Raw genomic sequence first — 102,657 nt, 5'->3', positions numbered from 1 at the left:
ATATGGGAGCTACGCGGAGCTCCCTCTATCACCCGTGCAGCTGCATTCTGGACTAACTGAAGCCTCCGAGTGCACTTCAAGGGGAGCCCCATGTAGAGAGCATTACAATAATCCAAGCGAGAGGTAACGAGCGCATGAGTGACCGTGCACAAGGCATCCCGATCAAGGAAGGGGCGCAACTGCCGAACCAGGCGAACCTGGTGGAAGGCCCCCCTGGAGACGGCCGTCAAATGATCTTCAAACGACAGCCGTTCATCCAGGAGGACACCTAAGTTGCGCACCCTATCCTTTGGGGCCAATAACTCGCCTCCAACAGTCAGCCGTGGCTGCAGCTGACTGAATCGGGGTGCCGGCATCCACAGCCACTCCGTCTTGGAGGGATTAAGCTTGAGCCTGTTTCTCCCCATCCAGACCCGTACGGCTTCCACGCACCGGGACAGCACTTCAACAGCTTCATTGGGGTGGCCTGGGGTGGAAAAGTACAGCTGGGTGTCATCCGCGTACAGCTGGTATCTCACCCCAAAGCCACTGATGATCTCACCCAACGGCTTCATATAGATGTTGAACAGAAGGGGCGAGAGAATCGACCCCTGCGGCACCCCACAAGTGAGGTCCCTCGCGGTCGACCTCTGCCCCCCTGTCAACACCGTCTCCCACTCCCAATCCCCCCAACCGGCGCAGCAAGATACCATGGTCGATGGTATCAAAAGCCGCTGAGAGGTCTAATAGGACCAGGGCAGAGGAATAACCCCTGTCCCTGGCCCTCCAGAGATCATCTACCAATGTGACCAAAGCTGTCTCCGTGCTGTACCCGGGTCGGAAGCCAGACTGGAACGGGTCTAGATAGACGGCTTCATCCAGGTATTGGGGTAGCTGTCGCGCCACAGCACTCTCTACAACCTTCGCAACAAAGCGAAGGTTGGAGACTGGACGATAATTACCCAAAATAGCTGGGTCCAGGGAGGGCTTCTTGAGGAGGGGTCTCACCACTGCCTCTTTCAAGGCGGCAGGGAAAACCCCTTCCAACAAAGAAGCGTTGATAATCCCCTGGAGCCAGCCTCGTGTCACCTCCTGAGTGGCCAGTACCAACCAGGAAGGACACGGGTCCAGTAAACATGTAGTGGTGTGAAGCCTCCCCAACAACCTGTCCACGTCCTCGGGAGCCACAGGGTCAAACTCATCCCAAATGGACTCAACAAGACGTGTCTCCTCTCCCTCGCTTGGATCATCCCAATTTCGGTCCAGACCATCCCGGAGCTGAGCGATTTTATCGTATAGATAACCACTAAACTCCTCGGCACGTCCCTGCAACGGGTCATCCCGCACCTCCTGATGAAGGAGGGAGCGGGTCACCCGAAACAGGGCGGCCGGGCGGTTATCTGCCAACGCAATGAGGGTGGAGGCGTATGAGCGCCTCGCCTCCCTCATTGCCACTAGGTAGGTCCTAGAATAGGACCTAACTAGTGTCCAATCAGCTTCGGAATGGCTGGACCTCCAGGTGCTCTCTAGACGTCTTCTCCGGCGTTTCATCTCCCTCAGCCCCTCGGAGAACCAAGGGGCCAGACGAGATCTGCGCCGGGTCAGAGGTCGCAAAGGCACGACATGGTCCAAGGCCCCAGCCGCGGCCCGCTCCCAGGCCGCGACTAGTTCCTCTTCTTTCTTTTTCTTTGGGATGGTTTTAGTTGCTACCTCTTGTACAATGTTGTGAACCTCCGTCCATAATTCTTCAGGCACTCTGTCTATCAGATCTAATTCTTTAGATCTATTTGTCACCTCTACTGTATATTCATCAGGGATATGATTTAGTTCATACCTGAGTGGCCTGGTGCTTTTCCCTACTTTCTTCAATTTAAACTTAAATTTTGCAAGGAGAAGCTCATGATCTGAGCCACAGTAAGCTCCTGTTCTTGTTTTTACTGACTGTATAGAGCTTCTCCATCTTTGGCTGCAGAGCACATAGTCAATCTGATTTCTGTGTTGACCATCTGGTCATGTCCATGTGTAGAGTTGTCTCTTGGTTGTTGGAAAAGAGTGTTTTCTATGACCATTGTATTCCCTTGACAAAATTCTATAAGCCTGTGCCCTGCTTCATTTTGTACTCCAAGGCCAAACTTGCCTGTTATTCTGGCTATCTTTTGGCTTCCAACTTTAGCATTCCAATCCCCATGATGATAAGGACATCATTTTTTGGTGTTAATTCTATAAGGTGCTTGTAGGGCTTCATAGAACCGGTCAATTTCATCCTTTTCAGCACCAGTGGTTGGGGCATAGACTTGAACTACTATGATATTGAATGGTTTGCCTTGGATTCGAACTGAGATCATCCTGTCATTTTGGGGATTGTATCCCAGTATTGCTTTTCCTACTCTTTATTGACTATGAAGACTACTCCATTTCTTCTGAGGGATTCTTGCCCACAGTAACATACCTGATGGTCATCTGAATTAAATTCACCCATTCCTGTCCATTTTAGTTCATTGATTCCTAAGATGTTGATTTTCAGTCTTGTCATCTCTTGTTTGACCATGTCCAGCTTACCTTGATTCATGGATCTTACAGTCCAGGTTACTATGGAGAAAAAATCTTTACAGCATCGGACTTTCCTTTCATAACCAGAGACATCCACAGCTGAGCGTCCTTTCGGCTTTGGTCCAATCACTTCATTCTTTCTGGTGCTACTAGTTCTAGCCATCCGCTCTTCCCCAGTAGCATATTGGACACCTTCCGACCTGAGGGGCTCATCTTCTGGCGTCACATCTTTTTTCCTTTTTGTGCTGTCCATGGGGTTTTCATGGCCAAGATACTGGAGTGCATTGCCATTTCCTTCTCCAGTGGGTCATGTTTTGTCAGAACTCTCTGCTATGACCTGTCTATCTTGGGTGTCCCTGCATGGCATAGCTCATATCTTCATTGAGCTATGCAAGCCCCTTCACCACGACAGGCAGTAATCCATTAAAGGGTATTATTATGATAGATGCCGATAAAAATGACTATTTATAGATATTTAAAAACCTTACTGGGAATGGAAAGCATATGAGTTCAGAGCACATGTATGTGCATACACACATATTTACATAAACATTTTCAATTGAAAGAAAGATTTTATAATTCTTCTATTAGCATTACTCACATTCAGTCTTAGGAGTAGTTATATGATGGAGGAAGAATGAGATAGGTTAGGGATATGTAGTGAAGAAGAGAATTCTTCTTCACTCCGTAAGGATTTAGCAAGCAATTTCTTTAGCATTTTCTTGAATGTATTGTAGTATCTCTTTGCTCAACAGAGGGCACCATGGTTCCTGCTACTTAGTGCAGGAAATCTCTTGATTTAGAGAAGCAAAATCTGAATTAGAGAAATAAAAAGCTGAAGTGAAAAATAGGAAAGTTTATGCAAGACAGGACATTTCTCCAATAACAATTTGTTATTCAGTTCAGAAGAGATTGAATTTGAATAAGTCATCAGATACCATTTTTAAATATGAATTCAATGTAATTCACTTTTGTATGAGAAAATATTAAAGGAATTAGCAGAATCTCCTTTGGTCAATTTTAAGAAAAGTATAAAATAACTGATTTCTAATTTATATACGATATTGCTGGAGATGGAAATAGGTTACTGATGACTTGGGATATAGATTTAAGTAAGCAAATAAAAACCAGGGATTCAGCAAAATATCTATTAGCCTCCATATAAGAATAAATGTCAGTTATTTCCAACAGAAATAATATAGAATTATTCGCTAAAATGTTGGAAGGAATGTAAACATAAAGGCATATTTCTTCATAAATGGTAGACCTGTGAAATGGTTATTTGAAATAATTTTATGAAGCACTATAATCAAACAGATAAAAACCATATACAACTACAGAAACTAAAAGAATAAAAATAAAGAAACAGAAAGTATAAGGAAAAAATTATAGAAAAAACTCAGAACTGATGTGTGTATGTGTGTATGTGTGTTTCTTAATTACAATTTGTCATGAAACTCCTAGGGAGTTTCCATGGATCCTGGGCTTCTGCAGAACCACAACTGAGAAAAGCTGATCTAGATAGTGCGTTGGAAGCTAACAAAGTGTTGACCCATCCTGCCAAATAGGAAGCATTGCATTGCCTTGTTAGCTAATCCTTAATGAAAGTCACCTTGTCGTGCTTATTTGAGCTTCTAGTCCTGACAAAATAATCAGTATAAAATGAAATATAACAATGAAGAAACACTATTTCAACATACAACATTAAATTGGTAGCAAATCTGGGATTACGTGGGAAGGAATCCTGTCTTTCTGTAACCCATCTCAGTCTTGTGCAAGGATCATGGGTTCATTTGTGCATGCAACAACTTTTTAAAAATAGATTAGGCACGTTTCTAGATATATAAAAAAAATTCTATGTAGGTGACAGATATATATAACAATATAGCATCATAAAATCAAAAGAAACTGTTGCTATTACCAGAGCGAAATAGCTAAACTCAAAAGAAGTGGGTTTTCCCTCCCAATACTAGTAAGTAAAAAATAAATAAGGCTTGTTTGTGTATGTGTGTCAAGGGTGGGGATGTAATGGAAATTGCCTGTCAGTACTTTTATTATTGTTATAATTCCTCTGAGATTAAAGCATGTTGCAGCACTATAAAGTGTGCACTTTGTCACAGAATAATTGGTGGTCATTAGGCATTACAACTTTCAAAATTACACCACTGGATTTTATTAAGCTATGTTGTCGCAGATTTTTTTTAAAGAGATGTTTACAAACTGGCATGATGATATAAGGCTTTTAATATCAAAATAAAATATTTATTAAAAAATCAGTTTCCTCATATACTAAGGAGATATTTCTTACATAAAAATATATTTTCATTGTTCTTTCTCTACATTATTAAAGATTTGTTCTCTTTCCATCTTATTTTAAGTTAATTTCTTACAATTAGAATTCTATTTAGCCTCTCTGTGCTTGTCCAACTTTATTTTTCCAAATGCTAATTTTGTCACTACAATCTCTCTTGACCTCACTCCTCCACTTTCTGTTCACTCTTTTACTGCATTATAGTTTAAGACTTAGAGTTCTGTTTCTTCTCCTATTATTCTTCAGATCCTCTTTTTTTCCCTCAGATTCCCTTGTTTTCTGTTTCCAGCTTCTTCCTTCAAGAGTGTCAGTCTGAAGTTGCTTCTTCGTAACAGAACATCAATTGATCATATAACCTGTTGATACAACACCATTCATCTCTGCCTCAGCCTTTACCCTTTATCAACAGTGTTTGCAGAATTTCTCTTAGAATAGAATAGAATAGAATAGAATAGAATAGAATAGAATAGAATAGAATAGAATAGAATAGAATTTTTATTGGCCAAGTGTGATTGGACACTCAAGGAATTTGTCTTGGTGCATATGCTCTCATATGTTCATCAAGGTACAACATTTAGAACACTATTGATGGTCAATATATCAATATAAATCATAAAAAAAATTTAAATTTAATTTTGTCATAACAGTATACATAAACATTGTCATAAGTAAAAAACATATCATGAATATATATATATACATGTAAAGAATATGCATTAGCTGTATTAATTAGATATAATAAAGGGAACAATAGGACAAAGTTACAGTCATACAGTCATAAGTGGAAAGAGATTTGTGATGGGAACTATGAGAAGATTAATAGTAGTGCAGATTTAGTAAATAGTTTGACAGTATTGAGGGAATTATTTGTTTAGCAGAGTGATGGCCTTCGGGAAAAAACTTTTCTTGTGTCTAGTTGTTCTGTTGTGCAGTGCTCTATAGCGTCGTTTTGGGGGTAGGAGTTGAAACAGTTTATGTCCAGGATGTGAGGGATCTGTAAATATTTTCACGGCCCTCTTCTTGATTCGTGCAGTATACAGGTCCTCAATGGAAGGCAGGTTGGTAGCAATTATTTTTTCTGCAGTTCTAATTATCCTCTGAAGTCTGTGTCTTTCTTGTTGGGTTGCAGAACCACACCAGACAGTTATAGAGGTGCAAATGACAGACTCAATAATTCCTCTGTAGAACTGAATCAGCAGCTCCTTGGGCAGTTTGAGCTTACTGAGTTGGCGCAGAAAGAACATTCTTTGTTGTCCTTTTTTGATGATGTTTTTGATGTTAGCTGTCCATTTTAGATCTTACAATATGATAGAACCTAGAAATTTAAAGGTTTCTACTGTTGATACTGTGTTGTCTAGTATTGTGAGATTTATTGTGAGAATTTCTCTTCTGGATAAATTTAGGAATCTGTTGCTAGCTTGGTACTTGTGGATTCCACACAACTGCTTTCCACTTCTTCTCTATCACCACTTTCCATCAACTGTTCTATGAGCTTTGTGACTTTTGTTTTCTTCTATTTCCCTTTTTTATTGTTTTCTCCAGCCAACACCAGAATGACATTTTGATCCTTTCACGAACAGCAGCCCTTCTCCGTCACGTCTCCTCCAGCTAGATCACAACTATCCCTATTTAGTATGTCTCAATTCTATCTCCCCACTGCCATAAAGATATATGAAAGATATTTGGACACACTTTGTGGAACATATTAACAGATGGTTAATGGCTTTGGTGAGAGACAAGCAGAGACTGCTTTTCACATATGCTCATTTTTATAATAAGTGATAAGCAAATATTATTTCAGTTCAGCTTGCCAACAGAATTGGAACAAATATAATATGACAGACCATTGCAATTTATGTGGGTAGTCCTCAATTAACAACAGCCCTGTTTACAACCATTCTAAGTTACAATAGAAAAAGTAACTTTGTGATCAGACATCTGCTGACTATAGGTTGCCTGCAATTTGGCAGTTCTTAAGCAACTGAAACTTCTGAATGGTGCTTAAGGGCAGCCTCACATAGAGAGGATTCCAGAACTGATAGTGGCATCTATCACAGAAGTAAGGTCTTTCTGCTCCAGATAGGAATGCAGCTATTTCCCCAAAGAAGCTGGGCAAAAGTTCATCTAGCCATGTTCTCCACTTACCCATGAAGCAATAGTTATAGCGGGGATTGTATGGAGCATAGGTGATATATAGTCATAATAACATTCTTTTCTCTGGGAGTCAAGGACATTCAGCCTGCACCTGGATTGATGTGACTGGGAGGCATCTCCAGTTGGGTCGGTGCATTGATTGGACCATGTGATGGACATGTGGGTGCAGGGGGAAGGGACTTATTTGGACATTCTTTTGGGTGGGGAAAACTTGGAAGGTTTCAGATTCGGGTTTTCCCAGATGTGCCAATATGACATCTCTAATAAAATGGAACTTTGAGGAACTTCTAGCCTCAGAGTCTTCTTTGGCTGGGGTGTTATTTGGAACCCTGACATTAGCTTTGAATCCAGAAGGACTCTTCATTGATCCCTGCCATTTAAGAGTATCATACTAATGAACCGCAACATTGAACCTGGCAGAAAACCTCAAAGTAGTTTAAAACTGTAACTCCATTTTGTAATATTCCATCTCACTCTATTTTCTTCCATCCAGATTGTCAAATGTCAAGAGATTAATAGCATTTCTTAACAGTCAGGGATAGTGATGCACAGTGGTCTTAAAGACCACCTAAATTCTAAGTCTAAAGAATTGGCAAAAGGTACTACTTCTTTTCAGGTCCTGTCAGATGATAGTCTACGATGCAATAAATGAGGTCAAGCAATGACACATTTTCACTTATCACCACAGTTTCGGCCAGGGGTCAAACTCGATTTCATGGAGACCCACATCAGGGTTGTTTTTGACTTGGGGGGGGGAGGCATGTGGGCATGACTGGTTGGGCGTGGCCAGCTCAACATCACTTATGTCGCAGGCAACTGTGGTGGCCAAGGCAGGGCTGTGGGGATCCATTGTCTCCTGTGGAGGAAGGCAAGACCAGAAAAAGCGCCAAACCCTTGTCCTCCAGTGGAGCCTTGCCATCTGCTGGTGGCCAAGTACTAAGGCAGGACTCCCCTTCTTTCTTTCCTTCCTTCCTTCCTTCCTTCGTTCCTTCCTTCCTTCTCTTCTTTTTCCTTCCATCTTCATTCTCCTTTCTTCTTCCTTCCCCTCTTTCCTTCTTTTTCCTTCTTTGTTCTCTTCCCATCTTTCCTTCTTTCTCTTTATTTTTCCCTTTCTCCTTTCCTGCCCCTTCTTGGATGCTCAAATGCAAAAGGGGAAACATTTCTCCTTTTCTTTTCTTTTGTTTTTAGTTTCTTTTGCTAGCTCTCTGGCAGCAAAAATGGAGCCGTGTGTGTGTGCCCCCCTGGCCCATTTTTTGCCTAGACATCCTGCTGAAGCCTCTGCTAGCCTTGCTTTCAGCATGGATGGCCTGCTGAAGCCCTCTGCCAGCAAAAACGGGCCCCCCGGGCCTCTATTTTCACTGGCATTACCTTCATTACCAGATTGCAAATGTGAGCACACACATGTGCCTCCTCATACATGCACAGAGCCTTCTGTCCATGCGCAGAGGGTCAAAAACAGGATGTGATGAAGTCTGGGAGGTGGGCAGAGCCTCCTGGCACTACCAGATTGCACGATCTGGATAAATCCAGCTGAATTTCACCACTGGGCAGAGGGCTGCAGGAGGCTGTCCAGGCCAAAAACGGGGGCTTGTGGGGTACATGGCCCTCCCAAGCTCCATTTTTTCTGGCAGAGGCACCGCGGTCCTTACCACAGCTGCCCCACAGGCTGAATTAAGCACCCTATGGGTCGGAATGTGGCATGCAGGGCTTGAGTTTGGCACCCCTGTTTAGGCTTATGCTTGAACTCAACCTGTCTTCTCTCAGGCTCACTTGCTGTTGACAGATATTCTCGGAGATTAATGTAGCATTCAACTGTTACATATAATCAGAGCCCAACTCCCAGGATTCCTTGGAGAGACATTTATCATGTTGGCAAGGTTTTCTTAAAACTGGGAATTGCCTTTTTTAAGAATAGTACATTGTACATTGTGTACAACGTAAATGTACTATTCAATGTAAAGAATAGTACGTTGTATCTTTTATGCTTTTTATTCTTTACATTAATATTTTCCATATTTAAGCATTGAGATGTTTTTATTTCTTTACTTATTGCTAAAATTTTGCCTTTTCAGATTATGAGATCATTGGTATGGAAATTCTACCTGAAGGAGCAGGATTGATTGTACCATGGAGCTACTGCTCTAGACTATGTCTTATTTGTAGCTTGCTTTTATGCAAAAACTGGGAGACTAGTTCACTCCGTGATTCATTATGGCCTTTATTTCGTACCAGGTAAATATGTTAACTTTTAATTACATTTTAATTTTAATTTAATTTTAATTTAATTACAGCATTGCCTTATGTGATGCTTTAAGTATTCTAAAAGCTCATTTTCCTGGCAAAAAGCCCAGAGCATGCCAAAAAATGGATGCAAGATGTTTTAAAGCAAGTGTTTTGTTTGTTCAACTTGAGATCCATAAAGACATCCATAGCTACAGTGACTCTATTTTCTTGGAAAAGAGAAAGGACAAACCTGAAAAGTGGGCAAGCCACATAAAAGGGGGAAAATTCTTCATAAGGATTTTTGAAAATATTATTTATGTTCATAACTTTGCTTTACAAGGAAAATTCAAAAGCAAAACCAAGAAAAAACATAATTAAATCAACTAAAGCTAAAAGAGAGCTTTCCAAAATAAGGGACTATCCTTTTTAATAATGGACATAGGGTCACTATATCCATAACCCATTTGTGGTTCATTTGCCACTCAGAAGATGGCTATTTAGATCCTATTAAGCATGCCAGGTATACTTCTGCAAAGAGACAGGTTTAACAGAAGTCAAAGTTCCAAAATCTAAGGAGAAATTCACTTGTACTAAAAACAAATCTTCCCTACGATATAATAGAATGGATTTTCAAAGCGTTACTAGGGGTGAAATCAGCAGGTTCTGATAGGTTCTAGAGAACCAGTAGCGGAAATTTTGAGTAGTTCGGAAAACTGGCAAATACCACCTCTGGCTGGCCCCAGAGTGGGGTGGGAACGGAGATTTTGCAGTACTCTTCCCCTGCCACGCCCACCAAGCCACCAAGCCACCAAGAACTGGTAGTAAAAAAAGTTGGATTTCATCACTGTGTGTCACATACCAATACATCAAAATGCCATACATTGGATTTGAACTGAGGAACATGCACCATGAAATATGACTTCACAATAGGTACTTTTAGCAAGAAAATCTTCAGAGCTCCCCCGTTGTACTAGGACACAACACAATCCACTGTTACAAAGTGAGTTGCCTTAGTAAGGAAAGGAACCCAGCAAGGATCTTTAAATGAATTCCTGAGCACAGCCCTTTTTTCATAGAACTAGGCATTTATTTTTTATTGCTTTGAGTCTCTTTGGACAAAGTAAGAAGAAAAATAAAAAGCTTATTCCACCTTGAGAAACGTGAATTTTCAAGATTTAGAATCCAAAAATCCAATGTACCCAGACACCATGTTAAATAAATAATCAGTTAGATCAGGGGTCTCCAACTTTGGCAACTTTAAGCCTGCAGGACTTCAACTCCCAGAATTCCCCAGCCAACAGAATTCTGAGAGTTTGTTGTTGTTTGTTGTTGTTGTTTACATTTATACCCCGCCCTTCTCCGAAGACTCAGGGCGGCTTACAGTGTATAAGGCAAGTCCTGGAGTTGAAGTCCTCCAGGCTTAAAGTTGCCAAGGTTGGAGACCCCTGAGTTAGATTATATTACAGAGTTGAGTCTTTCTCAATTCCTTTCATAGTTATTTGTCTCAAGGTTCAGCCTTCTGAGATTTTTTATCTCCGTTTATTCATTGGAGTATAATAAGATAAGGCATCTAACAGACCGAACCCTGCAAATTGACTATTTTTGGAAACTTGGGAAAAAAATTGGGTTAGAAATGTTAAATTTACACAAGCACAGAATTTGAGGGAAAATTTTTATAAAATGTTTTATAGGTGCCACTTAGACCCTAAGAAATTATCATGTATGTATCCAGATATGCAAGCGAAATGTTGGAGATGTAATTGTGATGAGGCTACATATTTTCATATTTGGTGGACTTGTAAGAAGATTAAGGTTTTTTGGATAAGGATCTGGTGGATTATACAAAATGTTTTGAAAAAGAAGATAAAGTTCCTACCGCAATTTTTCTTATTGGGAATTATTACGGACTGTACAGTAATTGAGACTAAGTTGATTTTAAATTTAATAACAGCGGCAAGACTACTGATAGGACAATACTGGAAGAAAAAAGAGTTACCTACAATAGAAGAATGGATATTGAAAGTTGCTAATTTGGCTGAGATGGCCAAAATCTCAGCCTTTTTGAAAGACACTACACAAGAAAAATATCTAATTGAATGGAAAAAATGGATTAAATATACGCAAAATAGATATCAGATTAAGAGATATCAGATTGCTTTTGAATGATTAGGATGTATTTATCTTTGATTTGTATGGGGGAAGTTAGGATTTGAGAAGAAGGGGAGGATTATAATTTGTGTTAGGGAAAATTTAGCGAATGATTGTTGTTGTTTTTTTGAACTATACCTTGTGTTTGTTCTGGGAAGTCGGGGGGGAGGAGGGAAGGGGTGGTTTTGGAGGGAGGGGATGGAATGGGGGGAAGGGGGGAAGAAGGGGGGTGAAAAAATTTTGTAAAAACTTTTTCAATGAAAAAAAAGGCATCTAACAGACCGAACCCTGCAAATTGACTTCCAGATAGAATAGAATAGAATAGAATAGAATAGAATAGAATAGAATAGAATAGAATAGAATAGAATAGAATAGAATAGAATTTTATTGGCCAAGTGTGATTGGACACACAAGGAATTTGTCTTGGTGCATATGCTCTCAGTGTACATAAAAGAAAAGATACGTTCATCAAGGTACAACATTTACAACACAATTGATTATCAATATATCAATATAAATCATAAGGATTGCCAGCAACAAGTTATAGTCATACAGTCATAAGTGGAAAGAGATTGGTGATGGGAACTATGAAACGATTAATAGTAGTGCAGATTCAGTAAATAGTCTGACAGTGTTGAGGGAATTATTTGTTTAGCAGAGTGATGGCCTTCGGGAAAAACTGTTCTTGTGTCTAGTTGTTCTAGTGTGCAGTGCTCTATAGTGTCGTTTTGAGGGTAGGAGTTGAAACAGTTTATGTCCAGGATGCGAGGGATCTGCAAATATTTTCATGGCCCTCTTCTTGATTCGTGCAGTATACAGGTCCTCAATGGAAGGCAAGTTGGTAGCAATTATTTTTTCTGCAGTTCTAATTATCCTCTGAAGTCTGTGTCTTTCTTGTTGGGTTGCAGAACCGAACCAGACAGTTATAGAGGTGCAAATGACAGACTCAATAATTCCTCTGTAGAATTGGATCAGCAGCTCCTTGGGCAGTTTGAGCTTACTGAGTTGGCGCAGAAAGAACATTCTTTGTTGTCCTTTTTTAATGATGTTTTTGATGTTAGCTGTCCATTTGAGATCTTGCGATATGATAGAACCCAGAAATTTGAAGGTTTCTACTGTTGATACTGTGTTGTCAAGTATTGTGAGAGGTGGAAGTATGGAAGGGTTTTTCCTAAAGTCTACCACCATTTCTACGGTTTTGAGTGTGTTCAGTTCCAGATTGTTTTGGTTGCACCACAAGGCTAGTCGTTTTGATTTGCTGTCATTGAATGGTTAGTTTGTTTGTTTTTCAATTAATATGAAGGTGTCTAAATTTCTGCTAAACCCAGGAAAGAGAGCAATAGCCATAAATCCCAGTGAAAGCAATAACTGCAAAATTCACTCTGAGCTGTGGGATACAGTGTGGAAATGAAAGAATGAGATTGTTTGTGGGTTCAACCCATACCTGGCTACACTGCAACATTCAGAAAAAGTATGTTCCTTTAAGCCCGCGGAATTCTTAGGGGAAAAAGGCAGAAATAACAATAATTGTCACAATGGTTATTATGCCATATTATACAACATTATGGTTACAGCCATATAATTTTTATTCTTTGCCCAAAATAATGCTTTTATGTAACGTTCTGCTTTCCTCTGGGTTCTTTTTTAAAAAAACAGGTATAAAACTGACTTTTGATGTAGTGGGTTGCATAAAAGGCACAAAAGTAGAATGTGTTGACATTCTCAAGAAAGGCGATTTATTAGGAATTTCACCTGGTGGACTAAGAGAAGCAAACTTTAGTGATGAATATTATAACACAGTCTGGGGAACTGGCATAGGTTTTGCTCAAGTGGCTTTAGAAACACAAGTGGTAAGTGATTTATTGCTCATGTTAAGAATTATGTTCCAAGATCTCCTAGATGAATATCCTTAAGTGATTAAATTTCCAGGTTCATAGTTAGACAGTAGCTTTATTTGTTTATTTAAAAAAAAAAACAGGTCAGGGACAAGGCAATACAAATTGACTGCAATGGCAATTATGTGACCTTCGCACTAGGAAAGTTGTAAACAGCAGAGTTTGGGCTGTAAAGTTTGTTTTTTTCCAGCACTTTGAATAATTGATAAATTAATGAAGACTACAGTACCTGTATATTCCAGGTTTGAGATCAAAAGTAAACAAAATTTCATATTTAATATGTTAATTTCTCAGTGTCTCATATCACCAGGCATACTCTAGTGACTTAAACAGAAATTCTACAGAAAATAAACAGAAAATCATTCTATTAAAAAGTGAGGTACAAGAAAAAATACCTGTCAAATATGAAAGCACCAGAAAGAGAGAAAATAACCATTGAACTATTTTAAGTTTCAAAAGTGAGAACAAGAGCATGTAAGACAGTTTATTTCTGTTCCATTAATTTCAGCTAAATGGATCATGACCTGAGGATGTATTAAGGTGAATAGAATGGGAGTACCAGAACACTTGATTATTCTTCCGGGGTTTGGGGGGGATCTTTTCAATAAACAAAAAACTACTTTAAGAATTGACTTTATATAAATGGAATAATTCAGAATAGGAAAGGACTAGAAATAGGGCCTGATAGGTGAATGGACAGACACATTATCTTTTTACATTTTATAACAAATGGATTACAAGAACGGCAGGATCAGATTACTAGATTCAATATTAGATATCAATTCATCTAAACCCAAAATATAAAAGATTTATTAGAGAGAATTATGAAGAAAGTAAAAATCAAAGTAAAAAAAATTCAAAGTTATTACTAGATATTGAAAAAACAAAAGTAATGCCAACCTGCACGCTTACAGAACTTTTAACTGATAGTACCATTAGTAAAGGTGATGGATAGTGTTGTTGTTTTTTTTGGTTTTTTGGAATCAATAAAAGATAAAGATGGGCAGGGCACTCAAGAAGAAAAGCATATTTATCCTATAGAGGAATGTAACAACAAGCTTAAACAAGATCATAAAAGGTTATGTTATTTCAGACATCTAGGGACAAGTACTAAGAGTAACATGGACTGGAATCAATTAATTATACAGATTGTAAGATTGAAGAGAGAAGTTCAGAAGCATGCAAATGTGAGTAGACAAATAGGTACCACTTTGGTGGGAAGGTAACAGAGTTCATGCACCTCAGTGTATAATCATGCTGGCCACATGACCTTCAGATAATGCTAGCTCCCTTGGCTAATAAACAGAGATGAGCCCATCCTCTAGAATCAGAAAAACTGGACAATGGAAACCATTATTTTTACCTTTAGAAAAAAAATGGGTTAGCATAGTGAGCATGTATTCAGACAGTCACCAAACTGATGGCAAAGAACTAGAAATGTATTTTTCTCTTTCTCACCAAGTCATGTACAGTATAGAATAAAGGTAATGAAAATTTAACAGGACAATTGACAAATGGGAAAGCAGCTAAACACAATATAGCTAGGTAAGGGGAGATAACAGATATAAGAAAGACAGGATTAGAGTCATCTCAGTAAAAAGCTTAATGTTCCAAAGGAAAGTGATTCTTATAGCTGTATTTATTGGCATTTATAAAAGGCAGAAAAGTCTGCCAACTACTCCAAGTACTGGCGAATACAAAACAATGTCACCCTTTCCTTTCATTCTTAAAACCAAGAGGACTACTTTCCTTCCTGTCAAGGCATCAATGAAGGAATGATGAAAATGAAAGTACAAAAAATGGAAAATGTGCTGTAGGAACTAGAAAATTACAACACAACAAAGGGGTTATATTATTTCCAAATCAACTGTCAGATGAGATTGTTATTGCAAATTCTGTGATGAAAGTCTTGTGGTTAATGTTTTACAAGGGACAGCATAGAATTGGTTGTAGTAACATTTATACTTTATATTAGCCCTTGTTTTCAAAGGGCACAAAGCAGTAAACAAATGTTCAAAAGGCAAATGGGCTTCAATTAATTTTGTTAAAAGTCCCAAAACAAATTGAAACGCTTCCAATTTATACCAGTTTTTATATTTATATTTATATTTCTCTCTCAAATGTCTCTCTCAAATGTCTCTCTCAAAATGTCTGTGAAGCTTATAGAACAGTTGGAAAAACAAGTTAGCTGTTTCTAAACTCCTGCTATGATTCATTGTCTATCCCTTAAAAATTATTTTTTCAAACTGTTTTTACAGCTTTCATATATTTTTATAAACCTAGTTTCCTAACTTGCTTTAAGAATTTCATCCGGCACGTTTTTGAGGTTATGGCTCACAGTTGCAGTTACTGTGAATCAACGGAATGATTCAAAATTGAATAAAGCTGATGTAAATATTATTTTTTGTATCAATGAAGTAGTCCAAATGGGCAAAGCATTTTATGTCCTGAAGCAAATAGAATGATTCTCCTTTTCCTTCTTCTTTCCAAGAGAAAAATCTAACCCTTTAAATAATTAACTTTTATTTTGGCATGACAACAAGATAGTATATTTCATATTAGGTAAAAGGCAACTAACAATCTGATTTGATGGAAAAGATAAATAAGGCTATCCATTACCTGTTTGAGACTCAGGTACAATTCTGGTACCTGTGTCTCTACTCTATTCTACCATGAACCCTGGGACAGAATTCTGTATAAAGTATATATAATGTTATATATATAATACTATGCACCATAGGCTCTGGTAATAAGTATGGGATATTAGATGTCCAGTCACACATACATATCTAGGTAAGATCAAGAAAGCAAGAATTAGGCTGATTTTAGTAAAGTGTCCTTAATATTAAGTTAGTGTCCTTAATTTTAGCATTAGGAGTAAGTACAGAATTTTAGAAACTGCAAAAGAAGTTTCCTTTATTTAGTATTGAATTTAGTCAGGTGGAAACTTTCAGAATGTTTTAAACAATTTCTTCTAGGTTTTCTTATCCTCTAAACTTAATTGTGTTTTATGAAATAAGCTATTAATGGACATCCCTTCTTTCTCTGGGAGGTTTATTTACAACCACACTTCCATGACTCAAACTGACCCATACTCCTAATCATATCATTGGTCCAAACATACAATCACTGGGACAGCTTCCATTACTAAGTGACCTAGTCATTGACTGAATTGCACCCATTTTTATGAACTTTTAGGCTGTAGTCATTAAGTGAATCGTTCCAGTCATTAAGCAAAAATGTGGTTCATAAGGAATCTGGCTTCCCCATTGACTTTGCTTGTTGAAAACCCGCTGGAAACGTTGTAAATGGTGATAATGTGACCTGCATTGTTATAAATGCAGCCAGGTTGCTAAGTATCCAAATGTTTATCAAGTGACCACAGAGAAATTACAACAGTTACAAGTGTGAGGACTTGTCATAAGTTACTTTTTCAGCATCGTTGTAACATTTCATTGTTAAACGAATGGTTATAAGTCAGGGACTTCCTGTATAGAAAGGGAAACCATCTGTGTCATCCCTGCACTTGACAGGATATTTACCAAGCTTGTCTTCATTGTGTCTGTCCCTTCCCCTGGTTGGAATATGAACCCAGCACTCTAACTCTAACAGGGAGAGGGCCTTCTCTGTGGGGGCTCCCGCCCTCTGGAACGAGCTGCCTCCGGGGCTTCGTCAACTCCTCGACCTCCGGACTTTCCGCCGCGAGCTGAAGACGCTGTTGTTTTGACGTGCAGGGCTAGCTTGAACATAGTTTTAAACCAGGGTTTTAAATTAGGGGTTTTAAACGGGGTTTTAATTGTATTTAAAATTTTTAGGCCATTATTGAATCAGTTTCTTATATAGTTTTTTAACTTGTATTATATGTATTTGTCTTTTACTGGCTGTGAACCTCCCTGAGTCCTTCGGGAGAAGGGCGGTATACAAATATAATAAATAATTATAATAATTATAATAATAACTATTCTGTGTATATTATTTGATTATGCAAGAATATTCCAACCCCAGAATAATTTTTCATAACTCTGAAGTCATGGGCATTTATTTCTCCATTTAGAAGATACAATGTAACTTCTTTTTTTTTAAAGAAGTGAATAGGAAATTCTACATCATTGCGAATTAATTTTGTCTTCCATTTGATTTCTTCTTCAGGGCTAATGAAATGGCTGTACGAACATTTTCGATTGCTTGCCCTTCCCATATACAGAGGGCTTCCAGTCAAACTGCACACCTATATTGGAGAACCCATCCCTTATGACCCAAATATAACTGCTAAGGAACTAGCTGAAAAAGTAAGGGCATTTTTCACTCAAAGCAATCTTTTAAATACATCAGCTTTTTATACAAAAAATGCTTTAGTTTCAAGGTATAGAAAGAGGTAGTGCTTATATATTTTAAATATAACATGAATTTATCAATCTCTTCTCTCATTGAAATTGCCACAAGTAATCATGAAATTGGGTGGGGATAATCTAAAGCAAAATAAATTTGAAAGTTGCATCACATATTTTTGTACACTTAGTTAATACAATGCATTATTATGATTAAGAAAAAGCAGCTTAAAATATGAGTAATTCTAAGTGCATGTGTTCCTGATGGACTACCTAGACATACAGGAAAATCAATCCAAATTCACTTTTGGTTTATACAAATAGAGGAATAATATAAGGAAAAAATATAAATTTCTTTATATTGGCTTTCCTTTGAAAAAGTGCTTCCAAAATGAGTGGATCATGCATTACAATACTGCAGTCCTTCCTTCATCCTTTCACTCCATTCAACCCTCCTCACCCCAAATACTTCTGCTAAGCCTACTTCCATTTGTTTACCCCAATCTCTACTAAATATAGGTACTTGGATAATTACTGTATGCCTGCTGAAATATGAATGGTGCCAGTTGATGGAGAAGGGCAAATGTTATTACTATCTTAAAAAGGAAGAAATAGAAACACCTGGGTAGATCTGGGAAGGCTCTAAAGCAGTTCATAATATATATCACTAAGAAATCTGGAAGTAATGCAGTGATTACTAGAAGTGAGTATGAATTTGTCAAGAAATCTTGCCAGATTAACATTATCCTATTTTATGGGTGGTAAATTTCTGAAACTATGGAAATTCCTTGAATGTATGTCTTGCTCTCAGCAGACATAATCCATCACATTACGAACTCAGTAAAGCACTGATTAGATTAGGTGAATCCAAACTGGCATGAAAACCTTTCTCAAAAAACATTCCAGGTTCCTTCAGGATTCTAAAAGAATCTGTTGAAAGAGTATTGCAAGATTTGGCTTCAGGTTGGGACACTTCAAAGATTTTATTCATGACTAGGATTGTAATATAAAGATATGGTTATGAAATTTGCAGATGATACATGCCTGCATAGGATGAACAGAGAAGATCAGGAAACTGGCAACTTAAATCTTGTGAGCTACATTGATCCTTGAGAAGTTAAGTCAAAGGAAATACCACAGTATTAAAGGAGGCTCACATGCAAGGTCGTACTAATTCCTTACACTCCCAGAATATAGGACACAGAACAAGAAAGTTAAGGTACAAGAAGGTCAACTCCAGTGAAATAATAGGCAAACTTTTTTGAGAGTAAATACAGGGCAACAGGACAACCTATTGTCTGAAAGTGTTTGTAGGTAGGAGAATAGAAGGCAAGGTTCATGACTGCTGCTTCTACTATGAGTTTAATCTTTATCTGCAACATTTAAGCAGGTCTCCTGAGTCTCTGAAGCCGAGAGTAGTAGTAGCAGCAGCAGCAGCAGTAGTTGTTGTTATTATTATTATTGTTGTTGTTGTTGTTGTTGTTGTTGTTATTATTATTATTATTATTATTATTATTATTATTATTATTATTATTATTATTATTATTATTATTATTATGGTGAAATGATCTTCCATTACAAATACCACTGTGAATGTATTTTTAAAAAAACAGTATTGTCATTATCTCATCAGAGCTGGTTTGGGGGAGGAAGAGTTGGGACCATCTGAAGGGGATGGCACGTCTCCCTTGGAATGTTTGGAGAGGCCAGGAGCTGATGACAGTCCTGTCCTAGAACCTTCAGGTGTTGGGAGGTGGTCTATCAGACAGAGAACTGTTTTCCCTCACAGACACAGGGGAAGATCGGCTACAGACAGGCAGTGGTGCTGCTAGGTAGCAGACCCCCTCTGATGAAGAACAGATGCCTCCTCTACTCAATCCAACAGCCCAGAGAGTAGAACCGAGGCAAGCTCAAAGAAGGGCTGCAAGACTATTCAGGAGAAGGTCACCCTGCCTCTCCTCACAAGGAACACCTAGTGTGCCTTGATTGACTTAAGGAGAAGCTGGGAGACGGGGATTGTCTTTGTCAGGAACAATTGTTTATTTTGACTTACACTCCCCTGACTTGTGCTCCTGCCCTTTTCTTGTGGACTTGCCTTTTGCCTCATGTACTTGCCTTACCCTTTGTACCTTGACTCTAGACCTTGCCCCATGACCTTTTCTTTGGACTTACTTTATTGTTTACTGGCTTTTGTTTGGGAGACGAGGGGGGGTGCTGCCTTCAGGATAGTGTGGGGTGAAGCCTTAAAGAACATTGTAGGACCATTTGTTGTGGCATCAATGCAGCAATAAAGGATTCCATTGCCTAGGCGACTTGGGTCACAACAAGTATTGACTTTATACTGCCTTCTTCTTCTGTATTTAACAGACAAAGATTGCACTTGAAATCTTCGAGACAGACACCAGAAATATAATTAGAGCTTTATTAGAGTGATTTGATAAAAATAAGAAAGATGCTTAGTCTTTACATATTTTGTATAGATTAATGAATTTTCCTGTCATAATCCATATCCATATATATTACCTAAGTGCAATATTTTAACTGGAATGTATAATTTTATTTTTATGGACTATTCAGTGAACAATGTTATATAACTTTTTGAAGTACTGTTGTATCAGAATGATAAATATAGATATTATTTTTCTGCTGTTAGCAAAATTATGATGAAATTTTCTAGCATATACAAAAACCCATGGGGTACCATCAAAAATAAGTAGGCCTGTAAGGATTGCACTCAATCTGCTTCATTGATGTATTTCATTCAGTGGCATTGAGAACCCCTCCTTTTCCATGCATGGAAAGTTGGAAACCTTCATGGATCATGAAGATAATTCATTTTTATGGGCTTGAAATAAAATAGAGAAGTCCCTCTGCTCTATGTATAGAAGCAGGGTGCCTAATTTACCTTACAGTATTATTTCAGAAGGGCACTTGGGTTAAGCTTTGATTAAAATGTTTCATTCTTCTGAAAATTTGTACAGTCTTGGAAATGTCCACACTTTCATGGAATAATTGCAGTGAAAATATAAATGCCAGCAAATGTTGATTTTTTTATGAACATTAATTTGGAAATAGCTGAAGGACCAATAGTAACTAGAATAGAAGGCCTGGTCTAAGGCACAACAATATTAAGATTCAGCATTCAAAGTTACGGTTTTGCTTTTCTTTTGCTTTCTTGCTGACATTTCACTGACATAACACCCCTTGGCTGTGTGACCCTCAAACATCCCTTACCTCAGTTTTCCCTTCATGGCCCTTCTTCCAACTCCTGGTAAGAAGAAGACTAAAAAGTGGAGTCTGAGAAGCATTTTCCTCCCTCTCTCAGCTTCTGAGCTGGAGAGACTCAAAGATCTTATCACTCAGAAGAAAGAGGATTTTTTCCCCAGGGCTGGAGCAGCAGTCAGCATTGCTTCAAGGTGAGACAGTCCGACTCTAGAAGAGAGGGCTGGAACACAAATGTAATAAATAAATAAACAGAAAAGTAGAGGGAGAACAACAGGAGGAGAAGGAAACTAGAGCAATATGGTAGAAGACAGGCTGAACTTTGTAAGAACAAAGAAAAAACCTATGGAGAGGAGTAGCAACAGCTTATAGAAATATAGGGTGGAGATACAAAGTGCTATAATGATCAAGGGCTTTAAAGGTACAATGTAGATAGAAGGCTTGTAGAAAATAGAATGTCTTGTTGAAATAGAATGGTGACAATAATAGGAATAAGTCATTGCTATAGCTACGAGTAAAATAGTTTTTGAAAACATTGAAGACAGTTTCATTTTATAATTTTCCTTTCATAAGATATTCTTGTTTCACCAAGCAGGCTCTCCCCCAGATTTAAAGACAGATGCAAAATCCAACCAACTCTCCTGATTTGCAGTATGTCTTTAGTGATTTTGGGTCAATCTGATTATTTGTGATTCAAAAACAGCTCATGTTAGCAAGTGTAAGTCAGTCTTCCCTGGTTTTTCTTTTCTTTTCTTTTTTTTTAAAGTTCCAATGAGTTCATGACCCATATTTGACATTTAACATCATCATCCATCCCTGCAATTTTTTGGGTTTAACTGTAGAACTTCAGAAGGCAGGAGGAAATTTATGATTGGAGGGGCAGTACTTGTACCCTGGAAATCTCAATGAATGCTTAGTGGATGAGCTCCTTGGCTAGGATAATGTTGGACAAATGGGAATTAGCAACAGTTAGGAACCTATCCGAATAGGTAGACTTTCATACCAAACAGATTGTGGCCCACTAATGGGTAGCAGCCCAGATATTGGGGGGTCCCTAAACTACAGGAAGGCTTTAATTTATGGAAGGCTAAAGTAGAATGAACACACCATGCATTAATTATAGGTAGCCTTTAGGGCAACAGTAGAAAGTTACAAGACCAATTAGAGGAAGCAAAAATAAAAGCCCTAACTTCAACTACCACTGCATCCAGTTCTAAAGAGAAAGACTAAATCTCATAGCAAGCATTCCACCACCATTAAGATCTTAGCCTGGTAATGAAACGTTTGGAAACCAATGCACAAGCTCAGAGAATGAACTTCCACCCTCATCCTACACCTAAGCTACAGATATTCACCACCATGTGAAAAGAATTTTAATTCAAAATTAAATTTATTGAACTGTCTCTGATCCTCCTTTTGATCATTTACATGACCCCAAGTAAACAAAACTAGAAAACCATGTCGCAAAAATCACTAATTCATTTCTTCTTCTGTTAATTAATGGCCAGGCTAAACCAATTAACCTGCACAAATAATAGCAAACAAGGAAAATCCTCTACACAAATTTCCTTAAATCCACAAACAATACACAAACTTAACCCATACACGAAAGAGTCAAGGCAATAGTGGATAGTGGACCAAATCTAGACAAGATTTCACCCAGCTAGCACCACACTATTTTGTCTGGGGCTGCTGTTTCTGGACTCTGCCCACTTGGCACTGGTCATAAATGTTTGGCTCCGGAAGCAATGCGGGCAACAAATAAATAAGCTGCTCAAAAAAATAAAGGGAAAACTTAAACAAAACAATGTACATTGCTCGAAAAATAAAGGGAACACTTAAACAACACAATGTACAGTAGTTGAATGTGCTGACAACACAATTATACAAAAATTATTAATGGAAATCAAATTGAGCAACCCATGGAGGTCTGGATTTGGAGTTACACTCAAAATTAAAGTGGAAAACAACACTACAGGCTGATCTAACTTTGATGTAATGTCCTTAAAACAAGTCAAAATGAGGCTCAGTAGTGCATGTGGCCTCCTCGTGCCTGTATGACCTCCCTAAACCCTGGGCATGTTCCTGATGAGGTGGTGGATGGTCTCCTGAGGGATTTCCTCCCACACCTGGACTAAAGCATCTCCCAACTCCTGGACAGTCTGTGGTGCAACATGGCGTTGGTGGATGGAGTGAGACATGATGTCCCAGATGTGCTCAATTGGATTCAGATCTGGGGAACAGGTGGGGGGGGCAGTCCATAGCATCAATGCCTTCGTCTTGCAGGAACTGCTGACACACTCCAGCCACATGAGGTCTAGCATTGTCTTGCTTTAGAAGGAACCCAGGGCCAACCGCACCAGCATATGATCACACAAGGGGTCTGAGGATCTCATCCCGGTACCTAATGGCAGTCAGGCTACCTCTGGCGAGCACATGGAGGGCTGTGCAGCCACCTAAAGAAATGCCATCCCACACCATTACTAACCCACTGCCAAACCGGTCATGCTGGAGGATGTTACAGGCAGCAGAACATTCTCCACAGCATCTCCAGACCCTGTCACATTTGCTCAGTCTGAACCTGCTTTCATCTGTGAAGAGCACAGGGCGCCAGTGGTGAAGTTGCCAATCTTGGTGTTCTCTGGCAATGCCAAACGTCCTGCATGGTGTTGGGCTGTAAGCACAACCCCCATCTGTGGACGTCGGACCCTCATATCACCCTCATGGAATCTGTTTCTGACCGTTTGAGCATCCACATGCACATTTGTGGCCCGCTGAAGGTCATTTTGCAGGGCTCTGGCAGTGCTCCTCCTGTCCCTCCTTGCACAAAGGCAGAGGTAGCGGTCCTGCTGCTGGATTGTTGCCCTCCTACAGGCTCCTCCATGTCTTCTGATGTACTGGCCTGTCTCCTGGTAGTGCCTCCATGCTCTGGACACTACACTGACAGACACAGCAAACCTTCTTGCCACAGCTTGCATTGATGTGCCATCCTGGATGAGCTGCACTACCTGATCCACTTGTGTGGGTTGTAGACTCTGTCTCATGCTACCACTAGAGTGACAGCACCGCCAGCATTCAAAAGTGACTAAACCATAGCCAGAAAGCATAGGAACTGAGAAGTGGTCTGTGGTTACCACCTCCAGAACCACTCCTTTATTGGGGATGTCTTGCTAACTGCCTATGTTTCCACCTGTTGTCTATTCCAGGTGCGCAACAGCATGTGGAATTGATTGTCAATCAAAGTTGCTACCTAAGTGGACAGTTTGATTTCACAGACGTGTGATTGACTTGAAATAATCAGGCCAGATTTTGCCTCTGTTATTTACATTCACCTATGTGTGGGTGTCTACTATCTGGGACAATGTCCTCCACCTGAGACTGATATGCTAGCCTAATAGCTTAATCTTAACCCTGTATAAGTATATAATTGAATCTAATAAGGCTCAAGAACCACCTGTGGTTAGTTTAAAAAGTTCGATTAAATCTAAAATCTTCCATCCCTTACATTGTAAATTCACCCTTTTGGAATCTCTTTGGATTTTGGAATCTCTTTGGATTTCTTTCACAGGTACTTTGCCAACAGGGAATATAGGACATGTGGAATTACAACATAAAGAAGGCAAGCACTTTAGGTTCTGGTAAATTAGGGCATACATTTCCTCCACCTAAGATTTTCTTAGACCCTGTGGCAACAGGCTGATATCCAAGGCAGTAATTTACTGATTTTGAGGCTGGGAAAACAACCCAAACCAGTTCCAGCACCTGTCAATTTCCTTAAGGTTTCTTTAACAGTTAATCTATTTCTTGTCTGATCACTGGTCACTGAAGAAAGGAAACCACTTTAGCTTCAGTTCTGAATTCCAACCAGCTGACACAATTTATGCAACAGAAGCCCCCTAGGTGAGAAGGTTGGATTCCACATGTGTAAACAAGAACCTGCTTTCTTGTTGCTGGTCAAAACTAAGAGAGATTCAGTAGACTTCAATAGGAACCTGTCCAGTGGTGAGTTCCAACCGGTGTTACCACTGGTTCGCTTCGCACACACACTTTGCACATGACCGGCACTTGCATGCTCGCTTCTCTCACACACACACCAAACTTGTGCTTCATGCAAGCGCAATGAATTACAGAACAGCTGAGGCATGGGAAACTGCTCTGCCACGCCTTTCAGCTGGGCTAAAAATGAAAGAATAAAGGTAGGTATAGCACAGGGGCAGGTGGGAGGGCCCAGCTGACCGTCGGAGCAAACCGGTTCGCTCTCACATCAACATTTCCGCTACCGGCTCTCCTGAACCGAGGAGAACCGGTACAACCCACCACTGAACCTATCAGGAAAACTTGCAATCACTTCAGGAACAGTTCTCCAAGCTACTGAAAACTATGCAACATTGAACTTTGGTTAGCCTTCACCAATCAAACTGCCTGCCTGAGTTCTTAGTGACCCTCTTCTTGGTAATCACTACAGGTGCTAACAAGACCAAACTGCATTTCAGGCTTCCATATTGCCATCACTGAACAACATAACTGAGTTTATATTGGGACTGAAACTGTATTAGTTTAATGGAACAGGGGGCTAGTGAAAAATTTGGAGTATTAATCTATATGTTTGCAATTATTGGTATGTTTAGTATGTGTATTTATTGTTGGTGTACTATGTATCTACAACACTTAAGTGGGTAAACCCTATCAAGTAAAAGTCCAGGGAATAGTTGTGGAACATGGGTGTGGGAGATTAGGTGGGTTGTAATTTATTGATATAATTGGCCTTGCATTTTACATTTCAAATCATTTTCCTCCTAAAGGAGTTTCCTGCTCCACAAAATGGGTAGATTATGTGGCCTGGAACATGCTAAGCAAAATAGCCTACCCTACATCATTGTTTTCTATATGTATTCTTTTTGTGAGCTTGTTATCCTGTATTCTCTCTCTCTCTCTTTTTTTTAACTTCTGTATAAAATCCAGCCCTTTCTCCCAAGCAAACACTTTTATAAGGGAATCTAGATGACAGTTCATCAGAAGCCCAAGCCAAGCATCCTTCACGAGGATAGAAATGGATCTAAATATGGTTTCCATGAGAAGAAAAAGTATGCAAATTAAGGGTTCTTGTTTTACATAAAGTGAGAAGAATTGTAGTAATTGTAAAAATAATTTTAATTCAAAATTGAATTTATTCCTGTATTGTCTCTTACCCTTCTTTTAATCATTAACATGGCCCACTAGTAACTGAAATTAGAAAACCATGTTGGAAAGATCACTAATCCATTACTACTTCTGGTAATTAATGACCAGGGTAAACCAGGGGTGAAATTCAAAATTTTTCCCTAGCAGTTCTGTGGGCGTGGCTTGGTGGGCATGGCAGAGGAAGAATATTGCAAAATCTCCATTCCCACCCCACTCTGGGGCCAGCCAGAGATGGTATTTGCCGGTTCTCTGAACTACTCAAAATTTCCACTACCGGTTCTCCAGAACCTGTTAGAACCTGCTGGATTTCACCCCTGGGCTAAACTAATTAACCTGCACAAGTAATATTAAAACAGGGAAAGTTCTTTATACAAGCTGCCTTAAATCTACAAATTAGTTGCCTAAACATAACCCATACATCAAAGAAAAGTTAATTAAAATATTTCCCCCATTAGTGTTACACATTCAGAAAATTAAACATCATAAAAGAAACATCCCATCCTACACCCAGTCCCAAAGTCCAACTTCCCTATATATATTTCTAGCCTCTCTATAGCTACCTTTGTAGCTACCTTCAAGAACTTTCTTTATGTTCCTAAATAAATTATTTCCCTTTCAAACAGTATGTCTGGAATTCATTCTGATTCGTTCTTGTGCAACTCCAGCTCAGACTCGAATCCCATATATTCTCTTGACAACTGCATTTAAGGAAGACCAAGATCTTACAGCCAATGCCCACATTTATAATCCCCATAACTGGGTAAAGCAAGGGAAAGCTACTGATTGTACAGTAAATTTATTTATTTATTTATTTTGTCACAACAATATATGTAGGTATCATACAAAAAGATTATATAGTATATAAACACATATATGAGTAAATATTAGGAGGTATAAGCATATATATATATATATAGGAAGAAGAAAAGAAAAACAATAGGACAGGAACAGTAGGCACGTTTGTGGCTTATGCACGCCCCTTATGGTCCTCTTAGGAATGGGGTGAGGTCAATAGTAGAAAGTTTTTGGTTAAAGCTTTTAGGATTATGGTAAGAGACCACAGAGTCAGGTAAAGTATTCCAAGCACTGATGATTCTGTTACAGAAGTCATATTTTCTGCAATCTAGATTAAAGCGGTTGACATTAAGTTTAAATCTATTGGTTGCTCTAGTATTATTGCAATTGAAGCTGAAGTAGTCTTTAATAGGAAGGACATTACAATAGATGATTCTATAAGTTAAACTTAGGTCTTGTCGGAGGCGACGGAGTTCCAAGCTTTCTAAGCCTAGGATTTCAAGTCTGGTGGGATAAGGTATTTTATTGTTTTCAGAGGAATGGAGAGTTCTTCTTGTAAAATATTTCTGGACATGTTCAATTGTATTGATGTCAGAGATGTGGTGAGAGTTCCAAACAGGCGAGCTGTATTCTAGAATTGGCCTAGCAAATGTTTTATATGCTCTGGTTAGTAGTGTGGTGTTTTTGGAAAAGAAGCTACGCAAGATTAGGTTTACAACTCTTAGAGCTTTTTTTGCTATGTAGTTGCAATGGGCTTTTGCACTTAGATCATTTGACATGAAAACTCCAAGGTCATTAACGGGATGGGGGTCGTCAGTAAGGTAATGTCCATCTAGTATGTACTTAGTGTTTGGGTTCTTTTTTCCTATATGTAAGACTGAGCATTTGCTGGATGAAATTTGGAGCTGCCAATTTTTAGACCAAGCAGTTAGATGATCAAGGTCGTTTTGAATGATAGAAGTGTTGTCTGTGGTATTAAATAGTTTGACATCGTCAGCAAAGAGAACACAATTACTTGAGATGTGGTCACAAAGATCATTAATGTATAGTATGAAGAGTGTTGGTCCAAGGACACTGCCTTGAGGAACACCACTCTTGACAGGAACAAGATTTGATAAAGCATTGCCAATTTTGACCACTTGTTGTCTGTTAGACAGAAAAGCTGATATCCATTTGTGAAGGGGTCCTGAGATGCCATAGGATGTTAGTTTTAGGAGAAGTTTATCGTGTACTACTGAGTCAAAAGCTTTGCAGAAGTCTATGTAGATTGCATCTATTGATTTGCCTTGATCTAGATTTGTAGTCCATATGTTTTTACAGTGGAGAAGTTGTAAATTACATGATAATTTTTTTCTGAAACCAAATTGTTTATTGGAGAGTAGGTTGTTAGTTTCTAAGTGTGAGGTAATGGATTGGTTGATGATTGATTCCATGACTTTGCAGGTGACGCAGCAAAGAGAGATCGGTCTGTAATTTTCGACTAAGCTGGGGTCTCCTTTTTTGAAGATAGGGATGAATGTGGCTAGTGACCAAAGTTTGGGAAGTGAAAGTTTTATCAAAGACAATACTTACGGGTTCAGCTATATTAATGGAAAGTTTTTTAAGAAGTATGCACATAGTCCATCGGGTCCAATAGATAGCAATGGTTTTAAGTTATGAAGAGCTTTTCCAACGTTATCTTCTGTGAAATCTATATGAGTTAGATCATCATAATCATTGCTGGTACATTTGTGGAATGTCGGATATGTGTTATCGGAGTTAACAAAAACTGAGCCAAAGAAAATGTTGAAGAGGTTTGCTTTAACTGTTTCGTCATTGCATTCTTTGTTGTTAGAATCTTTTAGTGGTGGGATGGATCTTGAGTCTTTAAGTTTATTGTTAACAAAATTATAAAAGGCACGATTGGAATTTGTGCGCAGAAGGTTCTCTTGATCATGATGACTTAACTCATATAGATTTCACATGTATGCATGAGTGGGACAGCAAAGAGAACTAGATGGGACAGGGAGAACTTACAATCAATTATATAGTTTCCCAAGCACTATTATATACTTTTAAAAAGAAACTCATTTCCCAATCTCCTAAATACCAAACCAATTAATCCTCTATCTTTATTCTTCATTTAAATGTGCAAGTTAATTGGTATTGGTTGGCTAATTGAATTTGTATTCACCCCACCCTTTGAGGGAGGGACAACATAACATTTTGTTGGTTTAAAAACATATCACATCAGAATTCAAACTGACTTTTTTCTAAGCAAAGAGACTGAAACGGATCTCTTTGGAAAACGGTGATCATTGTGATATGCAGGTGAAATTGATTTCCTTTCTTTGAATGGGTGGATCGATCCTAGTTTTCCTTTGTCAATAATGTTATGCTAGTTTATAAATTTGTAACTTTTCCTTTAATGTTTTGATACTGAATTCAGAGTAATATTTTTATTACAGAAAGGTTGGCTGGTGAGGGGTTATTAATGTATAAATTACACTTTCATTCTTAAGGAAATTCAGTTGCATCACCCATTTCCATCAACTCTTCTAAATGACTTGGGGTGTCAGATGAAGGGCCTTAGATTCATCTTGCAGAAAACTGAATATTATTCCAAGATTTTATAGACTCTCTGGAGATACTCCTCATATATCTGCAGAACCTGAAACATTACTGCTATTTTCCTTTCTTTTATGAAGCAAGCCAAGAAGAGAGGCTGATAATGATACCAGCTTTCATAGTGAATGGAATAGTGTTATTTTACTGATACTTTTTGTCTTCTGCTAGAAGTTCTTTCAGCAGGTTAGCTTACCAAAAACAAAGAGAGGAAATACTTATTCATCTGTCAGAGAGTTTATAATTAATAGATTGCAAGTCATTTTATTTTATTCTGCATTACTGAATGGAGTTGTTTAAGGAACTCCTTAAATGAAGCATATATGAAGCATTTCTTGTCAAATTGTAAAAGGAGTAACACCCTTGGAGAGGTCTGGACCAGGTTCTAGTAGAGAGAAAAGGAAGGTGGATTTCTTGCAATGAGTGAATCTACAATTGATCCTTTTCTAATAAAAATTAAGTGGGGAGGAGAGAATGAACATTAGCCAGGAAGAAAAAGTTTCCATGTCTGAATTCGGTGTGCAGAATTATCTGGTTATTGTCCACAATAACCCACAAGTTGTTTCTAAAGTCAAGGACCACCATCTAAATTGACACCATTGGCTGGTCATTCAAAGCTTGTCTTTCTTGGTTAGTTACAAAAATAAGTCTAACCTAAGTCTCTAATAATGCCAATAATATTTCATTAAAAGGATCAAAAGTCTGATTGACTGTAGTAAGCTTTTATTTGTTTTATTATCTCTCAGCTCAATCTTCTCCATAAGGCTATTTGAATGTGTCATTACAATGTACGCAATGCCATTCTGATACTCTGTTGTCCTCCCAGAGTTCAATATTGCAACTGCTACTAATAGTAAAGTATGTTTATGTGTTTTTTATTTCTCTTTTCCAGGAACAAATTATTTATTTGTGAATGGATTACTATTTATATACTCAGATTTCAAACATGACTGTGGAAAATATATGTTGTACCTTAAGAAATGAATTTACAATCTGGTCAACTTGCATTTTAGAAGGATATGCAGGCTTTATAGTATATCCCTTAATTTTGTTACTGATTCTGATAATATTATATTATCCCTTGGCTTGTGCATTCTCTCTGATGTATCTCTCTAATGCAATACTTTTTGTATGGAAAAAAATTGGCAATCTGCCAGAAGATATCAATAGCCAAAAATGGGACAGGCCAAAGCAATTTTTGACACTGGCATGTGACCTGTTTGGAAAGCTAATGCACAGTAAGTATGACTTTCTTCATTCATTCTTTAAGGCAGGGTTGAGTAACACTATTGTAGGCAACATTTTCATGGCCAACCATAATCAGCACTAACATGCATCTTGGAGACGTATCTGAAGCTAATAGAATGTGAATGGAAAACTTAGAATGCATAGTGTCAATTTAGGTATAATTCATTTTTGTAAAAGTGCTTCAGCAACTAGTCAAGAAACTCTCATATCTCTATGGGTGCAGAAGAAGAAATTGTCTTAATCCATTACTCAGCAAAGTAATTGTAGGCACATTTTTAAAATAATAGAACTTTATATATAACCATAAAATACCAGAACCATTTGGGCAACCCTCTCTTTTCCAGCACCTTAAAACCACAGGACATGAAATTGATTTTGAAGGAACCAAATTAATCTCCAAAACTGAACACTAAAACAAGAGAATAATTATGGAAGCCATCGAAATAGAGAAACACCCCTACAACATGAACAAACGGGATGACACCTCCCACCTACCATACATCTCGAAACTAGCCTTAGTCAACAAACGAGTCCCAGCCATGAAAATTGACACCAGACCGAGGATAACACACAACACCACCACCAATCATCCTCATCAGATTGAAACCCAAACCCATCCCACAGATGAATCATAACCACCATCCAGAAGCCAGACCATGCTGGCACCACTGGCCGCTGTGCCCCCCTCCAATCCCCACACAAAACAAGCTGACACAAGCCAAGAACACATGACAAGACCTCAGACTCGGAGCCAAACCAAAACCTGGGATGCTGCATCACAGCCATCTGCTCAAGACATCACATCACAGAACTCCAGAGGCCACAACACCAAAGCTCAGGAACAAAAGACTAGGACCATACCCACACAGGATGCTATGAAAAAGCCGACCAATCTGCAGGCACCCACTCCATCTACCAATCAAGATGCAACCACACAGCCAACCAACCTGCTCACAGCAACATTCCCCACCTCCCCGCCAATATTTATAGAGAGACTGCAGCTCCAACCACGCTTGTGCGACCACGCTTTGCTCACACAAGCACGAAGCACCAGCCTGAAGATGATGAGTGAGACCTCATTGAAACGTCGTCAAGATACTCTCAACCTTACACGGGAAAAGACCTGAATATGCCAAGACCTACATAGAGAGAGAGAGAGAGAGAGAGAGATGGATGTGTGTGTGTGTATAAAATTTTATTATTTTAAATTATTTAAAATGGCCATAATTCCTAAGATAACGTTGAGATATTTGGGATAAAAGATAAGCTTTTATGTCACTTTAATTGGTATGAATCTAAGTGAATTATAGAAAATTATAAGGAATATGCAAGATCACAAAGATAATAACACTGAACTCAGACAATTCTGATTGATTGGTTTTGGCACCTAATATGACAACATGTAGTTCCAAAAAGCATATATAATTTAAAATGTTTAGCTTCACAAGAAAGATAAGAAAAAACTTCTTTATTTCTACATGATCTTCCTTTTCTTCTACAGGAGACCCTTGGTTAAAAATTACTGAAGTCCTTTCATTATTCTACTATTAACAGGTTATGAGATTTCTGGACTAGAAAATCTACCAAATGGACCAGCAATCCTTGTTTATTACCATGGAGCCATGCCAATTGACTATTGTTTATTTATTCAAAGGATTTATAGACTCACTGGAAAATTCATCTATTCTGTGATAGATCATCTTATTTTTCAAATACCAGGTAAAAAAGAATACTACAAGTTTTGTTTTAGTTATTTTCAAATGATATACTGTAGATTCACTGACTTAGGAAATCCAATTTTTCTTCTTCAAAGACTTAGTTGAATTATGGTGGAAATATGTGTATTCTATTTTCTTTTACAAGCAAGAACAGAATGACTTCTTAGGTCTGCTTTTGTAGGAATAAGACTATTCCTCTCCATCATTAACACTGATCATCCTACAAGAGAAAAATGTGTAAATGTTCTAAAACAAGGGCATCTGATGGGAGTTGCACCAGGAGGATTACGAGAGCAAAATTATGGAAATAATTACTATGAACTAATATGGGGAAAACGGAAAGGATTTGCTCAAATAGCTATAGATGCAAAAGTGGTAAGGCATTTGTCATTACATCTTTTTCCTAGCAGTCTTTTACATTGGAATCTGAACTTGGAAATACTGTATTTCATTTTCATGTCATCTATTTATTTTTAAGTTATCTGCAAATGTACAGGAAGGAGCAAGCAACCACAAATCAGATTTGACAGGCCAGGAAAAGGCAAATCTTCTTTCTCCCATTCACATAATCTTAGAAATGTAGTTCAAAAGCATATTATTGTATGAAAATGTTAGTTTTTGTTGTACAATTATATTTATATAACCTATTACTTTCTCCCAAAACATAGTCCATATAGGACATTGTAAAAACATCTGCTTTAAAGAAACATCTTTTTAAGTAATTATTATTACTTTTATTATCAAATTTATTTTTTGCCCAACTTGTGGTTCAAGATGACTCTGGGGAATTTACAGTAAGAAAAAAAATGTATAAATATCCAACAATTACAAATATAAAAACAAGACTAAAATTACCAGAATTAAAACAAATTTATTTAGTGTATTACATATAACACATGGACTGGCAATATATATTAATATTTCATCTAGATTAATAGAACACAATAAAATATAGATGTTAAAAAGAACTATGTTCAAATACCCATGTCTAAGCCAAACTAAGAAAGTATGGATTTGAAAGGAAAAGTTTGGGTGCCTTCTCTGTTCACTAACACTCCTCCAGCCAACAGCTTCTCCTTCACCATCCCGTGCCTGGTGGCATAGCCCAGTTTTAAAACTTTTCCTAAAAGTTGAAAGAGAAAGGGTGGATCTTATCTCCTGTAGCAAAGGGTAGGAGCCAGGGGTGCTATTCAGCAGGTTCTGACAGGTTCTGGAGAACTGGTTATTGGAAATTTTGAGTAGTTCAGAAAACCAGAAAATACCACTTCTGCTGGCCCCAGAGTAGGGTAGAAATGGAGATTTTGCAGTATCATTCCCCTGCCATGCCCTCAAGCCATGCCCACCAAGCCATACCATTCCCACCAAGCCACACCCACAGAACTGGTAGTAAAAAAAATGAATTCCACCACTGGTAGGAGCACCCTCCATTGGAAAAAGATGGTAGATATCCTGGACCAATGCTATAATGAGTTTTAAACCTAACACTGTGAAAGCAAATTGCAGCCAATGCATTTCATGCAAATACTAGTCTTACATGTGCCACCCTAGGGTTCAATCAGAATAGAGCTGGAAGGGACCTTAGAGGTCTTCTAGTCCAACCCCCTGCTCAAGCAGGAGACCCTATACCATTTCAGACAGGTGGCTGTCCAGCCTTTTCTTTAAAACATAACATCCAGTGATGAAGCACTTCCAACTTCTGAAGGCAAACTGTTCCACTGGTTAATTGTTCTCACTGTTAGAAAATTTCTCCTTAATTTCTTAGTTGTTTCTCTTCTTGATTAGTTTCCATCCATTGTCTTGTCTTGCTTTATGGTGCTTTAGAAAATAAATTGATCCTCTTTTCTTTGTGGGGTCTCTCAAATACTGGAATACTTCTATAATGTCACCCTTTATCCTTTTCTGTAGACTAGCCATACCCAATTCCTGCAACAATTCTTTTTTTTTTTTTTTTTTGTGATTCCCAAAGAGGTGTTTATTTTAATTTTTACACAGAAGGCACTGAGGCAGGGCGGGAGCGAGTGCCGGCGATATTTGTGTAGCCCCCTCCCCAACCCCGAGAGATTCAGGCTGTTCCCCCAATCTCGCAGCCCGTCCAAGCTGGGTTTTTCCCCCCCCTCCCTATAGAAGACCCTCTCCTGAAAAGACCTTCCCCTAATTTCTCAAGAAGCCCACTCCCACACACATCTCCCTTCCCCAACCTCCAAGAGCGACGATGACGACGTTTCAAACAAACCAGGATCAAAAACTAAGCCACCTCTGCAACAATTCTTCATATGTCTTTGCCAGGGGTGAAATCTAATTTTTTTTACTACTGCTTCTATGGGCGTGGCTTGGTGGGCATGGCTTGGTGGGGGGGGTCATGTGACTGGGTGGGTGTGGCTGTATAAACATGTCAGAAGTGAAATGCTCCTGGTTCGCACCGGCTCACCCAATTAGGTAGTGATGGCAGCTGCTGGTTCGGAGGACCAGTAGCAAAAATCCCTGGCCCCGCCCCACTGCCTCTGCTGAGCCGCACCATCAGCAGAGTTGGTTTTTTTTTACTTTTAAAAGTTCAGCCAAAACATGCCTTTAAAAGTAAAAAAAAAAAACCTCTGATGATCACGGGGCTGAGCAGAGATCATCAAAACCCTTTAAAAGTTTTTTTAAAAAAACCCTCTTCAGCCGAAGGAGAAAAAAAAGGGAAAAAAAGAGGTTTTAAAAGCCTCTGGCGATCCCAGAGGAGTTTCCTGATCTTCACAGGCTTTTAAACTCACTTTTTAACAGCCCCCACTTACAAGAGCCCCCACCTATCCCCAGCCAATTCCCCCTCCTCACTTACCTATAATTACTGCTCTTTCGGGCTGGCAACGGCATGCTTTCTTCAGCTACTGAAGAAAAAAAAAAGCTTGCTTTGACTGCCTGCTTTGCTGAACGAGGAACTCTGGGAGTTGAAGCCCACAAACTAAGTTACTAAGGTTGGAGACCCCTGTTCTAAAAAAATAATTTAAAATAATAAAATAAAATATTTGTGCAGCTTTCTGAGATTTGGTGTGTTTCTGTAGTGTTTCACTCTAACTACACAAACACACAAAATCTCACAAAGCTGTATGTGACATTGTGTGTGTGTGTGTGTGTGAGAGAGAGAGAGAGAGTCAGTTGTGTTGTGTGTGTGTAACGTGTGAAAATGTGAGGTTCCTGCTTGTTGCAGGGGCCATTTTGGGTGAAGTGCAGCTGCTTTTACATTGTGTGTGAGTCAGTTGTGTTGTATTGTGTGTGTGTGAAGTGTGAAAGTTTGTTTTTGGTACCTCTTATTGTTTTGTATACCTTATTTATTATTTTTATTATTTATTGTTATTGGCCATGCCCACCCATCATCTGACCACCAAGCCACGCCCACCAATTAAGCCATGCCCACAGAACCGGTAGGGAAAATTTTTAGATTTCACCCCTGAGCCATGTGACTGGGGGAATCAAAAGACAGAAACTCACTAACAATGTCCTGCTGGAACACGGTTGGACTAGATGAACTCCAGGTCCCTTCCAGCCCTGGATTATCCTCTGAAACTGCGTCTAGTACCAGCCTTGTACTCCTTCCTTCCTCTCCTCCTTCCTTTCTTCCTTCCTTCCCTGCTGCCCTCCTCTCTCTCTCTCTCTCACTCTCTCTCTCTCTCTCAAACTAACCCTAACTCTCTCTCTCTCTCAAACCCTAACCCTAACCCCACACCCCGTTTTTCCTCCCAGCCTACCTGAAGCCTGCTAGCCAAACCAAAAATGGCGGGGGGAGTCTGTTTTTCCTCCCAGCAGGCTTCAGGCTTCAAGGAAGCCTGCTAGCCAAACCAAAAAAAAATGGGGGGGGAGTCCATTTTTCCTCTCAACAGGCTTCAGGGAAGCCTGCTGGCCAAACCAAAAATGAGGAGGGGGGAGTCCTAATAGCCAAACTAAAAATTGGGGGGGGAATCCATTTTTCCTCCCAGCAGGCTTCCTTTTTGGGAAAAATGGACTCCCCCCTCATTTTTTGGTTTCCCTGAAGCCTACTGGGAGGAAAAACAAACTCCCCCTCCCATTTTTTGGCTAGCATCCAGCTGAGCCGCGCGATCATCAGAGGCTTTTTTTTTTACTTTTAAAAGCATTTTTTTTCAGGAAAAAATGCTTTTAAAAGTAAAAAAAAACCTCTGATGATCATGCGGCTCAGCTAGGCTTTGGGGGGGCCAGGGATTTTTGCTACCAGTTCTCCGAACCACCCGCCACCATCGCTACCAGATCAGGCGATCCGGTCTGAACCTGGAGCATTTCACCCCTAGTCTTTGCCTATAGTCGTCTTAGTTGCCCTTCTTTGCACTTTTTCCAAAATCTCAACAATTTGGATACAGTATTTCAGGTACAGCCTTACTAAGGATTTATAAAGCATACTACTGGTAATACTTCACCTGATTTTGATTCTATGCTTCTGTTTATACATCCAAGGATTGTATTAACTTTTGTGTGCTCCTGCACACTACTGGCTCATGTTTAAGTGATCATACACTAGGACTCCTATGTTACTGTTTTTGAGCCAGCCTCCAGAACTTCTGAGCCATTGCAGTATAGAGATTGCAGTCTAAATACTCTTCAAGGGTAGACCCATATAGTCTCCTAGTCCTTCTTTTCATTAAATTAGACATACCCAGTTCCTGCAACCGTTCTTCATATGTTTTAGCCTCCAGTCCCCTAATCATCTTTGTTGCTCTTCTCTGCACTCTTTGTAGAGTCTCCACATCTTTTTTGCATCTTGGCAGCCAAAACTGGATGCAGTATTCCAAGTGTGGTCTTACTAAGGCATTAGTAGGGCCTCTGTGGCTCAGACTGCTAATGCAGTCTGTTATTAACAGCAGCTGCCTGCAATTACTGCAGGTCCTAGTCCCACCAGGCCCAAGATTGACTCAGCCTTCCATCCTTTATAAGGTAGGTAAAATGAGGACCCAGATTGTTGGGGTCAATAAGTTGACTTTGTATATAAATATAAATATACAAATAGAATGAAGACTATTGCTAACATAGTGTAAGCCGCCCTGAGTCTTCGGAGAAGGGCAGGATATAAATGCAAATAAAATAAAATAAAAATTATAAAGTGATATTAACACTTCACGTGATCTTGATTCTATCCCTCTGTTTATGCAGCCTAAAATTCTGTTGGCTTTTTTGGCAGTGGCTGCACACTGCTGGCTCATGTTTAAATGGTTGTCCACTAGTAGTCCAAGATCCCTCTCACAGTTACTACTATTGAGCCAGGCACCACCTATGCTGTACCTGTGCATTTTATTTTTCTTGCCTAATTGTAGAACCTTACTTTTTTCACCATTGAATTTCATTTTCTTAGATAGTGCCAAATGTTCAAGTCTGTCAAGATCCTGCTGTATTTTAAGCCTATCTTCTGTTTAATCTACATTAAACAGATAAAGCTAAAAAAAAAAAAGAAAATAGACAGAAAATCATTTAAAAGAAAAGAAAATAGTAAAATAAAAAGAATTGAAAGGTGTGGAAACTAGAAATACCCAGCAAGCACTTTCAACATTAACAAGTTATCACTTAAAATACAATCAAGCTTTTGCCAAAAGTTTTTAAGTCTTTAAGGGTTTCCTGCCTAAGCAGGGGGTTGGATTCCAAGGTCCTTTCCAATTATTTTATTCTACTCTATTTTCAGCCAAAAAAATATTTTGGAATAATTGTTCCTTTTATCTGTATTGAATTTTCATATGTCAACACTATCTAACCATTAGCCAAAAATGTATCAGTCTTTAAAACCATTTATCTCCTTTAATCATTTGTATTCCAAACCATATAATAACTAATCAAGTGGAATTTATCTTCTGTGTTCAGAAATTCTCTCTTTACTATAAATAAATTGTATCTGGAATTTGTTAATAAATGAGGTTTGTGTGAACTTTACATGCATATATGATAAATTACGGGTGATAAGCCTGACTGCATGATCTCAAATCCCAGCCAATCCCAAGCTTTTGTGATTGATAAGCCAATCACAAAAGCTTCAGTCCTTGCAGTCTGTTCATAAGAAGCAGCTTTCTGGAGCTGTGGGCATCTTCAGTGGTGGGATTCAATTTTTTTAACAACTGGTTCTGTGGGCGTGGCTTATTTTGGGGTGTGGCTTGGTGTTCATGTGACTAGGTGGGTGTGGCTAGCTGGTCATGTGACTGGGTGGGCGAGCCTAGCTGGTCATGTGACCAGGTGGCCATGGATATGGGCATAAAAACTACTCAAAGGATTAAAAATGGTCATTTCTGACCGGTCCTTGCACTTATGACTGGTCCTCGCACTTATGACCATCCTCACATTTATGCCCGTTGCAGCATTCTTAACAACCGTGTCACTCATTTCGCAACTGCTTCTCTTCACCATGGTTACAAGATAGGGCGCAAAATGTAAAATGTGAGGAGAGTCGTAAGTGTGAGGACCAGTCAAGTGTGTGTGGACAGGTCAAAAACAACTTTTGCAGCCCTCTGAGTAATCCCTATGCACATAGGGACTACCCAGAGGGCTGAAAAAAGTGATTTCTGACAGGTTCTCGCACTTTTGACCGGTCCTCACACTTATGACCGGTCATCATTTATGCCTGTTGCAGCATTCTTAATAACCATGTCACTCATGTCACAACTGCGGTGTTTCATGTGACCGGGTGGGCGTGGCCAGGTGGTCATGGGACATAGCTTCTTTGCCATAATGACAGTTTGTTGCAACGTTCTTGTGAAAAACGCTCATAAGTCACTTTTTCAGTGCCATGCTTGTTAAACCAATTACCAGAACAAATTCATTCTCCCTCCCTCTCTTTCTCTCCATCTCTTTCTCCCCCCCTTTCTCTCTTTCATATTTCTCCCCCCTTTCTTTCCTTCATCTCTCTTTCTCTCTTTCATCTCTTTCTCCAAGCTGGTGTGGCTTGGTGGGTGTGGCTTGGTGAGCATGGCAGGGGAAGGATCCTGCAAAATTTCCATTCCCACCCCATCCAGGGGAAGGATCCTGCAAAATCTCTATTCCCACCCCACTCTGGGGGCAGCCAGAAATGGCATTTGCTGGTTCTCAGAACCTGCTGGATTCCACCCCTGCTTTACAGGCATATTTGGACTCTTTAATACTGGGTTTCTCAATCTCAGCTACTTTAAGATGTGTGGACTTTAACTCCCAGTTTCCAGTTCCTGGGGAATTCTGGGAGTTGAAGTCCCCACATCTTAAAAGTGGTCAAGGTTGAGAAACGCTGCCTTGGAAAAAGAATCCAAGTTGCAAAAGAGATATTTTCTTCTGCCTCGAAAGATATTTCCCAAAGATCGCACTGCATATCTGGAAGGGAGTTTGGGAAGAGCATATAAGAGAACTGGAGCAAACGGGACATTTGGGGAAAAATTCTCGCTTGACAAGGAAAGCTAACTGGAGATGATAAAGTCCTGCAGAAGTGGCTAAATGGAGGATAACACTCACTGAAACAGATCCTTGAGGCCAGAGCTGCAGGAGACTGCTGAGAAGCGGCTTCATTATGGTGTTTCCCAAAGAAAGAGCAACAACAGAAGTTTGGGGCTTTCAGGCTTTTACCATAAGTCTGGATCGGAAGAAACCGCGTCTTCCAATCTGCCCCCTTTTCTAACCTTGGGAGGGGGAATCACCAGGAGCAAATCAATTGCACCAGAAAGGGGGAAGTTGCAGGCTTGTAGCCAATGGCAGGAAAAGACCAGAGAAAGAGTTATAGGCAAAGGATAGAAATGTTTGTTTCTAGGTACATTTCTTTCTTTCCCTTTCTTTTACCTTTAAAAGCATTTTAAAGTAAACAAAATGCTAAAAAAGAAAAAAAAAGAAAAGACAAGAAAAGATACCACATTGCTCAGCTGATCGTCAGAACTTTTTTTTTAATTTTTAAAGCATTTTTAACTACCAGTTCCGGAGAACCAGTAGTAAAACAATAAAAACACATTACTTAAAAAACACAACTGGGCGGGTGGGTGGAGCCTCGTGCCACCATCGCTACCGGTTCTCCTAACCACCCGTCACGATCGCTCCCGGATCCAGTCCGAACCACCCCCGGTGTGCTCCAAGGCCAGTAAGTAGTGGTGGGGAGGGGCAGGGCCAGGGCGAACCACCAATTTAACAAACGGTTCGGCCGAACCGCCTAGAACCAGCAGAATCCCACCACTGGGCATCTTGTAATGTCTCCACTTTCTGAAGAATTTTTACAGCCACAATTTGCCATCTGGTATATATTTGTAGATAAAATATGCAATATACCCTGATGTATTTCTCCTCCGTGAAGGAATAACCTGTTCCCCACCAAAAGCTTAATTAAAAGATGGTCACACTATGTCACTTCCCTAGAATTAACTGTGAAAGAGAAAGTGACAGTTGTAAAATTGATCCATGATGATCCCCCCTCCTATAGGAAACAGTGAAGCCCAGCATTTGTCCAAGAATGCTGAGTGTGATTAGATGCATGAAAATTCAGCACTGAAGAAAGAATGAAAGAGGACAGTTCAGCATGTCAGAAGCTGAGTTCAAACTACATTTAGTAAGGTAGTGCAACTGTTGCAGTGTTTAAAATCTCAGAGGCAAATATCTGATAGGAAATCAAAAGATACAATGGCCTTAGCAACATACATTGTCAATATTAATTTCTCAAAGTGATCTTTTAATAAATCTAGTTTATGTCCAAACAATACATTTCATTCTTTTCAGGTACAGTGACTAAAATAGTCTCATTATTTTTTATTTTATTTCTTCTAGCCAATCGTTCCTATGTTTACACAAAATATTAGAGAAGGATATATTACATATGGGAATACAAGTAAGTAAACCTTTATGTATTCTCAGGAATATTATTACATTTAAAGCTATCAATCTATGATCTGCATTTTTGCCTACCATGTTTAATTTCAAAGATACTGTAGCTCAGTCATCAGAGCTTTGCTGGAAAACCTGATTCAGTACATTTCCCATAACTGACATGATAGCATGTGATTATATGGACACAAGACTGACCCAGAAATCATGGAAATTCGACAAAGTTAACCATATACTTTAAATGCATTGGTGCTTATTATAGGAAGTCTGCCTGCCTGTCCATCCATCAGCTTGCCTTCTGTCAGTCTTGTGAGATCTATTTGTATGCTTTTCCTAATTCTAATTTTCTAACCCTTTTAAAATTTAAGTTGGACTTTGCAAATTGTAGGGCTCAAACATGGAAGCTATTTTTTTTTTTTGTCTTTCAACTGGAAACCCTTTAATAAGTTCCAATACTACTAAAATTGCTAGTATTTAAATATAGGCTTCTAGAAAGACTAATACATAACTCTTTGCCGCTGCTAATATGCGCTTCTGAAATTTTCTGAATCTTGTACCCAGGACCAATGAGATGGTTACATGAGCGAGTACGATGGTTCATTTTTCCATTATATGGAATGTTTCCAGTTAAACTTATAACCCATATTGGAAAACCAATTCCATATGATCCAGATGTAACTGCTGAAAAATTAGCTGAAAAAGTAAGTTTATTCTATTATAAAGGAATAAAATATACATTCAGATTCACACTTTGTTCATGAAATTATAACTCTATAGTAATGGTTATTGGAATACATTACTTAGATATGCAGAATTATAGTTGAGTGCTTGGTACCTAACTGTCAGTGTAAGACTATCATCCATCCATCACTGTTTAAACATCACTTATTCAAACTATTCAACATTTATTTATTTATTTATTTATTTATTTATTTATTTATTTATTTATTTATTTATTTTGTCATAACAATATACATAAGCGTCACACAAAAAGGTTATATAGTATAATTTAGGAATTATTTTGGATTATGATTGTTAGTTTTGATACCCTTCATTTTGTTCTGGGAAGTCGGGGTGGGGGTGGGGGTAAGGGGAGGGAATTGGGGGTTTGGTAGAGATGGAGTGATGGTTAATGTACAGGGATTATTGAAGAAATATAATTAATGTAGGGGCGGGTCTGCATAGTTACCATTTTAGAACGGTGAGGAGGGAGAAAAGAGAGAGTAGGAGGTAGGAAAGAGGAGAAGAGGAAGGAAGAGGGATAGTAGAGGGAGAAGGAAGGTGGAGGGTGGAGGGAGGAGCGGATGTAGATAAGAGAAGGAGAGGAAGGTTTGGAAATTAAAAGAAGGTAGAAGAGGGAAGAGTGTTAAAAAGGGTGGTGGTGACTGGGCAAGCCCGACTAATTGTATATAACTGTACAATGGATGAATTATTTGATATGATTGTAAAAATAAAACTTTTTATTAAAAAAAAAAAAGGTTATATAGTATATAAACATATATATGAGGAAGTATAAGGAAGTATAAGCATATATATATATAAGAAAAAACAATAGGACAGGAACGGTAGGCACGTATGTGCTCTTATGCACGCCCCTTATAGTCCTCTTAGGAATGGGGTGAGGTCAGTGATGGGATTCAGCCAGTTCACACCACTTTGGGAGAACCGATTGTTAACTTTCTGAGCAGTTTGGCAAACTGGTTGTTGAAAGAAATCATTAGGGCAGAGAACCAGTTGTTAAATTGCTTGAATCCCACCACTGGGTGAGGTCAATAGTAGATAGTTTTTGGTTAAAGCTTTTGGGATTATGAGAAGAGACCACAGAGTCAGGTAATGTGTTCCAAGCACTGATAACTCTGTTACAGAAGTTATAACAGAGTAACATGGCTAGCTGCATGCTTAAATGAAAACATTCATCAAATAGCTATCATACTAAATCCCTAAGAACTGTAGCAAACAGTTCTAGGTTGTCTTCAATGGCAGCTTCACATAGAATAAATGAAAATATTTTGAGAAATGACAAAGGCAGGAGTCCCTTTCTGAAGACCTAGTCCAAGAATAGGTAGGGCTTTCAAATCTATTGAAGGCTTTTTAGGGCACAGTTTCAATCTCCTGTTTGAACAGAAGCAGTAGTCCAGAAGTACCCCAATTGCAAACCAACTTTTTGGGATCACTGAAACTATGTCAAGATCATTAGACAGAATTTTCATGTAATTAGATGATTTTGGTATAATAATAAATCTGCCTTGCTGGGATTCAACTCGTAACTCCTTCCAGTCCTTCACAAATCCAAGCAGCAAGCAAGACTTCCATGTATCTCCTGTTCAGTTTGTAATGCTGGCAAATATCACCGCATTAATGCTATGAGCCTCCAGATTGTTGAATGACAAAGTGATTCAATGCAGTCACATTTGTAGCATTTTTTAGCCCTTAGAGCACCTTTCTATATGTCCTGCCTCTTTATTTCTCTGATCAATAGAATGGAGCATCTTTTCCTTAGAGGAAAAATGAGATAGATATAGAATACAAGAGGGAAGCTCAGCTGCAAGATTTATAGGGTCACATAGCCTATAAAGCCTATAAAGCCATAATCAAATTCCTTTGGGATATGCATGTTCTGAAAAAGCAGATATTGTGGCATCTAAACTGAGATTCACATATTAAAGTAAATGCTGAATCCAGACAATTGTGGTTTACTCAACAAGCCACAGTTAGGAGCAAATTGAACAAAAGGCATCCAGGGTCTGTTTTTTTAATTATACTACTGAATGCAGGCAGAGAAGTAGTTCTACATTGTATATGTACCATAGGATTTAACTCAAAGGCAAAATGTGATTTTTCTGATTATGTACAGTATGACATCAGTAGGAATAGAAAAGAAAATCTTTGCCATAACTTGGAATTTTACATATACAGTATGTTTAAATATGTGGTCTGTTCTATAGAAGACTCAATATCTTTTAGTTCTGAAATGTTCTCTGTATAATTCCTGAAACATAAATCTAATTATATTTTTTTTCTTTCTTTTCTCCATCCCACCCCACACTGTGCCACTCCACCTCTCCAACAGACTCAAAGGGCAATGGAGGCTTTACGGGACAAACACCAGAAAATCCCAGGAAGCATATTGCATGCTCTTAGGCAGCGCTTTGAGATACATAACAAAGATAAGTAGTAATATAAAATATCTCTAGATAATATATATGTATGTGTAGATAATACATGTGTTTGTGTAATGCAAGTGTTTCCCAAGGTGCTTTTCTTTCATAAATGAAGATGCAAGATTGAAATGGAGCAAAAATATCTGTTTATTTCAAATCTTCAACATCAGATTAAATTTCATTTGAAATACCAAAGCATTACATGATAATATTTCCACACCCTTATCAATTATGTTTGAGAAATCCTGGTGGCTGGAGGAGACCAACTATTATTCCTATCTACAAAAAGATGGAAATAGAAAATGCAACAAGAAATAAAGCAGTCATTCTGACTTTGGTACTCTAGACGTTTTTACAATACATACTGTAAATATAAAGAGATTTATCATTAAACATAATTATCAGAAACCTGACTTTTCTCATCTCATTTTTTTCAGATACCTTCCCTAGTAGATTGTAGAAATTTTGTAAAGGTAATATATCCTGTTTTGTTTTGTTTTTACAAAGCAATTGACAGAACACTTCATTCTGAGTAGCAGGTTACCACAGTAATATATTGGCTGCATGGAGATTAATTGGCTGCACTGCCCAAGTTGAAAATTGTCCATCACTCATCAAACTTGAGTGAAATATTGAGCAGGAAGATACAATATTTAATTGGGATTCCTGTACTTTTCAATGTATTAATTAATGACTTAGATGAAGAGTGCTATCAAATTTACAGATAACTCAAGACTGGATAGAATAATTAATACCTAGAAGACATAAACAGATTTCACAACAATTTAATAAGGTACAGAAATAGCAGAAAATAAAATTTAGCAGATATATAAATGTATGCAATATATGTGCATTCAAATATAAATGTATGCAATTAAGAGGAAACAGAATTCAGGATATGAGATACCTGACATGATAATAGTAATTAATTTTAAAAATGGGGTGGGCAGATTGTAGCTGATGGCAAACTGACTCAAAGACAGGAGAAAGCAAATGCAATTTCAAGCTGCTTTAATGGAAGTATAGTTTAAATTTTTTCTCTCCCAACCCAGCTCACTTCAGAGAGTTGTTCTGATAAATTAGCAGGCAGTAATCCTCACAGATTTTAACTATATATTAAAATTGTGGCATAAACAATTGATACAAACCGCTGACCATGATTGGAACTATCTTCTTAGATGTTACCTTATCTTCTTAGACAATACCTTAATTATAAAGAACCTGTGGGTTCTTAATAATTTGTAGAATAGAAGGGAAACTCCTCAAATTTGCAGATGACACCAAACTGACAGGAATAACCAACACTCCAGAAGTTGGCTTAAGATACAGAAGAATCTTGAGTGAGTTGAACACTGGGCCCTGTCTAAGAAAATGAAATTCAATGGTGAGAAAAATAATGTTCTAAATTTAGGCAGGAAAAACCAAAAGAAACTAGATGGTACCTGCCTCAATAGTAGTAACTTCAAGAGAGATCTTGAAGTCCTAGTGGACAATCACTTGAATATGAGGCAGCAGTCTGCTGCAGCTGCAAAAAAAGTCAACACAGTCATAGTCAGAGATAACAGAGGGATAGAATCAAGATCACATGAACTATTAATATTACTTTATAACGGCTTGGTAAAAGGTAACTTTTTGATCACCATGATATAAAAAAGATGAGACTTTAGAAAGAGTGCAGAAAATAACAAAGTTGACTAGGAGACTAGAGGCTAAAACATATGAAGAATGGTTGCAGCAATTGGGTATGTCTAATTTAATGAAAAGGACTAGGGTGATGTGATAGCAGTGTTCCAATATCTGAGAAGATGCCACAAAAAAGAGAAGGTCAATCTATACTCCAAAGCACCTGAAGGCAAGATGGCAGAAGCAATGGATGGAAATTAATCATGGATAGAAGCAACCTAGAACTAAGGAGAAATTTCCTGACAGAGCAATTAATCAGTGGAACGACTTGCCTCTAGAAGTTGTGGGTGCTCCAATCCTGGAGGTTTTAAAGAAAATATTGTCTGAAATGGTATTGGTTTTCCTGCTTAAGTCAGGGGTTGGATTTGAAAACTTCTAAGGTCCTTTCCAACTCTGATGCTCTACTATTCCCAGGTTTTTGATTAGGTTTTAAATTATTAAGCTTTTACTAGTCTTAGACATGTACATGTAGTACATTATGTTGGGTTATGTTATATATATATATATATATATATATATATATATATATATATATATATATATATATATATATATATGCCTATATAGACAATTAATACTACTTCAAGCAATTGTGACAAATGATAGTAGCAACAAATGTATCACTTTTCATTTTTAATATGGTAAATAGGTCTTTATTTTTAAAAGTGGGAATGAGTTCTGAAAGAAAAAGGTTAAAAAACACTCCTCTAAATAAATCTTGCATTAATCAGATAATCTTTTAATTTACTTTCAATTTTTATAATCCATCAAATTAGATTAGCCTTACTCTGATTGGTGCCCTGAAAATATACTGGTCAGCAGTGAGAACTGGTCATGTTGACTTGAATTCTTTGGATTTGAAATGTAGCATACCCAGTAAGAAGCAGAATGAGGATCAGAGGTGCTATTCAGCAGGTTCTGACCAGTTCTGGAGAACCAGTAGTGGAAATTTTGAGTAGTTCGGAGAACCAGTAAATACCACCTCTGACTGGCCCTGCCCCTATCTATTCTCTGCCTCCCGAGTCCCAGCTGATCAGGAGGAAATGGGGATTTTGCAGTAACCTTCCTCTGGAGGGAGGTGGGACTGAAGATTTTACAGTATCCTTCACCTGCCATGCCCACCAAGCCATGCCCACAGAATTGGTAGTAAAAAAAAATTTGAATCCCACCACTGATGAGGAAGGCTTTTTCTCTTTATTTCCTCCAAAATAATTTGTGTTTTCTCCTGACACTACTTTTTAAGTTTATATGTATATAAAATAATCTCTAATACAGGTTTACTTGAATCCTGAACCATTCTCAATCTGTGCCTTTACCTTTACTTTACCTGTGCCTTTTCAAAACATTTTATTAATTACTCCTTACCCACTATTGCTTTTTTCTTTAGCAACTTTTCAGTTAATTTCCATCAAAAAGAATATGATTTTCTTTTATAAACCAAACTTATGGGAGTATGATCCAAACTGTCTCTGGTAATATCTCAATTTTAGAAATCCTTGTAGCCACATTCTTTCACATTTAAGTCATGTATATTTTTGAGAAGGTTCTATGTCTTTCAGAAAAGTAAACATAATCTTTTTAATTGTCATTTTTCTGTCTCCATATATTCAACAGACCTAAACTGTTCATCAAATGAAAGAAAAATTTGCCTTGGTAATTTGCCTTGAGTGATTTTACTTTTCCTCCAGAACCTCTGTCCACTTGTGCCGAGAATGCTCCATTCTAATTTAACACCAATTTTTATATGAGAAACCTATCAATCCATCCATAAGTAATTTATAAAATAATACTTTCTCCTCAATGGGGACATAATTCCTCCTTATTAAAGTCTGAGCTTTCACCCAAAAATCTAACATACTCATCAGTCAAAGTTCTTTTTTTTTATATGTAAAGTTTTTTATTTTTAAATAAAAACATTAAAACGAAAGACAAAACATACAACATTTATATAGGTATCATTGTTTATCAGCTATTCAAGACAGTCCTTTCCTATTATTTACACATATTTTAGTTCTATCTTACTCTACTTTTATTTATCTACCGTTCCTATTTTCTAACCATTCATACCATTTGCTCCAGACCTTATAATATTCTGTGTCCTCTTTCTATTTAATTTCTTTTGTAAGTCTGCACATTCTAATATTTTTTTAATTAGTTCTTCCTCTGTTGGTGGATTTTCATTCTTCCGATTTTGGGCATAGGCTATATGTGCAGCTGTTAATATATGGAGTATTAAATATTGCGTATCGTTTGTATAATTTTCTGTTGGAATCCCTAATAAAAATTGTTCTGTCTCTCCCTTTATTGGTTTCTGTATTATTTCCTGTAACCACTTTTTAATTTTGGCCCAGAATTGTTTCGCCACTGGGCAGGTCCACCAGAGATGATAATATATTCCTTAATTGCTCTTGCATTTTCAACACTTTGATGAGTAATTGGGGAATCCATGCCACAACTGCCGCCACCGCTAATCACCCCCACCCCCACCGAGTGCCACCACTGCTGCTCTCCATCAACAACTCCAACTCTACTTTTGAAACTTTCAAATTTTTGAACTTCCCTCCAAAGAGAACCGCAACTGAACAAAGCAGATTGCCAGGGTGAGTCTTTTAAAATTACTTACATCCCCCCACAAATTCCTTCTCTACTGCCTCCAACATCCACCGTCACCGTCATCACTGCTTTCATCCATCTTCATCTTCCCACCATTTCCTTCTCTACTAACTCCAACATCCGCCATCACTATCAACCACGCTACCTCCATCATCAACATCCCCACAAACTCAAACATCACATCCTCAAAAACGTGTTATCTTACAGAGAAAAAGTGTGGAAGAGAAAGATTAAAGTAGAAAAGGTGTGAAAGAGAAAGTAATAGAGAGATACTACTTCACTAAATTTGGTCCATCCTATATCCATCCATTCTCCATCTTTACAACACTGCCATCTTGTGAAATGACCATCTATCAACATTAGTATAATTACAGCAAAATTAACTGTAAAATACTAACAGAATATCAATCATGCCAGGCAGAAATCCCAACAAAATTTCAAAACGAACTCGATCAATAGATGCAACTGCAAATAATGTCCAATACGAAACAAAATTATGTCATAACTGTAATAACCCCATTGCTGATAATTCACTAAACATAGACACATTTATAAAATCACAACAAAATATCATCAAATCTATCCAAGCTAACCTAGAAAAAACTATCACTAACTCTATTAGGTCAAACATTGAAAAAACTGCCATTAACAACATTCAAACAAACTTAGGAAAAAAATTATTAGCACACCTAGATGCACAACTTGATGCACGTTTCACAAACCTTGAAAATAAACTTATAGTAAACCTTGAAAATAAAATTATAGCAAAAATAAATGGAAACACAACTGATCAAAAACATCTCCCAATTAAACAAATACTGCCTTGTACACAAACTAAACCTCAAACATCTACCAATCAACCAAACAACGTAGCAATACTAGTAAGAGATACAATTGAGAGAGAGAGAAAAATGTCAAAATGCTATATTATTTGGCCTAGATATTACAAATGAACCAGATATTGATAAAATACGAAACATCATTTCAAATTACAAATTATCATCCTTCGACCCTAGTGAAATAACCAAAGTCTCCAGAGATGGACCTGAATTCAAATACAGCGATGGTTCAGTAGCACCTAAATTCTGTAGAATCATATGCAAAAATGAAACCAGCAAAAGAAATTTCATTTATACTATAAACAAAATTGCCAGAAACAATCTCAACTACAACAAGCTTAGAGCTAGACCAGACTTATCATTCCTACAACGTATTAGATCCCGTGAACTTCGTTCAGAGCTCAAACAACGACAAGAAGAAGGAGAAACTAACCTTTACATTGACTACCATGCTGACTGCATAAAAAGAAAATCCTTCAATCAAACCCCCATCACTCAACCACACTTCAATCAAAACATTCAACCATCCATCAAACAAGACATCCATCCATCCATAAATCGAAACATCCATTCACCCATCGATCAACCTACAAATCCTCAACCACCCATTCAAAACCTCCAATCATCCAACAATCAACCACTCATTGCTCAACCAACCTTCCTTCTACCACCTGTTACAAATAACCCTCAATCAACTACCAATCAAAACTAGGTATGCACGCCCCTTACCTCTCCTATACCAAATACTACAGGTCTCAAATGTAAACTAATAAATGCAAGAAGTATTGTAAACAAATTACCTGAATTTATCCTCTTATTAAACAATGGTACATTTGACATCATATTTGTTTGTGAAACATGGCTTAACTCATCCCTCACTGACTCTATTATTTCAAACAAAGAATACCAAGTCCTTCGATCAGATCGTGAACACCGCAGAGGTGGTGGAGTAGCTATCTTTTACAAAAAATCACTGAACTTAAAAAATATTCAAGTTGCACATAAATTCTCTCTTCTGAAACTATTGTATGTGACCTGTCCACCAACACCACACTTGGATTCATACTATGCTACAGAGCCCCTGATTTCTACATCGCTCATGCAAATATATTAACCTCACTACTAACATGGGCTACCTCTTGCCCATATCCTCTCATCTTCCTGGGTGACCTAAATCTACCTTCTATAAACTGGATAACAAATAAATGTACAACCGAACCAATCCATACTACACTATACAACGCAGTTACAAACCTAGGTCTTGAACAACTAGTAACTAACAATACTAGACTCATGAACTGCCTCGACCTCATCTTTTGTAATAACATGAACTCAATTTATGGACTACAAGTACAAGAACTCTTTTCCAAAAGTGACCACTGCATGATAGACTTTTGTCTAAACATACGCCCTCACATAAATCGTCACAACAATAGTACTCCAAACTACAATTTTAAAAAAGCTAACTATGACCTTATAAATAATGATCTCTCATTGCTTGACTGGCAAAATCTATTCTCAATCTGTATAACTACAGAAGACCACTATAAAATATTCCTACTTGAAATCAATAAAATCATCAAACTATATGTACCACAAATCACCACCAAATTCAAAAGAAAAAACAACCCATATCAATAAAAAAGCTTCAATCCAAAAAAAAATCCCTCTGGAAAAAAACAAAAAGGGTTATGTAGCAAACTTCAAAACCCGCTACAGAAATATTTGCAACCAAATAAAAACAGAATGTAACATTTATCACACCAAGCAAGAAGAAGACCTTCTACGCACTAATTCCAATCATGCTTTCTATAATTTTGTGAACAATAAACTTAAAGAAACAAGATCCATTCCACCACTAAAAGAACCTAACAGCAAAGAATGTACTGACGAAACAGTAAAAGCAAACCTCTTCGGCTCAGTCTTTGTAAACAGCGATGGCTCATATCCGACATTCCTCAATCGTACCAAAAATGTTAACAACGACTTAACACATATAGATTTCACAGAAGATAATGTTGAAAAAGCCCTTCGCAACCTGAAACCATCATTATCTATTGGACCAGATGGACTATGTTCATACTTTTTAAAAAAAAACTTTCAATTAATATAGCTGAACCCCTAACATAATCTTTAATAAAGCTTTCACAACTAGTTCCCTTCCAAAATTCTGGGCTCTAGCCACAGTCATCCCTATCTTCAAAAAAGGAGATCCAAGCCTAGTTGAAAATTACAGACCTATCTCTCTATGTTGTGTCTCATGCAAAATAATGGAATCTATCATAAACCAATCCATTACACTCCACCTTGAAACAAACAACCTTCTCTCTAATAAACAATTTGTTTTCAGAAAAAAATTGTCTTGTAACTTACAACTTCTCCACTGCAAAAACATATGGACTACCAACCTTGATCAAGGAAAAGCAATAGATGCAATCTACATAGACTTCTGCAAAGCTTTTAACTCAGTAGTACATGATAAACTTCTCCTCAAACTAAACTCCTATGGCATTTCGGGACCTCTTCACAATTGGATAAACGCCTTCCTGTCAAACAGACAACAAGTGGTCAAAATTGGCAACGCTATATCAAATCCTGTTCCTGTCAAAAGTGGTGTTCCCCAAGGTAGTGTTCTTGGACCAACGCTCTTCATACTATACATAAATGATCTCTGTGACCTTATTTCAAGTTATTGTGTTCTCTTTGCTGACAATGTCAAACTATTTAATACCACTAACATTATTATTTAATTAGATATTTAATCAGATACAACTAGTACAACTAGGAGGGAGAATTCCCCCCTCATGGAGAACCTCGTTTATTTCATTGATACCAAAAGAGGAACAGGATTGTTCTAAACCTGGGAACTATAGGCCAATCTCACTTTTAAATAATGATTATAAGATTTTTGTTAAAATAATAGCTAATAGATTAATGTTGATTCTGCAGCGAAGAATTCATAATGATCAATCTGGATTTATAAAAGGGAGACAGATGAGGAATAATGTTAGGCAGATTGTTAATTTACTGGAGTACTTAGAAAAGAAAATTTTTTATTCCAGCAGCATTTATTTTTCTCGATGCAGAGAAAGCTTTTGATTGATTGCATTGGAATTTTTTATTTAAATTAATAGAAAAGATGCAATTTGGAGATGGTTTTTTAAGAATAATTAGGGCAATTTATGGAGAGCAAACAGCACAGATTATAATCAATGGTAGCTTAACAGAACCTTTTAAGATTGCGAAAGGAACAAGACAGGGATGTCCTTTATCACCATTATTGTTTATTTTAACTCTAGAACCATTATTGGATAAAATACGAGAAGTAAAGGAGATAGAGGGAATTAGAGTTAGACAATATGAATATAAACTAAGAGCTTTTGCAGATGATTTGGTGATTACTTTAACAAACCCTATAAATTCTAGTAAATCTTTGTTGGAAATAATTGATCAATATGGGAATGTTTCAGGGTTTAAGGTAAATCAGAAAAGACAAAAGTGATAATAAAAATATGGCCAGACAACAGAAAGAAAAACTAGAGGAAATAACAGGATTTGAAATTGTAAAGAAGGTTAAGTACTTAGGGTTTATATTACATCGTCAAATGTGAAATTGTATAAGAATAACTATGAGGTTTTATGGCAAAAGTTCAGAAGGAGTTGATTGTTTGGAAAAATTGCAATTATCTTTGCTGGGAGAATTGCTGCTATTAAAATGAATGTTTTACCTAGATTTTTATTCCTCTTTCAGATGATACCAATAATTAAGAAAGATAAGAATCTTGAGGAATGGCAGAAGGAATTAACAAATTTATATGGGAAGGTAAAAAGCTAGGGTTAAAATGAAAATAATTCAAGATTCTCGGAAAGGGAGGTTTAAAATGCCTAATTTTAAATTATATTATGAAGCAGCTGCTCTCTCTGCAATAAGTGATTGGTTTAACTTAACAGAGGACAGAATTTTGAATATAGAAGGTTATGATTTGCTATATGGATGGCATGCATATTTAATTTATGACAAAAAAGTGGATAAGGCCTTTAAAAATCATGTGCTAAGAAATGCCCTTCTGTGTGTTTGGAAAAAATACTCTTATAAACTAAATTATAAGGTTCCTATATGGGAAAGTCCTAGACATACAATAGAAAATATAAATATAGAACAGAATCAGGAAATGATTACATATAAAGATCTTTTGTATACTGAAAGAGGTAATTTGCAGTTAAAATCTCTGCAAATATTAAGAGAGGAAGGGAAAAATTATACTTGGTTTCAATATGAGCAACTACGTGCTAGATGGAAGGGAGATCAGAAAATTGGTATAGAGCAGAACGAGGGAAATTTGGTAAAGCAAATTAGAAATCAGTCTCAGGAGCATATAAAGAGATTGTATAATGTGTTACTTGAAATAGATTCTGAAAGGGACTTGGTAAAGGATTGTATGATAAAGTGGGCACAAAATTTTCAGGAGCCAATATTATTGGAAACTTTTTTTGTTGTTGTTTTTGTTTACATTTATACCCCGCCCTTCTCCGAAGACTCAGGGCGGCTTACAGTGTATAGGGCAACTTGGGAAAAAATTTGGGTTAGAAATGTTAAATTCACGCAGGCACAGAATCTGAGGGAAAATTTTTATAAAATGTTTTATAGATGGCATCTAGATCCTAAAAAATTATCGTGTATGTATCCAGATATGCAAGCAAAATGTTGGAGATGTAATTGTGATGACGCTACATATTTTCACATTTGGTGGACTTGTAAGGACATAAAGGCCTTTTGGATAAAAATTTGGTGGATTTTACAAAATGTTTTGAAAAAGAAGATAAAGTTCCTGCCGCAATTTTTCTTGTTGGGAATTATTACGGATTGTACAGTAATTGAGACTAAATTGATTTTAAACCTAATAACAGCAGCAAGATTACTAATAGGACAATACTGGAAGAAAAAAGAAGTACCTACAATAGAAGAATGGATATTGAAGGTTGCCAATTTGGCTGAGATGGCGAAGATATCAGCCTTTTTGAAAGACAATACGCAAGAAAGATACTTAAAGGAATGGAAAAAATGGATTGACTATATTCAACGTAGATATCAGACTAAGAGTTATCAGACTGTTTTTGAATGATTATGATGCATTATTCTTGATTGTTTTTGGGGGAAGTTAGGAATTGATGATTGTAGGGGTATAATTAAGTTGGGATGAAAATTTTTTAGCATATGTTTGTTTTATTTTTAACTATACCTTGTGCCCGTTCCGGGAAGTCGGGGGGGGAGGGGGGTTGTGAAGGGAGGGGAGAGGAGGGGGGGAAAGGGGGAAAAAATTTTGTAAAACTTTTTGAATAAAAAAAAAAAAAACCACTAACAATACTTCTATCCTTCAAGAAGACCTCGACTTTGTTTCTGATTGGTCTAAAACTTGGCAACTCCAAATCTTAACCAGCAAATGCTCAGTCTTACATATTGGAAAAAAGAACCCTATCAACAAGTACAAACTTGATGGTCATTATCTTACTGACGACCCCCACCCTGTCAAAGATCTTGGAGTTTTCATATCAAATAACCTAAATGCCAAAGCCCACTGCAACTACATAGCAAAAAAGGCTCTAAGAGTTGTAAACCTAATTTTACGCAGCTTCTTTTCCAAAAACTCTACACTACTAACTAGAGTATACAAAACATTTGCCAGACCTATTCTTGAGTTCAGTTCATCCATTGGAACCCATACCACATCTCTGACATTAATACAATCGAACGCGTCCAGAAATATTTTACTAGAAGAGTTTTTCGCTCCTCCGAAAACAACAAAATACCTTATACCACCAGGCTAGAAATCCTGGGATTAGAAAACTTAGAACTCCGCCGACTTTGACGTGACCTGTGTTTAACACACAAAATCATCTATTGCAATATCCTTCCTGTAAAAGACTACTTCAGCTTCAATCACAATAATACAAGAGCAAACAATAGATTTAAACTTAATGTCAACCGCTTCAAACTTGATTGCAGAAAATATGACTTCTGTAACAGAGTTGTTAACACTTGGAACTCATTACCTGACTCCATAGTCTCTATTCAAAATCCCAAAATCTTCAACCAAAAACTGTCTACTATTGACCTCACCCCATTCCTAAGAGGGGCTTAGGGGCTTGCATAAGAGCACAAAAGTGCCTACCGTTCCTGTCCTATTGTTCCCTTCATTATATCAAATTAACATAGCTGTTGCATACTTTTACTTATATGTGTGTGTGTGTGTGTGTGTGTGTGTGTGTGTGTGTGTGTGTGTGTAGGTCTTTGGTTATTTGGGTTTTTTCCCACGTAAAATTGGAAGTGTCTTGGCGACGTTTTGACGAAGTCTCATTCGTCATCTTCAGGCTTCAGCTTCGTGCACTTCAGGCTTCAGCTTCGTGCACTTTTTAACTGCTAGTGGGGGTTTGAATTGATTGGGTGGGAGCTTGGCTGTGCTCTGATTGGATGGGGGTTTTTTGGTGCTCTGATTGGATGGGGGGATTCCTCTTTGGGTGGGGGCTTGGTTGTGCTCAGATTAGTCTGAGCTGCAGGGGGATTTGAGCTGGTGAGCTGCACATCTGTTGTCCGGCTTCGTGTTCGCGGTCGTGCCACATCTTCACAGTGGGTGTCAGTCTGCTGCATGTATGGATTGGAGGGGTTTGAAATGGCCAATGTTGCAGCTGCGGTCTGGCTTCTGGTCCTTAATCGTGCTTCATGATCAGTGTGGGTTTGGGTCTGCTTTCTGGGTGGATGTGTGGTGGTGTGGTGGTGTGGTGGTGTGTGGACTTCGTGAGTGTGGGTCTGGTGTCATTCCTCGTGTTAGGGACACGTTTGTCAATAAGGGCAGGTTTCCAAATGGCTGGTAGGCGGGAGGTATCATCTCGTTTGTTCATGCTGTGTGGGCGTTTTTCTATCTCGATGGCTTCTCTGATTATTCTGTTGTTAAAGTGTTCAGTTTTGGCGATAGTTCTGGTCTTTTTAAAGTCAGTATCGTGTCCTGTGGCTTTAAGGTGTTGGACCAGGGAAGAAGTTGGTTCCTCTTTTTTGACTGAGTTCTTGTGTTCTTCAATGCGTGCACTTATTCTTCTGTTGGTTTGTCCAATGTATGTGGTGGGGCAGGCGGTGCATGGGATTTCATATACTCCTTGATTTTCTAACTCAATTTTGTCTTTGGGGTTTCTTAAGATGGTGGATATTTTTTGGTTTGTGCAGAATGTTGTCTTGATGTTGTGTTTGTGGAGGATCTTGCTGATTCTGTCTGTGGTGCCTTTTATATATGGGAGGAGGGCTGTGCCGTTTTCTTGTTCTCTGTCTTGGATTTTAGTGGGGGGTTCTTTTTGGATTAGTTTGGTAATCTTATTTCTCTAGAATCCATTGGATGTTAGTACGTTAGTGAGAGTGTGTAGTTCGGTTTTTAGGTGTTGTTCGTCAGCTAAGCGTTTTAATATATATATATTTCATAATGTGTTGTTTTTATTTATGACGATGTTTGTGTATACTTTTGTGACAAAAATAAATAAAAATAATAAAAAAAACATCTTTGCTATTCTGGCTGGTGGTAGATGCACTCTTTATTTCAAAAGCCATTTCAAACAAGACAAAGTATTTGGTTCAGATTAGGGTTAACTGTTGGGGTAAAAACTTATTATGAAAATGTCCTATTGTTTATTTTTAAAATATCTTTTCCTATATTTGTATTAGCATTATATTTTTGATATGGTCAAATGATTAAATCAAAGATTCTATTCTACTCTGTTCTGTTCTATTATCAGAGCACAACACCACCTATCTCTGATCCTAAAGCTCCAGAAACTGGCCAACTACTCATTTGAGTATTGTATGCAGGAAGAAAAGAAGTGATTCCTACAAAATCATTAATTAGATATTAACATTTATTTATTTACTCATTCATTCATTCATTCATTCATTCAATTTATATAGCTACTCATTTTGCACATGCTGAAGCTACAGATGTTCTTCAATGGCCCTGATTTAGAGTATGTGATTAACTGTGATGTTATTGTTTATACAAGTAGTCCTCAAATTTAGACAACTCATTCAGTAGCTGTTTGAAGTAACAATGACTCTGAGCAAATGCAACTTAGACTTGGTCCCTGAAGTTACAGCACTGCATCACCTCCATGATCACACGAGAAAAAGTTTGGTGCTTGACAGCATGTATTTTTTTATTAGTTGTTGTTGTTCTGGTTTTAATGCCTAAAGCAGCAAACTATGGCTTCAGGGCCAAATTTGTGCTTCTGTCTGTTTATATATAGTCCACAAGCAGACAATAGGTGGGCAGGAGGTGCATTTTTCATACCGTTCTGCTAAATCTCTCTTCTCCTCCCTAATTAATTAATCATTAAATATGGAACAGCTGGATCAGTTTTGATGTTTTCTCATTATGCCCTGTGACTGAATCTGTGATCAAATTAAATTCTGAACGAGGGAGGGAGGGAGGGAGAGAGGAAGGAAGGAAGGAATTCAGATTCTCTCTCCAGGAAATGCAATGGTTTTTCAGATTTCTGGTTTGAGTTGAGCCTGTTAGTCCCTTGCAAAAAAAACAGATCTCATGCCAGCTCAAAGGAGTAATAGATGATTGTGTCATTAGGAACATTTTCTTAGACATAATATCACCTTTATGCAGCTCTCAATGGAAATTAAGCTGAGAGTGGGGCAGTGATACCCGCAATGAGGTTGATTGTTGCCTGGCATGCTTTGTAGAGTTGAGCAAAAGAGAAATTAGGCTTTTTTGTTTCTTATTTTTTGTAAAAATGCAGTTTGTAAGCAAAAATTGCTGTACACATTTAAACCAGGACTTCTTGTTCCAACACAGCCTAGCCAGATGTGTTTATAGACCAGCTAACTGCAAGGAGTATAAATCCTTCCATTCCCCACATCCAGTCAGAGTTGAAGAAGTTCTTGGATGAAAAGCTAAACATCTTCAAAGAAAAATCCAGTTGCCTCTTGAAACAAGCATCTTTGGGACAGATGTTTTTAACAGGCTGAGTACAAAGAAAACCAACCACATTATTATCTATTATTACCTATTTATATAGTAAATCCACACTGTTTTGTAATGTGTATGAATCATGGAAATGTGACTAGAATAAACCATAGATCTGTGGCTTATAACATATTACACTTCAGTAGGGGACATTTTCAAGGCCTTTAATGAGACTCAACATTAAGAAAACTAAGATCATGGCATCTGGCCCTCTCAATTCCTGGCAAATAGATGGGGAAGAAATGGAGATATGACAGATTTTATTTTCCTGGGTTCCAAGATCACCACAGATGTAGACTACAGCCAAGAAATTAAAAGATGCTAGCTCATGGGGAGGAAAGCTATGGCAAATCTAGACAGCATACTAAAAAGCAGAGATATCAACAAAAAGTGTGTATAGTCAAGGCTATGGTTTTACCAGTTGCAATGTATGGCTGTGAAAGTTGGACCATAAGGAAGGCTGAGCAACAAAGAACTGAGGCCTTTGAACTCTGGTGCTGGAGAAGACTCCTGCAAGTCCCTGCAAGGTGATCAAACCGGTCAGTCCTAGAGGAGATCAACCCTGACTGCTCTTTAGAAGGCCAGATCCTGAAGATGAAATTCAAATACTTTGGCCACGTAATGAGAAGGAAGGACTTACTGGAGAAGAGCCTAATGCTGGGAAAGATCGAGGGCAAAAGAAGACAGGGACAACAGAGAATGAAGTGGCTGGATGGAGTCACTGAAGCAGTAGGAATGAATTTAAATGGACTCCAGATGATGGTAGAGGACAGGAAGGCCTGAAGACCCCATTGTCCATGGGGTTGCAATGGCTCAGACACGACTTCGCAGCTAACAACAACAACAACAACAACAACAACAACAATAACAACAATGAGGCTTTAAAGACACCTGCATAAATGGCAGCATTCTAACCATTACCCTATCCAGTCACTGAATATATTGGGAAAATACCCAAAAGAAACTCAGGCCCTTTCCGAGGCACATTCGGTACTCTCCACACAACTTTGCAACAGCAATAAAACTCTACCAGTATACAAGGTGTTCATAAATTACAGATTTATATCTTGCATCTGTTGCTATTTTTATGCTTCCTGACAGATTATTCAACTTGGCTGCTGAGCAAAGGAATTTGTGCAACTTCCTATTTCCACATAGTAGCAATTTGAACAATGATATATTGGCGGGGTGGGTGGGTGGAGTGAGAGAAAATTTAGTCAGGGAATGAGGTTGATGGGCTGTTGAGTGACCTCCTGATTCTTTATGAGGTTAAAGGAGGAAAGCACATCTGTCCCCAGTGGGAAGAGATAATTGGTAGAGAAGGACTGCCAGAGAGTGGACAACCCCACAGCTTACCTGCAACCAGAAGAATCCAGGTGTCTAACTGCACAGTAAAAAAACCCATTAAGTTGTGCTGGTTGTTATCTCAACCTGTCTAGAGTTCTACAATGGTACTGTCAAAATGAGTTGATGAAGGACCAGATCTGCACAATAAAACAAGACACCAGCTGTCCAAATCTGTAGCTATTCCCTCCACTCAATCATACTGCTCCATGACTATTGTCTCTAGCTCTTTCCCCTTGTATTGTGGAGACTCTAGAAAGAGTGCAGAGAAGAGTAACAAAGATGATTAGGGAACTGGAAGCAAAAACATATTTAAAAAATGGTTCCTGAAACTGGGTATGTCTAGTCTGATGAAAAGAAGGACTAGGGGAGACATGATAGCAGTCTTCCAATATCCTACTGCTGCCACAAAGAAGTTGTTGTAAGCTAAAGAAATGAAGACTAAGAGAAAAAGTTTTATCAGAATTCATATTCCTCACTCTCATGTCCATGGCTCTACATGAAAGGATTTTGTTTCCCATTCTGCCAAATATTATATGCTTGTTTTACTTATTAAGAAGTTTAGAATGTTACCTACTGAAGACCCTGAAACAGATGAGGAATAGTGGAAGTTTCTGCATGGAAAAACTTCCAAAGGGGGGAAATAAGATGGAAGAGATGGGAATAAGCTGGAAAAAGGTACAAAAGCTTGATAAAGTCCACTCTCATTAATATAGGACTTATATGAGACAGATAAATGACCATGTTCGTGAGAGGAACCATCGTGAGCAAAAGTCACACATAGCCTAACCGCAGACAGAATGGCAGGAAGCTTACTTAGATGGAAACGTAGATAGTTTTGCAAGATACCTGTGACCTAGTTAGAAATAGGTAACAAGTTATTTAGCTTTTTAGAGCATAGCAACAAGGGAGGGCAGCTGGGATAAGGAGCTGAGATGAGGGAGTTGTCAATACTATAACCAATCATGACTTGATAAATGTATGTATAACCATATACAGAAAAATGTTTTTTTCCTGTTTTTACCTGTTTCCTGTACCTGTAAAAGTATAAAAATGATTGCATCAGAACTCCTTGATGTTCAGTATTGCTTATCTTTCATGCTACTGAACCTTGCGCAATAAACCTGTTCTGTTCAGCCAGGAATTCTCTGTGTGTCCCTAAATTCCATAACAGTATGGATAAAAGGGCATCAGCGGGACTCTTCCTATATGCTACTAATCTGCTTTTTCTTGTTCCTTATTTATTTACTTAATGATTTGCTAAGTTTATTTAGCTGCCCATCTCCCCTATGTGACTTTCAGTGGCTTAGAAAATTAAAAAAAAACATATAACCACAATGACCAAAAGCATTACCAAAAGCCACTGCTGAGATTGTCTGATGAGAAGGACGTCCGTTCCTCTTCAGCTGATGAGGACGCCCATGAATCATCTGCACCAGGTCTGAGGAGAACCGGTGATCACCAGGACCAGAATTTCCAGGACCAGGATCACCAGGAATTTCCAGAACCAAAAGCGCCAGGACCGGGTGAGTCCCTGGGAAAGGACAGGTGAGTCCCTGGGAAGACATCACCCCCACCCTCCAGCTCTTCACCCACCTCCATCCTCCCATTACTGCCACTGAAAGAGAGAGAGAGAGAGAGAAACTCTCCTCAGCTCCATCAGGGGAAACCCGATAGAGGACTCCAACAAAGGATCATAAAAAATCGCCAAAAAATCTCTAAAAAAAATCTCTTAAAAAATCTCTAAAATATCTCCAAAAAAGGAGAACAAAAAGAGAACAAAAGGAGTGTACCTTCGCCCTTCGCCCACCTCCATTCAACCAAAGAAGGGCAAGGAAAGAAAGAAAGAAAGTTTCAATGAAAAGGACTTCCCCAGGAAAGATTAGGGAGAGAAATTATTCCAAGAAAGATTTCCCAAGAAAGATTGAGGAGAGTAACTTCCCCCACCAGCTAAGGAGGCCCCTGGGGAGAGAAATTTCCCAAGGAAGGTTGAAGAGAGGAATTCTCCCTACCAACAAAGGAGGCCCCTTGAAGACCATGTGGGAAGATCCGAGAATTTAAAAAGTAGCAGACAAAATTATTCTGTAAAATACACACTGATCATTGACCATGCCAGGCAAAAATTCAAACAGATCTGCCAAATGCCCTCAAACAAAAACTATCACTACAAATAATGATCAAAATGAATCAAATACATGTTATAAATGCAACAATATAATAAATGATAATGAAGAATCCAATTATGGCTATGCTCCAATTATGTCCACCACTCCTGCCTGAAAATAAACAAATCTACAGATAACTTCCTATCAGATCCCACATTTATCCATTTTTGTCAATCTTGTTTACCTAAATTAGACTACCTAATTTCCATGTCTAATAGACTCCATATAATAGAAACAACTTTAATGTCACAACAAACCATCATAGAATCCACTCAATCAAATTTAGGAAAAAAAATTCTAGCATGTTTAGAACCACGTATCACAAACCTTGAAAATAGAATTTTTACAGTACAAAAAAATGGAAACTCCACAGAACAAAATCTTTTCCCAATCCAACAAACACTGCCTAATCCACAACCTAAACCGCAAATATTTTCTAATCAATCAATCAAACAAACAAACAAACAAACAAACAATGTAGCCATTTTAATTAAAGATACCATTGAAAGAGAACAGAAATGTCAAAATGTAATATTATTTGGATTAGATAATACCAGTGAATACCAGATATTACTCAAGTTCGTAACATTATTAAAAATTAGATTTCACCCACCCTCTCCCCTGAAGATATAACGAAAGTCTCCAGAAATGGACCTGAATACAAAAACAGCGATTGCTCAGTGGCACCAAAATTCTATAGAGTCATCTGCATAAATGAGATCAGCAAAAAAAAGTTCATTCAAGCCATAAACAAAATTGCCAGAACCAACCTCAGCCTCAACAAACTTAGAGCAAGATCTGTTCTATCTTTTCTTCAACGGATTCGTTCTCGTGAACTTCGCACAGAACTCAAACGAAGGCAAGACGAAGGAGAAACCAACCTTTACATTGACTACCATGCTGACTGCATAAAAAGAAAAACCTACAACCAACTGGCCAACGTCCAACCCCCCACCAATCAAAGCATCCAACTAACCGTCACACCGAACTTCCAAACATCCGTTGTACAAAAATCTCAACCAACCATTGCTCAACCAACTAACTCCATCCACCCATCCATCCACCCGTCGTACAGAACCCCCAACCACCCATTGTTCAACCATCCATTGTTCAACCAACCATAGCTCAACCAACCAACCTCCAACTGCCCGTTGAACAAAACCTCCAACCATTCGTAGCTCAACCAACCAACCTTTAAATGCCCTTTGAACAGAACCTCCAAACATTCGTGGATCAGAACCTTCAACCAACTATCATCAACAAATAGGTAAGCACGCCCCCTATTTCCTCTTCACCAAATGTAGCAGATCTTAAATGCAATTTGATAAACGCAAGCATTGTAAACAAATTGCCTGAATTTATCCTCATGTTAAACAATGGTACATTTGATATTATATTTGTACGCGAAACATGGCTGAACTCATCCACCCCTGACTCCATTATTTCAAACAAAGAGTACCATGTTTTTAGATCAGATCGTGATACCCGCAGAAGAGGTGGAGTAGCTATCTTTCATAAAAAGTCACTGAATCTAAAAAATGTTCAAGTTGCACATAAAGTTGCTATTCCGGAAACTATTGTATGCGACCTGTCCCTTAACACCACACTTCAATTCCTACTATGATACAGAGCCTCTGACTACGACATCGCACATGCGAACATGTTAACTTCACTACTAACTTGGGCTACCTCTTGCCCATATCCTCTCATCTTTCTGGGTGATCTCAATATACCTCTTATTAACTGGATAACTAACGAATGTACAACTGAACCCATCCATACTCTATACAACGCTGTTACAAATCTAGGTCTTGAACAACTAGTAACTAACAATACAGGACTCAACAACTGCCTTGACCTCATCTTCTGCAACAACTCAAACTCAATTTATGGACTACCAATAAAAGAACCCTTTTCCAACAGTGACCACAGCATGATAGACTTTTGTCTCAATATACGCCCTTACAAAAATCATCATAATAATAGTATTCCAAACTACAATTTCAGAAAAGCCAACTATGACCTTATAAACACCGACCTCTCATTTCTTGACTGGCAAAATCTATTCTCAACTTGTATTACTGCTGAAGACCACTACAGAGTTTTCCTACTCGAAGTCAATAGAGTCATTAAACTCTACGTACCACAAACCACCACCAAAATCAGAAAAAACAAATTACCCATATCAATAAAAAAGCTTCAATCAAAAAAAAAAATCCCTTTGGAGAAAAAAAAAAAAGGGACATGTAGCTAATTTCAAAAACCGCTACAGAGATATATGCAACCAAATAAAAATTGAATGCACCAATTACCACACCAAGCAAGAAGAAGACCTTCTGCACACAAATTCCAATTTGCTGTTTATAAATTTGTGAACAAAAAATTTAATGACTCAAGATCCATCCCACCACTACACTAAAAGAATCTAACGGTAAAGAAAATAATGATGAAACAGTTAAAGCAAACCTCTTTAACACATTCTTTGGCTCAGTCTTTGTTAACAGTAATGGCTCATATCCAACATTTCCAAACCGCACCAACAACAACCTAACATATATAGATTTCACTGAAGAAAATGTTGAGAAAGCTCTTCACAAACTGAAACCATCCCTGTCTATAGGATCTGATGGACTATGTGCATACATCTTAAAAAAGCTTTCCTCTAATATAGCAGAACCCCTAAGCATAATCTTTGGAAAAGCCTTCACGACCAGTTCCCTTCCCAAACTTTGGTCACTAGCCATGGTCATCCCTGTTTTCAAAAAAGGAGACCCCAGCTTAGTTAAAAATTACAGACCTATCTCTCTATGCTGTGTCACCTGAAAATTATGGAATCTATCATCAACCAATCCATTACCATCCACCTAGAAACAAACAACTTACTCTCTAATAAACAATTTGGTTTCAGAAAAAAAACTATCATGTAACTTACAACTTCTTCACTGCAAAAACATATGGACTACAAATCTTGATCAAGGCAAAACAATAGATGCAATTTACATAGACTTCTGTAAAGCTTTTGACTCAGTGGTACATGACAAACTTCTCCTAAAACTAAAATCCTATGGCATCACCGGACTCCTCCACAATTGGATAACAGCGTTCCTGTCAAAAAGACAACAAGTAGTAAAAATAGGCAGTGCACTATCAAATCCTCTTCTTGTCAACAGCGGCATTCCCCAAGGCAGTGTTCTTGGACCAACACTCTTTATATTATACATTAATGATCTCTGTGACCATATTAAAAATAATTGTGTTCTCTTCGCTGACGATGTCAAACTATTTAACACTACCAACAATACAGCTACCCTTCAAAAAGACCTTGACTTTGTGTCAGAATGGTCAAAAACTTGGCAACTCCAAATTTCAATCAGCAAATGCTCTGCCTTACACACTGGAAAAAAGAATCTAAAGACTAAATACAAACTCGATGGACATTACCTTACAGATGACCCCCACCCTGTTAAAGACCTTGGAGTTTTCATATCCAATGATCTAAGTGCCAAAGCCCACTGCAACTGCATTGCAAAAAAGGCTTTAAGAGTTGTAAACCTAATCTTACATAGCTTCTTCTCCAGAAACACTACACTGCTAACCAGAGCTTATAAAACATTTGCTAGACCAATTCTTGAATACAGCTCGCCTGTCTGGAACCCATACCACATTTCAGACATCAATACAATTGAACGTGTCCAGAAATATTTTACAAGAAGAGTTCTCCACTCCTTTGAATACAACAAAATACCTTATGCCACCAGACTTGAAATCTTGAATTTAGAAAACTTAGAACTCCGCTGCCTTCGACAAGACCTGTGTTTAACTCATAGAATCATATATTGCAGTGTCCTTCCTGCTGAAGACTACTTCAGCTTCAATCATAACAATACAAGAGCAAACAATAGATTTAAACTCAATGTTAACCATTTCAATCTTGATTGCAGAAAATATGACTTCTGTAACAGAGTTATTAGTGCTTGGAACACACTACCTGATTCTGTGGTCTCTTCTCAAAATTCCCAAAGCTCTAACCAAAAATTATCTACTATTGACCTCACCCCATTCCTAAGAGGTCTATAAGGGGCGTGCATAAGAGCACAAACGTGCCTACCGTTCCTGTCCTATTGTTTCCTTTCATTATATCCAATTAATATAGTTCTTACATACTTATGCTCATATATATGCTTATATAGTTATTTTCATGCTTATGCTTATATACACTGTTGTGACAAATAAATTTAAAAAATCATTTTAAAACAAATCGTCTTTTTAAATCCACACAATCTTGTGATGGTGCACTCAATTTCCCTACCAATGCAGCCACTTTGAAGCTTCCATATATACATTCCCAAAGTCCAGGCTAAGTGGAAAACCCATGTCTTCAGGATGTTCTGGTAGACCACAAAATTGAAACCAATCTGACTCTAGCTGATTTATAGAGTTGCGCAACTGTCAGTTGCCATTGCCATAGACCTGAAAGGCGTGATGGATAAGTGGAGGAGATAGACAAAGAGCTGCAGATAGACAAATGCAAATATCTCTCAAATCCCAACTGCACATTGTGTGGAGAAAGCCACCATGCATGCTGATTGATTCAGACTTCTTCCTGAGAAGTGGGGCAAAGCAGGGCACATACAAGTGGAAAATATTAAAATTTGCTGACAAAGAACACTTATGTAACCACAACTGAGTAACAGACACATATATTTCCTCACATGCAGTGATGGAGAAATCTCCTCCAGCCTTCAGGCAGAGTGAAATTTCAAAGAGCACATGTCACAACACAAAATACTCTTCTTCTGGGTCTTTTCAGATGATATTCTTTTGTGGATAGAATGCACAACATGCCCTCCCTGCATCAGATTAACTAGATCAGATCATAGGCCCCAAAGGGTCTCATGGCCCAGGACTCAGATAAATTTGCCTCTGCTGAACCAAGTGTAATGTCAGCCTCAGCAGAATACCAAACCAGGAGACACCTGAGGTTGATTAAATACAGGCACCATGAGAACAATTAATTGTCATTTCTTAAGCTACTTGTTCTTCAATTAAAGAAGAATGTTAGTTGGCATTGGCTAAAAGGATGGTTCATTGTAGGTCATGATTAACTTTAATTGTTTGTTCTCACTCCACCCTCTGTGGGAGGACAACATAACATTTGATCATTTAAAAACATCAGAGTAAAACTAATTTTCCAAGCAAGCTGTTTGAAAGAGGAAATGATTGTGGTAGGCAGTCAAATTCATATTTTATTGAATGGGGGGGGCCGATGGGGGGGCTTTCTATTTTTTTATTTGTAATCAATAATGTTCTGATTGTTTATAAGTTTGAGGCTTCTCCATTAATGTTTTGATACTGAACTGAGAGTAATATTTTTATTGCAGAAAGGTTGGCTGATGAGGGGTTATTAAAATATAACTTGCACCTTCATTCTGAAGGAAATTCAGTTGAATTGCCCATTTTCATCAACACTTCTAAAGTGACTTGGGGCATCAGATAGTGCTGTAGAATCATTTTGCAGGAAACTGAATATTATTCCAAGATTTTATGGTTTTTCTGAAGCTGCTCCTCAAATACCTGCCCATCTGAAATATTACTGCTATTTTCCTTCCATTTACAGGCAAAGCCAAAAAGAGAGACTGATAGTGATACCAGTTGTCAGAGTACATGGAATATTCTGTTGCTTCTGCCTGTCTTCTGCTAGAAGTTCTTTGAGCAGGTTAGCTTACAGAGAACAGAGAGGAAATATGCATTACTCTGTGACGTTGTGGAAATCTTTAAATGAAGCCTGTCTAAAGAACTTACACTGACCTGTGAAAGGAGTAGTGCCTTTTTCCACACTTACATGTCTGTTTGGGCATCTGCTCATGGATGATTCCATATACATTTCTCCTCCTTCCCTTCAAATTTCATAAGGTGTAGAATGTCATGTCACAAAGGTGCTTTTTCAAGAGGCAACTGGACTTCCTGGTTTTTCTTTGAAGACTTTTCACTTCTCATCCAAGAAGCTTCTTCAGCTCTGTAGAATATTAGGTTTATAATCAATGCTCATTTTTTTAAAAAGTTTTATTAAGTTGAAGTAAAAACACCTGCTATGTTTAAAGTAGCACAATGGAAGTTCTTTGGAGACTGATGTGTGTTTTACTCGTCCCTGATATTTTCTCTCTGAAAGAACTACAAGAGGAGTATTTTGAAATTCTTGGTGATGATGGATTTAAAGTTAATTTGCCAAAATTTTAGAAGATTGTTTTCAAATAGAACTAGTGCCCTTGCTCTCTTCATCCCAATCAGCCTACAGATGAAGCAGCTGTAAACTTGGACATGCCAATCAATATTAACCAGGTTCTAGCAGAGGGAAAAGGAAAGTGGAGTTTTTTTGTTTTGTTTTTTTACATTTATATCCCGCCCTTCTCCGAAGATTCAGGGCGGCTTACATTGTGTAAGGCAATAGTCTCATCCTATTTGTATATTTATATACAAAGTCAATTTATTGCCCCCCCCCACAATCTGGGTCCTCATTTTCCTACCTTATAAAGGATGGAAGGCTGAGTCAACCTTGGGCCTGGTGGGACTCGAGCCTGCAGTAATTGCAAGCAGCTGTGTTTAATAACAGGCTGTCTTACAGTTCTTGCAAAGAAACTACAGTTGATTTCTTTTTAATAAAAATAAAGGGCAGTGAAGTTTAAGAAAAAGAATGGATATCAGCAAAGGAAGAAAAGGTTTGCCTGATTTTAAACAGGATGTTCAGAATTGTCCTGTGTGCACAATAACCAACAAGTTGTTTCTAAAATCAAGGACCCCCTTCTAAATAGACCATTTTGGCTGGATATTTAAATCTTTTTTTTTCTTTCTTGGTTAAAAAAAAGCTTCTAACCATGCCAATAATGTTTGATTAAAAGGATCAATATTCTGACTGATTGTACTAAGACTTGATTTTTTTTAACCATCTTTCAGCCAATCTTCTCCATAAGGCTATTTGAAAGTGTCATTATCTTGTATGCAGTACCATCTTGATATTCTGCTGTTCTCCAAGAGCTCATAATAAAGTATGCTTGTATGTTTATTTTTCTTTTCCAGGAAGAAATACTTTATTTGTGAATGGATTTCTGTTTATATAGCCTGGTTTCAAACATGGCTGTAGAAAATATATATTATACTTTAGGAAATGAATTTACCATCTGGTCAACTTGCATTTTGAAAGGATGTTCAGGCTTTATCATATATCCCTTAACTTTGATAGTAATTCTGATAATTTTATATTATCCCATTATGGTTGCAATGTTTCTAATGTTTTTCTACAATGCAATACTTTTTGTATGGAAAAAAATTGGCAATCTGCCAGATGATATGGACAGCAAAAAATGGGACAAACCAAAGCGATTTTTGACACTGGCAGCTAAGTGGCATGGAAAAATACTCCACAGTAAGTATAACTTAATTCATTCTTTAAGCAGGGGTGAGGAACTTACTATCACTCATAGGCATCATTCTTCTGGCCAACCATAACCAGCAGTCATGTGGATCTTGGAGCTGCAACTGAATCTAATAGAATTTGAATGGAAAACTGAGGATGTAAGGTGTCAATTTATGTATAATTCATTTTTGTAAAAATGCTTCAGCAACTAGTCAAGAAACTCCTTTATGTCTGTGGCTGAAAAACTGGATGAAGAAGGAGTTGACTTAATTCTTTACTCAGCAGAGTAATTGCAAGCATATTTTTAAAAATTAAAAAGACAAACTTTATATATAACCATAGATTACCAGAAACATTTAGGCATGTACATGTTGGGACCATAATATTCCTAAAATTAACATTAGGAAAATAAAAATGAATAATTTTCATGTTTAGTGGTACAAAACATAAAAAAGCCAAAATGAACGTTCGCAAGAGGGAAAATCCTTCAGTGGGCAACAGGAATGGACCGGGGGGAGGGGGGGGAAATGCTCCGAAATCTGCTACTGGTTTGCTGTGCGCGTGCATGCAGGTGCACACCAAACACAGGCTTCACGGGCATGCGCACCGCAGGTGCTACTGTGCAGTGCTGAAAAAAGAGGCTTAAGCCTTTTCTAAGATAAGTAGAACAGCGAGTGGAGGAACAGCTGTGCTGCGCAATTTAGATTCACTAGAAAGCAGGATATAAATCGTGCGGCACGCCTGATCATTGGAAATACTGGTTCGTCCAAACTGGTAGCATTTTTTTTTACTACCGATTAGGGCGAACTGGTCTGAACCGGTAGCATTTCACCCCTGGAATGGACCTTTAAATCTTGGAAAACAATAGTACATACCAATGTTCTCCCTTGTGGGATAGGAACCAAGCCCAGTACATCTGGGTGTATTCGGAAGCCTACATCCTCTCCCCGTCCCATTATTCGGAGGAGGTTCAGGCTATCTTCCCAGCACTCCAGTTAACAATTTCTGTAATCATTTAATGATTACAACTAGGACAGTTAGGATTATTGTCAATGAGCAAAGTGGTGGGATGTGTTTGTTGAACAATTGCTTCACTCAACAATTGAAATTTTAGGTCCAATTCTGATTGTAAGTGAAGGATTACCTGTAAAGTCCAAAGGTTTCAGTCTGTTCAGTAACTGTTTAAAAGCTGATGCCTTTATATTTTACACTAACCCATCATTTATCATGGTTTTGGCGTGGCACAATATAGACATCATACATTTTATATGTCTGTTAATAATTCTGGAAAAAGTAAGCAGAATACCAAAATTGTCTTTTAAAAAAGTTTTACAATGGCCAAATATCCTAAGATTGTATTGAGATATTTAAGATAAAAGATAAGCTTTTATGTCAGTTTAATTGGTATGAATCTAAGTGACTTATAGGAAATTAGAAGCAATCTGTAGGGTCACAAAGGCAATAAAAGTCAAATCTCAGAAGATTCTGATTGATGTTGATGTTCTGATTGATCAGTGCGAAAAGTGTTTTGTTCCAGAAATGACATATGATTTAAAATATTTAGCTTCACAAGTAAGCTAAGAAAGGTAAGAAAAAAGTGATTTTTCTATACGATCATCTTTTCTTCTAGAGGAAATCCTTGTGAAACAATATTGAAGCCATTTCATTGTTCCACCATTAACAGGTTATGAGGTTTCTGGAGTAGAAAATTTACCAAAAGAACCATCGATCATTGTTTATTACCATGGAGCCTTCCCAATGGACCATTATTTTTTTGTCCACAAGATTTATCGACTTACTGGGAAATTCATATGTTCTGTGGTAGATCGTATTTTTTTTACTATACCAGGTAAAAAAATACTATATATGTTTAGTTTTAATTATTTTCAAAAGATATTGCTTCACTGACTTAGGAAGTCCAATTTTTCTTCTTTAAACTCTTCGTTGAATTATCAGGGTGGGAAAAGGCATGTTTTCTTTTACAAGCAAGAACTCAATGATTTTTTAGGTCTGCTTTTGCAGGAATAAATCTGATCCTTGCACTCCATTACACTTATTATCCTACAAGAGAAAAGAGTATAAACCTTCTGAAAGAAGGGCACCAGCTGATAGTTGCACCAGGAGGACTACGAGAGCAGAACTATGGAAATAACCATTACAAACTAATATGGAGAAAACGGAAAGGATTTGCTCATATAGCTATAAATGCAAAAGTGGTGAGCCATTTGCCTTTACATCCTTTTGCTAGTGTTCCTGTTAATTGCAATATGTATTTGTAAATGCTATGCTTCCATTTCATATCATTCATTTATTTTTTATCTATTTGCAAATGAACAGAAAGGTGAATGCTACCACCAATCAGATTTGACAGACCAGGAAATGGCAAATCTGTCCTCTGAAATGCTCCAAAATTTGGTTTTTTTACACAAATACTTCTATTATCCATATCTGTCCCTTTCATATAATATTTATGGATTTTTTTTATTTGTGACATTTCCCATTAGTATAGTGTTTCCCTAATTGCAATATTATTTTCTCTTCTTTTTCTTTTTGTTATTCACATGCTAGCTACATCCCTAGTTCATCTACATACTCAATTTTCACTGGTACCATAGATAATTGTCACTGTAAGGGCCTAATTTGATAAGGAATACTTATCTTCTCTGGAATTTTCTTTCTTTTCTGTTTTGTTTTTCCAAAATAGGTTTGTTTTTTTTTGTTTTTTTTTTGTTTACATTTATACCCCGCCCTTCTCCGAAGACTCAGGGCGGCTTACAATGTATAGGGCTGTATTCTCTGCTGATTCTCCTTTTTATGTTGTATGAAATAACATGTCATACAGGCTTTATGTGAATTCTAAACCATTTTTAATCTGTGCCTTTACATAAATATTTTCAAAACAAATTAATTTCTCCTTGCACTCAACTGTTGCTTTTTATGTAGCAACCTTTCATTTAATCCCCATAAAAAAATAAGATTTTCTTTTATAAGCCAAACTTACAGGATTATGAGCCAAAAAGGTTTTGGTAATATCGTGACTTTAGAAATCCTTGTAGTCAAGTTCTTTGAAATTCAAATCATGTACAGTAGAACCTCTTGTCACGACCATAGTTCATTCCATAACTTTGGTCGTAAACAGATTTGGTCATGACAAGAACCTAATTTTGGAAATTTGGTGCTTACAAAAAATTTCATGAAAGGGGAAATCAACCACAGGGGAAAAAAATGTGTGAATTTTTTGGTTGGAACCCAATTTGATCATGGTCAGAAGTGTTCCTTACCAGAGGTTTTACTGTATATTCCTTAGAAGAATCTATGTCTTTCAGAAAAATAAGTATACTCTTTTGAATTGCCATATTTCTACCTCCATATATCAACTAGGCCTAAGTCAAAGAACATTTTTGACAATTTGCCTTCAGTGATTTTAATATTCTTCTGAGATGTTCTGTCCAGTTGTGAGATCACTCCATTCTAATCCCTCATTTAAAACCAATTTTTATAAGACAAAGCCATTGATCTTTCCATATGTCATTTATTAAATAATATTTTCTCATCCTATGGGTCATAAATTCTGAGTTGAAAGTCCTTGATCCATGCAAATAAACTTCCACCCCCAAATCTACCATACCCTTAATAAATTTTTAATTTTAGTTGGAAATTTATACACAAAACAACTTCATTTTTTTTCTTACTAAAATAAATTTTCTTAAAACTTTTTTACATTTAAACCTACATTGATTATTTTTATAAATAATTCAACTAGCTGAATATTTCTATACTCCCTCGTCCTCCTATTTTTTTCTACAACTGCTCCGTGAAATGAATTGGTCTGCGAGAGAGTGATGGCCAAAGTCACCCAGCCAGCTTTGATGCCTAAGACAGGGCTAGAACCAGAGGTGGGTTTCAGCAGGTTCTGACTAGTTCTAGAGAACTGGTAATGGAAATTTTGAGTAATTTGGAGAACCGGTAGTAAAAAGTCTGACTGGCCCCACCCCCATCTATTTTCTGCCTCCCAAGTCCCAGCTCATTGGGAGGAAATGGGGATTTTAGAGTATCCTTCCCCTGGAGTGGGGTGGAAATGGAGATTTACAGTATCCTCCCTCTGCCACGCCCACCAAGCCATGCCCACCAAGCCACACACACAGAACCGGTAGTAAAAAAATTTGAAACCCACCACTGACTAAAACTCACAGAGCTCTGGTGTCAAACACTAGACAAGATTGGCTCTACATTTATGTTCTTATTTCCATATATTCTTTAATTCTTTTTTTAAAAAAATATTTTTAATTCTTTCTTTTAATTTTTTTTTTAAATAGTGTTTGTTTTTGAGGAATGTTTGCTCTGTTTATATTCCACATTAAGTATTTATAGTATATAATCAAGCCAAAAGTTTAGAAAAATTGAAATCTGTAGTACTTAGTTCAATATCATCTCTTTCAATTTCCTCTTGCACCTATTGGAGTATTGGTGTAGTCTGCTTTGACACTTTTATTTGACTCTCATTCAATTCCTATTTATTTTTCTAGGAATTCCCTTTCCTTCTGAACAGATTGAAAACACTGCTAACCAAAGGCAAAAATTCATACCATTCAATTTGCTCTATTAAACTGTGTTCTTTTTTAATCTCTCAGTCAAAATACTCTTTTCTTTTATGCAAAATTCTAATACAAATTTTTTTAAGAATAATTATCTCTGTGTTGTTAATCTTCAATCTTGTATTAAAATGCGGCATCAAAATGTGATCCCCCTGTCATTCTTTCTGACAGAAGCAGCATAGATTCCCTCACATCTCTTATTCTCACAAATGTTCTATTTATTATATATATATATATATATATATATATATATATATATATATATATATATATATATATATATATATATATATATATATATATATATAATCGATTTCTCCCTCTGTCTCTTTTTTCAGTATGTTTATTAAGAATTATATTATACAGATAAAGTTAATGGAAACACATTTAAAAAGAAAAGAAATAGTAGAATAAAAAATATGGGAAAGTGTGGGAAAAAGAAAGAAATCCCTCCCAAAGGAAATAGAAAAAGAAACTTCCACTTTGATCCCCAGAAATAGATTTGGCTTTAAAAATTTATCACTTAAAATACAACCAAATTCATTTTCATTCTCCATATCACATCTCATTTTCTGTAAACTCAGATCTAAATATACATTTCTCCTTATTAATCAAAAAACATGTGGCTTTAGCTAGTCCTGATCCAGCCCAACTCACATCACAGGGATGATGTTGGGAGGAAAATAGGAAAAGAAAGGAGTCCCTTTTAATTTCTAAATGATCCTCCAATTAATTTCCAAATGCAATATTTCCCTATAAGGGTTGGAATTTTTAAGTCCATCTTAAAGTCTATTTTGGTTATATTCAGAGGAATTTGTTCTTATTTAATAAGTTTTGATTTCAGTAAAGCCAATTTATATCCAAATATAGGTCTGCACCCCCCCCAAAAAAAACAAGAAAGACAAAAACAAAGAGAAAAATAGAAAACCAAAGTGGTAACAAAAAAAAGGTGCACCCGGAGACTTCAGCTAGTCCAGAATGCAGCTGCGCGGGTGATTGAGGGAGCACCACGTTGCTCCCGGGTAACACCACTCCTGCGCAGTCTGCACTGGCTACCTGTGGTCTTTCGGGTGCGCTTCAAGGTTCTGGTTACCACCTTTAAAGCGCTCCATGGCTTAGGGCCCGGGTACTTACGGGACCGCCTGCTGTTACCTTATGCCTCCCATCGACCCGTACGCTCTCACAGAGAGGGTCTTCTCAGGGTGCCGTCCACCAAGCAATGCCGGCTGGCGGCCCCCAGGGGAAGGGCCTTCTCTGTTGGAGCACCTACTCTCTGGAACGACCTTCCCCCCGGTTTGCGCCAAATATCTGACCTTTGGACCTTTCGTCGGGAATTAAAAACTCATTTATTCATTCAAGCGGGACTGGACTGATTTTTTAGATTTTTAAATTTCTAAATTTTAAATTTTTAAATCTTCTGTAATTTTATATGGGGTATTTTAGGTTGGTCAATTTGACGGTTTTAATTCGGCCACTATTGAATAGGTATTTTAAATTGATTTTTAACTTTGTATACTTATTGCTTTTTATCTTGGCTGTACACCGCCCTGAGTCCTTCGGGAGAAGGGCGGTATAAAAGTTTAATTAATAAATAAATAAATAAATAAAAAATGATAAAAAAGAAAAAAGAGCAGCCAAAAAGCTTTGTAATCCAAATCCAAATCTCAGCGGATTTTTTTGCCTCTTTTCTTCAGGTTTTTCTTAGCATAATCCAAATTGCCTCAGAGAGAGGAAAAATATCCCAAATTACAATTATTCCAAAAAAAAAAAAAAGAATTCACCACATTACCACATGGCAGCAAAAAGATATAAGTAGAAAAAATAGAAAAACAGGTAATAGCCACTTAAAAAGAAAAATGTAACAGCCTTATTTCAAAAAGAAAAAAAAAAGTTTCACCTTCATCTGTTTCTCTTATTTCTCCTTTCAAGTTCCAAAAGCTGCACTATTCATATAAAAAAAAAAAACAAAGCTTCTAGTGCTCTGCTCTCTGGCAATCCAAACAATTTCTTATCAATTTAATTCACAGGCTCTCAAAATCACATCTCATCTTTGCTCTAAGGTTTCACTAATGCCTCTAGGTGGCACTGTTGCTCAGTTCAGTTCAATGGGAAGATAAAGAAAAAAGAAAAAAAGAAGAAAGTGTTTTCTCCTTTAAAAAAAGGAGTTCTTATAGCCACTTTTAGTTTTGTTGTTATTCCCTAATTTGAAAATTAAAATATCCAGTCTAGTTTTCTGACTTTGTTCTTTAAGCAGCTCTTTCTAAGCCAATTTTAGTTTTACTTTCTTAATTCTTTTGGCTTATCCCGCCTTCCTCTCCACTGTTCTTCCGGAGGTGGAAGGAAAAAACCAATTTCACTTCCTCATTTTAAGCCACCCTCTCTTCTCCACTGTTCTTCCAAGTGGGGTTTTCTTACAAAAATTCCAGAAGAAATTTCAAAAGAATAAAAGTCTCACCCAGACCAATCATACCTTCTTCTGCCTCCACGTTCTTACCGTGACTGCCCCAGTTTCATAGCGACTCGCAATGGCTCCCTCTCAGTCATCGGTTCAGGGACCTTTTTCCAGATCAATCAGGGAATTTGTGGATTCCCTGAGATCATCGGAATGTGCTCCCCTTGTTCACCATCCTTACAGGACAGCTTCGATCCCTAGAGACCACCCGGTAACAGAGACATCAATGGATTCCTCGGAAGCCCCCTGGAGCACGTCTCACTATGACACTAGCCACACCCACTAATTAATTTCAAAGTATTTCATTAAATCAATTTCACAAAGCCTTACATTTAAACATTTTCTAAATGCAACTCTAAAATCATGTCTTTGCTGTATATTGCAAAAGTGTAAATATATTACAAGTTGGAACAAAAAGTTTTCTTTATTTTTAAATGAACTGAAGATTAACTCACTTAGAAAATGGCAAACCTACAGTTTTTAAGGTTTTTCTATCTTAATGAAACAGTGAAAACATAAAATTCCCTAGTGATTAAAAAAATGAGATTTGGTCAAAATGCATTAAAAGTTGCATTTATGACTTGGAAAATGATTTCCAGTTGATTGTAAGTAGCTGTCGTTGCCACCTACTCACAAAAATCAGCTGCCTGGAAAATATATGGGCAAACTCCAAATCATCTTTATTCCACAGAGTTTTGGCAGTCCAGAACTTAGATCCAGCTCTCTTTCAAATCATAATGTCCCTGCAATCCAGAAAAAAATGAGTTAGTTTGCCTTGCCTTATAGGAAGCCAATTTATGCCTCTGTATCATTATCATTCCTACAAATATTCAGTTCCTTTATCTAATTCATTTAATCTTGCTCACAAATATTGAAATACTGCATTCAGTTTTGGTCGCCACAATGTAAAAAAAATATGGAGACTCTAGAAAGAGTGCAGAGAAGAGCAACAAAGATGATTAGGGGACTGGAGACTAAAACATATGAAGAACGGTTGCAGGAACTGGTTATGTCTAGTTTAATGAAAAGAAGGACTAGGGGAGACATGATAACAGTGTTCCAATATCTCAGGGGTTGCCACAAAGAAGAGGAAGTCAAACTATTCTGCAAAGCACCTGAGGATAGAACAATAAGCAATGGGTGGAAACTAATCAAGGAGAGAAGCAACTTAGAACTAAGGAGAAATTTCCTGATAATTAGAACGATTAATCAATGGTACAAATTGCCTCCAGAAGTTGTGAATGTTCCAACACTGGAAATTTTTAAGATGTTGGATAACCACTTGTCTGAAGTTGTGTAGGGTTTCCTGCCTAAGCAGGGGGTTGAACTAAAAGACCTCCAAGGTCCCTTCCAATTCTGTTATTGTATTCTATTTTCAGCCAAGAAAAAATATTTTGGAATAATTGTTCCTTTTATCTGTATTAAATTTTCGTATATCAACACTTTCTAACCATTAGCCAAAAATGTCTCAGTCTTTAAAACCATTTCTCTCCTTTAATCATTTGTATTCCAAACCATATAATAACTAATCAAGTGGAATTTCTGTGTTCAGAAATTCTCTCTTTACTGTAAATAAATTGTAAAATGAGGTTTGTGTGAACTTTACATCCAATTACGGTGGTAAGTCTGACTGCATGATCTCAAATCCCAGCCAATCCCAAGCTTTTGTGATTGATAAGCCAATCACAAAAGCTTCAGTCCTTGCAGTCTGTTCATAAGAAGCAGTTTTCTGGAGCACAAGTGGGCATCTTGTAATGTCTCCAGTTTCTGAAGAATCTTTGCAGCCACAATTTGCCATCTGGTATATATTTGTAGATGAAATATGCAATATACCCTGATGTATTTCTCCTCCATGAAGGAATAACCTGTTCCCCAACAAAAGCTTAATTAAAAGATGGTCACACTATGTCACTTCCCTAAAAATTAACTGTGAAAGAGAAAGTGACAGCTGGGAAATTGATCCATGATGATCCCCCCTCCTATAGGAAACAGTGAAGCCCAGCATTTGTCCAAGAATGCTGAGTGTGATTAGATGCATGAGAATTCAACACTGAAGAAAGAATGAAGGAGGACAGTTCAGTATGTCAGAAGCTGAGTTCAAACTACATTTAGTAAGGTAGTGCAACTGTTGCAGTGTTTAAAATCTCAGAAGCTGAGATTTTAATGTATTGTCCAAACAATACATTTCATTCTTTTCAGGTACAGTGACTAAAATAGTCTCATTATTTTTTATTTTATTTCTTCTAGCCAATCGTTCCTATGTTTACACAAAATATTAGAGAAGGATATATTACATATGGGAATACAAGTAAGTAAAACTTTATGTATTCTCAAGAATTTAAAGCTATCAATCTATGATCTGCATTTTTGCCCACCATGTTTAATTTCAAAGATACTGTAGCTCAGTCATCAGAGCTTTGCTGGAAAACCTGATTCAGTACATTTCCCATAACTGACATGATAGCATGTGATTATATGGACACAAGACTGACCCAGAAATCATGGAAATTCGACAAAGTTAACCATATACTTTAAATGCATTGGTGCTTATTATAGGAAGTCTGCCTGCCTGTCCATCCATCAGCTTGCCTTCTGTCAGTCTTGTGAGATCTATTTGTATGCTTTTCCTAATTCTAATTTTCTAACCCTTTTAAAATTTAAGTTGGACTTTGCAAATTGTAGGGCTCAAACATGGAAGCTATTTTTTTTGTCTTTCAACTGGAAAACCTTTACTTTAATAAGTTCCAATACTACTAAAAATTGCTAGTATTTAAATATAGGCTTCTAGAAAGACTAATATTTACTCTTTGCCGCTGCTAATATGTGCTTCTGAAATTTTCTGAATCTTGTACCCAGGACCAATGAGATGGTTACATGAGCGAATGCGATGGTTCACCTTTCCATTATATGGAATGTTTCCAGTTAAACTTATAACCCATATTGGAAAACCAATTCCATATGATCCAGATGTAACTGCTGAAAAATTAGCTGAAAAAGTAAGTTTATTCTATTATAAGGGAATAAAATATACATTCAGATTCACACTTTGTTCATGAAATTATAACTCTATAGTAATGGTTATTGGAATACATTGCTTAGATATGCAGAATTATAGTTGAGTGCTTGGTACCTAACTGTCAGTGTAAGACTATCATCCATCCATCCATCCATCACTGTTTAAACATCACTTATTCAAACTATTCAACATGGCTAGCTGCATGCTTAAATGAAAACATTCATCAAATAGCTATCATACTAAAGCCCTAAGAACTATAGCAAACAGTTCTAGGTTGTCTTCAATGGCAGCTTCACATAGAATAAATGAAAATATTTTGAGAAATGACAAAGGCAGGAGTCCCTGTCTGAAGACCTAGTCTAAGAATAGGTAGAGCTTTCATATCTGTTGAAGGCTTTTTAGGGCACAGCTTCAATCTACAGAAGTTTCCCCAATTGCATACCAACTTTTTTGGATGACTGCAACCATGTCAAGATCATTAGACAGAATTTTCATGTAATCAGATGATTTTGGTATAATAATAAATCTGCCTTGCTGGGATTCAACTCTTAACTTTTTCCAGTCCTTCACAAATCCAAGCAGCAATCAAGACTTCCATGTATCTCCTATTCAGTTTGTAATGCTGGTAAATATCAAGGCATTAATGCTATGAAGCTCCAGATTGTTGAATAACAAAGTGATTCAATGCAGTCACATTTGTAGCATTTTTTTAGTCCTTAGAGCACCTTTCTATATGTCCTGCCTCTTTATTTCTCTGATCAATAGAATGGAGCATCTTTTCCTTAGAGGAAAAATGGGCTGGACATGGAATGCAAGAGGGAAGCTCAGCTGCGAGATTTATAGGATCACATAGCCTATAAAGCCTATAAAGCCATAATCATATTCCTTTGAGATATGCACGTTCTGAAAAACTAGATATTGTGGCATCTAAACTGAGATTCACATATTAAATTAAACGCTGAATCCAGACAATTGTGGTTTACTCAACAAGCCACAGTTAGGAGCAAATTGAACAAAAGGCATCCAGGGTCTGTCTTTTTTAATTATATTACTGAATGCAGGCAGAGAAGTAGTTCTACACTGTATATGTACCATAGGATTTAACTCAAAGGCAAAATGTGATTTATCTGATTATGTACAGTATGACATCAATAGGAATAGGAAAGAAAATCTTTGCCATAACTTGGAATTTTACATATACAGTATGTTTAAATATGTGGTCTGTTCTATACAAGAGTCAATGTCTTTTAGTTCTAAAATGTTCTCTCTATAATTCCTGAAACATAAATCTAATTATATCACCTTTTTTCTTTCTTTTCTCCATCCCATCCCATCCCATCCCATGCCACTCCACCTCTCCAACAGACTCAAAAGGCAATAGAGGCTTTACAGAAAAAACACCAGAAAATCCCAGGAAGCATATTGCATGCTCTTAGGCAACGCTTTGAGATATATAACAAAGAAAAACAGTGATATATCAACAATAATCTCTGTTGATAACATATATGTAGGCTTAGATAATATATGTGTATGTGTAGTTTTCTGTTCCCCGAGGCACTTTCGTTAAAATAAAAGAGGCAAGATTGAGATGGGGAATAATATATATTTATTTCAATGTGTTTAAATCCCCAACATCAGATTAAATTTTGTTTCAAAATATGAAAGCATTACATGAAAATCATTCCACACTCTTATGAATTATGTTTGAATAATCCTGGTCACATCACACTTGTTGAAGAGATTAGTTGAAGAGATCACCATTGCCCAGGAGATGCCCATTGGGGGCTCATTCATGTTTCTGGTCTCAAATGCAGGCTTACTAACCTCCAGTCCAGTGCCCTAACCATGAGAACCACTGTTTTGCAAGAAATTCTAGTGAACTGCAAAGGAGAGCTACTGTTATTCCTATCTTCAAAAAGGAAGAAAAGGAAAATGCAAGAAATATAAACCAATCACTCTGACTTCTGGAAATTTTTAGACTACATACTGTGAACATAAAGAGATTTATTATTCAACATAACTACAAGAAACCTGGCTTGTCTTATTTTTTTCAGACAGTAGACTGTAAGAATTTTGTAAAGATAATTTATATCTTGATATTTGTACAAAGCAGCTGACAAGAGTATTTCATTCTGACTAGCAGATTACTAATGTGTAGGCTCCGCAGAGACTAATTGGCTGCACTGGCAACTTGAAAATTGTCCATCCCTCATCAAAGTTGAGTGAAACATTGAGCAGGAACATGCAAGATTTAATTGGGACTCCTGTACTTTTCATTGTGTTAATGACTTAGATCAGGGGTATCAAACTCAATTTCACTGAGGGCCGCATCAGGGTTGTGTCTGATCTTTGGGGGCCAGGAGGGGCGTGGCTGGGGGGGCATGGCCAGCTCGACATCACTTGTGCCGGGGAGGGTGTCTGTGGTGGCCTGAGCACTCTGCAAGCAAAAATGGGCCCTCGCAAGCTTAGTCTATTTTCGGCTGCAACGGCCTCCTGCAACCCTCTGCCAAACTGGAGATTAATGACTAGATATTTGGAACATGCCCTTCCCCACCATGATGTCCTAATACATTATAGATAATGTAAAAGTATGTATTGGGATCTAAAAAATGTTTGTAGAACACAACCTGAGGAATCTAGATGGTAGTGTAATCCTTGGTTTACTTACAGCATAACTCCTGTTCTGTGGCTTCATGCTGATTACAGAAACAGTGGTACAGAGGCCAATTCTTCAAGCCATGCCCAAACTGTCTTGGCAAGATATAGCCTTGGAAAAGGGATTAATATAATTTAGTGCTGCACAAAAAAATTCAGTAAAATAGAATGCTATTTTATTCAAAGTGCAAAACTAAGTATAGGAAGGCATATTGACTTTCTGTAGTCCGTCCCAATTTTTTGCAATGGAATATAAAATTATATGTTGCTGTGGGTGCCACAGTTGTCTAAGTGCAAAGCTAACATGATTCCAAATAAGTATGGTGGTTATTTAAACTTTAGTCTTATTTCTAAACTTTAATGAGAAAACTTTATCAATGGATGTGTCAGATTGATATGAGGAGCTACCAGTACTGGAAGCTCAGTAACCTATGAAATTAAGGTTTCCCAGGCTGAGGTTAACAAGAATGTTGACTGAACTACTATAATATCAGGTGATCATTTTCAAACTAGTTATTTCACTACAAATTAACCTATACTGGTTCGCTTTCAGGGATTTCTAAAATACATATGCAGTAGTTAAAGTTAGGAGGAAAAAATTTCCATCCTTCAAATATATCATTAGTATGTAGGTCTTTGGTTATTCGGGTTTTCTCCCACGTAAAATTGGAAGTGTCTTGGCGACGTTTCGACAAAGTGGCATTCGTCATCTTCAGGCTTCAGTTTTGTGCTTCTGGGAGTAATGTGTGATTGCAGCTGTTTCTTCTTTTTTAACTGCTAGCATCTAAATCTAGCAGTTAAAAAGGAAGAAACAGCTGCAATCACACATTGCTCCCAGAAGCACAAAGCTGAAGCCTGAAGATGACAAATGCCACTCGTCGAAACGTCAGCAAGATACTTCCAATTTTACGTGGGAGAAAACCAAACACGTATCATTAGTATTGTACATTTAATCTCTCTGTGGTGAAATTCTTTGCCACAAGGAATAACAATGGTCATTTCCAAATATTGTGGAAGAAGAACACATGAATATTTCATCCTACCAAATAAATAATCTCCCTATTAAATAAAGACTATCAGAAAGAAGATCAAAGCAATAGAAAGGCCACACCTAAACATTTACTAAGAAATCGGGGCCAAGTTACACATATTCCTTTTTCAATATTGTGTAACCTGTGTTGCTGTTCACATCCAGTAACTGTAGGGCAGTGTTGGTAAGTGATCACAGGCAACAAAATTAGACTGACCTGAGCAGACCAACTTGTCTGTGAAGATGCCCGCCGTCGCCATTTTCAACTTCTGAAGATGGTAGTCACCAGTTGCCATAGATATGTTAGGACATTTGTTCTCTAGACCACAGTTGCTAAACCCTGAAATTCAACACTGCTTCTTTTCTGTAACCTAAATCCATACACTACTCATTGCAATAAAGCTACAAATTGAATCAGTGAAAATAGTGCCCTATTCATTATAAGTTGCTACAGAAGTTTAACACACTATCTGGAGCTCTGAATTTTTGGGTTGGCCCCTGCGGAATAAATTTTTATTCCTGCTAGAATTATTTATTTATTTTTATTTCATTTTGTCACAACAGTATACACAAACATCGACATAAAAAAAACAAGACATCATAAAAGAAATATATATATAAAAGTATGCAACAGCTATGTTAATTTGAAATAATGAAGGGAACAATAGGACAGGACTGGTAGGCACTTTTGTACTCTTATGCACACCCCTTATAGCACTCTTAGGAATGGGGTGAGGTCAATAGTAGACAGTTTTTGGTTGAAGATTTTGGGATTTTGAGTAGAGATTATGGAGTCAGGTAATGAGTTCTAAGCGTTAACAACTCTGTTACAGAAGTCATATTTTCTGCAATCAAGTTTGAAGCAGTTGACATTAAGTTTGAATCTATTGTTTGCTCTTGTATTATTGCGATTGAAGCTGAAGTAGTCTTTTACAGGAAGGATATTGCAATAGATGATTTTGTGTGTTAAACACAGGTCATGTCGAAGTCGGCGGAGTTCTAAATTTTCTAACCCCAGGATTTCAAGCCTGGTGGTATAAGATATTTTGTTGTTTTCGGAGGAGCGAAGAACTCTTCTAGTAAAATATTTCTGGACGCGTTCGATTGTATTAATGTCAGAGATGTGGTATGGGTTCCAGATGGATGAGCTGTATTCAAGAATAGGTCTAGCAAATGTTTTGTATGCTCCAGTTAGTAGTGTAGAGTTTTTGGAAAAGAAGCTGCGTAAAATTAGGTTTATAACTCTTAGAGCCTTTTTTGCTATGTAGTTGCAGTGGGCTTTGGCATTTAGGTCATTTGATATGAAAACTCCAAGATCTTTGACAGGGTGGGGGTCGTCAGTAAGGTAATGACCATCAAGCTTGTACTTGTTGATAGGGTTCTTTTTACTTTTGTACTTGTTGATGGGGTTCTTTGCTGTTTTCTTTCCGGAGCTGCTTGATTGGTTTGGGACACCACTGACCCACCTGATACTTTCTAAAGGTGTTTCATTAGCAGTCTCCAATTCTTTTCTTCTCATTTCCCCTTTTGCCCCAACAGAGAGACAAAGGCAAATGGAACTGGGTATGCCTGGGAAATTGTCATATGAGCAGGCAGAGCCACTTTTAATATCACTTGGGCTAATGTGGCCTAAACTGTGCTCTTTATAAGGCAGATGTGAAGCTTCAAAGGTAGGGAAGCCTTGGAAGTTTGATGATAAATCATGTTTTGAGATTGCCTATGACCACTAATGTCAGATTATAGGACTATGAATATAACCAAGCTGTAGATCAGGGGTAGTCAGCCTTTTTATACCTACCGCCCACTTTTGTATCTCTGTTAGTAGTAAAATTTTCTAACCGCCTACCGGTTCCACAGTAATGCGCCGTGTATTGTCGTCTGCGCATGCCTCTCGCGCATCGTAGATTGGGTTGGAGGGGGTGCCGGCTACCAGCTCTGCTTGTCTGTTACAGCTGGATAGTGTGGGGGGAGATGTGAGAGCTATTCTGGGACGAGGCTCTTTTGTTTGCGGTCACACTATAGCGCCATTTAGTTTCACTAACGTAACGTGAACTAAACTTATGCACGGGCGATACAAATAATATATTTTCAGAAATTTAAATTGCCACTGGGAATTTTATGAAAACCTAATGAAAATGTTTTTAAATAATGCTATGAAAATTTTTTTAAAAGTCAATTAAATTTAAAAAAGGGAAAGTGCTTCAGTATCAGACAAAACCCCTAAAGCCCACCATGAAAGCTGGAACGCCCACTGCTGTAGATCCTAGCTAAAGAAATTTAGAGGTTTCTGTGTTTTTTTTCTCCTTCTCTGTCATATCCTTCTAAAGGAAAACCCAGTTTGTATGGATAATTTTGTGTAGGACAGGAAAAAAGTGGGAAGCAGAACTTATTCTTTCTTTCTAATAAGATTGTAATCTTAGACAATATTAGGAGAACTGAATGTAATACAGGTAGATTCATTTATAAGTAGGCCTGCAGAGAGAAAGTTATGAAATTGGTTTTGTTGCTTCATTCTGAAGAGGTATTTAGGACAAAGGTTCCCAGATGATCAGGCTCAGTGGAACAAAAAATTTGATTTGCAACTTCCATAGTGGATGTGGAAATATTATCCTTGCTTCTGGCCTTAGTAAGACAATTGAGAAAGTGATATGTATTTAACAGCAATTAAACCCAGCTGAATGGCTGAGAATCAACTTTTATGAGGGAGGGAAGCTAACAAATAAACGAGCTAAGCAAGTTACAGCTGGAGAAGAGCGTTTGCCTTGAATTTTCCTAAGTACTTTTTATGCTAATGCATTTTGCCTATGATATAAGAGCTTTGTTCTTTGTTCTATTGTTCTCATGCTTAATTCAATGGATCTTTGCTTGTAGGATTTCCTCCTTTACTCTGCAGTCTCAGATGTGGAAGGATGGGAGTTGTATCGGTCAAATGTTAGGAAATAGAATGTAACAGGCATTGTAAGAAGTTGGATTTTGAGTTTAGGATGAATTTAGGCTATTGTGGAACACATTATGGAATTCTTAATTGTTAATTAACTTCCATATCCTTTGCTTCCCACTTGACAATATGTGTGAATTTTTTACACTTTGGTTTTGTTTTGTTTTCATATTATCCACAAACTGTTAATCTCCTGCCATCCAAAACTGCAGGGATTTCATGGGATTTTGTGTGAAGACATGTAGAAGAGGGGATGAGATCACTAAAAAAGGAAAACAACTCGTGTGGGATAGAACCTTAAGGGGAAAGTCATTACTGTATATCAAGCAAACAAATTGAAGCCTGTATTACATAGTCATGAATTCTATCGTTTTGGTTTATTGAATAAAATGCAGCTGTCTGAATTTTCTATCAACAATTACTGGCTCTACTACTTTTTTACAGTTCATGTGTGTAAACATTTAATGGTTTAAACTGAAGTTTTGCTTTCTAATAAAGTCACACACTTTTACATGAGCACTGTAACAAATTAAAAGAACCATTATAATCTATTAGAGACAGTTTGATGTTGTAGTAAAGATGCTGATCTAGGAAGCAAAAGACTGAGTTCTAATCTCATTTTAGCATGAAAATGACACACACACACACCCCATAAATCAAGGACATCATTTTTATAAGTGTCTTTAGTCCTATAATAAAGAACAAATGAGAATTTGTTTTTATATATATCATATATGTATCTTGAGGTTCTAAATTTTCCCATCAATGGATTCTGAAGTACCCTCATCATCCCACTCTTTAGCCAATAGACTAAATTGATAGAAGGAAACTTTATAAGACAATGGACAAAAATACAGCTAAGCAGCATAGATCTAGTATAAACACCATAAAGATTGTATAGCTTGAACAATCACTCTATAGATATTAGTTTTATTAATCAATTCTTATACTTAGTTTTCAGTGTGCAGGAAGAGTTCTACTTGGTTGTCAGTGTATTGTTTCCTTTTTAAAATAGATTTGTTATTTTATTCAGAAAGTTTAAATACAAATTCCCAAAAAGCACAAAAAAGCAAAATAGACACAACATTAAAAATATGCATTAAAACAACATTAGTTACTCCCCCTTCCAAAGAAGGCCCATAGTTTATAGGCTTCTAGATCTATTTATAACCAACTTGGCCTGCCATGTAAAAACAAAGTAATTAACAGGTAAATCAAAAATGATTTAACAGGCTCCAAACCTTAACCAGATCTGAGATCTGTTAATACAACCATGTCTTTAGAGCAGGGTTTCCCAAACTATGAGGTATGGTGGTGCAGACAGAATCCGGGGGGACGGTTAAAGAACTCTTTAGTAACATGGTTACAATACATGCATGTTTTTCAAGATTTTGTCCTATTATTTGCATTGTACATATGTGTGCATTTGGGTGTTTGGATTTTTAGAGGAGATGTCTACATTAAGATTACACTAAAAGGAGAGGTGATGGAAAAACTTTTAGGAACCCCTGCATTACAACCTTTCAAAAGGCAAATAGGGTTGGGCTAATCTAACTTCTGAGGATGGTAGGGGATGATGATCCAAAGGGTACATGTGACAGAAAACCCTCCATAACATACAGGGCCCATAATAGGCTTCTTCTTTCAGACTTGACAAGATGGCTAGAGAGACATAGCCCCTCAAATAATTCATGTCATTAAGAACTTTATAGATCAGGGGCAGGGGTGAAATTCAGCAGGTTCTGACAGATTCTGGAGAACCGGTAGCAGAAATTTTGAATAGTTCAGAGAACCAGCAAATACCACTGCTGACTGGCCCCAGAGAGGGGTGGGAATTGAGATTTTGTAATATCCTTCCCCCAGGAGTGGGGAGGGAATGGGGATTTAGCAGTATCCTTCCTCTGGAGTGGGGTGGGAATGGGGATTTTGCAGTATTCTTCCCCTGTCATGCCCACCAAATCACGTCCTCACAACTGGTAGTAAAAAAATATGAATTCCACCACTGATCAAGGGTGTCAAACTCAAGGCCTGCGGGCCGGATTCAGCCTGTGAGGTGCTTAAATCTGGACCATGGGGACAGCCTGAAATAGCAAAGGCCTGGCCTATGGTGTCTCTGGCAACCAAAAAAGGGCATGGGGTGCCCATTTTTGGCCTGGACAGCGTCCTGCTGACCCCCACACTCCATTTTGAACAGCAGGGTGCTACAGGAGGCATTTGTCCCATTTCTCCCCCCACCCCTACCCCGGCCGGCCGCAGAGAATTACAATGCTGATCCAGCCCACAAAGAAATCCAGTTTGACACCCCTGTTATAGATTATTATTAGCATTCTCAATTAAACCTGAAAGCAAACTGGTAATCAATGCAGCTCACAGAGCAGAGGTGTAATGTGTACTAAAAGAGGAGTGCACATGAATGTTGTGAGACTGCATTTTAGACATGCTGAAGCTACAGATGTTCTTCAATGGCCTCTGGTTTAGAATATGGGATTAACGGTAATGTTAATCAAATTAGCATTTGATGCTAATCAAATTAACATCACAAATTAATGTGATTTTATTGTTTATACAAGTAGTCCTCAAATTTAGACCCGTCATTTAGCAGCTGTTTGAAGTTACAATGGTCCTGAGCAAGTGTAACTTAGGTTTGGTTCCTGAAGTTATAGCCACTGCAACACTTCGATGGTCACATGAGCAAAATTTTGGTGCTTGGCAACATGTAATTTTTTTAAATTTTGTTTTTGTTCTGGTTTTAATACTTAAAGCAGTGATAAGCAAACTATGGGTTCAGGGACAAATCTCAGCTTCTGTTTGTTTCTACATGGACCAGAAGTAGACAGTAGGTGGGCAGCAGTTGCCATTTTCACTCCATTCTGCTGTCTTTCGCTTTTTCCCCCAATTAATTAATCATTAAATATTAAGTAGCTGTGGGAGTTTTATGTTTCCTCATTATGCCCTATGATTGGATCCGGGATGAAATCAAATTCTGAATCAGTTTAAAATTTGAGTAACATCTGATAGAACTGTGCATACGAATTTTGAATTAAATCTTGTATGATTTGCACATCTCTATGATATTAAAACAAAAGCTGAGTACCACTGAATCTACTTTTTCAAGCAAGAGAAGTGCAAGCAAAAAATTTCTAATTTTAAGTAGCATGACTGTATTAAATGAAGCAAATGCCTCAAAAAGATTGGTCAATATTAAAGAGATTTTTTTTAAAAAAATAAAATAAAACATATAACCACAATGACCAAAAGCATTACTACAGAATCATTTTAAAACAAAACATTTTTTTTAATCCACATAATCTTCGGGATGATGCGTTCAATTCCCTACCAATGCAGCCACTTTGCAGGGACCATATACACATTCCCAAATCCCAGGCTAAATGGGAAAATCATGTCTTCAGGACCTTCTGGTGGGCCACAAAATTGGAGCCAGTCTGACTCAATCTGATTGAGAGTTGTGCAACTACCAGTAGCCATCGCCACAAATCTATGCTGAAAAGGGGTCGATAAATAAGCAGAAGCTGGAAAGCACTGCAGACGAACCAATGCAAATAAATACCTCCCAAATCCGAATTGCATGTTGTGCGGAAGAGCACCCTCATATGCTGATTGGTTCTGACTTCCTGCTGAGACACAAGGGAAGGGAAGGCACATTCAAGTGGAAAATGTTAAAATTTGCAGATGTATAAAAAGTACACTGATGAAGCGTGAGTCATTTCTCCAAAGCACCTGAGGGTAGAACAAGAAGCAATGGAGAGAAGCAATTAATCAAGGAGACAAGCAATTTAGAACTAAGGAGAAATTTCCTGACAGTTAGAACAATGGAACAACTTGTCTCCAGAAATTGTGAATGCTCCAACACTGGAAATTTTTAAGGTGTTGGATAACCACTTGTCTGAAGTTGTGTAGGGTTTCCTGCCTAAGCAGCGGGTTGGACTAGAAGACTTCCAAGGTCCCTTCCAACTCTGTTATTCTATTCTATTCAACCATCCTTGAATGACAGACATTGCACATGTTTTCTCATGTGCAGTGCTGGAGAAGTCTGCCTCAGCCTTCAGGGAGAGTGACATTCCAAAGGACAGATGTCACAACAGAAAATAGCCATCCCATCAGACGATATTCCTTTGTGGAATATCAAAAACTGAGATTCCCAGAAAATGCCTTCCTGCATCAGATTAGATGAGATCATAGGCACCAAATGGTATCATGGCTCAGGACTAAGACTCAGGTGAATCTGCTCCTGCTGAACCAAGTGTAATGTTAGCCTCAGCAGAATACCAAACTAGGAGTCATCTGAGTTTGATTAAACACAGGCACCATGAGAACAGATAGAGCAGACTTAATTCTCATTTCTTAAACTGCTTATTCTTCACTTTAAGATGAATGATAGTTGGCATTGGCTAACAGAATGTTTAATTCTAGGTATTTGAATTGAGTTTGTTCTCACTCCACCCTCTGAGGGAGGAGAACATAACATTGGCTTATTTAAAACCATATTTCATCAGAGTAAAATTGATCTTCCAAGCAAGCTGTTTGAAAGAGGTAATGATTCTGTATGCAGGTGAAATTCATCGCCTTTTTTTTCAATACCGGGAGGGGTGCGTGGGTCCCTTCTATTTTTAATCAATAATGTTCTGATTGTTTATAAATTTAAAACTTTTCTTTTAATGTTTTGATACTGATTTCAGTGTGATACCTTCATTGCAGAAAAGTTGGATAGTGAGGGGTTGTTAATGTACAAACTACTGTTTCATTCTGAAAGAAATTTAGTTGAATCACCTATTTTCATCACCTCTTCTAAGTGACTGGGGTGTTGGATGAAGAGTCTTAGAATCGTTTTTCAGAAAGCTGAATGTTATTCCAAGACTTTGTGATCATTCTGAGGTTGCTTCTTAAACAGCTGTAGAATTTGAAATATTACTGCTATATTGTTCCATCTATGAACAAAGCCAAGAAGAGAGGCTAATAGTGATACCAGCTATCAGAGTGCGGATGGAATAGTGTTATGCTATTGCTTCCATCTGTCTTGTTCTGCTAGAAGTTCTTTGAGCGGGTTAGCTTACAGAAAACAAAGACAGGAAATATTTATTTATTATTATTATTATTATTTGGAAATTGTATATTTATTATAAATTGTATATTCATTATAAATAATGAATTTATTGTACATTCTGTCAATAAATCAGAAAGTTTCCTTATCTGATAGATTGCAAAAGATCGATAGATTGCGAGATGAAATATTTCTTTAGCCTGTTCTGCATTACTGTATCGTGGTATAAGGAAATCCTTAAGTGAAGCATGCAGGAAGCATTTCTTACTGAACAGTTAAGGGAGTGGTGCCTTTTTCCACACTTATATAGCTGCTTTGGCATCTGTCCTGGCTGATTCCATACACCTTACTTTTTTCCCTCAAACCCCAAAACTCAGAAGCTATAGAATGTTTAGATTTATAACCAATGTTTCTTTTTAAAACAGCTATATTAAATGGGAGTAAAACACTCGCTACAGAGTAGAGTAGCACAGTGTTTTTATATGGTCTGGGAGACTGGTTCGCTGTGCAACATCCCTGATATTTTAGCTGCAGAAGAACTACAAGAGTATTTTGGAATTTATGGTGATGAAAGTCTTGAAGCTAACTTGCCAACTGAAAATTAATATCCTCAGACACAAACCTGTTTTAGTATTTGTTTCTATTAATTGAAGCTCTTGCCAAATGAAGATTAGTGTCCTCAAACAGAACTACCATCCCTGGTCTCATCGCATTCTGCCTTAGAGATGGCGATCATAATGAAACAGGTTCTAGCAGAAGGGAACAGAAGGTGGGTTTCTTGCAAGCAGTCTACAACTGAACCCTTTCTAATAAAAATAAAGGAAGGGGGTAGAAGCTCAGGGAGATAATAGACATCAGCCAGGAAGAAAAAGTTTCCATGACAGATTTTTAACAGAGGATTTCCAGATTTGTCTTGTATGCACAAAAAACCACTAGATTGTTTTCAAAAATCAAGGACTCCGTTCTGAATAGACACCTTTTGCTGGCCATTCAAACGTTTTCTTTCTTGGTTAGTTTAAAAAAAAAAACAAGTTTAGCCTGAGCCTCTAACCATAGCAGTAATACTTCATTAAAAGTAATACTTCATTAAAATACTTTATTTAAAAAATTCATTAAAATACTTCATTAATACTTCATTAAAATACTTCATTAAAAGAATCAATAGTTTAATTGATTGTACTAAGATTTGATTTGTTTTACTATCTCTCAGCCCGATCTTCTCGGTAAGGCTGTTTGAAAGTGTCATTACAATGTATTCAGTGCCATTCTGACATTCTGCTGTTCTTCAAAAGCTCAATATTGCAAGTAGTAACTATTAAAGCATGTTTGTATGTTTTTGGTTTTGTTTTTTCAGGAAGAAAGCATTTTTGGATTTTAAAACATGACTGCAGAAAATATATTCTATACCCCTGGAAAAGAATATTCCATCTGGCCAACTTACATTTTGGAAGAATGTGCAGGCTTTATGGTATATCCCATAACAGTGTTAGTGATATTGATACTATTATATTATCCATTTCTTTTTGCATTTTTCTGCTTCTATGCCACTAGTCTAATATTTTATGTGTGGAAAAAAATTGGTAATTTGCCAGAAGATATCAATAGCAAAGAATGGGATATGCCAAGGAAAATTTATGCACTGGTGTCAGATTTGTATGGAAAGATACTGCACAGTAAGTAGGATGTTCTTCATTAACTCTGTAAGGCAGAGATTATTTTCACTCATAGACATCATTCCTGGGGGCAATCCTTATCTGCAGTCATTTTTATTTTGGAACTTCATCAGAATGTAGTAGAAAATAAAAGGAAAACTGAGGCTACATACTGCCAATTTATATAGAATTCACTTTTTAAAAAATGCTTCTGCAATTAGTCAAGAAACTCCCTTAATCTCTGAGGTCGCAGAACTGAATGAAGGAGCTGCATTAACCACAATTTAAGAGAATAATTGCAGATATTACACACAATATTAAGTTTGCTTATGGTCACTCACACACACTCACAGCCCAAGTCAATAGCAAAGTTCAAATCATTTTTAACTGAACACTGAGTTACAGCTGGTTTTCAGAATTTGCAGAGAACTGAAGAATTTAAAGTAAGACAAAAAATTTACTGGTTTTGCAATGTACATTTTCACTTTCTCACATGCACGCAGACACTTATCCACATTTGTCACATCCTTCTCAGCTAGGCTGTGAGATATTAGTCAGAGGGATGGAAGCTACCAATTATAGATAGAAAGTTAACTCAAAGAGTGCACAGGCCTCAAAGTGTTCGGTTTGTTGATACTCAGGACTGGCAGCTATTCTTGCTATTCTATTCATTTTCAAGTCTGATAGCTATTGGTGGGATTTGGGGAAAGGTTTTCCCTGTACTCAGCCTCAGGCCCGACATCTTTTGTCTGGTTCTGGTGACATTTTTGCACTTGTTTCCTTAAAGACTTAGTTCCTTCTTATCTAGGTTTTCAAAAATAAACAGGTCAACCATTTGACTGAGATGTTATAGGTTTCATGCTTTGGCAAGGGGATTGGAGTAGAAGACCTCCAAGGTCTCTTCTAGCCCTATGATTCTATGGTTTCATAATCTAGAAGACCTGATTCCTGGCTTATTGTGCACACTGCTTATGTGCCTGTTTCATCTTTAGTCTCATACATGCATAATTTTAAAATAATAATAAGATAAACCTTATGTGTATTGTAAAACTAGCCTTAAATACCAGAAATATTTAGGCATATACCTCTTCGTGCCATTATATTCCTAAAAATTCAGAATTAGAAAAATAAAATTCAGAATTAGAAAAATAAAATTCAGAATTAGAAAAATAAAAAACAATATATCGTAGGAAAATATTAGGAAAAGTAAAAAAAAATCAAAGAGGAAATTGTTCAGCACACTGGAGAAAACATTAGCAAATGTTCTCCCTAGTGTGACAGAGAATAGGCCCTGGGTCTCCCGTGTGTAGGGGAAGGCATGTGCTTCTCATCACCAGTGTAGCATCCCCAAAAAGCCCTGGCCTTCTCCCCAGTACCCTATTTAATAGCTGCAAAGTGACTGCAGCTATTGGAAAGCAGTCACTGAGTGAAGCTTCTTCTATTATAGTCAAAGAAGACAACTACCTCTAATATCTTTTGTTCTAAGTTTTCAGTTGCATAGAAGCTCATCGGCTTTACATTTTATGCTAAAACATAATTCATCCTGGCTTTGGCCTGGCACAAAATAGATATCCAAGCTAGTAATCTGTAGTTCTAGCCTTTTTGACAATTAAAATAATTTGAATTTTATTTCATATGCAAAGCCCAATAAATAGAAGTCTGACAGTAAACAAATTAGATCAGCAATTTTTCTGCTAATCTTTGCCTCTACCATGTGCAATTTTTCTTGTGTCTTAATATTAAGCTCCAAATGTGCTGTTTTAATTTAAACTTGTTTTTCCCAAATTGTACTTAGGCTATTAAACATTACCATTAACCATACCTTTGGATAAAGCTGGAAGAACCTATCTGAAGCCCATACATTCTATATGTTTGTAAGAATTTTGGAAAGTGTCAACAGAATGCCAAAACTGTCTTTTTAAAAATGAGGTTATAGAATGGATAAAATCTCTGAAGACATTGATATTTCTGAGAAAGGTCTGATGTCACTAAGTAACATGAATCTAAGTAACTTATAGGAAACTAGACTGAATGTGTGGGATCACAAAAGCAATAACACTGATTTCTCAGAAGATTCTAATTTTTTTTTTCATTTTTTATTTTGAGGCTCAATGTATTGAGTCCAAAAGGCACATTTGATTTAAAATGTTTAGCTTGATAAGAAAAATATGCCATTTTTCTATGTGATCTTCTATAGGAAACTCTTGTGAAAAAAACCTGAAGCCATTTCATTGTTCTTCCATTAACAGGTTATGAGATTTCTGGACTAGAAAATTTACCCAAAGGACCAGCGATTCTTGCCTATTATCATGGATCCTTTCCAGTTGACTATCACTGTTTTGTAATTAGGTTGTATAGACTCACTGGGAGATTCTGCTATTCTGTGATAGACCATTTTCTCATGCGTTTACCAGGTAAAAAAAATTACTATGTTTAGAGGGGTTTTTTTGGGGTGGGAAGGTTAATAAAATTGATTCACTAACCTGTGAAGTCCAATTTTTCTTCTTCAAAATCTTGTTTGGAATATTTTTTATTATTTATTTATTTGTCAAGCATGTATAAGATAACAGATACAAGTATAAACATGGTTATGAATACAGGAAATGGATATGAATAAATGGGTACATTAGAACAGGGACGGTAGGCACGTAGGTGCACTTATGCACGACCTTTACAGTCCTCTTAGGAATGGGGTGAGGTCGACAATAGACAGCCTAAGGTTAAAGTTGTGGGGGTTTGGGAAAGTAACCACAAAGTCAGATAGTGTATTCCAGGCATTGACCGCTCTGTTGCTGAAGTCATATATTCTGCAATCGAGTCTGGAGTTGTTTACCTTAAGTTTGTATCTATTGTGTGCTTGTGTATTATTGCAGTTGAAGCTGAAGTAGTCATTGATAGGTAGGACATTGTAGCAGATAATTTTGTGTACTACACTTAGGTCAGACTGAAGGCGACATAGTTCTAAGTTGTCTAAGCCCAAAATTTCAAGCCTGGTGGCATAAGGGATTCTGTTGTGAGCAGAGGAATGGAGGACTCTTCTCGTGAAATATCTCTGGACCCACAATTTTATTAATGTCTGATATGCAGTGCTGGTTCCAGTCAGATGATGTTATGTCGTGATGGAAATACATGTATTCTGTTTTCTTTTACAAACAAGAACAGAATGATTTCATAGGTCTCCTTTTACAGGACTACAACAATTCATTTCCGTTCAGCACTGTGATTGTTCTACAAGAGAAAGGTGTATAAATGTTCTGAAACAAGGACACTTACTTGGAGTTGCACCGGGAGGACTACGAGAGCAAAACTATGGAAATAACCATTACAAACTAATATGGAGAAAACGTAGAGGATTTGCTCAAATAGCTATAGATGCCAAAGTGGTAAGCCATTTGTCTTCATATCTTTTTCCTAGTATTCTTTTTAAGTGGAATGTGCATTTATGAATATCATCTATTTATTTTTAAGCTATTTGCTAATGCGCAGGAGGGTGCATACCACCACAAATCAGATTGGCCAGGCCAGGAAAAGGAAAATCTTATTTTTTTCAGTTCACATAATTCAAATCACTTTTTTATTTTCATCATTTTATTATTCTAAACTATTTAAGAGAATGAAAGTATAAATGCATACATTATAGATTATGTAGTCGTGCAAAGAAATAGCACAACTACAAAAGTAGTGAAAATAAAAGTAATAATTACAATAGGAAGGAAGAGTTTTCTTTCCTTTTCCTCTAGTAAAAATGTGTCTATCCAACCCTTAGCAATCCATACAATCCATACAATGGCATCAACTATTAGATATGAAAGGCAGTGCTCAGGAAAACAAAGACTTATCCATCCATGCCAAATTTGATTGTAATAAAAAGTATGCTGCTCTCACCACCTCTCCCGGAAAACAGGTGAAGAAAATAAAATGATAAATAATACAAGTGACATAAAATCATTGCCCTAAAAGCTTAAAAATTATGCTGCTCTCCTGCACTCCCCAGTAAAAAAAGAAAATCATTGGTGTATAAAATTTGGTGCAATGGAATCAGGCAGATAACTTTTGTTTTTTATGTTAATTCCCTTTATCAGATCTCAAACCAGGTGAGTGTGTGTGCGCCCGCGCACATATCCATATCTCCCTGGTTCACATTCAAAAAAGTTCCATCGTTACCTTTCCTTACAAAGGTGACATTGGTGACAGCTATTGAGAAAATGGTTATGAGAGTAAATATGAAAACTGTGGAACCTAGCTTTTCAACTGATTGAAAATAAACCCATTCAGCAAAACTTAAATTTGAGATTACAAAGGTTTTTCAATCCACAGAACATATATCTCATTTAAAGAATACATCTGTGCTCCAGTAATCAATCTTCAAAGTTTTGTTTTAAGAGTGAAATGTAAACATGACACTTTTTCAAGAGGCCACTGGACTTTCTGGATTTTCTTTAATTAATTAATTTAATTATTTAATTATTTGCATTTATATCCCGCCCTTCTCCGAAGACTCAGGGCGGCTTACACTATGTCAAGCAATAGTCTTCATCCATTTGTATATTATATACAAAGTCAACTTATTGCCCCCAACAATCTGGGTCCTCATGAAGATGTTTCCCTTCTCATCCAAGAAGCTTCTTCAGAAAGCTAAAGAAGCTTCTTGGATGAGAAGCAAAATGTTTTCAAAGAAAAAACAGAAAGTCCAGCTGTCTCTTGAAAAAGCATCTTTGTGACAACTATGACCTGGATGACTGAGAATCACTACAAACATGTAAATAAGACATTTTTTTTTCCACACTGGGAGATATAATTAATTTCAAATTCTTTCTTTAAATCAATGTTACAAAGTCTTAGCATTTAAAAAAACTTTCCAAAAATGACTCTACATCTTTGCTGTATATTGAAAAAAATGCAAACAAATAAAGATCTCACAAAGCTGGAAAGATTTTTTTCTTTTTAAATGGATTAAAGATTAAAGATTAACTCATTCAGCAAATGGTAAACTTGAAGTGCTGAAGGATTTTCAATCTTAAAGAAACAATAAAAAGTAAAACTCCAAAATGATTAAAAAGAAGAGGTTTCATCAAACTTTGAAGATCCTTAAAGCAGCGGTGAAATGCTACCGGTTCGCCCCAGTTTGTGCAAACTGGTAGTGATAAAAACTACAAAAAGCTACCGCTTCGGTTGAAGCAGCAGTTTAAAAAAGCTACCAGTTCATCTGAACTGGTATTTCTGACAATCAGCTGAGCCACACGGTTTATATTCGCTAGAAAGCAGGAAATCGTGTGGCACAGCTGTTCCCCCTTCGCTGTTCTACTTACCTAGCAAAGCACGTGTGTGGGCAGCAAACAGGTGACGATCCTCGGAGGATTTCATCACTGTCTTAAAGGTTGTGTTACAACTCAAGTCACTATGGAACCTGTGACTCCCAGTTAATTGCAAGTGGGTACAAAAATGACAATTTCTGCCATCTACTCCCCAAATTAGCTTTATAGTGTACATATGGGCAAACTACAGATCTCAATTGCAGACAGAGTTTTGGCTATCCAGATCTTACATCTAGCTATCTTTTAAACCGTAATGTACCTGCAGTGCAGAAAAAATTGAAATTTTAGTTAATTTCCACCTCATTGGCAGGTTTCTGCTTTTGAATCATCACCTTCCCCCAAAGGTCTAAATCATTAATCTAATTTAATTCCAATTTGTTCACAAGCATTTTCATTCCTCCTCCACAAAAAATCTTTAAAAATACCTGTCCCCTTTATCCATTTTAAACTTTCTTATATTGACTGCTTGTTAAACTTTTGCCAAAAAATGTAAATCTTAAAAAGTTTTTGCTCCTTTAAATCCTTTTTAATCCCAAAAATATAACAATTTATCAGTGGAATTTTATTTTGTCATTCAAAAAAATCTCTCTTTAGCTGTATCTCTGAAACACTTTAGCCAATCACAAAAATCTCAGTTCCTACAGTCTATTCACAAGAAAAAGCTGTTTGGAGTGCAAGTGAGTAACCTCATGATCTCTCCTTTTTCTGGAGAAATTTCACTTGCCAGAAATCACCATTTACCTGCCAATCTTCATTACAATGAAATCCATGCTCTGTCCGGCACATCTAACTATCCATGAATCTTGAGTGGGACTGTGGGGAACTTTTTTTAAAATCCAAAATACAAGGTATACATTCTTAGATAAAATATTATACCTTGGTTTATGAAGATATATATGTCTTATGGAGAACACTGAAATTCAGCATTTGCCCAAGGTTGCTAGATGCCAATAACTGATCTGAAGGAGTCGATTTATCTGTAACAAATATGGGACAGTGTAATAAACACTCAATAAAAAAAGAATCGTAATATTTTCATTCAACTCTTTCCTCTGTCTTTCTTTGGCACATTAGTTATGTGAAAAATAAAACTGAAGTTTAAAATTAATTTATAAATCAGGATCTTTTGGATGCATGAGCATGAAATTTCAGCACTAAGGAAAGAAGTTCAGCATGTAATGTAGCTGAACTACATTAAGTACAATAATGCCACTGCTGAAAATAACAAATAGTAGGACATCATAAAAGTACAATGATCTTATACAATATATTGTTCATATTAGTTTATCAAAATAACCTTTTAATTGACGTATTTTATGTCCAAGCAATGCATTTCTTTCATGTACTGTAACTAAAAGAATCTCATTATTTGTTTCTTGTATTTCTTCTAGCCAATCATTCCTATGTTTACACAAAATATTAGAGAAGGATATATCACATATTTAAATATAAGTAAGTAAAACTTTATGTATTCTTGAGAATGTTATTTATTTAAGACTATAAATTTGTACATCTGCATCTTTGCTTACCATGTTTAATTTAAATGATTCAAGCAAGAATAGCTAAATCTGGGTGTTAAGTAAAATAAAAATATAATTGGGATACATTAATTTGGGATTGTTTTCATTTTATTGTTAGGAAAAGTGTTTAAGAGATGGTACATATGTGTTTTCTCCTAGACTGAGAAAAGACTATATATGCTCTCTCTTCAGATATCTATCTTTATATATTTCTATCTATCTACTATCTATCCCTAGATATAGATAGATATACAAATATAAGATATAAATGCACATATACTGTATACATATAAATATATATGCATACATACATACATATTTCAGTACTCCAGAGCTTTGGTGGAAAAACTGATTTAATACATTTCCCATAACTAACATGATGTCATAGGATTACAAGGCACAGGGATGACCCAGAATTATGAAAATTCAGCAAAGTTATCCATATTGTGTAAATGAATTGGTATTTATCCTGGAAATACTGCCTGTCTTGTCTGTTTATCTGTCTCCTTATCTATCAGCCTGCTGTCTGTCAGGCTACTTGTATTTGTGTGTCTATTTATGTGTCAGGATTAGCTTGCTTCTCCTAATTCTATTTTTTTCACAACGTTTTAATCTAAATTGTATTTTGCAAACTGTAAGACTCCAAACATGATGGCTTATTTTCTTATTTCTGTATACTGCAAAAATTTTCCATTACTTGATTCCAGTGCTGGTGATAATTATTGCATTTGAATATAGGCTTCTAACAAAGTCAAATATGAAATTCTTGGCAATCTGCTAATATGTGTATCTAAAATTTTCTAAAACTTGTACCCAGGACCAATGAGATGGTTATATGAGCGAAAACGATGGTTACCCTTTCCAATATGTGGAATGTTTCCAGTTAAACTTATAACCCATATTGGAAAACCAATTCCATATGACCCAGATATAACTCCTGAAAAATTAGCTGAAAAGGTAAGTGTATTTCTATTGTAAGGGGAAAATATCTATTCAAATTAAAACTTTATTCTTTATGAAATTATATGCTCTATAATAACTATTTGCAAACAGTTATTGAAATACATTAATTAGATGTGCATAAATATTGTTGAGTGTTTGGTACATAAATGTCAGTGTAAGGTTATCATCCATCCATCCCTTACTGTTTAAACAGTCCTTATTCAAACTGTGCAATATGATTAACAGCATGCATAAATGAAAATATCCATCAAATATATATTACACTAAAGCTTCACCATAGAGGGCTCAATCACTTCTTACCTAATAAGTTTATATTTTCAAGTAAAAGGTGAATTCATCCAATTATGGTTTATTCAACAAACCACAGTTAGGAGCAAATTAAATAAGAGGCATCAGCATATATTCTGCTTTTTAATGATATTACTGTATGCAGCAAACAGTCTAGCCTAGGTCAGGTTAAACAAGGTCAAGAAGAAGGCTTGAACCACATCTCCAGCCATACTGCAGAATTCCAATTCTGCAGGGGCATTGCTAAGAAGGAGAAAGGGATGAAGGTTTGTTTTTTCATGATGCAGAGGAAGGATTTTTTTAAACTAGACACTGCTGGAAATGTTCAACTCCATTTACCATAGGCTTATTCTGACCCATATGTATTTACTCTTGATTTCACTATGCAAAAAGAGACAGATGGTTGTACACCAGTGGTGGGTTGCTCCCGGTTCTGTCTGGTTCTTTAGAACCGATAGTAAAAATGGTGGGAGGTTCTGCCCACTTGCCCGGACATCATAATTGATGATCTGCGCATGTGCAGAAGCTTCTGCATAGAAGCGCAAGCATGTGCACGAGCGTTCCTATTGCAAACCAGTAGTAAAGGTAAATAGAACTGTTGTACACCATATATTTACAGATTTATAGGAAAATGTGATTTATCTGATTATGAATGGTATAGCATGAATAGGAAGAGAGAGAAAAATATTTGCCATAAGATAAAATCAAAGATAACATTGGTTTTCAAATGTATGTTAATAACTCTAATGAAGAGCAAGTTAGGATTTTATATATATGTTTAAATATGTTGTGTGTTCTATTAAAGAGTCCATATACTGTATATTTAGTTCCAGAATGTTCTCTCAATAGTTCCTGAACTATAAATCTAAATTAAATCATTTTTTAAATTTTTTTCTCCCTCCATTCCATCCCACCTCATGCTACTCCACTGCTCCAACAGACTCAAAGGGCAATAGAAGATTTACGGGACAAACACCAGAAAATCCCAGGAAGCATATTGCATGCTCTTAGGCAACGCTTTGAAGCACATAATAAAGATAAATAGTGAAATAACATCAACAATCTCTGTTGATAATATATGTGTTTATGTAGCTAATATATGTGTATATGTTCCATCAGGCACTTTTTGAAAACAAAATGTCAGGGAAAGATTGAGATGGGGTGAAAACATTTATTTCTTCAATGTGTTTAAATCTCCAACATCAGATTAAATTGCATCCTAAAATACCAAAAGCATTGCATGATTTTTTTTCAAACCCTTATGAATTATGTTTGAGAAATCCTGGTGAACTGGCAGATGACTGGATAAGATTAGAACTGTTATTCTAATCTTCAAAGAGGAGGTAAAAGAAAACACAGCAAGATATAGACCAGTTACTCTAATGTCAATACTCTGAAAAAGTTAAGAGTGCATACTGTTATCATAAAAGGATTTATTATTAAACACTCTGAAAACAATTACTAGAAACCTGTTTTGCCTTATCTAATATTTTTTAAATAGCTTCCTTAGTAGACTGTAGGAATTTTGGGAAGTTAGTATGTCTTGCTTTCATTACAAAGCAGTTGACAAGAGTATTTTATTCTGTGCAGCAGGATATTAGTGTATAGGTAACGTGATGATTAATTGAGTGCACTGCTGACTTGAAAATTATCCTCAGTGATCATCATTCATCAAATACTGAGCATCACACAATATTCAATTGTGAATCCTGTACTCTTCAACAATTTAATTAATAACTTATATGAAGAATGTTTCAACAAATTTACAGATATCTCAAGCCTGGATAGGATAATTCATACC

General features: G+C 37.2%; 3 protein-coding genes and 1 pseudogene across 9 annotated transcripts; all 4 read left to right on the top strand.

Moving 5' to 3' along the window:
* The first annotated feature begins 7,538 nt into the window (after positions 1–7,538).
* LOC131194336 (monoacylglycerol/Diacylglycerol O-acyltransferase-like) lies at positions 7,539–20,066 on the top strand (annotated as a pseudogene).
* An 8,769-nt stretch (positions 20,067–28,835) lies between these two features.
* LOC131194322 (monoacylglycerol/Diacylglycerol O-acyltransferase-like) lies at positions 28,836–44,715 on the top strand. 4 transcript variants are annotated; one of them, XM_058175180.1, is made up of 7 exons: positions 28,858–29,096; positions 30,283–30,628; positions 32,193–32,357; positions 32,538–32,731; positions 41,090–41,150; positions 41,708–41,847; positions 44,217–44,715. In XM_058175180.1, the coding sequence occupies exons 2-7, from the start codon at positions 30,304–30,306 to the stop codon at positions 44,319–44,321; spliced, it is 990 nt and encodes a 329-aa protein (XP_058031163.1). In that variant the 5' UTR covers positions 28,858–29,096; positions 30,283–30,303; the 3' UTR covers positions 44,322–44,715. The 4 variants fall into 4 exon arrangements, 3 of the variants coding, with proteins under 3 accessions (XP_058031163.1, XP_058031164.1, XP_058031165.1); XM_058175181.1 differs by having other exon boundaries at positions 28,868–29,096; positions 30,548–30,628; XR_009154142.1 differs by lacking the exons at positions 41,708–41,847; positions 44,217–44,715 and adding an exon at positions 37,081–37,276 and having other exon boundaries at positions 28,836–29,096.
* Positions 44,716–67,151: 22,436 nt separating this feature from the next.
* On the top strand, positions 67,152–81,532 carry LOC131194321 (monoacylglycerol/Diacylglycerol O-acyltransferase-like). Of its 2 annotated transcripts, XM_058175178.1 has the most exons (8): positions 67,152–67,187; positions 67,580–67,678; positions 69,037–69,382; positions 71,058–71,222; positions 71,396–71,589; positions 78,668–78,728; positions 79,277–79,416; positions 80,802–81,528. In XM_058175178.1, exons 3-8 carry the CDS (start codon positions 69,058–69,060, stop codon positions 80,907–80,909), a joined length of 993 nt encoding a protein of 330 aa, XP_058031161.1. In that variant the 5' UTR covers positions 67,152–67,187; positions 67,580–67,678; positions 69,037–69,057; the 3' UTR covers positions 80,910–81,528. The 2 variants fall into 2 exon arrangements, with proteins under 2 accessions (XP_058031161.1, XP_058031162.1); XM_058175179.1 differs by lacking the exon at positions 67,152–67,187 and having other exon boundaries at positions 69,302–69,382; positions 80,802–81,532.
* A 9,057-nt stretch (positions 81,533–90,589) lies between these two features.
* Positions 90,590–102,089, top strand: LOC131194323 (monoacylglycerol/Diacylglycerol O-acyltransferase-like). Of its 3 annotated transcripts, none has more exons than XM_058175183.1 (7): positions 90,590–90,610; positions 92,473–92,791; positions 95,020–95,184; positions 95,960–96,153; positions 99,477–99,537; positions 100,423–100,562; positions 101,797–102,089. In XM_058175183.1, the coding sequence occupies exons 2-7, from the start codon at positions 92,500–92,502 to the stop codon at positions 101,899–101,901; spliced, it is 957 nt and encodes a 318-aa protein (XP_058031166.1). In that variant the 5' UTR covers positions 90,590–90,610; positions 92,473–92,499; the 3' UTR covers positions 101,902–102,089. The 3 variants fall into 3 exon arrangements, with proteins under 3 accessions (XP_058031166.1, XP_058031168.1, XP_058031167.1); XM_058175185.1 differs by having other exon boundaries at positions 90,592–90,610; positions 92,473–92,586; XM_058175184.1 differs by having other exon boundaries at positions 90,599–90,629; positions 92,473–92,586.
* Positions 102,090–102,657: the final 568 nt, after the last annotated feature.

Source organism: Ahaetulla prasina, chromosome 3, assembly GCF_028640845.1.
Source record: "Ahaetulla prasina isolate Xishuangbanna chromosome 3, ASM2864084v1, whole genome shotgun sequence".
Lineage (NCBI taxonomy): Eukaryota > Metazoa > Chordata > Lepidosauria > Squamata > Colubridae > Ahaetulla > Ahaetulla prasina.
Note: the sequence above shows the minus strand (reverse complement) of the source record. Positions and strands in the feature narration are given on the sequence as shown.

Excerpts from the sequence above, each read along its gene's own strand:
- LOC131194322 (XM_058175180.1), top strand. The coding sequence starts at position 30,304 with ATGGATTACTATTTATATACTCAGATTTCAAACATGACTGTGGAAAAT. Across the intron at positions 30,629-32,192 it reads GTTTGGAAAGCTAATGCACA|GTTATGAGATTTCTGGACTA; the intron begins GTAAGTATGACT and ends TACTATTAACAG. Across the intron at positions 41,848-44,216 it reads CTGAAAAATTAGCTGAAAAA|ACTCAAAGGGCAATGGAGGC; the intron begins GTAAGTTTATTC and ends CCTCTCCAACAG.
- LOC131194321 (XM_058175178.1), top strand. The coding sequence starts at position 69,058 with ATGGATTTCTGTTTATATAGCCTGGTTTCAAACATGGCTGTAGAAAAT. Across the intron at positions 69,383-71,057 it reads GCATGGAAAAATACTCCACA|GTTATGAGGTTTCTGGAGTA; the intron begins GTAAGTATAACT and ends CACCATTAACAG. Across the intron at positions 71,590-78,667 it reads TAGCTATAAATGCAAAAGTG|CCAATCGTTCCTATGTTTAC; the intron begins GTGAGCCATTTG and ends TATTTCTTCTAG.
- LOC131194323 (XM_058175183.1), top strand. The coding sequence starts at position 92,500 with ATGACTGCAGAAAATATATTCTATACCCCTGGAAAAGAATATTCCATC. Across the intron at positions 92,792-95,019 it reads GTATGGAAAGATACTGCACA|GTTATGAGATTTCTGGACTA; the intron begins GTAAGTAGGATG and ends TTCCATTAACAG. Across the intron at positions 95,185-95,959 it reads TTTTCTCATGCGTTTACCAG|GACTACAACAATTCATTTCC; the intron begins GTAAAAAAAATT and ends CTCCTTTTACAG.